A 123,457-nucleotide genomic window follows, 5' to 3' on the forward strand; every position below is an offset into this window, starting at 1 on the left:
CCAACTATCCAGATGCCCTTTGGCCTGTCCATTGTTTGTCCACTAGCAGTTTGACCAAGTAGCTCTTTTTCCCAGCAAACTGTTTTTAACCTGCACTGTCACTTTAAAAACACAGTTTGCACAGTGTGTTAAGCGCATGGGCTCTGTTGGCTTGCAGTTTTGTGCCATACATCGATGCCGCCTTGTACACTGCGTGGTGCCACGTATATGACGCAGCTTTAAATAATAAATTTTCTGTGTCAGTAAATTTTTGCATCTGCAGCGGCAGCATGGTGTGGGTTCTATTTACAATTTTGTTAATTTCAATTAGTTCCCCGTCCGTTGGCCCAATACACGGATTACTTCCGCCATACTGCGTGCCACCTGAGCATTTGCGCTCCACACATCGTCACTAGGAAGTGACGTCACCGGAAGGGGCGGGATTCCCTTCCCGCTATAGGCCGGGACAGTTGCTTCCGCTGTTCACAGTGGAACGCGTGACCAAGCGTCGCATAGACGCGAAACGGCCGTCGCCTCCCCACTCTTAGCCGGGCACCCACCTCCAGCACCAGCCACCGAAGGTTTCTTTGCCGGTCACGTAAGAGATGTCTGACAAGCATACTTTATGCAACACTGTATCGATATGAAATGCCTGCAAGAATTTTAAGGTTGTCTTCACTGCCATTAAACAACACTATTTAGACGGAAGGTGCATGCTCTTTGCTTTCTTCTTGGAATCAGATATTGATGTGAGTTTCTTCTTTGATGAGCAGTGCACACGTCTGAGTGGCAGAATTGGGCGACCTAACAGCAAGCATATAACTGAGGACGCTGGAAAGATTGTTTTGCTATGTGATTACACTTTATTGCTCTTTGAGGTTTCCAATTGATGGGATGTGCCATACACACACCTTTTTCTCCTTTTTGAAGCAAATAAGGAGAGCACTGATCAGAAATGCAGTCTAGAGGCCCATGGTGACTCTGGACGAGCTGCAGAGATCTACAGCTCAGGTGGGGGAATCTGTCCATAGGACAACTATTAGTCGTGCACTGCACAAAGTTGGCAAGAGTGGCAAGAAGAAAGCCATTGTTAACAGAAAAGCATAAGAAGTCCCATTTGCAGTTTGACACAAGCCATGTGGGGTACACAGCAAACATGTGGAAGAAGGTGCTCTGGTCAGATGAGACCAAAATGGAACTTTTTGGCCAAAATTCAAAACGCTATGTGTGGCAGAAAACTAACACTGCACATCACTCTGAACACACCATTCCCACTGTCAAATATGGTGGTGGCAGCATCATGCTCTGGGGGTGCTTCTCTTCAGCAGGGACAGGGAAGCTGGTCAGAGTTGATGGGAAGATGGATGGAGCCAAATATAGGGCAATCTTGGAAGAAAACCTCTTGGAGTCTGCAAAAGACTTGAGACTGGGGCGGAGGTTCACCTTCCAGCAGGACAACGACCCTAAACATAAAGCCAGGGCAACAGTGGAATGGTTTAAAACAAAACATATCCATGTGTTTGAATGGCCCAGTCAAAGTACAGATTTAAATCCAATCGAGAATCTGTGGCAAGATCTGAAAACTGCTGTTCACAAATGCTGTCCATCTAATATGACTGAGCTGGAGCTGTTTTGCAAAGAAGAATGGGCAAGAATTTCAGTCTCTAGATGTGCAAAGCTGGTAGAGACATACCCTAAAAGACTGGCAGCTGTAATTGCAGCAAAAGGTGGTTCTACAAAGTATTGACTCAGGGGGCTGAATAATTATGCACACCCCACTTTGCAGTTATTTGTAAAAAAAATGTTTGGAATCATGTACGATTTTCGTTCCACTTCTCACATGTATGTGAGTTTGTATTGGTCTTTCACGTGGAATTCCAATAAAATTGATTCATGTTTGTGGCAGTAATGAGACAAAATGTGGAAAACTTCAAGAGGCCGAATACTTTTGCAAGCCACTGTATATATGTCAAAAACCTGAGCGGTTCTTGCCTTTTTCACGATAGCTAACTCAGTAAAGGACCAGCCTTTAAAGCGTTGCTATCATCTAAATCCGGCATAGTGGGGTCTGAACCCTCTATAACAGTAATTATAGATTGATGGTGTACCTTGAAATGAATCAGAGCACTCAGTATATGATTTTATATAAAAAATTGTATTTGCTTATCATACAGCATATATACAAAATATGAACAGTTCCAAGTAGTGTTTCCTTCTCACAGTATTCCATCTCATCATGGCCTTTATAGCCAAGCGATCATCAATCTTCTAAGTCCATTCAAAAAAGAATAAAAAAATAAATAAAAAAAAAACTGTTGTGTTATGTAGAATGAGATCAAAAGTAGTCTCATCTTCATCAATAGCTGGAGTATCTAGTAGCTGTGTAAAACGTATAGTAATCTTCTTAAAGAAATAGCATAAAAAATAGTTACTTCTTGCTAACATCTTATCAGAACTTAATGCTGAAAAATTCATAAAGTAAATCACCAGAGTATTAAGCATATTACCCCTTCTCTGTCATCTTCAGCATCTAGAACCATGTGTGGGAAGGTAGCTTCTGCCTCGTGTGTCTTCTCAGGAGATTGTTGGGCTTCTGCAAACTATGCGCTTTCAGCTCCTACTTTTATAGGGATTGGATGCAATATGGCTGCCTAATCTGGAATTTCCCTGAAGCCCAGGTTCTGATTGGCTAAAGCTTCCGCGCGTCAATGCTTTATTATGTTTTCAATACCTAAATCATAATATTATTGTTTATAAATTCTGATTAGGTCATTTCTGACGCAGTTGATTAAAAATGGACGTCACCAGCCATCTTGTCTGCTGGTTGACTTTTTCCCAAGACATTGAGACTAAACAATGTCATTTATGATGCATTTCTGATAAGATGTCCTTCTGCTAATTAGGTTCAGGTTGTAATGTGTCTATACTTTCCCAGGTCAGGTTGACTGTACACGGACCTGTAAGAGCCTTCAGCAATTTAAGGCTTATTGAAACATACAGGGCTTCTAATATACTCATTTAAATATAAAGCATATTATATAATTCTTCTTAAAACAATTCATATAAGATATAGTTGCATATTAGAACTTAATAATATAAAATAAATACTTTTCCATATCTGTTTGTCTTTCTGATGAAGAAATAAATATAATTTCCACCGCCAGATGTCATAATTGTCCTAAATACTGGACGATAGAAAAAACTCAGTAAAGCTCTATTGACATTCCAGAATTTTTGATAAGACCTCCAAACCCAAACAACCATGTGGAACACATCTAATGCGTTTTGAAAATTTCACTGCAGAATCCAGCATTTAAATGTATTTCAAAGTATTAAATTATATTATATAGGGTTTAACAATAATGATTTCTTTCTTTAGAATTACTGTATTGATTATTAATATTTAGATTAATAATATTTATATGTAATAATTGAGCAAATGTATATCTGCTGCAGTAATGTGAGTTTAAACTTGTTCCCATTCAGTCTTTATACAGTACGCTTATCTTGACCTTGACATTTTAAAGATGCTTCTAACAAACAAGAATGTTTTGGCTTCTAAACTAAAATAATCCAATTATTAGTTTCACTGCCTGGAATATGCGGAGATGTCTCAGAGCAATATTTTTTAAAAAAAATACTCTAACTTTACAGTTTACAATAAAATTTTGCATAGAACATTAAAAACTTAAAAAACACACATGACAGCTTTTCCTGCATAGATAAAACCACTAGAATTCTGATATATATATATATATATATATATATATATATATATATATATATATATATATATATATATATATATATATATATATATATATATATATACACACAGCCATCATTGTAACTGAGAGTAAGTTTGAATGTATGCATTTTAAATGTTACAGTTTTCTGAGATAATGCTCATTTAACATTGCTCGACTAAGCAAGAAGATCCAAAGCCAGAACTTCATTGACCAGCAGAGCCTCTTAAATTGGACTGTGAACACACCAGTAATAGTATTGGAGGAAAAGATTTAGGAAATAACACAAATATTTACAATTATTTTATTTTTTGGAATTCCTAAAAATTCTATATTTTATTAAAAAAAAAATATTTCCACATGTAAAATGAGCTTAGAGTCCTTGTGACGGCTTATAAAACTTGCTCTGAACAAAGACCCTTGGCACACACAGACCTTCCTTCTTGTTCACCGTCTCTCGCAGAACATACTCATTGGAGACTTCCGTGTACCCAGCTGTTGTAAAGAGACTTTCCAAATATTCTGTAATAAGGAAATAACACAGTGAGATGTATAGCAACTATGGGCTCAACTCTGAAAAGCTTTACTGCATTCGGTAATGCAAAAAAATGCTGATTCTGATAGCATGTTACCGCATGGAAAAATGAAGTTACCGAGCAGTGGGGTAAATTACCGCCATGTGCAGTAAAATCCTCCTTAAAAGTCAGTAATTGTCGATTCTGAAAGATTAGCATTCGGTAACACAAGTAAAAATGGTTGATTTTTTAAGACCAGCTTTGACCTGCCGGTGACTTCATTTCAGACATGTGGTAAGCAGTGTGGCTGATGGGAGATAGAAGGAGGAGAGGATTGCCTTGGCATAGTTTGCTAATCCTGGCTGAAGCTGTGCAGTCTCCTGCCGGACGCTGTGTTGTCTCATTACACACATGGTCTGTTGTGTGCTCCTGGCTGATCCTCTGAGACAACAAGCGTAGCACAGAGAGGGATAGTGGAGGCCGGCTACTGCACTCACAGAGCTGCTGGTTCAGTTTATTTGTGACAGCGAAGCACCTGCACTCAGCATGGAATGTCAACAGCCGTAGCAGCGATCCCCAGCACGGCCTCATCAGCCAGGATCAGTGGTGTGAGGACGGCAATCCCAATCATTAGCACTCCCCCCCCCCCCCCCCCCCATACTCATTTGTTTCATAATTTACCACATTTAAGGCCTTGTATCCATCTGTGCGCTTCTGTCAGCTTTTCTGCAACATGCATCTGTAACATTGATGTGCTGATAAAAAGTGGACAGAAACGCACAGATGGAAACAAGGCCTTAGAGTTTTGAGAATTAAAAAAAAAAAAAAAAAAGCAGAGAAATACTATGTTTTTTTGTTTGTTACCGAATGGCTTCCAGAATTGAGTCCAATGTCACTTCTGCTACAGACTACAAAACATGTGAAATTTCTAACATTCACTTTCAAATGCCGTCTCAGTATTTTTGGTAGAACTGAACAAAGGGAAATTTGGATCAGGTTTGGAATCATATAAACCCCACTTGATATAATTGTATGGTGTATTGAATGTCTGTCATTTTTGAGGAGTATGAGCTATACATGGATATAGACGTACACTGATCTAATCAGTGACTGCTTTATTTTACGAACATTTTTTTCCTATTTCTACTCATCACTTGCAACATCACAAATATATTGGGATGACACATGTTTCATGCGATGGAAAAAAAAAAATCTACTATATAATATTATTACATCACCACTGCCAGCAGCCACCCACAAGTGTCTCCCACCACAATTAAGAATGATATGGCATCAGGCTCTTAATGTGAAGAAGACATACTCCAATTTATTCAGTAGAGTTAAAAACCAAAAGAGAGTTAAAAACCAATAAAAACCAATACCATCAAATATAATCCAAAAGTGCAGTACTCAAACATGCACAATTGCCCACTCTCCAACTTGAGCAGTTTTGCCCTTTTGTCGGCGTCACAGTATTAGAGTGAGCAGCTGAAATGGGCCATACATTGTATAGAGATACAATGTATGGCCCATTTCAGCTGCTTTGCTTACTAAGCTTACTTTGCTTACTAAGGGCTGTTCGACGGGATCACGCCTCCCTGTATTGCTTTTGGGACGGTTCTCCCAGTCTCATTCAAAGCAATAGAAGGTGTTCATTGGTCAGTGGCTGTCATGGGACTAACGTCCCAGCAGCCTTAGTCACCTGCACTGCTTACTGGGAAGTATAGTATACACCCAGCTTCAATACAGCCGATACCCATAGAGACCGTGTGAGCATCACAATGTTACCTGGGAAGTGTAGTGTCCATATGTGCTGCAGAAAGTGAAAGTGAAAAACTGTTTCAAACTTATACTGTACTCAATACAAGGCGTATATGAATTCCAAGAAAGCCTAAGGCCTCGTTCACATCATATGCGCTTCTGTGCGGATATGGAAGCGCGTATGATGTGCTGAAACGCAAGAACGGCAGAAGGGCATAGACTGCCCTTCTACCGTTCACATCTACTGCGCTGCGCAGCAGTACGATATGCTGCGAAGCGAATGCGTACTGCTGCCTGCATTTTGCCCGCACCGCAGAGCTGATCCCATCACTGTCAATGGATGGGATCAGCAGCACAGCGGGCAGCAGCGCAGATGGCGTGCGATTGGATGCGCTGCGTTCCAATCGCACAGCCATCTGCGTTGGCTAGATGTGAACGAGGCCTAATAATATGAAGTCTAAAATTCCATGATTCTTACAATGAGATCTAAAAATATCTAAACATATAAAATATCGATTAACGTTAACGTGTTACATCCCTTGGAAAAGCGAATGGATTAATATAAAATCAATTAAATGCATAAACAGAAAATACATCAGGAATAATAAAAAGATAGTTAAAAGTAACACTACTAGACAAGAATAAACTTTTTTTCTTAACTGTAATATCACTTTTGTGGTATACTTGTGGAGTGCCTTGTGGACTTCAGTAGGTGGGTAAAACAGAATTAAAATGTATGAACATTGTTATAATAGACTACAAGGGAACATGGCCCACTCTTTACCTGCCCAACCAAGATCCTAGTTCAATAATACTGTATTTAATATAATTGTTCAAAGAAAAACAACTGGAGGAGGTAAACGAAAGAAAGAGAATTGCTGAAACTAGAGACTAAATGGATATATACCTTAAACACCATGCACCCAGTGGTACTTAAAATAAGCATGATTCAAATAAATACATTTTTAATAAAACGGTTCAGGCTAGAATAAATGTTAAGTTCACCTGGCTTTTTATCACAGGTATTATGAATTTTGACCACTAGATGGCACTAAAGGACTACAAATGGAAAGGATAAAAAAATAAATAAATAAACAAACAAAATTAATGTACAGTATTTATTTACAGTATTTACTGTCTGTATATTATCGAATTATTCAACTGCTGATTTAATGTATTAGTCTCCATTTATGTATTTAATTGAATTTATATTGCCACAGATTTTCCAAGTGATGTGCCACTATGAGGTTAATTGAAAATCTATATGTACATGTATGTTTAGCTATTTTTAGATCTCATAAGAATCATGGTATTTTAGAATTAATATCAACAGACATTCCTGGCATCATTGAGTGTGAGTGCGATACAGGGCTTTGACAACTACGTATCAGATTTTACTGGGCATACAGGGACTACACTTCCCAGGTAACACTGCAATGCTCACAACGTCTCCACGGGTACTAGCTGGTACTACACTTCCCAGTAACCAGTGCGAGTGAATGAAGCTGCTGAGGCGTGTATCATGTGACAGTCACTGACCAATGAACGCTTGCTCTTGCTTTGAAAGTGCAAGGAAAAACAGTCCAGTAGGCAATACAGGGAGGCTTGATCCCAGTGAACAACCTGCTGCCTTGTGGAGCCGAGCACTATAATAAAGAGCATTCTGTTGTCTTCTATTTTCATGAATATAATAACCGATATACTGAATAGGGGATTCACCTGTAGTGAAAAAGTAAGACCGTGTCCCGTCTTGCCTCACATAGAAGTTTTCTCCAAGCTTACTTCCTGGTTTAAAGCGAATCATCGCGTGATCATGGAGCCCGTAGTCTCTAAACAAAATGCAGCCGCCTGGTCTTAGCACCTGCCAGAACACATGATCATTAGCGCTTGTGTGTATACAACATGGGCATAACAAAACATAACTTGCCATAAATAGAGTACCTTGTAGATATTTTTAATGGCAAGGAGCATTTTGCTTGGATGTATAGCAGAGAGGACAAAGATTAATGTGGCAACATCCACACTTTCTGCTGGTATGTTTTCTGTCAGATCATCCTTGGTCAGATCACACTGGAAGGCTTTACAGACATCTGTGTTGTAAGATGGGTTTTGCTGGAATACAAAGATATAGCGTTAGTACGATTGGGCTCATTCACACTGCATGTTGAGCAGCTGGCGAATATCACATTATTCAATATGCATGGTCATCTGATGTTACACACGAAGCAATGACTTATGTTCCCAGTAGTGCAGTGTGATGGGTTATTGTACTCCAGTACACATTTCTGTCTCCTACCTCATTCAGTATAATGAATGGGGTCAGCTATATTACACACAGCAGTGCATGACTTCCTGCAATGAACATTGTGGAAGCTTCCATCTCTGTAGTTTAAACCTGGAGGAAACATAACAGGTGGTCCGAAAGTAAAAGGGCAACTCCGCTAAACACTGAACTATGGCATGAAGAACAGTGTAATTTGCAAACTGCATTATGTATGCTATAAGTAAGGCCTTCCTGAGGAAAGAATAGTATACCCAATAGCAAAACTGTGGCGTTCAATAAAAAAAAAAAATGTGAAAGAAAAAATGCATGCTTTGAATAGAAAAGCTCTTAGACTAATTTCCACTGCAAATTGCAAACATTTTTTTTTCTATTCACACAAAAGCATTTTTGTGCCATTTTGTACAATTATTTTGCAATTGTTTTCATGGTGCGGCTGCTTTTGTGTTTTTCCAGAAATGTAGTAGGAAGGGAATTAGTAAAGGTTAAATAGCAGTTCTTTTCAAAATGTAATTCTTCTAAAGCAGTGCATGCTTCAGTTGTGCGCCTATCCACACAGATCTGAGACCTACCTCTTCTGAAGAACAAAGTCACACATCTATATACAAACATATGGTTTCTATTGTAGTGTTGGGATTCTGGGAAATGTAGTTTGATAGCAGAAATTCTTTCAATTTTGTGTGTCACATGGTCAGATGACTCAAACAGCAGCTGCATCCAGAAGGAGAGAAAAGTGGTTTTGCAGCTTCAAGCACACTGTCTATGAAAAAGGAATTCTGTCCAGCACTTAAAATCAGATACTTACCTCAAGATCCTATTGAGGCTTCCCTCACTACTCTGTTGTCCCTCATTGCCCAACGTTGGGGACGCGCAGCTACTCTTCCTTCAACATGGCCATGCGAGCCGGCCCATGCAGGTGCCGCCAGCTCCAACTTACTGCGCGGGAGGGCTTGCATGGCTACGCTATAGGAAAACAACCTGCACGGCCACAATGTGATTAGAGACAATGTCTTGTCACTAATCTTCTGGGGGGCCCCACTCAGCTGCGGGGGACAACGGAGTAGCGAGGGAAGACTGAATAGGATCCGGAGTCTTCCCTCTCTTTAGGTAAGAATCTAATTTGGTACCGAAGCTTTGGCTCAGGTACTCTTTAATATTCACATATCAACCAGATTGGTGTTACAATTTGCCTTGTTCAATTTTTTTTGCATAGGTTTTGGATACTCTCAATTTCATGTTACCCTGGAACTGTCTGTTTGAGACATTCCTGAATAAGATTATACTGTGTCTATAAATGTCCAAATCTGCCATCTCTGATATATTTGTACATTTATTAGTGCCTACTACAGTCAAAAGCCAAGATTGGAGGGAATCATAAATTAACCGCTGGTATAATTTTAGGCATGGAAGAAACTAAAGCACACAGCATAACCACTGCAGGACCATAGGCTTACATCCCCTAGTGACCAGACTGTTTTTTTACAATTTAGGGCTCTTCAGCTTTAAGAGCTTGCTGGAGAGCCACACAGCTTAGCACACATGAATCCCCCCCCCCCCCCACACACACACACACTTTTCTGCCCACCAACAGAAAGCTCTGTACAGAGATGGGCTGTCATAGGCATTAACCTAGGGGAGCCGATCACCCTTGAGCCTCTCTAGGGGACAGCCGAGTGACACTGCTGTCCCCAGTACAGCGCTGCCGTAGATTGCAGCGATGTACAATGTAAGCAGATGGTGGTTTTGCCATCTAACAGTCTGCAAATGGCAATCGTGGCACGCGTGATCTCCTGCAAAACCCTGCCCCAGGACTTCATGCCTTTCAGAGTTAGGCGGGTCTGGGGCTGCCACCCTACCGACGCAGATCTGCGTTAGGCGGTCGGGAGGGGGTTAAAAAAAATCTCCATACACACAGCATTCGGACTGGGATTTAAACCAGTGCCTCTAGTACTTCGATGCAAGGATGTTAACCACCCAGCCACTATGCTGTAGAAATGTCCCTGCAAATATTATTCCCTCATTCTTTCCTCAGTATAAAGGACAAACGAGGTGACATGTGACATGATGAGATAGACATGTGTATGTACATTGGCAATCACACAAATAACTAAGCTGTGTTCCTTTTATTCATTCTCTGCCTGAAAGCGTTAAACATCAGGTATGCAAGTGACAGTCTCTGTTGGGGTCGGGACTGGGTTAGACTATAGCATAACCCTCACTGCTAAGTATCCACAGCCATAAAACACTTTCCTCTCAGTAAATAGCTTCTGAGAGCAGTAAAGAGATAAAAAAAGGTCAACAATTCTTAGATTTGAGCTCTGGTATCCTTCAATGAAGGTGTCATTGAGCAGAGACAATGAAACAGCAAAAACTAGATTTAAATATTTTTTTTCATCAGTTTATTTTCCCTTCGGATGTCCTATAAGCATCCTAGAAAAAACTTCCAAAAAAGCATATTCTAAACAATCACAATGTACATAAGTGTAACCTAGGGGAGGGTGTTCCTATATAAAAAAAAATGGATAAGAAAAGCTTGGGAAAAAAATGTTTATTGCGCAGGACAGCCAATCGAGTTTAAAAAAAAAATTAAATAAATAAAAAAAGGAAAGCCTTAGTGGCGGCTGACTAGTTACTGCAGCAACTTCTCAATGCTTGTTCTAAATGTTCTTGCTATAGATTTCCTCCAGCCCCTCCGCACCGATCACTCCCACCCAGTCTTCATCCACCTACTCGCTTGCTCGGTAGAAGCCCCGTTAGCTCGGTAAGTCAGGGCCAGTCGGCGCAGACGCAGTTTGCCCGCATGCACCCATCTCGCCCCTGCGGCTGGGAGCGTTTTGCACCTGCGCAGTAGTACTGCACAGGCGAGCCAAGCCACAGGAGCGTGGTGGGGCATGCACATGGCCGGGCATGCGCAGTAGGCCCCGACCCGGCCACGCTAACGGGGCTTTTACGAAGCGAGCGAGGAGGCGGAGGAAGATGGTGTGAGAGAGGAAGACAGTGTGAAAATGATCAGTGCGGGGGGGGCTGGAGGAAGCCCCAGGTACATATAAAAAACTTTTAGTTTAGTTTGTCTCACGTTTCCTTTAAGGTGTACAAACCGTGGAAAACAAACCAGTTAAAAAAGCCATCAGCACAATGTTTGTATTGAACACATTCCATGATCTGCTTGCACTCTACAGGAAGAAAGGACTTGCACCTATTCCGCAAGTGTTTCTAAAAGTTCTGGATAATATATATAACTCGTATGTTTAGTATCCCACACAAACCATGTATGTACGTTGAATAGCTATCTTCTTGTAACATAATTATTACGGTGCATACAGTAGATATTTGCACTCCTCTCCTGAGCTACAGGTAACATCAGCCAGACAAAGGTCGATTTATAAATATATTAAAGTGGATCTAAACTCCAAACTTCCTCTCTGCTCTGAAAGATACGGCACAGCATGATAATCTTCAGGGGAAAAAGGTCTGCATTACAATTTACAGAAATCCTAAAAAAACTGATTATAACAGGATGAACTGTGCAGGGAGCACAGAAAGTGTTAAAGCTTCAGTCTACCTTGCAGGCAGAGCCAGCCAGAGCCACGGCTCTGTTGGGAGTCACATCTGCTGATGAACTACAGTAATTACACTGATGTAGCTAACATCCGCAGGGCACACTGCAATTGATCTCTACAGCACATATACTTGAAATGGAAAGGTCCAATGTCCTTCTATTGCAAAAAGAAAACAGCTTTTCATGAACAGGTTGATGTCTCTATTCTCGATCCACTTCAATGCAAGATGATGTACTACACAAAGTGGCTCTTTATTGCCACAATACACATACCCCCAAAGTGATCCTTAAAGGAAAACTGAAGTGAGAAGAATAGGGAGGATGACATTTTTATTTATTTTTAAACAATACCAGTTGCTTGGCAGCCCTGCTGATCCATTTTCCTGCAGTAGTGTCTGAATCACACCAGAAACAAGCTTGCAGCTAATCTTGTCAGATTGGACAATAATGTCAGAAACCCCTGATCTGCTGCATGCTTGTTCAGGGGCTATGGCTGAAAGTATTAGAGGCAGAGGATCAGCAGGATAGCCAGCCAACTGGCGATGCTTAAAGGGAAATAAATATGGCAGCCTCCATATCCTTCTTGCTTCAGTTGTCCTTTACTTTAGATTAGTGATGGGTCGTTCGCGAATGAGCCGGCTCTTTGAAGTGAATCAGAGGAGCCGATGCTCACTCTGAGAAGAGCCGATGCCTCAGCCGTCCCTTTTAGCTCTGCTTTGCTCCGTAATAAAGGGCGCTGAGGCATTCTGGGAGATGTAGTCCTCCTCTTGCAGCTTGTAGGAGTGATTGGGGCGGAGCAGAGCAGTAGCAGGAGGGATTGCCTCAGTAAGAGAAGTAGTCTGGAGTTGGCATGGAGACGGGGGCGGGGCTTTTAATCTGATTCTGAGTGGTGTCTAGTGATATTTAATTAAGAGCTGATTCAGAGCCGTAAGAGCCGGCTCTTTAATGGGAGCCGATTCTCTGAGAAGAGCCGGAATTCCCATCACTACTTTAGATTCCAAAGGAACGTCTGCAGAATTTGGTTTTAAAATAGTCTACATATAATAGTTTTTAACCACATACACATATTATTTATTAATGTTACACAAACATTATATACCTTAATGATGCACACTTAATATACTGACCTTCACAAACTCCACAGCTCTAGGAGAGAAGTCACAGGCATAGACAAACAGAGCAGGATCCTCTTCTAAGAGTGGAAACAAACAGTTTCCCACTCCACAGCCAGCTTCTAAGATGGTTAGCCTTTGATTTTCAAACTAGAATGCAAACAAAGAAGCCATCAGGAAGGATTTGTAGAGTGTAAAATAAGGAACACACCTATGGGTCTATTCTCTTTTACACAACAAATGGCCTTTGGATCACCAGTTTTGACAAGTGTCATTTTCTTCTTTTATAAAGCCAAATTGCATTGCACAAATGTCATTTTTAAATTAATTTTCAGTATTAAAAAAACAAAATTGGAGCAACAAATATTTTAGATAAAAATACGTACTACAGTATTGTAGTAGGGGGAAGTAGATAGGAGTTCGCTGGCACTACGGCTGATGCAGAACATAGGATAAGAGGGGCGCTTAGAATACCACTCCGCTCCAGCTAGAGATACCAGCATGCTCCGGCCTGAGGCAGTGAATACTGATGGGGGGGGGGGGGGGGGGGGGGAAGAAAGAGGAGAAAAGCTGGCACTGCTGCTACTTGCTTCTTTAATGCAGATCCTTAGATAAATCACATATAAAACATTGTGTACAAAATGGAAGTGAACATACCGCTGGGAGTGGCGTATATGGTAGCAGTGGGTGCTGGGTGAGATAAGCAACCACAGACAGCACCCACCGCCACAATACACACCACTTAAAGAAGCAAGTACCAGCAGTGCCGCCCATTCTCCGCTTTCTTTTCCCTACATTTGTAGTAGGGGGTGCCTGTACTCTGTGATCTGACAAAATGTACTGTATGAGGTCGCGCATGTGCCACGGAGTGCAGATGTCCTGGCAGCAATGGATAGACATGATGGGATACAGGGAGGAGAAGCAGCGGTGGACAAGTGTGCCAAAACTATACTGCAACACCTACCACAGGCCTGAAGGGGTACACAATACAGGGGGAGACCTGGGAGGTTCGGCAGGCGGAGACAGCTGCAGAGACTTCCAATAGAGGTCTTGCTGAAATCTACAGAAAATCTGTTTGGAGATGTGTGGCAGCAATAGATCCCTCACTGATCAGATTCGATCAGAGAGGGATCTACCGATGATCAAATCTAATCTGCTGCCCCATCTACCAATTTATATGCACCATGACTTTAACGATTTCAGCCACTTTTTTACTGCAAGATTCTGTACTTAGTAATAATAATATTAATAATAAGAATCAGAATTTATTTCGCCAAGTACAACGGTGGATTGTACCCGGAATTGGTTTTGGCGCATACAGGGTCGTTGGTGAAAAACAAGAAAATAGCACGGTTAAGCATGGTACATACGTAGACGTGGGACAAGCATACATAGGACAACATTACAGTTTGTGCGTACATTGAAGCAGAGCGTCGTATACAATTAAACATGGTACATACGTATAAACAAAAGCAAAATCAAAGCAAAAACAGAGCATTACAGCATACACGTACAGTTAACATAATACAAACAAAGCATTACAGCATACACGTACAATTAACGTAATACAAACATAGCATTGCAAAACATACACTGATAGCGAGAACAGAAAAAGAGTGGGACTGGAGGTGCAGCCTGAGAGCTGATATGAGCGCTGCCATTTTCGGCACTGGACGCTACACAGCGACGCGCTCCCAACTAGACAGGTGCTACCGATTGTCCGCGAAAAGTAGAGAGGATGCTGGGGGGGATCGTGATGGAGGCGGCCAGCAGGTATCACTTGAGCTAGGTTGCTCGAGGAGAAACGCTCCTAATTTCAGGGTCCGCACGGCTGGTTGATGAGGGTGCAGACACAGTGGGGCCCTGTGGTGCCAGGGGGCACCTTTGCTGGGCAGCAGTGGTGGACGTGGGGCCTGGGGCCACCCAGGCTGGGCAGCAGTGGTGGACATGAGGCCGGGGGGCACCTCGGCTGGGCCGCATTGGTGGACATAGGGCCGGGAAGGGGGCACCCTGGCTAGGCAGCAGAGGTGGACAGGCCAGGGGCAGCATACCTTCTCTGTGGCTGCGAGGAGCAGCAACAGGCCCTCCATTAGCACGGTGGCAGCATGGTCGTGGTCGTTCTCCTGGTGACTGGGGGAGCCGCTGCAGTCAGGCCTCCTCTGCACGTGGCGGGTGTCCCATGTGCCCTTGCTGGTCCCTAGGCCCCTGGGCGACCCGTGGTAGAGGGGGACCGGCAACCCCAGCAGTCCTGGGCTGCAGACGTCCGGTAATGGGGAGGTCTCTGGGGGAGGTCTCCGGCGGTGGACCTGGTCGGCTAGTGGTGGCTGCGGGAGCACGTGGCGGCTTCTTCCCAGGCGGCAGCCCCCGACATTCAAGAGCGACCGAGGGCAGTGTGGAGCCGCCGCTTCCCCTCTCCGTGTGGTCCCCGGCAGGAGAGGCGGAAGCTATGCAGCGTGGAGGCAGCTTGGTGCGGCGCTGCGTGGTGCGTGCGGCGTCCCCTGGCTCCAGAGTGGCGTCCCGGCTCCCCTGGCAGCAGTGATTCCCCGGGCAAGCAATCCTCACCCCGCAGCACGCTACCTCCCGATCCTCCAGCAGCCTGCGAGGCACCATCGTGGCCCCTGCATCATCCCCAGGTGGGTGGAGGTGGTCGGGAGGTCGCCAGAGGGGGTGTTAAGGGAAGGGGAGACAAAAAGACCGGAACCCTGTGGCGTCCTCACCCGGCGCCATCTTGATAAGAATAATAATAGTAGTAGTGTGACAAATCTGATGGAGCAGAGGGGAAATTTGTGCTGTAATTATGCTTTAAGTCAAAAAAGGTTACTTACCCCAACATAACTTATTTTAGGGCTGGGTCACACGGGCTTCTGCCGAGCTTTTGATCGGCACCATGCTTAAACACCAGCATTTACACGCTAGCTAGGCTTTCAATGCTAGCAGTTCGAGTCTCTGCAATTGTTTCCCAGCTTTTACCGCCTCTGAAAGCAACATGTTGCTTTCGAGACGAGACGCAACTCTGGGATCTACCGCCAGGCTTTCATGCCTGCAAAAGCCAGCTCTAAATGCTCCCATTCATTTTGAATGGGACAGCGGTAGATCCCACTAAACGCTGAGTCTGAAACACTGCGTTAACCTCCCTGGCGGTAACCCCGAACCTAGTTCGGGGTAAGCCGCGCAGGAGGTTTTCTCAGGCCCTGTTGGGCCGATTTGCTTAATTTTTTTTTTGCTGCACGCAGCTAGCACTTTGCTAGCTGCATCAGCACACTGATCGCCGCCGCCCCGCGCTCGATCGCCGCTATCCGTCGCTCCATGCCGACCCCCCCCAGACCCCGTGCGTTGCCTGGCCAATCAGTGCCAGGCAGCGCTGAGGGGTGGATCGGGACTCCCAATGACGTCCTGACGTCGGTGACGTCATCCCGCCCCGTCGCCATGGCGGGGGGATGCGGCGGGGGGAAGCGGCTATCATGCATGTAGCGAGCCCTGGGCTCGCTACATGATTTAAAAAAAAAAAAAAAAAAAAAGCTGCTGCCCTGCCTCCTGGCGGAATTTTTTAAACCGCCAGGAGGGTTAATAACATTAACAACAACAACAAACGAAGGTGGATATTGTATGATGGGGATGAGCTATCAAATCAGGATTGAATAGCACCTGCTTGTTACAAAATGTAAAAAAAAATACTTTTTCCTTCCAGCCCTACTGTTTTGTTTCATTTCAAAAGTAGCAAAAAGTAGCAGTTCCTGCAAAAGAGACAGGACACTTAGAATTATGCAAAATCAGTTAGGCCCTATTTCCACTGGATGCCGAGTCTGTCATGCATGGCTATAGGGATTTGGTTCCGTTTCTGCAGCATGCCAGGCAAAAATCGCACCGGCAACCAATTCAGACAGCATGCTTGCCTCTTAATAGGCAGCATTTCCACATCTGGCTCGAATGTGGGAAGATGCTGCGTATTCGGTGGAAGAGGGTCCGTATAGACGAGTAATGCTGCTTTGAGTTACAGCTCTAAACAAGCTAAGTTACAATTGTTTCCATTATCACAATGAGGAAAAATGCCCACTTTTTAAGAAGGAAATTCTGTACATCTACTCAAAACTGAATTTATGTTCAAGCATTCTAGAGATTTGGATTTCACCATGAAAAACCACCTTTACCTTTCTACATGCTTTAAGCTCTTCAAACTCCCTTGTTGTCCAGTGTCTGTCCTTGAAGAAGTTTGTGCTATTTCTTTTATAGAATAGGTCCCAGTTTTTCTGTGCCTCAGTCTCTAATTTCATTTGCTTAAACTCTGATACCAGTACACTATGGTTTTGTAGCTTTTGTGTCACTTCGGAGCTAACACGCATCACAGGATCGGTTTTCTTCTGGATTGAATTGTCAGCACTAGAAGATATTTCATGGCGAAACCCATGCTGTTCTACAGAGTTATTCTCTTCCAAAGTACATGAGTCCATGTTACACTACTTCCCTAAATGATATGAAAGTAAAAGATTGATTAGGAACAGATGGTTTTTATTAACCTTATTATTTTCAAGAATATAAAAGACACTCCGTAATATAAGACGCACCTAAGTTTAGAGGGCAAAAATGGGAAAAAAAATATATACTAAACCTGGTACATCCATGTTCCAGGAGCGTCTTGTAGATGTTTTTCCCAATGATTGGTCTTCTGTGTCCCCTGCTGTCCAACATGCATTACCTTCTGTCCCCCTGTGTCTTCCTTTGCTCCCACTTCTGTCCCTAGTGTGTTCTCCTTTACCCCCTTATGTACCCTCCTGTTACCGTTAACCCTCCTGTCACCCTGCATGTCTACTCCTAGCCCCCTGTGTTCCACTCTGGCCTCACAAATGTCTCCTCCTAGACCCTCAGAATGTCTCCTCCTGTTCCACTTGTCCCCCCCCAGTGTACAGTGGGGCTAACCTCACAAGCTATTCCAGCAGCGATCAGCGGACCTCATCTTCAGTGCGGCTCCCCCTAGTGAAGACATCTGCTGATCGTGGGCAGAGGGAAAACAATGTGGAGACCTGCTGTGGCAAGCAAACAGTGTTGAGTGCTGTATATTAAATAACTTGCCTTTCTGGCACTGCTATGGCCCAGGTAGATCTATTTAATGGAACTAATGGTGCATCTTCCCAAGAAGCATGCCCAGCGAACAAGCAGGACGAGTGCGGGAGACCTGAGGGAAATCTGGCTCATAGTAAGAGTAACAGACGGAACTCAGCTACAGTGGTCATTCAGGGCAGGCTCAGCCAATAATCTAGTATGAATACACAGTCCCCAGAGCTAGTTTAAACATGTGGCACGGGGTGGCAGGCTAGGGGGTTAGGAGGGACCAGCCTTCTAGTCAAAATTCCTTCCATTGTTCTCTATGTCAGGAAGGCATGGCCCATGACAAAGACAGTGTCCAGACTGCCAGACAACAAGCGGCAGAAGATAAAAAAGAAGACATCCAGATATGGTGTAGTAATTTGGGATTAATAAAGTTGAATATTATGGATATACAGTATTCAGAATGTTCTGGATGATGACAGTGATAGGCAAGCAGTGTAAGAGTTTTGGGGAAAGAAGACTTTAGGCCACCCCACTACTGATTGTGGTCCATTTAATAATTGTTCACACCCTTAGATGCCCGAGTGGGGGGCAGGGATGACATCTTCACCTATGGGGCACTGTGTAAATCCTAGTTGTAGGCTAGGACAACATGGATGTTATACTAAGCTGTAACCATTGACACCCTGATGGATATGTATACAAATAAATAGAATAGGCAACAGGTGACTTACCCCCTATCCAAAAGGAATGGTCAGACAAAAAAGGTTGAAAGACTTTATTATGTTTCATCAGACTGTGCTGGTTTCCTCAGATAAAAAGCTATAAAAGATACAAGATCAATAAGCAATAGTCTCAAAACAGCATTAAATGGCAAAGATTAAGGAAAAACTAGAAGACACATTCATATTAATATAAAATGTGATAAAATTACGAAGCTTTCATACAAAGAATAGATGGGGAACCAAAGGTGGGAAATGCATTGTAAAATCTTAAAGCATACTTAAAGTGAGAGGAATATGGAGAATGCCCTATTTATTTCCTTTTAAACAATGGGAATTGCCAGGCTGCCCTGCTGATAAAATACAGGAAAAAGGACAAACCAGCTTTTGCTGCTCCAAACTGCAATGTGAAATACTGCAAATACTGGTTTGTCTTTTTCCTTGTATGTTTTCAGTGTTTTTATACCAGTGCTGGTACCTGCAGTTAAACCACACCTAATATTATTTGTCTAATTTTTCATATGCCCTGCTGATAATCTGCCTGTAATCCCGGGCATACGCGGCTGCGATTAAGCGCCGGATTGAGCTGCTGGCTCAATGCCAGCGCATCCCCGCTCGTCCCCGCGGGCGGCTGCTAATCAGCCGCTCGTTTCTTCTATTGTTCTCCCCGCCGAGCACACTATTGATCCGGCGGGGTATCGGACACGTCGGATATTATCAATCGAGCCATCAGGCTCGATTGATAAACCTCCCAGCAGCCGTGTATGCCCAGCATAATACCTTTAGCCAAGGAACCTGAAAGAGCATGCAGAACAGGAGCTCTGACTGAATGACTGGATTAGCTGCATGCTTGTTTGAGGCCTGGAACCCACTAGAGCGCTTTTTTGAATGTTTAGGGAGAAATTTAAATTGCTAGCGGTTTCCCTAAACGCTCTGTTAAAGAGACTCCATAACAAAAATTGCATCCTGTTTTTTATCATCCTACAAGTTCCAAAAGCTATTCTAATGTGTTCTGGCTTACTGCAGCACTTTGTACTATCACAGTCTCTGTAATAAATCAATGTATCTTTCCCTTGTCAGACTTGTCAGCCTGTGTCTGGAAGGCTGCCAAGTTCTTCAGTGTTGTGGTTCTGCTATGCACTCCCCCCTCAGGGGGGAAAGAAACACACAAATGATCTCTTGAGATTCAAAAGGAATGCTGTATACAGCCTGCTTGTGTATGGATGTATTTTCTATGTGCGGACATACTGTACATCAACCTACTTCCTGTTTTGGTGGCCATTTTGTTTGTTTATAAACAAACTTTTTAAAACTATTTTTAACCACTTTTAATGTGGCGGGGAGCGGTGAAATTGTGACAGAGGGGAATAGGAGATGTCCCCTAACGCACTGGTATGTTTACTTTTGTGCGATTTTAACAATACAGATTCTCTTTAATGTACATAAATGTAACAAATTCCACAGTAGCGATTGCGATTAGCAAAATCGCAATCGCAGGACATGCAACATTTTGGGAGTTTTTATACTTCAATGTAAAGTATTGAAGCTGTGGCAAATTGCTCATTGCTACACATAGCGATTTGTGTGCGATTTTAGATTACTGCACACTGTAAAAACATTTTTTAATAAATTGAATTGTAATCAATTTCCGCATGCCACAGCAGAGATATGTAGAGGGCGCACTTTTCTTGCGCAGACTGGCCACGATTGACAGAACTTACGGGACCCGGTACCGGAGATGGAGAAGAGTGAGGACGGTGGCATGGGAGCAATCCGCGGGCATGGTGCTGGAGGAAGCCCCAGGTACAGTACCGACCAAAACTTTGGACACACCTCATTCAAAGAGTTCTTTATTTTTATGACTATGAACATTGTAGATTCACACTAAAGGCATCCAAACTACGAATTAACACATGTGGAAGTATAGTACACATCCAAAAAGTGTGAAACAACTGAAAATATGTCATATTATAGGTTCTTCAAAGTAGCCACCTTTTGCTTTGATTACTGCTTTGCACACTCTTGGCGTTCTCTTGATGAGCTTCAAGAGGTAGTCACCTGAAATGGTTTTCACTTCACAGGTGTGCCGTCAGGTTTAATAAGTGGGATTTCTTGCCTTATAAATGGGGTTGGGACCATCAATTGCGTTGTGGAGAAGTCAGGTGGATACACAGCTGATAGTCCTACTGAATAGACTGTTAAAATTTGTATTATGGCAAGAAAAAAGCAGCGAAGTAAAGAAAAACGAGTGGCCATCATTACTTTAAGAAATGAAGGTCAGTCAGTCCGAAAAATTGGGAAAACTTTGAAAGTGTCCCCAAGTGCAGTCTGAAAAACCATCAAACACTACAAAGAAACTGGCTCCCATGCAGACCGCTCCAGGAACGGAAGACCAAGAGTCACCTCTGCTGCGGAGGATAAGTTCATCCGAGTCACCAGCCTCAGAAATCGCAGGTTAACAGCAGCTCAGATTATAGATCAGGTCAATGCCACATATAGTTCTAGCAGCAGACACATCTCTAGAACAACTGTTAAGAGGAGACTGTGAATCAGGCCTTCATGGTAGAATATCTGCTAGTAAACCACTGCTAAGGACAGGCAACAAGCAGAAGAGACTGAGATTTTTGGTTCCAACCACCGTGTCTTTGTGCAACGCAGAAAAGGTGAACGGATGGTCTCTATATGCCTGGTTCCCACGGTGAAGCATGGAGGAGGAGGAGGTGTGATGGTGTGGGGGTGCTTTGCTGGTAAAACTGTTGGGGATTTATTCAAAATTGTAGGCATACTGAACCAGCATGGCTACCACAGCATCTTGCAGCAGCATGCTATTTCATCCGGTTTGCGTTAAGTTGGACAATCATTTATTTTTTAACAGGACAATGACCCCAAACACACCTCCAGGCTGTGTAAGGGCTATTTGACCAGGAAGGAGAGTGATGGGGTGCTGCGCCAGATGACCTGGCCTCCACAGTCACCAGACCTGAACCCAATCGAGATGGTTTGGGGTGAGCTGGACCGCAGAGTGAAGGCAAAAGGGCCAACAATTGCTAAGCATCTCTGGGAACTTCTTCAAGACTGTTCGAAGACCATTTCAGGTGACTACTGTAATGGATAGCGGAGATACCGCCGCAACAGCAAGCGGCATGGCGGCTATCTCCGCGTCGCAGCCGGCGGTTTCCGCCGCACAGTTACATGCTGGTGCTTTGCCTGGTCCTTCTATCGCTCATAGACTAAGGGCTACGCGCGCGCGCCGAGCGAAAGGACCTTTATGCATCTAGAAGGGGAGTCAGCTGATCACTCGGTCAGCTGACTCCAGCTATGCTCTGGATTGGCTGAGTGACTGGGGCGGCGCTATAGAGCGCGTTTAGTATATATAGGACCTGACTGTCAGTTGTTCGGCGTCTGCTGTTGCATATGCTATGTGTTGGCACTCAGACCTAGTCAGATCCCAGAACCAGCTGGAGCTGGGGATCCACACTTAGCCAGATTCTGTTGATAGCTTAAAGTACTAATTATTTGTTATGACCTTCTGCTAGTTTGACTATTCTTCTGCTCTCTGATTCGGTACCTTTGCCTATCTGATATAAGTTGCCGACTCTGCCCGAACTTCTACTCTGATTTAGCTTCCTGTCTCTGTACCGTATCTGTCCATGTGTTGCCAATCCTGCTTGTCTGACTCTTCTGCCCTCACCAGGGAGCTAAGTCCTGGTGAGGGACTCTCAGTTAGTTATCACCTGCTCCTCAGGTAGATAGCTGCAGTATAGTCTGAAGCACCTGCTCCTCAGGTAGATAGCTGCAGTATAGTCTTAATCACCTGCTCCTCAGGTTGATAGCTGCAGTACAGTTTTAATCACCTGCTCTTCAGGTTGATAGCTGAAGTACAGTCTTATCACCTGCTCCTCGGGTGACTAGCTAATACAGCACTGTCGGGATCTCCTGCCCCTCAGGGAATCACCTGCTGCAGTACAGTCTGAATCACCCGCTCCTCGAGTGATCACTCTATATTGTCTCTCTGTGCATCACCCGATCCTCGGGTGAAACTATCACTGTTGCTCTGTGTCTCCATCCTGCTGGGGTACTGATTACTGTGTTCCTTAGAGATACCCCCTTTTACCAGCCCTTCTGGGATAGTGGGTATCTCCATCAAAATTACTGTTGCACCAAAACACTATCTTACACCTCTGTGTCCTGTGCCTTGCTATACTTGTATTATTGGTGATTCTGCAGATCACCACATAATCAGGTATAACATCTGTATTATTGGTGATACTGCAGATCACCAATAATCAGAAAATCTGTCCTTGCTGACACCAATCGTTACAACTACCTCTTGAGGCTCAAGAGAATGCCAAGAGTGTGCAGAGCAGTAATCAAAGCATAAGGTGGCTACTTTGAAGAACCTAGAATATGACATATTTGCAGTTGTTTCACACTTTTTGGTTATGTACTATACTTCCACATGTGTTAATTCATAGTTTGGATGCCTTAAGTGTGAATCTACAATGTTCACAGTCATGAAAATAAAGAAAACTCTTGGAATGAGAAGGTGTGTCCAAACCTTTGGTCTGTACTGTATGTATAAAACTTTTTTGTATTTTTGTCTCTGGTACACTTTAAATACGTTACGGATAATGTTTAGTGGAAACCAAATAGATTTAGGGCCTCAGTTAATTAATGTTAATTGAAATATTGTTAAAAATATAGGTACCATGGTGGTACATGACAGCACAAAAGCTGACACGTTTCTGACCCTCCTGGATCTTTAGTCGTAGCTCAAGCTCTCTAGGCCCTCGTTCACATAATGAGAGCATTAACACATGTTAAAACACCTCCCATGTTATTATAAACTGTGTTATGGACACACAAAATGTTGTTAAACACTAACGAGTATCACACCCTGTGTAATGTGAATATAACCAAAGGGCTCTTTCCCGAATACAGGTGGCTGTGTGGAGCCACAAAGCAAGAACAGTAATGATGATCCTACCAATTCTGGAAACATTGGTCATTTTTAAAAACATTGCTGGTAAAATACCAGGTTGGTGGCTAACACACAAAGGCCTCAATTCACTAAGCTTTATCAAACGTTTGATAATTTACCTCATGAGTAAAATCTAATTTTGAATTTACTAAGGTGTTTTAGATTTATCAAATGTTTTATCAATAAAACGTTCAATAAATCTATAACACCTTAGTGAATTAAAAATTAGATTTTACTCATGAGGTAAATTATCAAACGTTTGATAAAGGTTATTGAATTGAGGCCAAAGTGAGATCTCCAATACATTCTGGCTTACATTTAGTAAAGGGTGAGGGATTGTACACTGCATATTTTGGCTTCTACCGCCGCTTGCTTACTGGATAGGTGATTGTGTCAACACTAAAGCAAGGGATTGTAAACTATTGAGGTGTGAATGACTAACTGGATTCTTATGGCATGAATAAGGAAATGTTGTATGTGCATAAACATTTCTCCATATATTACCAGTTTCTAAACTAACCAGATGGCAGTCTGGCTGCACATTTATCTGACAGGTTAGTGCAATGGCCAGCAATCCCACTTGACAATGCGATGTTTCAAAAAGGGGACTTGGGGAAAAAATTGTTTTTCCACTTAAAGAGCCTCTGTAACTTTAACAAGTGCCCCTGGGGGGTATTTACCTCAGGAGGGGGAAGCCTCTGGATCCTAATAAGGCTTTCCCCATCCTCCTCGGTCCCACAGTGGTCTCGCTGTGCCCCTCGTAAGCCACAACTAAAAATGTGTCAGGCTGTGGCTTGTTGTAGCGTCTGCAATATTTACCTTCCCCGGCTCCAGCACAGTAGCAGGACGGGTAAAGCCTTAACAGTATCCAGAGGCTTCCCCCTCCCGAGGTAAATACCCCCCAGGGGCACTTTTTAAAGTTACAGATTCTCTTTAAGTAAAATAAAAATGCCATGTCCTGAACATGTATAAAAATGCCATGTCCTGAACATGTACATTAAAAAAGGGTGCCCAGAAATAGCCAATAGTAGAATATCTGTAAATTTACCTCTACTTATGACAATAGTAAAATATCGGTAATAGATACCAATATTTTACCACAGCTAAACCTAACCCTGTTCTCAAACTGAACCCTCGCTCTACTGATGCCCAACCTTAACCACCTTCCCGAACGTTTAACCTTAACAGCCCCTCTCCCTGCCAATCTAACGAAACCCACCAACAAATTTTCAGGCGCCCATAAAATCCCAACTAAGGGGGAAATTTGGATGCATGCGATGCCCAATAAATAGCGGGCAGTGAGGTCGCCCATAATGCACCCACTACCTGTAGCCGTATTTTTCATTTATCGGGCGTCCAAAATTTCCCTCTACAGCCTGTATTAATATTAGCTCCCATGGCAGCACCCAAACCTCCACAACTAGCGGGCGCCCAAATTTCCTGTTCCCCAACTGGCCCCTGGTATGCTACCCTGTGGCTCCCTGAGCAATACTAGCCCACATGGTCCATAACACCGGATACAGTAAAGTTTCCCCAAAGCATTGCAAAACATCCTTGTCTAATGTTATGGACAAGGAGATAACAAATAGCAATAGGAGGCAGGATGACTTATAGTGGGATTTAGACCAACAGTCACTTAGCAGGTTATCCAAAAGCAGCATTTCTCGCTGGATGCTGAGAAGCGGCATGTGATGAGATTAAAGATGAATGAAGAAAGGGAGAAAAGGAAAAGAAACTGTCATAGAAGAACCTGAATGAACAGAAACAATAAGAGACGTATACAGATGAAAATATGTATATAGAAGAAAGGAGAACAAAGAAAAAAATACAATGATGAAAAAAAAAAAGTTTGTTTTTTAATAAATTATAGATTTGCTTTAAAAAGTTAGGTACTCAGCTAAGTAGAGGAGAGCCTCTGAATAGCTCAGAAGCTGCCCGATCAATCTGCAAGACCGTCATTGCTGAGCAGGGTCTTTCTAAATATATCCAGCAAAAGATTGTTGGATGTTCTCATGGAGGCGCTTCCCATCATGTACAAGTGTGCCCATACGCAAGTACAGCCACGGCTATGCAGTAGCACGAAGACGCTTATCTATGAGTGGCTTTGCATTCCTGCACAGGCTTGGCCATACTCGTGCATGTGCAGTACGGTCGCAATTGTACACGGAGGGGAGCCCAGCTACAAAGAAGAGGGTCCTGACCAGAGGTGGTGGGGTCGAGAGGGACATGGGAATCCTCTGAACCATCCAGACGCTTTCTTCTTCTTAAGTATCTAACTTTTTTTGCTTTTAATAAATTGTTTGCTAGTATTTTATTTCAAATAAAGTTTTACAATCAACTATCATCATTAATAAAAGGAAAGACCCCTTTTATCTATATTTACCTTGAGGGGTCCAACACCAGAGGGTCTTATTAATGAATAAGGGGGGGGTCACTCCTTTTGCATAATCCCCACTAATGTTATGGTCTTTGTGGGCAGGTAATGCTAGGGGGTTCCATATTTCTCCAAAAATAAATCTCAAATACATCCCATCCCCACAAACTGCAAATGCATTGGTGCATCGCCCTCCGGCTATTTGGACAGGCTGCTGCAGGCTGGGCCCATTTTTATTTTGTAAAGGTGCCCATCAATAATAATACAATCTTTATTGTACAATACTACCAAATCTATGCAGCAGAAGGGAAAACGGAGTCAGGCCTAGTGCACACCAGAGCGGTTCGGCTGCAGTTTGCGATCCGCTTGCGGGTGCGGATCTGCTAGGGTAATGTATTTCAATGGGCTGGTGCACACCAGAGCGGGAGGCGTTTTGCAGAAACGCATACTCCCGGGCTGCTGCGGATTTTGGATTGCGGATGCGTTTCTGCCTCAATGTTAAGTATAGAAAAAACGCAAACCGCTCTGAAAAACGGCACTTCAGAGCGGTTTGCCAGGCGTTTTTTGTTACAGTAGCTGTTCAGTAACAGCTTTACTGTAACAATACATGAAATCTACTATACCAAAACCGCTACACAAAACGTTAGCTGAAACGCTGCAGAAAAATAAGAAAAAGCGTTTAAAAATCTGCTAGCATTTTGCGGATCTGCTAGCGGGTTTTGGTGTGCACTAGTCCTCAGAGCTGATTCACACTACGGCCTGGTGCACACCAAAAACCGCTAGCAGATCCGCAAAATGCTAGCAGATTTTGAAACGCTTTTTCTTCTATTTCTGCAGCGTTTCAGCGAGCGTTTTGCGGTTTTGGGAAGCGGTTTTGGTGTAGTAGATTTCATGTATTGTTACAGTAAACCTGTTACTGAACAGCTACTGTAACAAAAACCGCCCGGCAAACCGCTCTGAAGTGCCGTTTTTCAGAGCGGTTTGCGGTTTTCCTATACTTAACATTGAGGCAGAAACGCCTCCGCAATCCAAAATCTGCAGCAGCCTGGGAGTATGCGTTTCTGCAAAACGCCTCCCGCTCTGGTGTGCACCAGCCCATTGAAATACATTACCCAAGCGGATCCGCACCCGCAAGCGGATCGCAAACAGCAGCCGAACCGCTCTGGTGTGCACTAGGCCTACGAGAACTTTTTAAACGCAAGAGATTTTAAAAGCCCTTGCTAATGCAATCCTATGGGGGATTTTTTACAAAATCACATCACTTCAGTGTGAACACTCACTTAGGATAACATTAGCAAGAGCTTTTAAAATCACAAGCGCTTAGAAAAGCTCTAGTAATGTTAATGAGCCCTTAGTCCTCTTTTAGACAGGCAGCTGACAGATAGTGAATAGCTGCTCTCCTGCACCGGAAAGGCGCTTGTAAGTGCTCATACTGGCACTACACAGACGCCTCCCCATAGTCACATCTCAGCACAGCCACTGCCATGCACAGATACAACATGTCACGGTCCTCTGCCACCAGGTAACGACAACACGTCTCAGCGCTTGACACGTGATATGTTACAGCAGCTGCAATTCGGCTGCATTTAAATTGCACTCAAATAGCACTAGCAGCTCAGCAAGTGTGCAGTTCAGTTGTCCATCTGAAAGACACCTAAAGGCTCTTTTACACTTGCAGCAATTGTGCTATGTTTTACACTATTTTAAATTGTGTTGCGATGGTGCTGCAATTTTTCACATTTAGGAACCTTGCACATGTTGAAATTTGCCCGTAATTTCCGCTGCCTGAAAGAAAACGCAATCGCCAACAAATATTGCATTGCATTTTGCAGTTTAAAAAAAACTCTTAATATATTTTGTTTGTATAATCAAGATTGTATCATAAATGGGCACCTTTGCAGTGCATATGCCAGACTGCTGGCAGCAACTGGTAAACAAAGAGGGGGTGCGAAGTGCACTGAACAGGGGCTCGACAAAATGGAACGGAGGCCAGGCAAAGTAAGGGGCCGCAGTCTCTGGACACTTTGCACAGGTATAAAAAAAAATGTCATCTCAATTTTTAATAAAAAAAAATGTATGTATATATTAATCAATCTCCCAGTGTCACTTTTCCAGAATGAGTATGCAGGTCATGCAATCAGACTGCACTGGCTACTTGCATGTAATCTGGAATGACTCTGAAACTACATGGAATTAATAGAGTCTCTCTATTCCCATCATGGAAAACAAAAGTTTGCTTTCTTAAAACAGAAAGATTTTAAGAAAGCAAACTTTTGTTTTCCATAGCATTTTAGTAAGGGGGCTTTTAGGACCATTGTAGCCCCTCACACACTCCAATGAGTTCTGATTCACCATGAGCTTGCTGGTTAGTCTATTCCCATCATGACATGGTGGCATCTGCAGATTACTTTTAGCGCTTTTAGCGCTGTTGCAGGTAATACCATTCCAGCACCCCTTACTACCATGGCGGAACTGACCAGTCTGTCACCAGAGACCTGCCACAGGGAATGCGTCACCGATGTCTGCAGCATGAGGCCCAATAGGATCGCCCCGGCCGCGCATGCTCACAGGACACAGTGCGCGCAGTTGGAAAGGGTGCTTACCGTGCAGCCTATGGGATAATTTGCATATTGATCGGAGCAGAGCCGCAGGAATGAACGGGACGCCCCCACCGCCGCCTCTGGACCGGGAGGAGCACGCACTCAGGCTGGGAGACAGCTTCGAGAAAAGGCCGCGCTCCTCCTTCCATACAGTGCGATGTGAGTACCGAGAAGTGACGTCACGTGGCCTCTGCCAATCCTTGGCGCTGTTTACCGACTGACGTCATCTCTTTCCTAGTAATGACCACTGGATGGTCTATAGATGACCAGAGTGTTGTTATGCGAGGCGTGTTGCGTATTGTATATAGTACCTGATACGTTAATAAAGTGCTGCAGAGTTTCACTTTAAATGATCGGATTAGTGATGTGCAGGAAGTTGAGATCTAAGCATGAGCCATAACTGGGAATGGTAATGAGCAAAATATTCTCCTAACATGGAAATGAAGCATTTGGTTGAAGCTGTCAGTTAAATGATCAATTATAATGCATTTTTTTTTTGCGGGCCACCGGAGGTTTACAGGTTTGGGAAAGTTCCTGGTGATAAGTGATATTTAGAATTTTATGCTAGCCATGCACACTGAGGTATATATTGAGTTAAAGCGGACCTGAACTCAGAACTTCCTCTCTGCTCTAAAAGATAAGCAACAGCATAATAACCTCTAAAGAAAAGCATTTTTTTTTGTTACAGCTGATACAAATCCTGCAATAAATCTGAATTTTGTCTACTTCCTGCTTTCATCGGAGCAGACATATTGTTAACATCCTGTGTTTACCTATTAGCATTCTGCCATGGCAGTCAGCTGACACAGCTGTGGGATCAAATTACAACTTGTGCTTAGTCACAGATTAGGGTGAATTAGGCTAAACTCTAAATACATACAGGGTGCATTTCTCTATGCTTTCATTCTGTCCTGTGTAAGAGTTCAGGTCCTCTTTAAGTCATGAATGAGGTAGATAGTTTGGTTTTACCTTTTAGTTCCCTACTGGAGACCACATCATTGATTTATCCAAATCTAATCTCCTGTCAGTTTGGAGGAATTGTAGTAAAGGTAGTCACCTGTTGACTTCCTAGTGATTAGCATAAAATGCGTATCAAAAACGCTTACAAAACGCATAAGTAATTTATATGTGCAAACGCAAGAAAAAAGCATGTGCGGAACACAATCGCGAACACAATGAAAACGCACAAACGCATATGGGGTTTAGAAGTGCAAACGCACGCAAAACGCAAGAAAAAAACATGTGCGGAACACAATGAAAACGCACAAACGCATATGCAGCAAAACGCTAACTTTCACGCACTGCCTAGTGTGTTCCTACCCTCAAAAAATCAGTCTGGAAGGGACATCGTTTTTAATAGAGCTTTATTTGAGTTGATGTTTCTATCGGATTGAATACCTTATTAAAAACATTCAGTAGTATATGGGCAAGAACAAAATAGATGTTAAATTTGATGCTCTTATTGATTTTAATGTCAAATCTGTTTAAAATACTGTATAGGCGATTTCCTCCTTTATTGCTCTAATCACACACAATGGACAGTAGTACTTTCACCTACGGTATCTGAAATCCAGTAGCCTATTTTCTTGCTAGAAGCAGGTGCAGAGGTTGGCAGATGGCACTAGATGGGGTGTGCCTGTACTTCCTCTATATGGAAGTGTAGAAGATAACGAGACCCGCGGGGGCTCCGCATGGCATCAGTTTACAAAACAGACGCCAGGGAGTGGTAGTAAGCCTCCATCAATAACAGCCTTTTTGTTTGCTTTACCTTTCAAGTGAAAGTTCAGACTGAAATTAACATGGACCTGAACTTAGAATAACTAAAAGGGGTCATACATCATATAATTTTTCAACGTTAATGTGATCTATTCCTTTAAGTGACTTTTATCAAATGACTTTGTAATTATCCAATTGTTCTGATTAATTTAATTTTCTGAGGGTACAGCTGATCAAAAGATTGTTCAATGTCAGCGAAGAGGAAATTTGCATTCAGTTTTTTGATGGATTCAAACAAAAACATATTATTGAATGATCAGATGGTATCATGTACGGCTTGTTCTATTTAGCTACTAAGTGTCTGTTATTGTGGTACAGTATAATTTCATTATAATAATATCTGGTATAGTAAACATTCGGGTATAGTAAACTACCTCTCCAGGTCCCGGCCAATCTCCATTATATGCCTATGGTAGCAATGCCTGGTTTAGTAAACCTTAATATAATAAAACGTCTGTTATAGTAAATATGGTTTTTGGCCCCTACATGCTGCTGACTCTGGATATAGTAAACAGTGGGCGGTGCATGCATCATATGTCAGTGCAGTGTTCTCCCCAGAAATTTTCTCCAGCCGGGTGGCATGAAAAAGTAGCCGGGTGGGGTGCAACAGGGGGAATGCAGGGCAGTGTAAGCTCTGCTTAAAGCATAGGAGGAGGAAACGAGCCGATATTAGACGGGTGCTTACCAAAATTAGCCGGATGGAGGCCTGGTGAAAACACTGAGCCTCCACATGACTCTTGCTTTAATGCTAGGTACAGAGATGCTAGGTGAGATTTTCTGCCCGATTTACTGTCAGATCGATTATTTCCAACATGTCTGATCTGCTTTCTGATCGATTTCAAAGCATTTTCCAATCACTTCAATAGGAAATTGATCGGAAAATGCTCAGAAATCGATCAGAAAGCAGATCGGTCATGTTAGAAATAATGGATCTGACAGTAAATCAGCCAGAAAATCTCATAGTGTGTACCCAGTATTAGATATGCACCATCTGTCTTAAAGTGAACCTGCCAAGTCAAAACCAGGAAAAACTGTTTTTTGGTTGTTTTTAATGTGCTATTACAGTGCTGTTTGTTTGCTTTTGAAAAAAACAAAACAAAAATAGGCTTGATTTGCAGTGCACAAATCCGGTTCACAGTGCAGGTGAAACAGACATCATATTTTTCACATATGTCCAGAGCTAGACAGTTACCGTATACGTATTGGGCATTATTAATGGTTCCGATCAACCACTATTGTTCCGTCAATGTTTTTGGGGTTGGTTCCTCTACCAATCATCTGATTGGTAAGGTTTTCATTATTTGTGGACCCCATCGTTGTGGAACCACAAGGCTCAGCATGTCCTACAGATTAAACCGACAAGCTGCAAACTCACTAGATATAAACTTTTTTTTTTTTTGAGAAAATGCAAAGCTCAGCATGGTCTGAAAGGACATGCTGGCCCCTTGAGATTCCAGAGGTTTATTAGTGTATCCTAAGGGTTAAAAAAAAGAGGGGGTGGGAATAAACGTCAGGACAGAGCTTTATTTGTGCAAGCTGACCTAAGGTCACAGCTTTTTTTTTTTTGCCTGTACCCAGTCCCCCGCTGGCAGCTTGCCGACCTCGGAGGTCGGCGGGACGCATTGCGTACATTTTTACGCATTCCCGCCAGTGCAGGAACATTAACACATACATTTTACGCATTACTGGTTTAATGCGTAAAAATTTACGCATTGAACCAGTAATGCGTAAAATTGTATGTGTTAATGTTCCTGCACTAGCGTGAATGCGTAAAAATGTACGCAATGCGTCCCGCCGACCTCCGAGGTCGGCAATCTGCCAGCGGGGGACTGGAGCAGCAGTGAGTGACTACGAGGGCACAGGATGGCTGCATGGGGCTGGTAGAAGCCCCAGGTAAGTGAAACTCATTTTTTAATTTTGCTTGGACATTTCCTTTAGGGAGGCTTGGAAGGGGGGACCCCACGCCGTCTGTTTTCATGAAATGTATACAATATGTATACAGAACTCGGAATGCAGTAACCTGTACTGTCTGCAGCAGTGTCATTTTACACAGTTTAAAAACTATTTTTCCTATGAAACTTTGAAATCTATTTGCTCAAAAACTATAAGGTCTTTTAGCAAAAAAATGTTTTTACCATGTTCCTACTCATCTGCTTATTATACATGCCAAATTTGGTGATGATAGCATGTACAGGGACTTTACAATTAACCGCAGAAGTTGGCACTATTGACTTCAATAGAAATGCACTCGGAACACGAAAATTCGGAACACAAAATTCGGTTTTCGCATGCGGTACACGAAATTTCGACGAAATCGGAATTCAGCTGTTCCAATCAGCTCTAGAAGCGATCACCTGCGCAGAAGCGTATTCCAAAAATACTTGCGTGACTAATGTGACTTACGTGGCTTCCGGTCCTCCGTAGGAACCGCGTGGTGACAAACGTATGCAGTCGTGTGAGGGATGCAGCAAAAACGTCACTTCCGTCACATAAAGCCGCACTGCGTCAGTATAAAAAAAATACTATGCAGATGTAGTCCCGTTTTTTTTTTTTTTTTATGGGACCCATTGGATGGGGAGAAATCCCTTATTTATACCCCCATATTTCTGCAGTTTTCACCTTATGGCGAGATATTTAGTTTTACAACCCACACGTAGTTTTACAACCCCCAGGCTACACAGACTCATTAAAGAAGTCTTGATCCTGAATATGTAGCCTAAATCTAATGAAAATTAGAAATGATGGCCCTTAACAGGCAAAACTGGCCAGAGTAATGCACCTGTGACTAATTTGCATAACCCCGCCTCCTCCTGATGCTACCCTTCTGTGGATCTATATCAATACATCATGTTTGTTTTCACATGTTGCGTTGCTTGTCAGGATCTGGACAAAAACCGGGGGCTTGATTCACAAAAGAGTGCTAACTGTTAGCACGGTCGCTTTCGCGTGAATTTTCACGTGTGCGCGCGATCGCGAATTTTCACGCGCAATTAAACGCAAAGTTGAATTTGTGCGCAAAAACAATAGCAATTTCACACGAAAATTTGCGTTTACACATGAAGCGTTTCATTGCGCGCGAAAATGCGCGATAGCGCACAACCGCGAAATTTTTTGCGTGAAATCGCTATTGTTTTCGCACGCAAATTCGAGTTTGCGCGCAAAAACAATATCGATTTCACGCAAAAAAGACGCGTTTGCGCGTAAAACCGTTTAATTGCGCGTGAAAATTCACGATCGCACGCAAGCGCGAAAATTCGCATGAAAACGGCCATGCTAACAGTTAGCACTCTTTTTTGAATCAAGCCCATGGTGTATATAATCTATATATGAATGAAATAATGATGGAGAAGGTACTTTTGTATTACGCGTTCAGCAGAGCGGCTGATGTAACCGAGCCTGTTACCGGGGCTCACCGCAGCTGAATGGCAGACTGCGGAAGGACGGCGTGGAACTTAGACATGTTTATGGGGCGGCAGAAAGCCCCGGGTAAATATCAGTTTTAGTATTGTTCGTCTCTGAGTCTCTTTAAAGTCCTTCGACAGGAAGTTGCAAGGTCTCCTGGGATTTGACCTCGAAAAAATGCAATCTCCTTGCCTTTTTTGTATGCGATTTTCTAATGCAGTCACTGCGATTGCAAGTTTCTAAAATCGCATCATACTACTGTGTACAATTCATCACAATTTTCATTACTTTTAAAAAGGCTTTGCAATTGAAAAAAAATGCATGATGTTATAAGAACACAGCGCAACGCAGTCTGTCTGTACAGGCCCAAATGCACTAATCCTTAATCTGCACTGACAGCACATGTAAGGCTGGGTTCACATAGGACATTGCGTGAAACGCTGCTTTTTATGTCATGTTGTAAGTTAATGTTGTGTGCGGTATTTGTGCGTTTGTGGTGCGTTTGCAATGCGTTTTCCATGTGTTTTAATGCGTTTGAATATACAAAACGCATATGCGTTTTGTATGCGTTTTCCATGCATTTTTAGATTTCCATTCATGCAAATCACTTGGAAGACAGCAGGAAACCAAAATACAGCAAAAAAAAATATTTTGGGGAAAAAACGCATGTAAAACGCATACCATTGCGTTCCCATTGACTTTCAATTTGTGTGTTTTGTGGATACGCATTACACACAGGGAGTCAAGAAGCCGCTACTGCCACACATCTAACCGAGCCTTTTCGAGCACGCCAGATTGATGCCAGTCTGAATGTAAATCGATCGGGCTTCCAATGTGCAGTATTAGTCTCTGGCAAATTCAGGCCGGTTTCACTCTGAATGTTGGCGTAAGCCTGGCAGCCGCACTGCCGTCGGCATTCTTCAGGGATTACCGCGTTAGTACGCGGTAACTCCTATCTGGCAGCCGGCAAAGCAGGAAATGACACTCACTTCCTATGGCCGAAGGGTTGAGCTCTCAGATTCCGAATTTCGAGTTTGCCATCGGAATTTGGCAGTTCCGAGTAAGCACTCGAAAATTCGGCAATTCCGAGTACCGAATTCGTGTTTACATTAAAGTCAATAGTGCTAAATTCCGTGGTTAATTGTGAAGCCCCCTTACATGCTATCATCACCAAATTTGGCATGTATATTTAGCAGATGAGTAGGAACATGGTAAAAAAAAAAAATTGTGAAAAGACCTTATAGTTTTTGGATTAAACGGTTTTAAAGTTTTATAGGAAAAATGGTTTTTAAACTGTGTAAAATGACACTGCTGCAGTACAGGTTACTGCATTCCGAGTTCTGTATACATATTGTATACATTTCATGAAAACAGACAGCGTGGGGTCCCCCCTCCCAAGCCTCCCTAACCCCTTGTCCCCCATGCAGGCTGGGATAGCCAGAATGCAGAGTCCCGGCCACGTGGGGCTTCGCACCCTGAGCTATACCAGCCCGCATGGTCCATGGTATGGGGGGGCTCTGGAGGAGAGGGGCGGCCAACCTCCCCCTCTCCCCCAGAGCCCTTGTCCAATCCATGGATAAGGGGCTCTTCCCCACCTCCGGTGCCCCAGGAGGAGGTGGGGGCCGTCGACGTCCTGGGGGGTTCATGGTGCCATCCGGGGGTCCCCTTTAACAAGCAGACTCCGGAAGCCGCCCCCTCCCCAGGAGAAATAAGTATAGGGGTACACGGTACCCCTTACCCATTTCAGCAGAGAGTTAAAGAAAGAAAGAAAAACACGATAACAAAAAAAAGTCCTTTATTGCTCTAGATTAACCAGGGATACTTACCTTGGAATAATCCCACGCCAGTATCCTCAGGAGTGGTCCCACGCCAGTATCCTCAGGAGTGGTCCCACGCACCCGCCCAACTCCCGGGGCTGAATGGCTATAGACAGCCTCTGCAATCTGTATTGCATAAGCTAGAAACACGAAAATTGTTTGCTAAAACAAGAATTTTCGGCAAACAGTGTCATAAACAAAATGGCTGCTGGGGAATTCCCGTTCCCCGGAAGCCACCTCCCCTGACCGTTATTTCACATAAATAGGTGGGTCCAGGGGACCAAGGCACCTCCTGCTCTGGTCACCTGGACCCACCATCTATGTGAAAAATTGCTGGTTTAGCCACTCTAGTGTGGCCTCCAGCGTTCTGGGATTTCCCAGTGGCCATTTTGATTGCATCACTGTTTGCCGAAATTTCTTGTTTCAAAGGCAACATTTTCGTGTTCATAGCCTCTGCTATACAGATGCAGAGGCTGACTGTGACCATTCAGTGGCGGGAGTTCGTCGGTGTGGGAGGGTGGTGAGATGTCCTAAGAGGATACTGGCGTGGGATTTTCGCAAGGTAAGTATCCCTGGTTAATTTAGAACAATAAATGACTTTTTTCGTTGTGTTTTTATTTCTTTTTTTAACTCTGCTGAAATGGGTAAGGGGTACCGTGTACCCCTATACTCATTTCTCCTTGGGGTGGGGGCGGCTTCCGGGGTCCGCTTGTTAAAGGGGAACCCGGATAGCACCATGAACCCCCCAGGACGTCGGCGGGGGCACCGGAGGTGGGGAAGAGCCCCTTGTCCATGGATTGGAGAAGGGCTCTGGGGGAGAGGGGGAGGTTGACCGCCCCTCTCCTCCAGAGCCCCCCCCCCCCATACCATGGACCATGCGGGCTGGTATAGCTCAGGGTGCGAAGCCCCACGTGGCCGGGACTCCGAATTCTGGCTATCCCAGCCTGCATGGGAGACAAGGAGTTAAAGGGAAGGTTCAAGCAAAATAAAAAAATTAGTATCACTTACCTGGGGCTTCTACCAGCCCCATGCAGCCATCCTGTGCCCTCGTAGTCACTCACTGCTGCTCCAGTCCCCCGCTGGCAGCTTGCCGACCTCGGAGGTCGGTGGGGCGCATTGCATACATTTTTACGCATTCCCGCTAGTGCAGGAACATTAACACATACATTTTTACGCATTACTGGTTTAATGCGTAAAAATTTACGCATTGAACCAGTAACGCGTAAAAATGTATGTGTTAATGTTCCTGCACTAGCGGGAATGCGTAAAAATGTACGCAATGCATCCCGCCGACCTCCGAGGTCGGCAAGCTGCCAGCGGGGGACTGGAGCAGCAGTGAGTGACTACGAGGGAACAGGATGGCTGCATGGGGCTGGTAGAAACCCCAGGTAAGTGAAACTCATTTTTTAATTTTGCTTGGACATTCCTTTTAAACAGTAGAGGCCAGCCAGAGCCCAGCGCGGAGAAGGGACCGCGGGGACACGTGCCGGCGGAACAGGTAATGTATCGCCACTGGTGTCGGTCGACAGACAATCGAATGCCGCTATCGGCGCACTCTTGACCCGCTGGCGATCGAGCATAATTTTCCACGCGGACAGATCGACGGGATCGATTGATTTCGGGCGACGATCGGTCAGCATCTGCGTATAGATTTCACAGCAGATTCAATCACAGTGTTCAAATCTGCTGTCTATTGGCAGGAAATCGTGTAAGTGTATGGGCACCTATGGTCCTCCCACGGGATTGTATGCACTCCCAGGTATCTCTTCCCTTGTTAGCTATGACGCTCCTGGTAGCGTGTGGAGCACAGTACAGGCTACTTTCACTTGTAGTGCAGATCAGAGTGGGCATACTCATTGCAGAAATGAGTGAGAGTGGAGACGAGAGTCCTCCCAGCGGAGGTATTGGAGCCACTCACAATACAGATGCTTATCATGATTGACAACATTCCAAAGATAGACTTCATGATTGGCTCAATTGTGAGCAGAAGCCTGCAAGTCCCACCCATGGAGGAATCGGAGTCACTCACAGGGAAGCGAGTGGTTGCCTCTATTCAGTGATGGCTGCAATTTTTAAGGAGGCCTGGATACTGTACAGCCTGGCTATGCAACCCTAAGGTATACTTAACCTTGTGGTCTACCAAATGATCAAGTGCTTGTACTGTACTTCCAATGGGAGGACAAAGTTTGTTCTTTGCCACAGAGAATGTACCGGGGTATGCTGGGCTATTTCTAGGACAATTACTCATATAGTAAACTTCTGATATAGTAAACTAGTTTCCCTGGTCCCTTGGAGTTTACTTTAACGAGATGATACTATATAAAGGTGAGCCCAGTGGTCCCATTAATTCCTGCATTTCTGGGTAATGAAAGTACAGTCATTGTCCCAATGATATCACATGCCAGCACTCTGTCCCAGTGTAGTCACATGGGACAAAGGGAAGGGCCAGTGTCACCAAATCTCCCAGACTTGATTGTTTCTAATGCTACGTACACACTTGCGATAACGATCGTTCGCTAGGAACGATAATTGAAAGACGAACGATACGGCAACGATAGGAATGCAATGATAGGATGCAACGATCATCATACACATTTTAACGATCGTTCTCGCAGAAAAGAACGATCAGAAGGAAATGTTGCGTACATATTTATATAAAATAAAAAAAAAACCACCAACATGGAGTTACAATAGATACAAATATATGATTGTTAACTTGAAAACAAAGTTTAATTGAAATAAGCAATGTAACAATCTTTACGGCCGCGCTACAAAGGAAGTGCGGAAGCTGGGCAGAATTCAACGCAGGCGCATTGGCCCCATTGTAACGATCGTTCTCGGCCAATGTCTGTACACACTATAGTTTTGTAACGATTGTCGGTAGATACGATCCTTCAGGTTGGATATTTCCATCTTCCCGATGTCGTTCTTTTGTCGTTCGTGTTAATGATCGTTGGGTAAAGTTTTTTTCCCCGATTGTCGGCGGAACGATCGTTAATTAGCTGTTTCAAACGACCATAGTCGCCAGTGTGTACGCAGCATTAGGGGACCAGTTGGGCCCATTTGTTCATCATTTTAATAAACTGAGGGCATTGGATGATAAATGAGACTTAAAGGACCACTATCGCGAAAAAAAAGTAGGCATTTAAAATTTGACAGAACCGACAGGTTTTGGGACAATCCATCTCCTCATAGGCTATTTCAAGGGTTTGCTTTGTTTTCAACAGCATTTCCTGAACAGCAGTTTAACTGCCAAAATAGCAAGATACCAGCCGGCCTCCCTAATCACTTGCACACTATTATGTCAGTTAAATTTTGCAACTGTTGTTCAGGAAATGCTGTTGAAAACAAAGAAACCCTGAGTATCCCCCTTAAAAATATGTAGAAGCTTTCCAGAGGCGCCAATAGAATAAAAGTCACTTAAACGAGCTTAAAGAGAAACTCCAACCAAGAATTGAACTTTATCCCAATCAGTAGCTGATACCCCCTTTTACATGAGAAATAGAATGATTTTCACAAACAGACCATCAGGGGGCGCTGTGTGACTAATTTTGTGCTGAAACCCCTCCTACAAGAGGCTCTGAATACCGCGGTACTCCTGGCAAACTGCCACAATGTAACAATGTTCATGAATAGGAAATGGCTGTTTACAGCTGTCTAACAGCTAGAAACAGCTAAATAACCTGCCCACAGTAACAATGTCACCATGTAATAAATGTCAGAATGTGAATCTGGGAGAGGAAAGATTTTACAATGGGCAAACACTGACTAAATCATTTATACATAATTATTGTAAAAATGAAGCACTTTTTTTATTACATTATTTTCACTGGAGTTCCTCTTTAAAACCGATGGGGCAGTGGTGGGCCTATCCCATCCATGCAGACAAAGCAAACAAAGGAAGGACTGTGGCATCAACAGTCAAACAACAATTTATTTATACTCCACAGTAAAAATAGGCAACGCGTTTCACGGGCGCAATCCCGCTTCATCAGGCCAATCAAAAAGGAGCATACAGCTTATCAGCATCAAAACCACACAGAGGCGCTCAGTGTGGTTTTGATGCTGATAAGCTGTATGCTCCTTTTTGATTGGCCTGATGAAGCGGGATTGCGCCCGTGAAACGCGTTGCCTATTTTTACTGTGGAGTATAAATAAATTGTTGTTTGACTGTTGATGCCACAGTCCTTCCTTTGTTTGCTTTGTCTGCATGGATGGGATAGGCCCACCACTGCCCCATCGGTTTTAAGCTCGTTTAAGTGACTTTTATTCTATTGGCGCCTCTGGAAAGCTTCTACATATTGCTAAGTCCACCCTTGGTGGAGAGTTGTACCCATCTTCTTCCCATCTACAGAGAGCGACTTTTAATCCTGAGTGGGGTCAGGTTAATCTCCCCACCTGCCTTCACACTGGTTGCCTAATGGTAACCCTGGTTTGTGAGTATTAAATTGTTATATTACTCATTATTAATTATCATCTATACAATATCACACTATTGGGCTCTTGGTGTCCCCCCTCCCTTTATCCCCCTTAAAAATATGGACTGGCCCAAAACCTGTCATCTGTCACATTTTAACTGCCTACTTTTTTCGCGATAGTGGTCCTTTAATTACCAAGATGCTAGTGGAGACACTTGCATAAAACATTCCCTTTACCACCCACCCTTAGTTACTGATCCATTTCCAGAACTTAGGTCATAGACTGGTTGATGCACTCTTCTTTCCTCAAGCGGGACTGCGACTGTTTCGCAGGCATCTTTTTTAGCACGTTGCTATTTATTACACAGCAATTATTTCTTGTTGCAGTATAACATACCTGCATTAGCTTTGAATTGCATCAATCGGCACAAAGTTCTTACTATGGCTGCCATGGGGAGAGTTAGAGTAAATCAAATATCTGTAGATTATAAGTATAGCGCTCTGTACATCAGCCAGACAGGGTCATAACCTAATACAATCCAAAACTCCTAATACATCAATACAGTCCACTATCAAGTCCATCAATAAAGATCTCCATCCCAATAGTACATATCACGCTCACCAGAAACGTTGGCTGATTGATTATGAGATACACATAATTGATCCTTTTTAAGAAGTATATTAAAATATAACTTTTATTGGTTTATATAAAATCACTTATTTTTTATTATTGTTTTTATTTTCCAATTACATCTCCATAACAGAGTAGGGTTAATAGTACCATGCAGAGCATATATGTCCACCGAAGGATTCTATAGTAATGCTCAACCCTGTACTCTGACTAGTTTGCTGTTAACTTACTACATATAACATAAAACCCTCCACCAATCCAACATGTTTCAACCCCCTAATTGGAGTCGTCGTCAGGGAAAAGTGCTTAAGTGTAAAGGTTGCTAGTGCATCAAGTGAAAGTTAAAGCATTATATATACATCTGGTATGAAAAACAATAAATGAGAGCAATGTGCTCTCTTGCTCTGACAGCATTGAACTGAGTGACTCTCTGACCTACTTATATACTCTATAGGGGAGGCGGTACTCATCAAGACCTATCCCACCTATTTTTCCGATATCCTCATTGGTCAGGTTCCCTATCAGTCACTATCTATGCATGGCCATTGGCTGGCCTATCACTCTCCATTATATTTCAAAAGTACCTTAAAAGATGCCTATTTCCTCCAAGAAGACAGGAGGGTCATCCTTAATAAGTCCCCTATTCATTCCTCTGGGAAGCGCTCACCCATTTTTAATCTAAATAGATAAACGCCGCTCGTCATACCTTGTCCATAGGAAGTCATTAGAGACTTCTCATTGGTGGATTTCACCCCTTCCGCCCATCCCACATCGCCTTCCTCCAATCGCTGCATGTTATGCAGCGTTGCTATAGATACCCGCTCAGGGCTGATGTATATTCAGTGGACGCCGGCGTAAAGGGGAGTTTACCATTCACTCCTCACCGCCGCGTCATGGTGACACTCGCCGTTCGCCACAGGAGTTCATGAAAATCTGGAATGAATTAAAAACGAAACAAACATTAGAATTAATGACATGCCTACGAGATTTTGAAATAAAAACACTTGAAAATACAAATAAGAAGCTAGAGGAAGCCCACAAAGAAGTGATTAAATATAAAGATCACCCTGAATTTAAGCAATTGGAAGAAAAACTGCAGGTAAAGGTTCAGAGCCATAAAGAAGCTATTAAGGCTAAAAAACATAAAAAATACAATCGAGATTGGAAAGACTTCAAAAGTGGAAAAGTGTATAGTTGGAAAAAAACAAGTCCCAAACCGACTCCCAGTATACCAAATACCCCTACATCAGTGACAGGAAGTGAATCTGAGTCAGAAGGAGAAACCCCAAACAAAGGTGCAGGACAAAAGCAGAGTGATTTTTTAGGAAAGGGAAAGAAACCCAGATCAGGGGGTCAGACAACTCCAAGGAACCTTCGGAACCGGGAGAAATGGGCCTACAAGCCCACATACCGCAGAAACAGGGAGGAGGAGTGGTAGATAATGAGAGAATGGATGATGCTATGAGAATTGTAAATCTGACAGATTATGCCTTGAGTGAGGCTGAGGTCTCAGTATTATCAAAAGGCCTTACTTTTGTACCAACGGCGAACTTTGACCTCTTTGAGACAATAAAGGATGTTAATTTGTTCGGACGGAAGCTGGCAGTATATAAATATATGAATTCAGAGGTTATGAAATCGAAAATGGAAATGGCACAGGAAATACGGAATTTGGAAATTCTAAATGATCTCTTAAATGAGAATGAAACGGGAGAAATTAATGTAGGGGTACCTGAGAGTGGTTTGGCAGCAAAAAGTAGGTTTTGTCCAGCAATAGGCTCATATCCTCCAATTAAAATTTTCTTAGAAACAGTGGAAAAAGATCTGGAGTATTTAAGTAGAACTAAGAGGTCTGACAAAAGACATAATCTAAGTGAGGACGAACAGAATGCTTTAGCAGGCCTAAGGAGTAATGAGGATTTGATCCTTAAGAAATCATATAAAGGAGGGAATATCGTATTGATGAAAAAAGAACAATACATTGATATGTGTATGGAAATTCTAGATAATAAAGAGAATTATGGAAGATTGGAAAATAATCCAACTCCAATCTTTTATAAAGAACTTGAGACCCTCCTCAATATAGCTGTTGAAAAAAATGTTCTGAGTAAACAAGACCTGACGTGTATGCTAGTAAAATATCCTACCATATCCACCTTCTACTCACTCCCTAAGATACACAAAAAGTTGGAAAAACCGCCAGGACGACCAATAATTTCTGGCAATGGCTGCCTGACAGAGAAGATCAGTCAATATGTAGACCAATTCCTTAGACCGTTTGTAATGAGCCTCCCCTCATATATTCGCGATACGATGGATCTACTTAATAGGATTCAAGGAATATCGATAAATGACGACGTGTGGCTGGCTAGCCTAGACGTCGAGTCATTATACAATAACATCAAGCATGAATTAGGCATGGAAGCTGTAGACTACTTTCTTAAGACAAGAAGCATTCATTTGAGAGAACACTCCCTTTTGGTCATGGACCTGCTAAAATTTGTTTTGACTCACAACTATTTTCTGTTTCAAAATCGTTTTTATATTCAGAGGAGGGGATGTGCGATGGGGACATCGTGTGCCCCATCGTACGCAAATCTTTTCCTTGGATGGTGGGAGGATACAGTTGTGTTTTCGGAGGACCTGGCGTTTTATACATCACATGTTCTTTTCTGGGGCCGTTTCATAGATGACGTGTTCATTCTGTGGAACGGCCCCAGGGATATCTTTGTTGATTTTGTGCACCTGTTGAATCAGAACCAGATTGGTATGTATTTCACGTACGAAATCGATAGGCATTCTCTGAGTTTCTTGGATGTACAGATTATGAGAACAGATCAGGGTAAGCTGGAAACCAAAATATTCCGAAAACAAACCTCCACAAACTCCCTTTTGTCTTGGAACAGTCACCACCCTATACCTTTGAAAAAAGGAATTCCAAAGGGGCAGTTTTTTAGAGCGCGGAGGAATTGCTCCAATGATCAGGCATTTGATGAGGAGTGCAGAAATCTGGAGAAACGTTTCAGAAGTAGAGACTACCCAAATTATGTGATTGATGAGGCACGGAGAAAAGCACAGGAAACAGACAGAGAGACGCTGCTGATTCCAAAGCAAAAGACTGAGGGGAGCTCTATTGAGAACACAATGCGAATTGTGAGTACCTTTTCATTACAATCAGAAGAGATCAAGAGAATTGTCGAGCGACATTGGCCTATTCTCAAACTAGACCCACAGTTGAATGAAATACTCCCTAAGACACCGAATTTTACATATCGCAGAGGAAAAAATATTGGTGATGAATTGGTACATTCGTTCTTACCAATTTCAAAAAAGAAAATAAAAAAAACCTGGCTGGAAAGACCTCTGAAAGGGATGTTTAGATGTGGCCGTTGTAAGGCCTGTCCTAATGTCAACACGTGTAAAAACTTTGTGGCTCCCAAAAATGGGAAAACATATGAAATCCTTGATTTCTTTAATTGTGAGACTGAGGGAGTCGTATATGCAATAGAATGTCCATGCCACCTACTATATGTAGGAGAAACAACGCGACAGGTTAAGCAGAGAATTCTCGAGCATATTGGGAATGTACGTAATCCAAAAGATACGCCAGTATCAAGACATTTTAGGGAATTTCATGATGGAGATACCACATGTTTAAAATACTTTGTAATACAACAGTGGAAGATGGGACCTAGAGGAGGAAACCTGGATCTAAAATTACGCCAACTTGAGGCCAAATGGATCTATCGTCTGGGCACTTTGAGCCCAGGTGGGTTGAATGAGGGATTTACATATACCCCCTTCATCTAAGAACATCAGTAAATATTAGACAGGAAACAACAATCCCCTTGTTGATATGTCTCCTTATTCTGGGAAATCAAGCTCAGTCATCAGAATGTTCCTAAATACAGTCACAAACCACGATAACTATCATATATATTTGCTATGGCTATAGGCATATACATTTATGGTAAAAATTAATATGTGGACATGGTTTGTGTTCTTACTATACAATGGTGCTGGCATATATGTCGCATAATTTGTGGGATATATAGTTCCGAAGATGTGGTATTAAATGAGGATATTATCTTTATTGAGATGCATTTTTAGAAGATGATTGATAATAATAACTAAATACCAGCACTATTTTGTATATAGGCAATTTGTAATGTCTCTTGTACCGATTTAGTATATGAGGAATAGCAACTTACTTAAGAACAGGGGGGGTGACTGGAAATAAACTGAATAATGCCACCTAAGCTATGCCTTGTAAGATTGTTTATATTCTGTAGGCACTCTGGTTAATAAAAGTAGAGTAATGACAGCTTGCGTGTCAAGCTGGCTCCAATAACTTCCTGGGGGCGGTAACATCGAATCCCCATCTCGCAAAGAATAGGAGACCAGTGACGCGGCTGATGCGGAGGAGTGTCCAGTCATGTGTGGCGAACGGCGAGTGTCACCATGACGCGGCGGTGAGGAGTGAATGGTAAACTCCCCTTTACGCCGGCGTTCACTGAATATACATCAGCCCTGAGCGGGTATCTATAGCAACGCTGCATAACATGCAGCGATTGGAGGAAGGCGATGTGGGATGGGCGGAAGGGGTGAAATCCACCAATGAGAAGTCTCTAATGACTTCCTATGGACAAGGTATGACGAGCGGCGTTTATCTATTTAGATTAAAAATGGGTGAGCGCTTCCCAGAGGAATGAATAGGGGACTTATTAAGGATGACCCTCCTGTCTTCTTGGAGGAAATAGGCATCTTTTAAGGTACTTTTGAAATATAATGGAGAGTGATAGGCCAGCCAATGGCCATGCATAGATAGTGACTGATAGGGAACCTGACCAATGAGGATATCGGAAAAATAGGTGGGATAGGTCTTGATGAGTACCGCCTCCCCTATAGAGTATATAAGTAGGTCAGATAGTCACTCAGTTCAATGCTGTCAGAGCAAGAGAGCACATTGCTCTTATTTATTGTTTTTCATACCAGATGTATATATAATGCTTTAACTTTCACTTGATGCACTAGCAACCTTTACACTTAAGCACTTTTCCCTGACGACGACTCCAATTAGGGGGTTGAAACATGTTGGATTGGTGGAGGGTTTTATGTTATATGTAGTAAGTTAACAGCAAACTAGTCAGAGTACAGGGTTGAGCATTACTATAGAATCCTTCGGTGGACATATATGCTCTGCATGGTACTATTAACCCTACTCTGTTATGGAGATGTAATTGGAAAATAAAAACAATAATAAAAAATAAGTGATTTTATATAAACCAATAAAAGTTATATTTTAATATACTTCTTAAAAAGGATCAATTATGTGTATCTTATAGAAATCAGATTTGTGAATTGCTGATTGATTATGATCAGCATAAATAGCATGTAGTAGATAGCAGCTGATGATCCTCTCAGTACTTTTCCGTGTATACCTCAGGGAAAAAACGCTGACATAGCGTGATACTGTTTTACATCAGACGGACAGGTATCCCTCCACCAACATTACTGGTCACCAGTGCTAAGTTAACAGACACCACACACCCAGTGTGTACAACTGATAGATTAAAGGCTCACCAGATCTAATGGCTGACCGTATGACAGACCAGCTCACAGCGCTTCTAATACACCTTCCTTGTCCCAGCAGAGTCTTTCTCCTTAAAAACTCAAAGCGGAATCGCAATAGTGTATTACCATTTATTAAAACAACTTAAAGGGGCACTATGGCTAAATTCTTCTTATATTCTCATTTAATATAAAATATGTGCAATTGTAGCAATGTGTAAGACTTGTATTGTGGCTGAATAAAACTCTGCTTCAATATTGCTTTACCCTAAATCAGTGCTGGAGTCCCGTCGCCAGAGAAAGCTAAGCGACGCTGAACCAGCACATTCCATTCTGCAGGAGGAGGCTGCCTTATCAGTCGTTTCATCTTAAGTTTTAATCTCCCCCTTTGATGTATCGGGAGAGGTTTCACCCAACGTCTAACTGCACATTAGTGCTGTTACAGCTCCTCTGTTCTGCCGTACGTCTCAGGACAATGAATTACGGCTCTGATGAAAAAAATGCTCCCCGCTGAGGCCCCCCTTCAGAGAAGCTGGCACAGGCAGGGTCACCACTTGTTGTCAGTTGCCATGGAGACCAGCTTCTCTTATGCACAGGATTCCAGCGTCTTGATTCAGCACACGCAAGTGCTGTGTAGCCAGTGTCCTGCTTGTGTCTCTGAAGGGGGGCCTCAGCGGGGAGCATTTTTTTCATCAGAGCCGTAAGTCATTGTCCTGAGACCTACGGCAGATCAGAGGAGCTGTAACAGCACTAATGTGCAGTTAGACGTTGGGTGAAACCTCTCCCGATACATCAAAGGGGGAGATTACAACTTCAGATGAAACGACTGATAAGGCAGCCTCCTCCTGCAGAATGGAATGTGCTGGTTCAGCGTCGCTTAGCTTTCTCTGGCGACGGGACTCCAGCACTGATTTAGGGTAAAGCAATATTGAAGCAGAGTTTTATTCAGCCACAATACAAGTCTTACACATTGCTACAATTGCACATATTTTATATTAAATGATAATTTAAGAAGAATTTAGCCATAGTGCCCCTTTAAAAGCAAGTAGTGCACTCACATTTCGCCATAAAAATATGCGCATATCATAAACCTCATACGGACGTCCTCCTCATTGTCACGCTCGCGTCTCCACACAGCAATCCGAGGCCACGCCCTACCGGTTTCGTCATATGACTCATCAGGGGCTGATGCGCATATTTTTATGGCGAAATGTGAGTGCACTACTTGCTTTTAAGTTGTTTTAATAAATGGTAATACACTATTGCGATTCCGCTTTGAGTTTTTAAGGAGAAAGACTCTGCTGGGACAAGGAAGGTGTATTAGAAGCGCTGTGAGCTGGTCTGTCATACGGTCAGCCATTAGATCTGGTGAGCCTTTAATCTATCAGTTGTACACACTGGGTGTGTGGTGTCTGTTAACTTAGCACTGGTGACCAGTAATGTTGGTGGAGGGATACCTGTCCATCTGATGTAAAACAGTATCACGCTATGTCAGCGTTTTTTCCCTGAGGTATACACGGAAAAGTACTGAGAGGATCATCAGCTGCTATCTACTACATGCTATTTATGCTGATCATAATCAATCAGCCAACGTTTCTGGTGAGCGTGATATGCGCTATTGGGATGGAGATCTTTATTGATGGACTTGATAGTGGACTGTATTGATGTATTAGGAGTTTTGGATTGTATTATGTTATGACCCTGTCTGGCTGATGTACAGAGCGCTATACTTATAATCTACAACTTTTTAGGGTGTGAATACTCACCCATTTGTACAGCGATCCATTCAGCCAGTGTGAAGCAATTAGTGTTTGACACTTAAGTATATGTACCCTGTATTGTATCTGCTAGAGTCTTGAAAAGAGGAGCGCACATACCACTTTTTCCCTACATAAATCAAATATCTACCAAGATCTGATCTAATATTAAGGGGGAACCATATGACACAAGATCAGGTATATTAATTACATGTACTATATGTATGCCTACCAAGACTTAAATGAATAAAGAGTTGACATGATGAGATAGACATGTGTATGTACAGTGCCAAGCACACACATAACTGTTGTGTTCATTTTTTGCTTTCTCTGCCTGAAAGAGTTAAACATCAAGAATGCCAGTGATGGTCTCTGTCCAGTGGGGGACCTGGTCAGACTATAGTGTAACTCTCACTGATAAGGAATTACAGCACTTTCCTGGCAGACAATGGTTCTGAGAGCAGGAAAGAGTGAAAACGGGTCAATGGTCCATAGATTTTTGCTCTGGCATATTTCAATGAATGTGTCATTGAGCAGAGACAGTACAACAGTAAAAACTTATAAAAGTAGATTAAAATATAAACTAATACTGTGGAATAAAAAAAAATAGCCTCAATCTTGTTTTACTTTAGTTGTGTTGGCTCTCTTGTTGCTGAAGTACTTTTCAAGGGGCTGCAATGCCACCCTATCTCTCCTACCATGAGACGGAGTAGCACACATGCTCTTGCTCTTTTACCAAACAGTCATTACCCTTTTCACTTGAGGATCCCTGTCTTCTCTGAGGACGAATGGGGTGGGAGTTAGGGGGTTAAATACATACCTATCCTGACGTCTTTGGGGCACAGGAGACGCTCCGCTACCTTCTTCAGCAATGCAGCAGCGGCCATGTTACAGGACACTGCCGAAGCTCTTTGGAAAACTCTGCCTGTGTAGCTGTGGCCCACCCTCAGCTCAGCAGCCACCAATCATGCAGGTGGGCGTTGCCAGAGTCTCAGCAAGTAATTTAAAAAACATCACCAGGGCCTGTCTCTGGGGGGATGTTGGGGGTTTCGGAATGATCATCTGCCTGGAGGGAAGACTTCAGGACAGGTGGGTATTTAACCTCACGACCCTCCCATCCTCCATCATTTAGACAGACTCTGTCATTTTGACCTCGAGTGTTCTTTAAAAAGTGTACCTGAGATGGGAATTAAAATATATATATATACATACCTGGGGCTTCTTCCAGCCCCCCTCCCCCCCCCAGGCTGATCGCTCCCTCGCTGTCCTTCTTCACCACCTGGTTCTTCCGCAACTGGCCCCAGAAAATCCTCCAGTCTGTGCTGGCGTAGTCTGGCTGTGCACGCTCCCCCGTCGCGCTACTGGGGATGTAGAGCATGCCTGCGGCTGGGCCGCACATTCGCAGTTGGTCCCAAACCGGAGGACTGTCCTGGGCCAATTGCAGAAGAACCAGGAGTCAGACGGGGACAGTGAGGGAGCGATGGGGCAGGAAAAACATATACATACCTGCAGTGTTCTCCCCAGGCTCTTTTAGCCGGGTGCTCCACCCAGCTAGTTTTGGTGAGCACCCGGCTGTCATCTGCTCACCTCCTCCTATGCTATAAGCAGAGTTGTGCAAAGAAGCACCAGCTCTGCATTCTCTCATATTGCTACTTTTTCATGCCACCTGGCTACTTTTTCATGCCACCCGGCTGGAAAAAAATTCTGGGAGAACACTGTACCTGGGGCTTCCTCCAGCCCTCTCCAGGGTTATCGCTCCGTCTCCCTGATTACATTTCAATGCTCTGGGGAAGAGAAGCTTCTGTCTGTGATAGAGAGATTTTCTCATTTCCACCTGTGAAAGGAAGTAAGAGAAATTGCTGCCCATGTTTACATCTGAGTGATTTACCCTGGCCTTCCTGTTGTGACATAAAAGGGAGAAGTCTCCAGCAAGGACTGCATTCAAACTTTTTTTATCCATTTATATGCAGGAGCAAACAGATTGCACAGAAAGCTCATGGTGAACCAGAACTCCTAGGAGTGTGTAAGGGGCTACAGTGGACCTATAAGCTCTCTTATTAAAATGCCATGGTAAACAAAAGTTTGCTTTCTTAAAACAGAGTGAGCTTAGAGATGTCTCCCACAATGCATCACTGCTGAAATATGCAAATTATCCATTGGTGCCCCTGGAAGAAGGTTCATATAAAGGCTATAAAAGGAACAGGAAGAAAGGAAAACAAAACAAAAACTAACAATGAAATGGGATGTAATCACAGTATATCCTTCAGAAAAGTTTTACCGGTAAATTATGTGAAGTCAAATCAGAGAATGCAATGTAAACATTTGTGCTTTTTCTCTTTTTTGTCTAGATGATTTTAAACCAGCTTCTATCGATACCTCCTGTGAGGGGGAACTTCAAGTTGGTAAAGGAGACGAAGTCACGATTACCTTACCACATATACCAGTAAGTCAAAGACATTTCCTGACTGAAAGCTTAAAGCTCTGGTTATGTTGATGGCTAAATCCAGGCAGAGCACTTTTCCACAATGAGAAGACTGTTGCACAAAACACCAATTTAGTTTGAGGTTTGGAAGAAAGATCTGCTTACATCACCTCAAGGCTGGTACACACAATGCAATTTCCTGTCAAATCGATAATTTCCGGTTATCTGATTTGCTCTTGGTTGAGAATAGGATTGATTTTGTGTAGTACTGACATGTCGGAAATGATCAATTCGACCCATCAATCTGATGGGAAATTGCATTGTGTGTACCAGACATCCGGTTATTGTTATGTCACTATTGTTAAGATATCATTGATAAGATTGCAAATGTTTAAGTGTACTCTAGGTGGAGCAGAGTGTTTATACAGCAACTCTATTGCAGTATAATCTGACAACAACAACAACAAAAACTAACATAACTGTTTACACTGTAAGAGATGCACCCTGTGTAGTTAAAGGGATACTTAAGCCTGGAATAATAAATCAGTTTTACTCACCTGGGTCTTCTAACACCCCCTACAGCCGTCACTCACGGATCTTCCTGTCCCCCGCCGTGAGCTAGTTTAGTTTCGCCGACAGGCCTGGCCACCTGTAGTCTTTTTTGCATTTCCGTCTGCAATAGCATCCTGCGCAGGGCGCTGTTGCGGGTGGGAACGCAAAGAAGGAGACACGTGGCCAGGTCTGCGCAGGCGCAGTAAGCCTGTTGGCCGAAAAAGTAACTAGCTGGCGGCGGGGGACAGGAGGATCCGTGAGTGACTGTGAGGGCACTGGACAACTGCAGGGGGCTGGTAAAAGCCCCAGGTGAGTAAAACTGGTATTTTTTTTTATCCCTTTAAGAATGGGGTGGGTGTTTTCCAAATGTGGCAATCGTTATGCCTGTGAGCTCTGATTGCCACTTCCCGTTTCCACTGTCGATTCCTGTTTACTTCTTCGAATGTCATATTTATACATTTGCTATGAACTCATTGCTGCTTTATAGGTCGCCTAATAATGTTTGCCACTTTGAAAGCAGCATGGTGGCATAGTGGTTAGCTCTCTTGCCTTACAGCGCTTGGTCCCCGGTTTGAATCCCAGCTGGGAAACTATCTGCATGGGGTTTGTATATTCTCCTTGTGTCTGCATTGGTTTCCTCCGGACACTGTTTTCCTCCCACATCCCAAAAACTATACAGATACGTTAATTTGCTTCCCCTTAAATTGGCCCTAGACTACGATACGTATGCCACACGATACATACAAAGCCACATGACTATGTTAGGGATTAGATTTTGAGCCCCTCTGAGGGACAGTTATGCGACAAGACAATAGTATAAAAATACCACTGTTCTCCAAAGGCAGCCAATCACATTCTCCACTTTTTATTATTATTATTTAGTATTTATATAGGTCCAACATCTTCCTCAGCACTGTAGAGAGTATCTACAATCTACCTTATAGATTGTTGCGGTAGCAGTGCGCATACTGGGGAAGTCTCATGATGCACTTCCCGTTTGGAAGTGTGCACATGACTTAAGGGACAGACACAAGTGACGTCTGACATCACTTGCGTAAGCATTCGGGGGGCAGAGGCACGCAGATTTCCTTAATTTGCATGCCCCGGTGAGATGCGCTGCAGTAGTCTTTTATGCATTATTATTATTTTATTTTTTTTATTTATAGAGTGCCAACATATTCTGTAGTACTGTACCACGTGCAAACATACTACGTTGAGGAGCATAGATACATGAGCAGTTCAACATACTGTACAATCTGGACAGCCAGTGACACAAGTACAGAAACATACAATTGATGTGTAGCTTGAATAACATCACCAATACTGATAGACGTTCATTACGTGATAAATTGCACTGAAACAGGAAACAAAAGGGGGAGGTCCCTGCTCTTGTGGGCTTACAATCTAGAAAGTAGTGGGGTGGAAACATTAGGGGAGTAGACAAATGGGTTAGCAGATGAGGCTGTGAGGCTTTAATTCTAGCTATAGCAGATTATAAGCTTGACTGAAAAGATGTGTCTTGAGAGTATGTAAATAATTTCCAAGCATGGAGCATGACAGATAGGCTGTGGTAGAAAGTTTCAAGGGAGAGGTGACACTCGCTTAGTTTTCCTTGATATTAACATTTGAAAATAAGAAATATATCAATGCAAAGAGTGGGAATATATATATATATATAGGATGTGTGCTCCTAATCCATTGATAGGTTTGATGCAATGAATGTGTTTGCGTGTCTGCACTATGCATGTTACAGGGCCAGAGTTAGGACACCTATGTTTACCTGGGTACTTCTGCGCAGTATAGGTGATTAAGCATAAGAATGCATTCTTCTGTGAACTAAAACCCTGGCTTTTAATTTAGCTGTAGGGATAACAGTTGTGCCTGGATGAGTGAATCTGTGAATGCAATTGTTTGGACATTTGCATGTGAGTGTGCGAAGGGTTAATAGATTTTTGCTGTTTTCTAGCCACACCCCCTTCAGCACCTCCCTTTCCCTAATAATTTATTTAATGTCCTAACTAGAGACGATGTGCCTGGATATATGTATGTTTATATATATATATATATATATATATATATAGTGGTTTGCAAAAGTATTCTGCCCCCTTGAAGTTTTCCACATTTTGTTATATTACTGCCACAAACATGAATCAATTTTATTGAAATTCCATGTGAAAGACCAATACAGTACACGTGAAAAGTGAAACGAAAATCATACATGATTCCAAACATTTTTTACAAATAAATAACTGCAAAGTGGGGTGTGCGTAATTATTCAGCCCCCTGAGTCAATACTTTGTAGAACCACCTTTTGCTGCAATTACAGCTGTCAGTCTTTTAGGGTATGTCTCTACCAGCTTTGCACATATAGAGACTGAAATCCTTGCCCATTCTTCTTTGCAAAACAGCTCCAGCTCCGTCAGATCAGATGGACAGCACTTGTGAACAGAAATTTTCAGATCTTGCCACAGATTCTCGATTGGATTTAGATCTGGACTTTGACTGGGCCATTCTAACATATGGATATGTTTTTGTTTTAAACCATTCCATTGTTGCCTCGGCTTTATGTTTAGGGTTGTTGTCCTGCTGGAAGATGAACCTCCGCCCCAGTCTCAAGTCTTTTGCAAACTCCAAGAGGTTTTCTTCCAAGATTGCCCTGTATTTGGCTCTATTCATCTTCCAATCAACTCTGACCAGCTTCCCTGTCCCTGCTGAAGAGATGCACCCCCCGGGCATGATGCTGCCACCACCATATTTGACAGTGGGGATGGTATGTTGAAAGTGATGTGCAGTGTTAGTTTTCCGCCACACATAGCGTTTTGCATTTTGGCGAAAAAGTTCAATTTTGGTCTCATCTGACCAGAGCACCTTCTTCCACATGTTTGCTGTGTCCCCCACATGGCTTGTGGCAAACTGCAAAAGGGATTTCTTATGCTTTTCTGTTAACAATGGCTTTCTTCTTGCCACTTTTCCATAAAGGCCAACTTTGTGCATTGCACAGCTAATAGTTGTCCTATGGACAGATTCCCCCACCTGAGCTGTAGATCTCTGCAGCTCGTCCAGAGTCACCATGGGCCTCTTGACTGCATTTCTGATCAGCACTCTCCTTGTTCGGCCTGTGAGTTTAGGGGGACGGCCTTGTCTTGGTAGGTTTACAGTTGTGCTATACTCCTTCCATTTCTGAATGATCGCTTGAACGGTGCTCCGTGGGATGTCAAGGCTTTGGCAATCTTTTTGTAGCCTAAGCCTGCTTTAAATTTCTCAATTTATCCCTGACCTGTCTGGTGTGTTCTTTGGACTTCATGGTGTTGTTGCTCCCAATATTCTCTTAGACAACCTCTAAGGCCGTCACAGAGCAGCTGTATTTGTACTGACATTAGATTACACACAGGTGCATTCTATTTAGTCATTAGCACTCATCAGGCAATGTCTATGGGCAACTGACTGCACCCAGACCAAAGGGGGCTGAATAATTACGCACACCCACTTTGCAGTTATTGATTTGTAAAAAATGTTTGGAATCATGTATGATTTTCATTCCTCTTCTCATGTGTACACCACTTTGTATTGGTCTTTCACGTGGAATTCCAATAAAATTGATTCATGTTTGTGGCAGTAACATGACAAAATGTGGAAAACTTCAAGGGGGCCGAATACTTTTGCAAACCAGTGTGTGTGTGTGTATGTATATATATATATATATATATATATATATATATATATATATATATATATATATATATATATATACCCTCCTTCCCCGAAATTAAGACATCCCCTGAAAGTAAGCCCTAGTAGGAATTTTGAGCATACTCGAAATATAAGCCCTACCCTGAAAGTAAGCCCTAGCGGCCGTAAGGGGGAAAAATATGGAAACTTATGCTATTACTAGAGCCCATAGTCTTGGGGGCAAGTAGAGACGGGACACAGGAGGACAGGGAATAGAGGAGGATACAGGTGCAGAGGGGGACACCAGGGGACACTAAAAGTACAAAGGGAAAAAAAAGTGGCACACAAGAGGTTGATCCAGCAGAGGAAAAGGTGTCACAGTGGGGAAGTCAGGAGGACACACAGCACAGGAACTGAAATATAAGACATCCCCTGAAAATAAGCCCTAGCACATCTTTTGGTGCAAAAATTACTATAAGACACTGTCTTATTTTCGGTGAAAGACGGTATATATATATATATATATATATATATATATATATATATATAATACATAAATCTGTATCTGTACATCAGTCCTAAAAGAGGGACAAAATAAGAGTGATGGAATGATTTGCTTCCCAAAGAGGGACTGTCCCTCCAAAAAAAGACGATTGGGAGCCATGCTGGAGGTCCGCTCTAAGCAAGTGGCTGCCATTTTATGGACAGTCAGAAGGACAGACAGTTACCCGAGAACTCCAACTTCACATTTGTCACCAAATTAAATCTCAGACTTGTGTGTTGTAAAAGTGAGAATAAAGAGCATCACAGCAGGCACACAAGGATGTTACTGTACAGTCATGCAAGTCATAGACATTACCAGTGATAAATAAGATGAATTCAAGTTTTCATTTTCTGTTCAATTAGACCATGAATAAAAACTGTTGTTTATTTCAGGGCTCGACACCTCCAATGACTGTGTTCAAAGGGAATAAGAGACCTTACCAGAAGGACTGCGTTCTGATAATAAACCATGACACTGGAGAATATGTCCTGGAGAAGCTGAGCAGCAGTATACAAGTCAAAAAGACTAGGTATAAGCAAAGGATCCTAACAGGCTTCTTTAACCTCTCAGGTCCCTGTTATATTCTGTTAAATGCGCTGTGCAGTAGCAGCTGTGTAGAGAGTACACACCTGCACTTTTATGTCTGACCAGGGCTGCATCTTACTGTCTGAGCCCCAACAAGAATATGAAAGCTTAGAATGTAAAATCAGCATATTAACGTCACTCCACCAGCTAGTACATATTATTATTATTATTATTTTGGCTTTATATAGTGACAGCTATACAAACAGTTACTAATGGGTTAGAGAGAAAACACAATTAAACAGTACAGTGATGCATCGTACATGGAGGTGGAAAATATGTAACCACTGTACACAGCAGTAACACATAAGGGAAAAGAGAGCCCTGCCCCTTTGAGGTTACAGTCCTCCTTTTTTATAGTTTGCAGGCTATGTTTGTAGTGTGAGTGTCTTTCTGCGTATATTGATGCCTTCTATGTGTATGTAAGCAATGTGAATTCTAAATGCAGACCTCTTCCAGTCTAGTCCTGAGTCTCCTGGAGGCCATTGATGTGAAAAGGGCGCCGGGAAATTTGGGTGCAAGGTGAAGCCGAAAGATGGCTCACCTTCCTGTAGCTATTACCCTGCCTATTTTAAAAACTATTTCTCTACTTGGCTGCCTATCAGTTTTGTTCTCCATGTAATTCAGGCTCCAGCTATAACTGGCACCCATGTTACTCAATGAGCTATAGCCATAGTTCTCATTACGGCCAATGGTGGTACCCATATTGCGAGCGCCACGTGATGCCCAAATTACCTGTTTCTCCTGGAGGTGTACTGGAGTTTAGAAATGGATTTGCACTTTTCTTAACTGTAGTGCAGTTCTAGAAATTCATGCTAAACTGCAGAGCTCCGTGATTAGCCTGCTAGGAGGAGGGAAGAGGAGGGAGGGAGAAACCGCCTCGTACAGGCTGAAAAAAAACCCAAAAAACTGACACAGCGATCGGACACCTCCGGCGGCATGTCCCCTTAGGGACAAAACAAGGAGGTGAGTCCGATCGCTGGGCTCCATAGCTGGGCTTTGCAGGAGGCTGAAAAAACTGCACAGCCCAGCTTAGCTAAAAAGAGCCTGGTCGTTAGGGGGGGTTAAGCCTGGGGTCCTAAAGTGGTTACGAAGAAAAAAACTGTCGGAAATGCTTTGAAAAATATAGCCCAGCGTATCAGGCATTGTAACTGGTAGTCCAGCATAAAAAATGTGTATATCACATAGGTCTGAAGTAAGTATAGCTAATAGCAAAGCTCCAATCAGTATAGATATACTGTATGTTGTGTTAGCTAGTCAGGAAGAGAACAAAGCAAATGCAGGGCATCAAAAGAAAGGGTAGAAAAGGATGTGCTGGTTGGCAGTCCACAGGGAGGATGGACACATGGTCATGATACAGGGACAAGAAGTCAAGGACATAAGCCTGTTTTGTCTGCAATGTATACTATTTGAGATGCATTTGAAACTGGTAAAATAATATGGATTAATTTAATTACTTCCTAGGAGAATGGATGTCCTTATGATAAGAAATTCTTAGTATCATTGAAGTAAATAGTTGAGTTTGTCAGCTGTAGATATCATTAAGTTTAATGCCACATATTATTTCAAACTGCTTACATGTTATATTTGAATAAAGATACTCAGTTACTCCACAGTGATGGTCAGAGCAGCTGTTGGCAACTCAGTTTGAGCAGGAGTGAAAAATAAGCAACACTCATACAGGAATAGGAAAGAACCTGGATGGGTCTGTACTGGGGCAAGTGGAAAACAGAGTACAGATTCAAGGGCAGACAAGTAAAGGCATTCTGGCATACAGTGAGCACAGGAAATTTATAGCTGGATGGAAATGGAAAGGCATGTTTTGATATCATTAAAGAAAATCTGTAATGAAAAAACGTCCCCTGGGGGGTACTCACCTCAGGTGGGGGAAGCCTCCGGATCCTATTGAGGCTTCCCCCGTGCTCCTCGGTCCCACGGTGGCGGCGAAAATCCTCCCGGAGCAGCGGCGATGTAAATATTTACCTCCGTGGCTCCAGCGCAGGTGTAGTATCCGCTCTTCCCACGGAGATAGGCAGATATAGCCGATCTCCGTCGGGCCACTCTACTGCGCAGGCTCAAGTCTCCTGCGCCTGCGCAGTAGAGCGGACCTGACGGAGATCGGCTTTTTCCGCCTATCTCCGTCAGAAGAGCCGAAACAGCGCCCCCGCTGGAGCCTGGAAAGGTAAATATTGAGCAGGCTGTCGGATTTGTCGGGCCGGCTTTGAAGGGCTGCAGCAAGACCCCTGTGGGACAGAGGAGGATGGGGGAAGCCTCATTAGGATCCTGAGGCTTCCCCCTCCCGAGGTGAGTACCCCCCAGGGGACGTTTTTCTCATTACAGTGTCTCTTTAAATAAACTTTTAGGCAGTGCTGATATGTGTGTTCAGAAGATTTTTAGGAAGAGTGCAATTTCTTTTGTTGAATATTTTCCAAGTAAATGAAGTGTGTCACCTGCACAGTTAAATTGCACTCTTTCTAATCACTTACCGTCTTTCCCTGAAATTAAGACATCCCCTGAAAATAAACCGAGTATGCTCGAAATATAAGCCTTAACCTGAAAGTAAACAGTGGCAGTAGGGGAAAAAGTATGGCAACTTGTGTTATTACCGGAGCCCATGGTCTCGCGGGTGGGACCATGGCTCCGTCATTGGGCCAATCACTGCACTCACTGCTACTCAGCAAGGGCAGTGATTGGCCCACTACGGGATCCATGGTCCCACCTGCGAGACCATCGGCTTCAGTAGAAACACAAATTGTTGTACTTCTTTCCCATAGGGTGAAGCTCGGGGGCACAGTGGCATGGAGCTGGGGGAAAGAATCGGAGGACAAGGGGGACACCAAGAGGACATGAGGAACAGCAGAAGACAAAGCAGGGGACAAGGAGGACATAGGGGTACACCAGAAGGACACTAAAGGTATAAGGGGGACACGGGTACACAAGAAGTGGATCCAGTAGAGGAAGAGGCGGCACAATGGGGAAGGCAGGAGGACACACAGCACAGGAAATTGTGCGTTCATAGAAATGTAAGACATCCCCTGAAAACAAGTCCAAGCACATCTTTTGGTGCAAAACTTAAAGACAGTGTCTGATTTTCGGGGAAACAAGGTAAATGCCAAGCCTATATTTGGATTATTTAATTTTTTCATAAAGAACTAACATATTACACAGTGCTGGACCAGAAATAAAAAATGTCCATGATTACAAATGCCAACAAAAGTTGTGATAATAGAATGCCTTGGTGTGACAGGTAAAGATTGGAAGAATCTCAGAAATACAGCCACTGATATAAATCCAAGCTGTAAGTTGGATATACATTTGGTCCATTTTTGAAATATGGATCTAATCCAATTTTATGTAAAAGCTTCCATCACATTCGTTTCAAAGTCCCACGTATCCTGTTTCTGGAACTCTTGTCTAGCAGCCATCTGTGTTTGTATGTCCTTCCTGTGTTTTTGTGAACCTCTTTTAGTTTCTCTGGTTTCCTTCCACATCCCAAAAACATACTAGTACAGTATGTTCATTGGTAGCATATATGCCCACTAGATGGTAACTGTGCAGGGCTGTCTTGACCGAAAACTTAGTGTCTGCCCCATTACGTCATTTAGCAAAACAAATGAACGGGTGTATTGTTTCCCTCCTTTCCCTGCTTTGTTCTACCTGCCTCCCTACCTGCATAACAACAGTACATATTGTTTGGCTGTAGCCAGGAGATGTGTCTGCTTGAGCTTGTGCCTTGGACTGTCACCCAAGCAGCTCTGAGTAAGCAGCAGCCAGTTGCAGAAATAGTTTTTTTTCTTTGTGTAGCCGCCCCTTGATTGGCTAATGCCAAATCAGTCAGTAGCTAAGTCATATTGTAATCCGCCCTGTAAACAGAGGGGGCGCTCTGGTTGCCTTTTAAAGTAGTGGATGTCACAGGCAGTTAATAAAGGCTGCTTTTTACACTTATGTTCCCTATTAGTTTGCTGGTTTAAAGATATTTCAGGATTCTTTCAACCCTATATTGTCATTTTTAAACAAATGAAACCCCTTATGATTTCACAGATAATATTTGGTGTAATTTCTTTCTCTTTACCTAGGTAGCACAAATGTTCATCATTTTCAGTTGACAACTACCGGTATATCAGATAGCTTTCGGAGTTTAATTCACCATGCATATTCTACAACGTACTGTATATCTGGATGTCTTTTGAATTCAGTAGAGCATCACTGCTCTCTGCTGGACAGTTATATATATGCCTTTACAACAAAGAACTCTTTATTACAAATGATGTTATCAGCCATTTATTCTTCTTTTTTTTTTTTTTTTTTTTTTACAAGAGGAATTGGTTTGTCTCAACATTGTTTATGGCAGTTTCAAACATGCTATGCTTTTGCTAGACTTTAGCATTTCAATTCAGGTGTGGAATATAGCTTGAATTAGACTATCCTGTCTAGCCAATCTATAATATCAGATGATGATGGCGAGAAGAAGTTTGATTTCTCCTTATCAATGAGTCTCAGCCTAGCAGGATATTGTATGCTGCACTTTGCTCTGTACGGAGTCACTTTTTAATATTAGAAAAATCAGTATATTGTCTCTGTTCTCGATGGCAAATCTGCAAACTGGTTATTTATTGTATTGTTCTTCACTTCATCAGACTCTCTGGTGGATGTCTACAGGTAGCTATGCATCAGGTGACTTGGCGGTCAATCGACCATCTGATTCGATTACTATAATCGAATCGGATGAAAATCGGTGCATGCCAGATCGACAATGCAACCAATTTTGGGCCGAAATTGGTCGCATGAATTGGATGGACATGCTGCAAGATGTTGTACCGACTTGCTCAATTGGGTGCACGGCGGTAATGCCAAGCGAAATCCGGATGAACGCCGAAAACCCCAGGAGCTGTTCTTCCCCCCCCCCCCCCCCCCCCCGTGTATAAATGTACATGTGCGTTTATACATTGCCTGTTTGTTGTCCGATCCGCCGCTTTTCCATTGGCCCCATACACGTAGCCAGCGCATGTGTGATGTCACATGCCAAGCTGACGGCATGTATGAGGCTAATGGAAGAGGGATTCAGAAAACAGACACTGTGACACAGGACAGGTAATGTATAAACGCACACATGTATCTTTATTATTATTGATTTATAAAGCTTTATAAATAAGGGAACAGCAGCGCATGGGGCGGACTCGATATTCGAGAGATTTCATGCTGAAATCAATCGGCCTGCGGTGTGTGGGCAGCTGACAGATCTCTCTCCGATCAGATAGAAATTTGTCTCTTGGTCGAATCTGCCCATCATCGCCTGATGTATGGGCACCTTAGATGGACCCTTTTTTTCCCTGATCAGGTAGATCAAGCCAACATTTTTGGATAGTGTCCCTGATTTGGAGCAGTGAGCTCTATCTCATGTTAGTTTATTTGACACGGAAGTGAACAGCCTTTAGGCTCATACACACACCCAACGAGTGCACAACATGCACACAACCACATATGTGCGAGCTGATGAACTACACGACCATGATGACCTCCACAACCTTTATATCCACACGTCTAGACGGACAACAGACTTACAAACTACCAACTCATTTACATAATGCATACAAAACTAGTACAAGTCGTTCAAACCACTTGTGCACATGGACCAACTGCACAATATCAGATGACTATAGGCCAACATAGATCCGACAATTGGATAGGGTGCAACGCCTGTTATCAGTCGCTCGTCAAGTCGTTTGCATGCGTACACATGCCTGATAGACATCCAAGTCAGTTTTGTTGAGCGTGTGTACGGTCCTTTTGGCTTTCCTTTTCATCTTTGTAGCAGCCACGTTATCTGTCTTTGCACAACACAGCAGAGTGATTGTCGACTTATCTTGGGGAAATTACCATAGGAACTTCCCTGGGTGGCAGTTGAGTTGTTTTTCATCTTGGCTGCCAGTGATGCCAGTGATTTCAGTTTGTCAAACATCTGGCTTGGTTAGAGCAGCAAGCAGTAATGGAAGTCTTTCTGTGGATGTATGCACATCTTGGCCATGGATACACACAAAGCTTTGTGTCTCTGTCTCAGACCACCTCTGTCTGTAGCCACTCTATTTCACAGCTTCCGATTACAGAACAGATCCAGTCCTTCTACAACTCTCCTCCATTACAGAGATTAGGTATTACAGTGAAAACCTTCATCGTGGGCTACACTCTGCCTGTTCAGTAAGCCAGCACTAATTCAGTAGGAGACCTTTGGCAAGTCTCCCTTACACTCCTACTGCCAATAGAGCGCGCCCTAGTGGCTGCTGCTCTGCTCTGGCGCTTTGAGTCCGCAAGGAGAAAAGCGCAATATAAATGTTATTTGTCTATTTGTGTGTCACTAGATACAAAACTGATCTCTGAAGGGCTAGAGAAGAGCTGGCAGTGTATTCTGCATTGACTCACACTCCTGACTTGCAGAGGCTTCTCATATCATTTTCTGGCTTGCAACACAGGTTCGTGGCTCCATATCTGTGTGAGAAGCATGCATAATTTGATGCTGTTATAGAGCAATAGCAGATGCTGATTCCATAGTAGTTTCAAATTTAGCTTTAATGCTATGCATGTCCAGTGTTTTTGCTTCATTGTCCACTAAGGTAACATCTCTTATGAATTTGTATAGGCTATCTGTGGGATTCTCCACACATCTGAAACATATGGTACATACATAAGTACATACAAACATGCTAGTAAGTCTTTTGACTCTGTATGAGCGACGTGTTAATGCATAAAGACCCATATGTGATTTTGTTGGTGACATTAGACTGAGGGCCTGATTAGTATATGAGGATGATGACAGTGCCTATAAAAAGCATGTACCGCTTTTTAAAGACCGCTATTGCAGAAAATTGTCAAATTTAAAATCCAAGTGTATGCATATGTATAAAATGTGTATTTGGTCCACAGTAACATGCATTACAAATTACTTTTCTCCCATGTTGCTGTCACTTACAATAGGTTATAGAAATATGACAAAATTGACAGATTTTGGATAAGTCCATCTCCTCATGGTGGGATCTCAGGGTTTCCTTTATTTTAAAAAGCACAAAATAGTTTTGTTTTTTTAAAATCATTCAAATAAATACTTTTGTGTAAAAGAAATACTGAAAATCACCCATGGGAAGATTGACTAGTCTTAAATCTGTCAGATTTTTACTGCCTAATGTAAATGATAGCAAGACAGGAAAACATATTTTATAGTGCATTTCACTCTGGGAGAAATGTACGTCTTATAAGTACAAGTATACGTTTTTTGTTTTTTTTTGCAATAGTGGTCTTTTTTAAGTTTTCATGTTTTATTTGCAGAGAGTATTGAATCACAGTGGAATTATTATTATTATTATTATTATTATTATTATTATATTCATACTCAACAACAGGAATAGACTTACGGTATTCAAGTTAAAGTGAATACAAACTCTGTAACGGTTTATCCACACAAACCAGCAGTCATTGGGTCCGATCCAATTCATGTTTCTCCTAGCAGATAATTTTTCATCTTCTGTTTAAAATATCTTTTTAGCACTTTGCAATGTAGATGTAAGTGAAAAAGTACTGTTCAAATTATTCTGAGTATTTTCTGGTTTGCTGGTGGCTTAAAAGACATTATATTGATATGGTGTGAACATATCACCTAGGAGAAAACCTAGGAGAAACAGTGAATTGGATCCAGCCCATTGTCTCTTATGCTATGAATACAGGATCATGGGCGTCCGCACCCTGGGCAAAATGGGGTGGACGCCCCCCCCCCCCCCGGCCGCCCCCTGCTGGCTAGTGGCTGCAGGCAGCCCAGTGTCAGACCTCCGATCAGCTGGCGACGAGTGAGGGTGCTAGGACCTCGTGGACACCTCACTGATATGGGGAAGTGACATCACTTCCGCATATGCAGCGTGGTGTTCACGGAGTACCGTGCGCCTGCTCTCACTGGTCGCCGGCTGATTCTAAGGTCTGACTCCAGCTGCTGCTGTCACTAAGGTGAGGGGCGCACCTGTCACTTCATACACTGGCGGGCTCCTGTCACTACCTAAACTTGGGGAAACCTATCACTACCCAAACTGGGGGGCTCCTGTCACTACCTAAACTAGGGGCTCCTGTCACTACCTAAACTTGAGAAAATCTATCACTACCTAAACTGGGGGGCTCCTGTCACTACCTAAACTGGGGGGAACCTGTCACTACCTAAACTAGGGGCTCCTGTCACTACCTAAACTTGAGAAAATCTATCACTACCTAAACTGGGGGGCTCCTGTCACTACCTAAACTGGGGGGCTCCTGTCACTACCTAAACTAGGGGCTCCTGTCACTACCTAAACTTGAGAAAATCTATCACTACCTAAACTGGGGGGCTCCTGTCACTACCTAAACTGGGGGGAACCTGTCACTACCTAAACTGGGGGGAATCTGTCACTACCTAAACTGGGGGCTCCTGTCACTACCTAAACTGGGGGGAATATGTCACTACCTAAACTGGGGGGAACCTCTCACTACCTAAACTGGGGGCTCCTGTCACTATCTAAACCGGGGGGCACCTGTGTCGGAGGCACTCTCAGTCTAATTCCTACTATAGTCCTAGTCTAATGTCCCACCATTGCTAAGTTCATGTAAATTTGGCTCCACCTGTGACCACACCCACATCCTGGTCTGACCACACCCATTTTTTGGTGCTACGTACTGCACTACTACCCAATTACAGCGCGCGCAAGATTCTCCCCGTATTTCGGCGCGGCGCATGGTTGCCTCCCCTTTTTTGCCCCCCCCCACCCCCTCCCCCGGAACATTTTCTGAGGACGCCCATGTACACGATTCGTTTCTGCTGCAGATTGATGGTTCGATAGATAATTTTCGCCATATCCGATCTCCCGTTCGATCATTTTGCAGCTTGATTTCTGTTAGAAGTAAATGGAAAAAGATAAGAAAAACGAGCGGAAGATAGGAGGATCGACTGCAGAATCGGGCAGGAAAAACGATCGAACAGAGAATCGAGCGGCAGAAACGCATTGTGTATTCACAGCATTACATCGGTTCTCACTCCAAATGCTGACATGATGAAGATGGTCGTAATTTTCACAAAAGGCTGCTTTTTGGGGAGATGTGGGCTTTGTTTTCTGCACAGATCACAGTATTTGCTATGTACCTCAGGATTCACTCCTTCCCAGAAATCTCCCAGTTATGTTGTGCTTAATTTCTTCCCACCGAGTCTCCCAGGTTAAACATGCAGAGTTCAGGTTTGACCAAACCACTCGTTTGTAAAGTAGACCAACTGACCTTCTTTTCTGTAGCTGCATCTAATTGGAAAGGAAAGACAGATGATTGACAGAACATTGTGTCATCATACACGTCTACGGAGCAACTAAGGTCCCTGTATTTCACAATATGGCATGTTTATGCAATTTGCATTGTTTCAAAATAAATAAATATGTCGAGCATCCATATCCCTCTCAGTTCAAGTGTGCTTTATAGCCACACATTGGGGTTTACCGTACTTGCTTTTTCCGATGGCTGTAGATAATCCAAAATACTCTTAGACAATAGCAATGTTATGATGTGCAATTTGATTAAATAAAATCTTTAATGAAAAAAACCCACCTTGGGGGATACTTACCTCGGGAGGGGGAAGCCTCTGGATCCTTATGAGGCATCGCCCGTCCTCCTTCGTCCCTCCTTTGCAGTGCTTGAAGCCCCCTGAACACTGGGGAGGTAAATATTTACCTACCGCCCGCAACAGGCGCAGTATCGGCTTTTCATTCGGGCTCAGGCGGAATAGCAGAGCCAGATCGGGTCCGCTCTACTGTGCAGGCACAGTCTGTGATGGAGCTAGGGAAGGTAAATATTGCAGGCACTACTGCGCCTTTGCCACAGCCGACAGGCTTGTTGGCTGTGGTTTCAGAGCAGGCAGTGCTGGAACAGAGGGAGAGAGGAGGATAGGGAAAGCCTCATTAGGATCCAAAGGCTTCCCCCTCCCAAGGCAAGTATCCCCCAGGTGTTTTTTTTTTTTCATTACAGCGTCTCTTAAAGTAAACTGGAGTTTCTCACTATCTTGTTTCTCGTTTCTCTGTGAATGGAACTGGAAGATGTCAATATTTGAGTAATGAAATATGGTCACAAGATAATATGTAGAATTCTTTGTTTCAGGGCTGAAGGCAGCAGCAAAATTCAGGCTCGCTTGGAACAGTCTGCACGTTCTTCACAGCCAAGCTCCCAGTTCAAGACCCCATCCAAAGTGTCTGCTGGACCTAAAACCTCTCCTGTGAAAGATCACCCATCGCCAGAGCCTCAGCTGGATGACATAAAGAGAGGTAAGGGGATGCTACTTATGCTTTGACAAGATTACTGCTTAAAGGATACCCAAAGTGACATTTGACATGATGAGATAGACATGTGTAAGTACAGTGCCTAGCACACAAATAACTATGCTGTGTTCCTTTTTTTCTTTCTCTGCCTGGAAGAGTTAAATATCAGGTATGTAAGTGGCTCAGAAAGGAAGTGACTAGAGTGTGACCCTCACTGATAAGAAATTCCCCTTTTTATCTCTTTCTTGCTCTCAGAAGCCATTTTCTGCTAGGAAAGTGTTTTATAGTTGGAATTTTTTATCAGTGAGGGTCACACTGTAGTCACTTCCTGTCTGAGTCAGCCACTTACATACCTGATATTTAACTCTTCCAGGCAGAGAAAGAAAAAAAGAAACATAGCCTAGTTATTTGTGTGCTAGGCACTGTACATACACATGTCTATCTCATTATGTCACATGTCAGTTTGGGTATCCTTTAACATCTCTGTATTTAGAAGAAAATGTGTCAACTGTGTCATAGGCTAGGATAACCATTTTATTACATGGAAACTATGGAGTTCTCTATACCAAGAATCTGAAAATCGCCACATCCTGTCAGACACTAGAGGAATGGATGATGCAGTATTAATGCTGTTGGTTTTAAAGCACTTTATAAACAAGCAGAAGTGGTCCCAATACAGCTCCTGTGATCTTCCCTGTAGCCAGCAGATACAGTGACTTGCAAAAGTATTCGGCCCCCTTGAAGTTTTCCACATTTTGTCACATTACTGCCACAAACATGAATCAATTTTATTGAAATTCCACGTGAAAGACCAATACAAAGTGATGTACACGTGAGAAGTGGAACGTAGATCAACATGATTCCAAACATTTTTTACAAACTGCAAAGTGGGGTGTGCATAATTATTCGGCCCCCTGAGTCAATACTTTGTAGAACTACCTTTTGCTGCAATTACAGTTGCCAGTCTTGTAGGGTATGTCTCTACCAGCTTTGCACATCTAGAGACTGAAATCCTGCCCATTCTTCTTTGCAAAACAGCTCCAGCTCAGTCAGATTAGATGGATAGCATTTGTGAACAGCAGTTTTCAGATCTTGCCACAGATTCTCGATTGGATTTAGATCTGGACTTTGATTAGGCCATTCTTACACATGAATATGTTTTGTTTTAAACCATTCCATTGTTGCCCTGGCTTTATGTTTAGGGTCGTTGTCCTGCTGGAAGGTGAACCTCCGCCCCAGTCTCAAGTCTTTTGCAGACTCCAAGAGGTTTTCTTCCAAGATTGCGCTGTATTTGGCTCCATCCATCTTCCCATCAACTCTGACCAGCTTCCCTGTCTTTGCTGAAGAGAAGCACCCCCAGAGCATGATGCTGCCACCACCATATTTGACAGTGGAGAGTGATGTGCAGTGTTAGTTTACCGCCACACATAGCATTTTGCATTTTGGCCAAAAAGTTCCATTTTGGTCTCATCTGACCAGAGCACCTTCTTTCACATGTTTGCTGTGTCCCCCACATGGCTTGTGGCCAACTGCAAACAGGATTTCCTATGCTTTTCTGTTAACAATGGCTTTCTTCTTGCCACTCTTCCATAAAGGCCAACTTTGTGCAGTGCACAACTAATAGTTGTTCTGTGGACAGATTCCCCCACCTGAGCGGTAGATCTCTGCAGCTCATCCAGAGTCACCATGGGCCTCTTGACTGCATTTCTGAGCAGCGCTCTCCTTGTTCGGCCTGTGAGTTTAGGTGGATGGCCTTGTCTTGGTATGTTTACAGTTGTGCCATACTCCTTCCATTTCTGAATGATCGCTTGAACAGTGCTCCGTGGGATGTTCAAGGCTTTGGAAATCGTTTTGTAGCCTAAGCCTGCTTTAAATTTCTCAATAACTTTATCCCTGACCTGTCTGGTGTGTTTTTTGGACTTCATGGTGTTGTTGCTCCCAAGATTCAATTCGACAACCTCTGAGGCCGTCACAGAGCAGCTGTATTTGTACTGACATTAGATTACACACAGGTGCACTCTATTTAGGCATTAGCACTCATCAGGCAATGTCTATGGGCAACTGACTGCACTCAGACCAAAGGGAGCTGAATAATTACGCACACCCCACTTTGCAGTTGATTTGTAAAAAAATGTTTGGAATCATGTATGATTTTCGTTCCACTTCTCACGTGTACAGCACGTGAGAATTTCATGTGAAATTCCAATAAAATTGATTCATGTTTTGGCAGTAATGTGACAAAATGTGGAAAACTTCAAGGGGCCGAATACTTTTGCAAGCCACTGTAAGATAAGTGAAAGAACTATTGGATTTACTTAATTAAATTATGGACAAGAGGAAACATATATTACATCCATCTTAACAGATTCCCGACCGCCTAACGCAGGATGGTGGCGAAAACACGGCTCTCAGGTTACAGGGACGCCATATGGTGTCATCTTGCGAGGAGCGGGATTTGATAGGAGCTCGCGTGAGCTCCCGTCAGTAAACAAACCCCTGCTGCTGCGTACCCCGGGCTGTCTATACTGCGGGCACCTATCCTGGCTACACCTATCCCTGGCTACCTATACTGTGGCCACCTACTACTGGCTACACCTATCCCTGGATACCTATGCTTCGGCCACTTACTACTGGCTACCTATGCTGCGGCCACCTACTACCGCCTATACCTATCCCTGGCTACCTATGCTGCGGCCACCTACTACCTGCTACACCCTATCCCTGGCTATCTATGCTGCAGCCACCTACTACCGGTATGATAACCGTCTAAAAAATACCACGGTATTACAGGTAGCATAATTGATTACTTCAGGCCGAAGTCGTCATGTAACCGGGTCCTGGACCAGGGAAGAAGCCAGGAGGAAGCCGGGGGGGGGGGGGGGGGGGGGGGGGGCAGGGGGGTGTTCGGTTGGCCTAGTGGCCTACGGTGGGCTGGAGGAAGCCCCAGGTAATTGTAAATTCTGGGTTTTTTTTTACCTGTTCAGGGTCCCTTTAAATAAATTCACAATACAGTACTAAACTAGTGTTCAGTCAAATGGGCCTCATCGAGTCTGACACTAGAAAAGCGCTATACAAATGCTTAGATTATTATTATATTATTACTATAGGTGGCCAGTCACATAACTTGACCATTTAGTCAAACTTTTTTTTGTTGTAAAACAGTCACATCTAGCTATTGTTGTCTGAACTGAAACTTCAGGCGACAACAGTGGAAAAATATGGTTATTATGGGTATGTACCCACTTGTCATTCTTTTAGATTATCATTCTCATTTGATTAATCAAACTGATCAATTCATTTAGATTAATCAGATTGCTATGTGTAAAGGTGCGTACACACCTCTTGATTTATGTTGCCAGTAGGGGATCAGGTCTCGATCCCCTTGGGCGACATCGCTGGCCAGCCAGTACTGACAATGCATTCTGGGGGGTGGAGGGACAATTGAGCGGCGCGTATGTGGCGGGCGGGTGATCGGCGCCCTCAAAGAGGTTGGCCATCCATCAGGTGAATAGATCAGCCGGGAAAATCACTTGCAAGGTAGGCAGTCAAGATCCCTGTACACGCATCTGATTATCGACTGAGGCGGCCGTTATCAGCCGCCGCAGCCAACTTTACTCAAACATGTTTACAGGCCCTTATACCACCTTAAAGTGGACCCAAACCAAACATTTTTTTATTAAAAATATTTGGTTGCACCACTCTGACACCTACAAAGATAAATAAACACTCCTTAAAACCTATGATAATTTCAGTGCATGCTTTTCACCCTTCTCTTTTCATAGCTAGGGTTATACTGGGGGCAGCCATTAGTAATTCCTCCATTGCCGGACACCATCTACTCCACCAGTTTGCCGGAAAAATCCCGGCAATTTGAAAGGAAGGGAGGGGTTCCACCAATAAATGTAAAATATTTTATATTTGTCATCATGCAGCTGAAAAAAGGCTGCTATTTATTATTATAATTTAGAAAATAGATTTTATTTCTGAAATCTTGTATTTTTAATTTGGGTCCACTTTAACCACTTTATCCACCACTACAGTGGCCTCAATTCACTAAGCTTTATCAAACACTTTATCAAATGTTTGATAATTTACCTCATGGGTAAAATCTAATTTTGAATTCACTAAAGTGTTATAGATATGTTGAACATTTTATCGATAAAACATTCGATAAATATATAACACCTAAGTGAATTCAAAATTAGATTTTACCCATGAGGTAAATTATCAAACATTCAATAAAGTGTTTGATAAAGCTTAGTGAATTGAGGCCAGTATATCTACAGTATGTCCTCTGTGACTTTCTCTAAGCCTTGAGTCAGTAGATAAATGTCTTTTAGCAGAAGCAGTGCTGTGCAGGATCGGGCTTGCTCCTGTGCAACTTTCTGGCATCTGATGCAGCACTAATTGACGAACGGGAATATATGTTTCCTAAGCTAATGAGATGGTAGACAGAGGCGCTATACCACATATAGACACTCTTAGAGTTGTACCTTCTTGTATTTTTACCTGAGGAAGCGGCTGTGAAACCCGCGAAACGCGTTGCAGATCTTTTGGAGTAAGAAATAAATGTAATTTGTATATTACACATTATTGTGTCTTGTTTTGTGGAGAGGAAAGTCCACCATTAACACCCCCCCCCCCCCCCCCCCCTCAATTTTAAATGTTTGTATTAATTTATTTTAGACTTAATTGGCGCCTCTGTTCCTCAAAGTAAACTGCAGAGTTATAACCCATCTTTCCAGTGCTTACATGGATTGTCTGTTTTTTTTTGTTTTGTTTTTATCAGAACTGAGGGCAGAAGTGGATATGATTGAACAGATGAGCAGCAGCAGTGGATCCAGTTCCTCTGATACAGGAAGCTCTTCGGGGAGTGATGATGACAGTTCCAGCAGTGGAGCAGAAGATGACACGCACACATCTCCTTCTCAGCAATACAACAGCCGAACACCCATCTCCAATGGCACCAACCGAGCCCAGGGATCCAATCAGCTAATGAACACTCTCCGTAAGTTATCTGCTTTTCAGTCTGAGAATTGCACATTTCAGATTCAGTTTTCACGTACAGTTCGTGAAACTATAATGATCATATGTATTTGCTGAACAATGTCACATTGCAGTAATCAGTACTATCCATAAAATATTAGGCATAGGCTGAGTACACACGAAGGGATTTGCGGGCAATATTTAACAAATTCAGTTAATGTCCCGAAAGATATCTGATTGGGCGGTATTACCAAACCAGTGCACATTCGTTTTATACACTCACCTAAAGGATTATTAGGAATACCTGTTCAATTTCTCATTAATGCAGTTATCTAATCAACCAATCACATGGCAGTTGCTTTAATGCATTTAGGGGTGTGGTCCTGGTCAAGACAATCTCCTGAACTCCAAACTGAATGTCATAATGGGAAAGAAAGGTGATTTAACAATTTTGAGCTGGCATGGTTGTTGGTGCCAGATGGGCCGGTCTGAGTATTTCACAATCTGTTCAGTTACTGGGATTTTCATGCACAACCATTTCTAGGGTTTACAAAGAATGGTGTGAAAAGGGAAAAACATCCAGTGGGTAAAAATGCCTTGTTGATGCTAGAGGTCAGAGGAGAATGAGCGGACTGATTCAAGCTGATAGAAGAGCAACGTTCACTGAAATAACCACTCGTTAAAACCGAGGTATGCAGCAAAGCATTGGTGAAGCCACAACATGCACAACCTTGAGGTGGATGGGCTACAACAGCAGAAGACCCAACCGGGTACCACTCATCTCCACTACAAATAGGAAAAAGAGGCTACAATTTGCATGAGCTCATCAAAATTGGACAGTTGAAGACTGGAAAAATGTTGCCTGGTCTGATGGGTCTCGATAGAGTCAGAATTTGGCATAAACAGAATGAGAACATGGATCCATCATGCCTTGTTACCACTGTGCAGGCTGGTAGTGGTGGTGTAATGGTGTGGGGGATGTTTTCTTGGCACACTTTAGACCCCTTAGTGCCAATTGGGCATCGTTTAAATGCCACGGGCTACCTGAGCATGGTTTATGACCATGTCCATCCCTTCATGACCACCATGTACCCATCCTCTGATGGCTACTACCAGCAGGATAATGCACCATGTCACAAAGCTCGAATCGTTTCAAATTGGTTTCTTGAACATGGCAATGAGTTCACTGTACTCAAATGGCCCCCACAGTAACCAGATCTCAACCCAATAGAGCATCTTTGGGATGTGATGGAACGGAAGCTTCATGCCCTGGATGTGCATCCCACAAATCTCCAACTGCAAGATGCTTTCTTATCGATATGGGCCAACATTTCTAAAAAATGCTTTCAGCACCTTGTTGAATCAATGCCACGTAGAATTAAGGCAGTTATGAAGGCGAAAGGGGGTCAAACACCGTATTAGTATGGTGTTCCTAATAATCCTTTAGGTGAGTGTATAAGTGGCTGGATTGCATACTGGTTAAAGGATACCTTAGTGCAAATTGCTCCCCCCATTCTCTGTCCCCCTCTGGTATAGCCTAGCAACCTTCCGAACTTACTTTCTAGTCGGGGTGGTCATGGCTGACTGCGCAGGCACTGCCCGGCGACCCATGGTCATGGGGTGCACTCTGCGCAGCCGCACTATGTACTTTTTTTTTTTTCAAAAATAAACCTAATTTTATCACAGTTTTCCCTGAAACAAGTGTCTTTTTTCCCCAAAGAATTTAATAGGGGGGCATTGTTTAGTCATTTTTCCATACCAATGCATGTGTCTCACCATAGATGGCACTGGTTCTCTATAAGCATTATCACTCAAAAAAAAGGCCTTTGTTTATAGCAACCAATACCATACAAGTTAAAAGTGTAAGTGTACCAGAGATGGTACACTAGGCTTAATTAATACCTACCCGGGGTTTCCACCAGCCCCATAAACACTGAGTCCTTCACCCCTCCGTTCTGACACTACGACTGCCGGTAATCTGGTCAGACGCCTCCCGTTGAAGTTTTCTGCTCATGTGCAGCTCGGCCACGTGCACGCCTCCGCCGCATTCCCATCCCCTGGAGCGTACTACTGCACAGGTGCAGAGACTGCCCGGATTACCATGAGTCATAGTGGCTTAACAGAGGGGACGAGGAGGACGACGATAGACTCAGCTCTGCTCATGGGGCTGGAGGAAGCCCCGGGTAAGTATAAATAAGCGCTAGTGAACCATCTCTGGTTCACTTTAAGCACTTGAGCACAAAATCTCTAAAACAATCACATGCAGTAGGTGAAAATGTTTCAGTTAGGGGGCTTTGCATCATAAGCAGAACCATATTAAATATTTACGTTTGCTTAACCACTTCCCGACCGCCGTATATACAATTGGCGGCCGGGAAGTGCACCCCGCAAGGACCGCCATATAGACAAATGGCGGCGGTCCTTGTAGGGGCATGGGCGGAGCGATCGCGTCATCCGTGACGCGATCCTCTGCCTGGCGCCGCTCACCCGCCGCAACATCCCGCCGGCCATACGGAAGCGCCGGCGGGATGTTAACCCGACGATCGCCGCATACAAAGTGTATAATACACTTTGTAATGTTTACAAAGTGTATTATACAGGCTGCCTCCTGCCCTGGTGGTCCCAGTGTCCGAGGGACCACCAGGGCAGGCTGCAGCCACCCTAGTCTGCACCAAGCACACTGATTTCCCCCCCCCCTGCCCCAGATCGCCCACAGCACCCATCAGACCCCCCCCCCCCTGCCCACCCCCCAGACCCCTGTTTGCACCCAATCACCCCCCTAATCACCCATCAATCACTCCCTGTCACTATCTGTCAACGCTATTTTTTGTTTTATCTGCCCCCTGCTCCCTCCTGATCACCCCCCCCACCCCTCAGATTCTCCCCAGACCACCCCCCCCCCATGTACTGTATGCATCTATCCCCCCTGATCACCTGTCAATCACCTATCAATCACCCCCTGTCACTGCCACCCATCAATCAGACCCTAACCTGCCCCTTGCGGGCAATCTGATCACCCCCCCACACCAATAGATCGCCCGCAGATCCGACATCAGATCACCTCCCAAATCCATTGTTTACATCTATTCTCTCCTCTAAACACCCATTAATTACCCATCAATCACCCCCTATCACCACCTGTCACTTTTACCTATCAGATCAGACCCTAATCTGCCCCTTGCGGGCACCCAATCACCCGCCCACACGCTCAGATTGCCCTCTGACCCCCCCTTATCAATTCACCAGTGCATTAATTACATCTGTTCTTCCCTGTAATAACCCACTGATCACCTGCCAATCACCTATCACCCATCAATCACCCCCTGTCACCCTCTGTCACTGCCACCCATCAATCAGCCCCTAACCTGCCCCTTGCGGGCAAACTGATCACCCACCCACACCAATAGATCGCCCGCAGATCCGACATCAGATCACCACCCAAGCGCAGTGTTTACATCTATTTTCTCCTCTAAACACCCACTAATTACCCATCAATTACCCCCTATCACCACCTGTCACTGTTACCCATCAGATCAGACCCTAATCTGCCCCTTGCGGGCACCCAATCACCCGCCTACACGCTCAGATTGCCCTCAGACCCCCCCTTATCAATTCGCCAGTGCAATATTTACATCTGTTCTCCCCTGTAATAACCCACTGATTACCTGTCAATCACCTGTCAATCACCTATCAATCACTCATCAATCACCCCCTGTCACTGCCACCCATCAATCACCCCCTGTCACTGCCACCCATCAATCACCCGCTGTCACTGCCACCCATCAATCAGCCCCTAACCTGCCCCTTGCGGGCAATCTGATCACCCACCCACACCAATAGATCGCCCGCAGATCCGACGTCCGATCACCTCCCAAGTGCAGTGTTTACATCTGTTCTCTACCCTAAACACCCACTAATTACCCATCAATCACCCCCTGTCACTGCTACCTATCAGATTAGACCCCTATCTGCCCCTAGGGCACTCAATCACCCGCCCACACCCTCAGAATGCCCTCAGACCCCAGCCCTGATCACCTCGCCAGTGCATTGCTTGCATCTATTCCCCCCTCTAATCACACCTTGAGACACCCATCAATCACCTCCTGTCACCCCCTAGCACTCCTATCCATCAGATCAGGCCCAATACAACCTGTCATCTAAAAGGCCACCCTGCTTATGACCGGTTCCACAAAATTCGCCCCCTCATAGACCACCTGTCATCAAAATTTGCAGATGCTTATACCCCTGAACAGTCATTTTGAGACATACACACAAATTTGGAGAGGATAAGGTTCCACAGATGCTGCCAGTGATGTATAGAGTAAAGATATATCAAAATCTATAAAAAGTATAAATTTTATTGAAATTCCATTTAAAGATCACATAATGATTAAAAAGCTATGAGATGGCTATCTCCTCACACAGACCCCATGCACACCTCTAACACACATCACTGGCCAGGTAATGGTATAAGCTCATGTGGATGTACTGAAAAGATTCAGCACTAGATCGCTGTGGGAGGGGCAGTCCAGAACGAACACTGCAACATAGAGCACTTTGCGGTCCAAAGCAAAGACACAAGCAGGCTGGCAAAGATGTGGAAAAAGCAGACAGCGTAGCTTAAGCCATGCAACACACTGTATCAGTCAAAATCCCCATATGGGTATTGCCTGTATCTCACCCTCCTGTGATCCATGTGTGTCCAAGGGTGCCGGCGACTGGTCTCTCAAGGCGGTTATCCAACTGGTTGCCACGCTGGTGTGCATGAAGCTTGCAGTGTCATGGCTGTAGATGTCCACTGGTGTGGTGATGTGCCCGAGAGGTGCACGAACACGTGCTGCGGTGCCAGTCCCGGTATGCTGGAAGCGCTCAAAGCGTGGATCAAATGCTGTGCAATGTCCCCCAAGATGGTGCAGTAGAGCTGGGTGAGCCCAGGGGTCTGGGGGAGGAGACGGCGTCTTATACAGGCATGGCCCTTACATGTTTCGCCGTTCTCCCGTTCTTCTCAGTCATTTTGAGACATTTGGTTTCCAGACTACTCACGGTTTTGGGCCCGTAAAATGCCAGAGCGGTATAAGAACCCCACAAGTGACCCCATTTTAGAAAAAAAGACACCCCAAGGTATTCTGTTAGGTGTATGACGAGTTCATAGAAGATTTTTTTTGTCAAAAGTTAGCGGAAATTGATTTTTATTGCGGTTTTTTCACAAAGTGTCATTTTTCACTAACTTGTGACAAAAAATAAAATCTTCTATGAACTCGCCATACACCTAACGGAATACCTTGGGGTGTCTTCTTTCTAAAATGGGGTCACTTGTGGGGTTCCTATACTGCCCTGGCATTTTAGGGGCCCTAAACCGCGAGGAGTAGTCTAGAAAACAAATGCCTCAAAATGACCTGTGAATAGGACGTTGGGCCCCTTAGCGCACCTAGGCTGCAAAAAAGTGTCACACATGTGGTACCGCCGTACTCAGGAAAAGTAGTATAATGTGTTTTGGGGTGTATTTTTACACATACCCATGCTGGGTGGGAGAAATTTCTATGTAAATGGACAATTGTGTGTAAAAAAATCAAACAATTGTCATTTACAGAGATATTTCTCCCACTTAGCATGGGTATGTGTAAAAATACACCCCAAAACACATTATACTACTTCTCCTGAGTACGGCGGTACCACATGTGTGGCACTTTTTTACACCCTAAGTACGCTAAGGGGCCCAAAGTCCAATGAGTACCTTTAGGATTTCACAGGTCATTTTGCGACATTTGGTTTCAAGACTACTCCTCACGGTTTAGGGCCCCTAAAATGCCAGGGCAGTATAGGAACCCCACAAATGACCCCATTCTAGAAAGAAGACACCCAAAGGTATTCCGTTAGGAGTATGGTGAGTTCATAGAAGATTTTAATTTTTGTCACAAGTTAGCGGAAAATGACACTTTGTGAAAAAAACAATTAAAATCAATTTCCGCTAACTTGTGACAAAAAAATAAAAACTTCTATGAACTCACCATACTCCTAACGGAATACCTTGGGGTGTCTTCTTTCTAAAATGGGGTCATTAGTGGGGTTCCTATACTGCCCTGGCATTTTAGGGGCCCTAAACCGTGAGGAGTAGTCTTGAAACAAAAATGACCTGTGAAATCCTAAAGGTACCCATTGGACTTTGGGCCTTTTAGCGCAGTTAGGGTGCAAAAAAGTGCCACACATGTGGTATTGCCGTACTCGGGAGAAGTAGTACAATGTGTTTTGGGGTGTATTTTTACACATACCCATGCTGGGTGGGAGAAATACCTCTGTAAATGACAATCTTTTGATTTTTTTTACACACAATTGTCCATTTACAGAGTTATTTCTCCCACCCAGCATGGGTATGTGTAAAAATACACCCCAAAACACATTGTACTACTTCTCCCGAGTACGGCGATACCACATGTGTGGCACTTTTTTGCACCCTAACTGCGCTAAAGGGCCCAAAGTCCAATGAGTACCTTTAGGATTTCACAGGTCATTTTGAGAAATTTCGTTTCAAGACTATTCCTCACGGTTTAGGGCCCCTAAAATGCCAGGGCAGTATAGGAACCCCACAAATGACCCCATTTTAGAAAGAAGACACCCCAAGGTATTCCGTTAGGAGTATAGCGAGTTCATAGAAGATTTTATTTTTTGTCACAAGTTAGCGGAAATTGATTTTAATAGTTTTTTTTCACAAAGTGTCATTTTCCGCTAACTTGTGACAAAAAATAAAATCTTCTAGGAACTCACCATACTCCTAACGGAATACCTTGGGGTGTCTTCTTTCTAAAATGGGGTCATTTGTGGGGTTCCTATACTGCCCTGGCATTTTAGGGGCCCTAAACCGTGAGGAGTAGTCTTGAAACGAAATTTCTCAAAATGACCTGTGAAATCCTAAAGGTACTCATTGGACTTTGGGCCCTTTGGCGCAGTTAGGGTGCAAAAAAGTGCCACACATGTGGTATCGCCGTACTCAGGAGAAGTAGTATAATGTGTTTTGGGGTTTATTTTTACACATACCCATGCTGAGTGGGAGAAAGATCTCTGTAAATGGACAATTGTGTGTAAAAAAAATTAACAAATTGTCATTTACAGAGATATTTCTCCCACCCAGCATGGGTATGTGTAAAAATACACCCCAAAACACATTATACTACTTCTCCTGAGTACGGCAATACCACATGTGTGGCACTTTTTTGCAGCCTAACTGCGCTAAGGGGTCCAAAGTCCAATGAGCACCTTTAGGCTTTACAGGGGTGCTTACAATTTAGCACCCCCCAAAATGTCAGGACAGTAAACACACCCCACAAATGACCCATTTTGGAAAGTAGACCCTTCAAGGTATTCAGAGAGGGGCATGGTGAGTCCGTGGCAGATTTCATTTTTTTTGTCGCAAGTTAGAAGAAATGGAAACTTTTTTTTTTTTTTTTTTGTCACAAAGTGTCATTTTCCGCTTACTTGTGACAAAAAATAATATCTTCTTTGAACTCACTATGCCTCTCAGTGAATACTTTGGGATGTCTTCTTTCCAAAATGGGGTCATTTGGGGGGTATTTATACTATCCTGGAATTCTAGCCCCTCATGAAACATGACAGGGGGTCAGAAAAGTCATAGATGCTTGAAAATGGGAAAATTCACTTTTTGCACCATAGTTTGTAAACGCTATAACTTTTACCCAAACCAATAAATATACACTGAATGGGTTTTTTTTTATCCAAAACATGTTTGTCCACATTTTTTGCGCTGCATGTATACAGAAATTTTACTTTATTTGAAAAATGTCAGCACAGAAAGTTTTTTGATGAATATAATAAAAAGTAAAAATCGCAGGAGCAATCAAATAGCACCAAAAGAAAGCTGTATTAGTGACAAGAAAAGGAGCCAAAATTCATTTAGGTGGTAGGTTGTATGAGCGAGCAATAAACCGTGAAAGCTGCAGTGGTCTGAATGGAAAAAAAGTGGCCGGTCCTTAAGGGGTAGAAAGCCCTAGGTCCTCAAGTGGTTAATTTATTATCTCTACTTGCTTCAGGTTCACCAATTTCCACTGGAAGAAATGGCTTATTTTAATATGTCACACATGTATTGTACAAAATAAGTATTTTTTTACAATAAGAAATGCTTGTGATTTATTAAGAAAAGTATATTTATAAAAAAATAAATAATGAATACTGTTTATTATGGCTTCATTTTAAATAGGCAAGTAGTTCCCCTTCCTTTGTTGGCTTGCATGTAATGTACAGATGTCAAGGCTGACATCTATTTGAGTATATACAGTAAAGCAGGGGACACGCTTGACTTTCAGTTTTCTGTGCATTTTTTTCTGCATGGGTTTTCACAGCAGCTAATGTAATTAATAGAGAGAACTGACAGAATGTGCAGAATTATCTTGCAGGATGTCCGTTTTTTTTTTTCTGCACGCAAAAAAACGCATTAAGTGTGAACTAGCCCACTGATTACCATGAGTAACCTAGTTTAGTTCTCAGTTTAAGTCTATGGCTGCCACTTCAGCCGACAGGCTTACTGAAATGTGATATGTGAATACTATTTTGTAGATTTGCTCCTTAGCACTAGGCACCTTTGGCACGTATTACTTTGTCCCCTGACGATGGATGCCATTTTGTGAGGGTTCAAAACATGTAGGGTTGTATATACAGTAGGAGGGTGTTTTATGTTTACTGTGCAGTGTGAGAGGTTAGCCTAATCCTAAATGACAATATAATGGATTAGTCCAAACTGTTCTCTCTTCCATGCTTCGTCACTATTTACATTTTTGTATGTTAGCAGCAGTGTCCTCTCGAGTACTTTTTAATATATTAATTAAAAGTTATGTTTTAGCCGTCATCGCATTCCTTGCATGCAAGGTTATTCAGTTTATTCAGTACCTATTTAGTAAGAAGTCCTTGGGCAAGACTTCCTAACACTGCAGGGTGACCCCCTTGAGCTGCAGCTCTTGAGCGCTTTGAGTCCGACAGGAGAAAAACCCTATACAAATGTTCAGATTATTATTATAAGACCTCTGTGATGACATATTTATCATACATATACATTTATGGGCACTAACATCTCTTTCATTTCTTTCTTTAGGAAACGATCTTCAGCTAAGTGAATCAGGAAGTGACAGCGATGACTAAATGTCAATGTAATCCTGCTTACAGAATCATCTTATCTTATAGAAACACCTAAGTTTGCTAGTATTCAGCCACTGAAGAATGACTTCAGGTATCTTACAGTCAGCACGATTTACAACCTTCCTAATAATGGACACTTCAATCCTTGAGACATATCCACACCGCTCTTGTGTCTTTGGAGTTTTTTGTTTGTAAATGGAATGGAGATGTAGTGGATATGTTTGTTGTTATAGATGGTACTCCATTTCAGAGATGTAGCACTCTTCATCATGTTGGGAGATTAACAGTTGTCTTTCTGCACCATCCTTTTAATGTTTTAAAATATTGATGTATATAAATTAATTTTAACTCTGTATTTATTCATTGGCAAGGGATAAACATTTTGAATTACACTATGGTGTGTTTGGTGTTTTGCTTTGATTTTCATTGCAATATTGGTTACTTTTTTAATATGCAATGGTGGTCTTGACACCCTGGAGAAAATAGGCACAGGAGACAAAAACAGGAGCCCACTAGCGTACTATGTGGAAAATGAAGAAACACGATGTATAAATTGGCTACTCACAAAGGTGGGTTGCAGAGGGGCAATCGACCACAGGAAGCAGGTGGAGACGATGAACCTAACTCCACTTGGGATGTCTCAGCCGGAACTGAGAAGTGGTCGCTTTTCTTTCTAAAAACAACAGACCATCACAATGGCTGATACAATGTGTGGTCTGTATAGACCCCTCCTACAGCGATGTGTGGGGGTTTTATAAAGCACAATTTGGGTAAAGAGGAGCCCAGGTTTGGATAAAACTAGGTTAAAAGCAGCAATAACATTGAAAAGGGGTGATATGGCTTACCTCAATGACACCAGTCTTTTTAAAAGACAAAATAATTGTATTAGTACAAGCAACACGTTTCACAGCTCAAAGCCTGTTTCCTCAGGCTAGTAATAGTGCCAGAATATAGAGAGCCGGTTAGCAAAGAGCCCCTCTTTTTGCCAATCGGCTGTCTATACTCTGGCACTATTACTGGCCTGAGGAAGCGGATTTTGACTCGTGAAACGCATTGCTTGTGCTAATACAATTATTTTGTCTTTCAAAAAGACTGGTGGCATTGAGATAAGCCACCTCACCCTTTTTCAATTTTATTGCTGCTTTTAGCCTAGTTTTATCCAAACTGGGGCTCCTCTTTACCCAAATTGTACTTTTTTAATAGTTCTCAGAAAACCTCGCGCTGCACCTTCACATTCCACTGTGATATCTTCATAATGTAGTACATTATGGACGGTTTCATGTAAGGAAAGATAGCATTTTACTAAATGTAGCTCCCAGGGGTGATTTTACGAAAAATTTGTGTGCCAGTTCATCTAGTCGCATCATTAAATTCTACCAACTCACACATGACTGAGTATTACTTTACTGACTCTTAAATTGCATCTGAAGTGAGAGGGATATGCTGGCTGATATATTTATTTCCTTTTAAACAATACAAGATGCCTGGCCGTGTCTCTAATACTTTTAGCCATAGACTCTGAACAAGCATGCAGATCAGGTGCTCTTGACTCAATTCTCACTGGATTAGCTACATGCTTGTTTCAGGGTTGTGACTCAAGACACTACTTATGCCACAAGGTCAACTGGACTACCATGCAACTGGTATGATATTGTTGATATCTGCCAGATAATGAAAAAATGCTTGAACAGGATGGAATTTTTTTTTCCGCGGATTGTACAAGAATCAGGTGCATTTCAATTATATGTTGATTGATTTTGCGTTTTCTGAACATATGCATGATGAGCATAGTGGAGGGGAGAGAAGGATTGCCATTATGACTCACTTCCTGACCTGACCAGTTTGACAGCACAAATCTTTAAGATATCAATTCTAGTGTGTGGATCAGTGATCAATCCTCAATTTTTTTTTCTGATAATAAAAAAATCAACCCATGACTTTCCATACAGAATGAGATGCAAAGGTTGAGAAGAATGGATACAATAACAAAAATAAATAAAACCCTTTCCCGTTGTGCTCTACAAATTGTTATCAGGTTATCAGTGTGGTCTATAGTCTGAATAGTCAGATCATACACACTCTGTATGCAGTATAATCTCGGCATTGTACTCTGATATAGTAAAACTTTGGGTATAGTAAATTAAATGTCCAGGGCCCTGCCAAGCACAATTTTAAGTATATGGGAGTAAAGCCTGGTATAAGCCCTAATATATTAAAACTTCTGTTATAGTAAACCAGCTTTTTGGCCCATGAGGCATTCTGTATCTGGCTATAGTGGAAAGTGCATGTGTCATATGTGATTTGAAGACCAATGAGCTGTGGGCTGGCTGGTAGCCTTCCCGTTATATGCATACTACTCTGGACCTGCAAGGATTACCTCAAAAGCACCAGCCGGTGAGACCTATGCTTCCTGTGTAAGCTGATTACTGAGGGCATTGCCTATCATCTGTGACTTGCCTGCGCATGGCTGCAACACTACAGTATCCTCCAAGCTGCAAAGAAATGTGGACAGAGGAGCACACTATAAGTAATGTACCTGCATTAACTGGTGAGATGTATGCTTCCTGTGCAAGATGTTGCATGATTATTCTATGCAAATCCCTCCATAGTGAGATCTACCTTGCCTTTAGATCTACCTTAAACTGTAACTGGCATAAAATCAAAAATCAATTCTTTATTTTTATCTGGTAAACAATAAGGATGCTAATCAGGCAATCCAAAAGTTAAAATCTCTATTACTTTTCTTGTTTATAAATGATCATTCCCCAGTTTAGGGCCCTTTTACACTTAATAAGTTGCTCTCAGTTAAAACAGAAAGAAAACTGATTTTCAAAGTAATGCCCATGTTTTCCTATGGCACCTTTTACACTTAACGTGTTTTAACTGAAATCTTCTTCCCAATGCACTGCTATGGAAAAAACGCATACCAACGCGTACTAACGCACACCAACTGTATTAAGTGTAAAAGGGGCCTTACCTGACTCTTATTTGGTACGTTGCCGCAAAAAGGAAGTTGCAGGGCGTGCTGGGTTGTCCTTTTTTACTTCTGTACATTAGTTAAGTCTGAGGGGAAATAAGCAAAAAAAGACAACGCAGCATGCCCTGCAACTTCCTTTGTGCGGCAACGTACCCAATAAGAGTCAGGTAAACTGGGGAATGATCATTTATAAACAAGAAAAGTAATAGTAATTTTAACTTTTGAATTGCCTGGTTAGCATCCTTATTACTTGTTTACCAGCTAAAAATAAAGAATTGATTTGATTGACTAACGGTTCAATTCAAAAAATAATTTGAGCGATCAGAAATTCTGATCGGATTAGATAAAAATAATCTCAGTTGATGGGCACAATCTATTATGAACGATTATAAAAATAGTCAGCCGATCGGATTTTTTGTCAAACCAAAACTTGGATTTTTGCCGGTGATTGCCGCTCGGAGACTGAAGAGTAGGCGGAGCTCCGATACCCCCCCCCCCCCCCCTGAGCAGGAGATGCGCGCGCAGCCTGCGCTATCTGCGAAATGCAGCCCCAGGACTTGACGCCAATTGGCATTGGGCGTTCCTGTGGCTGCCGCGACCACACCCATTGGCGTGGGGCGGTCTTTAACCCCCTTGGCGGTATGAAAAATACCGCCAGGGGGCAGCGCAGCAGGTTTTTTTTATTTTTATTTTTTTAAATCATGTAGCGAGCCCAGGGCTCGCTACATGATAGCCGCTGCTCAGCGGCATCCCTCCAGCCCCGCCGATCGCCTCCGGCGATAGGCGATCAGGAAATCCCATGGCGACGGGGCGGGATGACGTCAGCGACGTCGGGACGTCATTGGGAGACCCGATCCACCCCTTGGCGCTGCCTGGCACTGATTGGCCAGGCAGCGCAGGGGTCTGGGGGGGGGCGCGCGCCGCACCGGATAGCGGCGATCGGGCGCGCGGCGGCGATCGGGGTGCTGGCGCAGCTAGCAAAGTGCTAGCTGCGTCCAGCAAAAAAAAAATTATGAAAATCGGCCCAGCAGGGCCTGAGCGGCACCCTCCGGCGGCTTACCCCGTGTCACACACGGGGTTACCGCTAAGGAGGTTAAGTAGTTAATTTCACATCCGATTTGCTTTAAAGGATACCCGAAGTGACATGTGACATGATGAGGTAGTCATGTGTATGTACAGTGCCTAGCACACAAATAACTATGCTGTGTTCCTTTTTTTCTTTCTCTGTCTGAAAGAGTTAAATATCAGGTATATAAGTGGCTGACTCAGACAGGAAGTGACTACAGTGTGACCCTCACTGATGAGAAATTCCAACTATAAAATCCTTTACTAGCAGAAAATGGCTTTTGAGAGCAAGAAAGAGATAAAAATGGTAATTTCTTATCAGTGAGGGTCACACTGTAGTCAGTTCCTGTCTGAGTCAGGACTGAGTCAGCCACTTACATACCTGATATTTAACTCTTTCAGACAGAGAAAGAAAAAAAGGAACACAGCATAATTATTTGTGTGCTAGGCACTGTACATACACATGTCTATCTCATCATGTCACTTCGGGTATCCTTTAAACCTGAATTATCACAAGTACCTTCTGCTTTAAGAAGGCAAAATGGCACAATTAAATTTAGCATTTAATAAGTAAGAGGTTTTTGATTGATTCATTATTACCTACACAGATCCGTGCTGATATTTCCATAAACTAAGGTGGGGCTTCAGTTTAATGTGGCACCAGCTCTTATTTGTGAATTTATACAACTGAAATTTCTAAGAAAAAAATGTATTAGGAATTAGAAACACATTAAATTTGCTGTCTAGCTGGACTGCATTTCTGTAATTCCATTTGCAAATTATAGCCCAGTTGCTCACTAGCCTTGAAAACATCCCAGCATGGGCAGGGAGAACAGAGACAGTGGTTAATTTTGTCTTGTGGTTATAAAGCCTATACTATGCTGATATAAAACACCATTTTAGACATGAGACAATGCTCCTAAAATAGCCTGAGCTATAACCAGAAACACATAGAACATGATTATATTTCATCCGAGCTGGACTGCGTTTATGTCTCTCTAGGGAGGTAAAATCAATACACAGCGGCTACAATGGAAAAAGAAAGACCACAGTCATTTGTACATAGTCTACTATCATCTGTTTTCTACTCAAATGTTTTCATTTTCTTTCCAATTTGTGTGAAGGGAAATAAATGAGGGAACCCTTGCTGTCACAGAACATAAAGAAGATGAAAAATGATCCAGGCACTGTTAAATATAACACCTGATAGCTTCGTAAGCGGAATGTCCAAATAATCTGTATTTCTTTATTTTGTGTCAAATGGAGAATATTACTGTAGGCTGTAGCTAAGTAATCCTGATTTGGTAATAGGAACTGACGCAGCCCAGAAGAAGGAGATGGCATGGCTGATGTTAATACTTGGGTTGGTGTGCATAAAGCCTTGTATACAGTGCTGCCCATAATTGTTCATACCCCTGACAAATTTTTACTTAAAATGACTTTTATTCAACCAGTAATTATTTGACGGGATATGACATAGGTGTCTCCGAAAAGATAATAATGGGGATGGTGTTCTTTGGGTTGAAGGTTTCTCCTTTTTTATGTCAAGTGAAGGAAACATCATTGTGACCAAACAATACATTTTTTGTTTCATCTGACCATAATACAGAAGACCAGAAGTCTTCTTTGTCCAAATGAGCATTTGAAAAGGCCAAGCAAGCTTTTGTGTGCCTTCATCTGGAGAAGTGGCGTCCTCCTTGGTCTGCACCAGTGGAACCCAGCAGTCTGCAGTGTCCGTTTGAGTGTCTGCCTTGAGACATTGCCACCAGCAGAGCCCAGATTAACCAGGATGACCTTGGTGGTGATCCTTGGATTATTTTTCACCTCTCTTACTATTCTGGCCAGCACAGGTATCCCTTTTGGCTTCCTACCATGTCCTCTGAGATTTTCCACAGTGCAAAACATCTTGTATTTTTTAATAATACTTTGCACTGTAGCCACTGGAACTTGAAAACATTTAGAAATGGCCTTGTAGCCCTTTCGTGACTTGTAAGCAGCCACAATGGGCAGCTGCAGGTCCTCACTGAGCTCCTTTGCCTTAGCCATGACTGTCCACAAACCAAGTGCAGAAAGCTGCTGTTTTTCACCTGCTGAGTTGATTAAAACAGCTGTTCCCAATTAATCAGGGTAATTAGGATGCTTTAGAACAGCTTGGACTGGTATTTGGAATGGTATAGAACTTTTGGATTTTCCCACAGACTGTGACAGTTTGTAAAGGGTATGAATAATTATGGACTGGACACTTTTTGCTCAAATGTAAATAAAAGCTGAGAAATGTTTTTTTTTCCCCACAGTAATGCCTCTTGTACAATATCGTATTATCTTTTGGGAGACACCTATGTAATTTCCTGTCAAAAAATTACTTGCTGGTTGAATAAAAGTAACTTGAAGTCAACATTTTCCAGGGGTATGAATAATTATGGGCAGCACTGTATATGTAAAATGAACCACTGTCACTCACAGGACTCAATCCCTCAGGCAACACATCAGGGCTGAGGGCTGTACAGACACATATGTATTTGTATGTATACTAATGTGTGTATTTTTCTAGACCCATGTTTATTTCATATAGCTCCAGAGAAGATCATGGCACAGTATGAGGTGACAGGGAATTTGGGAGCCGGAGACGCAACTGAAGTTTGGGCGCCCCATAGGTGCCTACGCTAATAGTGGCTACAAAGGGAAATTTATGCCCGCTATTTGTAGCCGCAGCTTTTATAATGGTCAACCCTGGCACCCAATTCCCCTTTATGGCCGTTATTTACATTGGCACTCATGGGGTGCCCAAATTTCAGTGGAGTCCAATATTTATCACAGCGGCGAAGGAGGTGCGGATATCAAATAGGGTTAGTTTTAGCGATGGTAAATATCATTAGCATTTACTGATATTTTACCATCACAATGACCACTGTACAAAATGTTACCAATATTCTACTGGCCTATTTCCAATGCCCACATTTCCGCAGTGCCCATTTTGCATGTACACCAATATGAATCATTAATAATAATTAAAACAAAAGGATGAGGTTGGCTTTATCATCTGCTTTGCTTGTAAACGCATGTTATATTGTGACTGCTTGATAGTAGTTTGATAACTTGATAGTTCCTTCTCAGTATCAGTGATATCACCTACCTCAATAAGCCATCTACTTTGGGTTCTCTGAGTGCTTATCTCATAACTTCATTTACACAACTACTTATGCTTTTATTGCAAACATAAGGTTGAAATTTATAACTTTTTTTCTTCTTCTGCTACTGGCACCAACTGGCTGAATTTGGTCACATAATGTTAAAAAAAAAAAACATCATTACTGCTGATCACTGGATTTGGTCAGTGAGATTCTAATAATTACAGCTTACATCAAAATGTTATTCAAATTGTATGCATTTTGGAACTGGGCCTATAAAATGTACTTCTGCTAAATTTGATTGGCACAATCTTGCATACAATTTACATAAAATTTGCATGTAAATAGTAATATCTCATCCATCTGCTATAGAGGATGCCCAACACCCAACACACAAAATCACATTTGGTGGACATATAAAACCAGGGCTGTGGAGTCGGAGTCGTGGAGTCGGGGTCGGGGCAATTTTGGGTGCCTGGAGTCGGAGTCGGGAAAAAATGCACCGACTCCTAATGAATTTAAACTGTAATTAAAATAGAAAATATGATAAAATGTGCTATTTCTCAGATATTAGTCATCATAAATAATTTATACATACAGTAATAGCTGTGCTTAGTCCACAAAAATGAAATAAACCAATCAAAATTAGTTACTTGTGCTGCTTCAATAAAGCAGTCCCTGTATTTTTAAAGTCAGATATACACATCTGATTGTGACTGTATATATGATGTGTACACAGGAATCTCTTATATATACTAAATAACATCTATGCTGTAAGTATAAAGCCTGATGTTTAGCCGTGTCACTAATAGAAATGGTCAATGAGATGGAAATAATTCTGCGTTTATTCTGATTTATGCAAATGTACTCTTTGCTCATGAAATCAAATAATTTGATAGGTTGTTAAAATTTGGTTTGGCGACTACGAATTAAATGGTACCTGAGAAGGATGAAAAGATACGTTTTATACATACCTGGGTCTTCTTCCAGCCCCCTTCAGGCTAATCAGTCCTTCGCTGTCCACCTCCACCACCTGGATCTTCTGCTATGAGTCCTGGTAATTCAGCCAGTCAGCGCAGTCCGGCTGCATGCCGCTTCCACAGCCAGGAGCGTTCTGCACCTGCGCAATAGCGCTGCGGAGGTGTAGTTCATGCGCACTACGCCAGACTGGCTCAAGTACCTGGACTCATAGCAGAAGATCCAGGTGGCGGAGGAGGACAGTGAGGGACTGATTAGCCTGAAGAGGGCTGGAGGAAGCCCCAGGTATGTATAAAACTTTAATTTCATCTGTCTCAGGTTTACTTTGTTACACAGTAGTACTATACTCTACATATGCAATCTCCACAGAGCTGCAGGGAATCTACTGAGAATGCTGTGCACATTGAACACAGAGGTGTTGTCTATCACCCATAAACCTGGTTCAGATTGTGCATGAAGAATGTGTAATAGAGGAAGAATCGCCTCATTCTCCTGCAGAGTACCTGCACATCACTCTTACATGTACCCACAGTCACATTGCCTAGGGCCTGATCCATGTTCAGATTGCATGAAGAATGTGCAATAGAAGAAGAATCTCCTCATTCCCCTGCAGTGTACCTGCACATCACTCTTACATGTACCCACAGTTACATTGCCTAGGGCCTGATAGATGTTCTTTGTTCCAGTCTGTACCTTTTACAAGTACTCTTAACCAAGGACTAGTTTTAGTCTATGACTAAAGGGAATAAATATGGCAGTCTCCATATCCTTCTCACTTCAGTTGTCTTTTAAAATTCCTAAGCGTTGGCAGTTAATAGACGACTTTCATGTTACATACTTTCAATCAACAAGATTGTAATATGCAAATTAGAGGAGTCGGAGTCGAGGAGTCGGTGGAATCCTTAACTGAGGAGTTGGAGTCGGTGGATTTTTGTACCAACTCCACAGCCATGTATAAAACAGCCTGGAAAATATGGAAGAGGGTCTTCCTATGGGCCTCCTCTTGATGAATATCACCATCCCCAGGAACCCAAAGCAGGCATTGCTGGGACTACCACACCCAGACCATACTCAAGCCCAAACCTCCCTTCTAAATTATATATTCATAGCAACCAAACTAGCAATAGCAGCAGCCTGAAAATCACTGAGGCTTTTGTTTTAATTAGTTAAAAAAGGCTTGGAAGAATATTATCTGTTGAAAAATTAGGAGCAAGGGTGGAAGACAAGATGGAGAAGTTATATAAAATCTGCCCCTTCTCATTGATTACCTCCTGGGAAAGGAAAGAAGCACCTGGATTAGAGACCTCTAGACCAGGAGACATGTCTATAATGAACCGAGACCCCTAACACAAACTCATCTAGCGTAGATCAAACAAGTAATTTTAGTAAGCTTTTGCCCCTCTTTTCTCTCTCCATTCCTTCCTTCTCTTTCTTCTTCTTCTCCTAGTTATCCTTATTCTCCAGATCCCTATTAACTTCAATTCTTATATTCCTTCATTGTTTTTAAATTACCCAGTACTCAGACTTAATACAGCAATTTATGCATCAAAATGACAGTATTTGGTGAAAAAAAAATATTGAATTAGATTGTTTTATTTCATGATTGGAAGCAATACAGTCCTATTTCTGTAATAATAGAAAAAAATCATTTCAATAGGCCAGATTGGCAGAAATTGAATGAATAGTACCAACTGGGAGTCAGATCTACATAGTTATGTTACTAATTATACAGTGGCCAAAATTTATTAAAGAATGAGGTACTAATTTTTCCAACTTACAAACTTAATTTAAATTGTATGCAGCTTGAAATTGGAAGGATCCAAATTGTCAGGAAGTGCATTTGATTGGCCCATGTTCAATTTGCATGCACTTTGCAGTAAAGTTGCTTGCAAGTCAAAAAAATTAGGATGTTAATGAGCACTAAGAGGTCATACATAAGATACAGTAAGTGAATAATCAATAATCATAATAATGAACAATCTGATAACCTGGGCACAAATGGAATGAAGTAAAATGACAATTTTAGCTTACAATGGTGGATGAAGTAGCATATAAACAATGTTTTTCTAACTGGTCATGTCAGAAAGACTGAAAAATAATCTGTGTTGATCAAGTGATTGGTTGGTACTAGTGATAGTCATGTCTATGAGAACTCATGGAGAAGCATGTGATTTGTCTTATCAGCTGATAGATTTGCAAAGGTCTGATTTGATGTGATCACATCCTGCTGACTAGCAAATCAGATATTTACATACTGTATCTATCACCTGACCAAACTGATCACAGGTTTCTCCATGAGTTCTCCTAGACATGACCATCACCAGTTCTATCACTAGTTCCAATTTACAAGCAGGTTCCATTCCCAATGGCCTATTGCAGTGATGGCTAACCTTGGCACTCCAGCTGTGACAAAACTGCAAATCCAGCTTCTACCTCCCTCAAGTTATGCTTAGAGCTGTCATAGTATTGCAATGCCTCATGGGAGTTGTAGTTCCACCACAGCTGGAGTGCCAAGGTTAGCCATCACTGGCCTATTGCAAGTGGTGCATCTACTCTACAAGTTGGTATATGTGGATAAATGATTTACATGTGCACAACTCTGAATTTGGACATACAGTATAGGAAGTGTTTTTCCAATATTTTCAATCTGCTTTAAAGCACACCTGGAGGGCTGATTCACACTACTAGAGCTTTTTAAACGCTAGAGATTTTAAAGTAAATGGGATCCATCACCTAAAAAACAAAAAGTCGGATACAGACCGAAGGAGAGAGAAGGCTCTGGGTCCTATAGAGCTTTCCCTCTCCACTGCCCTCTGTGCAGCGCTTCCTTCGCCGTTCGAATCTTCAGAAGTCTTCGGGAGCTGAGCCCTCCCAAAGACAGGTGGCCCCATACTGCACACGAGCGATTACGCGATAGAGGGCACTCGCACATGCGCAGTATGGAGCGGCCCGTCTTCAAGAGCACTCAGGAAGACTCCCTTCGGTGGCGGAGATAGCAGCATTTGACTGAATTGGTTGAATGCTGCTACGGGGGATCTTGAGCTGGAACAGACACCGGGAGAGGAGAGGGAAGGCACTATATGACCCACAGCCTTCCCTTTCCTTGGGTAAGTATCTGACTTTTTTTTAAGCCAACGATTCCCATTGACTTTAAAAGCTTTTACTAATGCAAGGCTATGGGGGATTTTTACAAAATCACATGGCTCCAGTGTGAACACACACATAGGATAATATCAGCAAGAGCTTTTAAAATCTCAAAGCTCTTGTAGTGTGAATGAGCCCTTAGTGTGTCTACAGTTTTTTTTTTTTTTTTTAAATATTGGTGTGCAAATACAGTTACCCCTGACCATGCTCATGCTGTTCATTGTCTTTGGGGTCCCCCTTGTTCTCAGACACCTTCCCCCCATGGCCTCCCGGATGTTTACCCAAGCGGTGATTGAGCAATTCTGAACAGCACATGTGCGAATTCCAAACCATACATGCGCAGTGAAAGGAAGCTCTCGTGCACGTCTTTCTTTCATGCACAAGCACTTCCGTTTGCTGTGTACACGTGGTTAAGAACTTGTGTATGTGCAGTTCTAAGTCACTCATACACGGCCAAAGGCACTTCCTCAGGACTTTTTTTCCCCCTTGTTCTCAGACACCTTCCCCCCATGGCCTCCCGGATGTTTACCCAAGCGGTGATTGAGCAATTCTGAACAGCACATGTGCGAATTCCAAACCATACATGCGCAGTGAAAGGAAGCTCTCGTGCACGTCTTTCTTTCATGCACAAGCACTTCCGTTTGCTGTGTACACGTGGTTAAGAACTTGTGTATGTGCAGTTCCAAGTCACTCATACACGGCCAAAGGCACTTCCTCCGGACTATTTAACTGAGGGAGCCATACAAATATTAAAAGCATGGGGAGTGGGAGGGACCCTGAAGTCAACGAGCTGCATGAAGAGGGTTACCGGAATGTAAACTAGCCCACCATGGGCTTAACTTACAACACTGTAACATCACAACAAAAATACGTAACAACACAAACAGTATGACACATTTTGTACATTACGGCAACTTTGATTGTATGATGATTAGGGATGGCCAATGAGATGCAAATAATTTCGAGTGGATACAGGATTATGCACATCTTGTATGCAAATTTGTGCAGCTTGAAAATGGACTAGTTGAATTTTATCCCAGCAGGATTTAATTGGTTCATTGTCAAGCTGCATAAATTAGCATACAAAATTTGCACAATGCTATTTTATTTGTATCTCATTGACCATCCCTAATGATGATATGCTTGTAACTTTAGTGTTTGTAAGTAGGGGAGTATCTATATACTATGTAAAGCACTGAAAGCACTGCAGAAGATGACATCACTACTGTATATAAACATATAGCAATAATAATAATAATACAACTGTCTTAAGTGTGTCCAGCATAATGTTTCTGTTCACTAACCAAAGCTAAAATAAGTTTTACCTTTAGCTAGCCTTTACTTTCTTTTGTAATGTTCAAACATTTTGAATAGCGAACAAAGAAATGTGCTTCTTCCAGATCTGCCAGGGACTGGATCAATACTGCTTTGTATAGAAAATGCTTTCTGGACTCACCCATGCAGAATAATTATCTGTTGTGTAGAGCGTGTAACTAAAGTAAAGTTGTTAAAAACATATTTTAAACTGCTGTAGCTAATGCACAGCAGGAAAAGGTGTAATGATAGTTCTTTGGGTTCCAGTGTTAATTCTGCGCAACTCCAACTTACTTCCTGCCTTCCAGTGGTGTAGTTAAGGAGCCATGGGCCCCGGTGCAAGTTTTACACTATAGTGTTAGAGGTGCAAGTTTTACATTGGGGCCCCCCAAGCACTCTATACATAACAATTTATACGGCGCACCAAAACCTGCCAATGGCAACTACAGTGTTAGAGGTGCAAGAAGGGGATGGGGAACCGTGTGTTAATGATTACTACTATTCAAAGTATCTATGGAAGTGATTATTACCAGCGCAGGACCAATAGAAAGCTAATACTACCGTTGAGGGAGGGCCCCGATGCGGTCGCGACCTCTGCACCCCCTATTGCTACGCCACTGCTGCCTTCATTTCTGCCATTTACCGTAGGCTATTTATTTTCACTGCAAAATCTGCAGAATCAGGTGGAAAGGTAATAAGGGACCTAGGAGGGCCTTATAATTTGGCTTCACAGATTATGGCCCATATAAAATTAACTTTTTATTCTGAGTTTTCTCCTTGGAGATAATTTTCATCTTCTCTTAATTTCGAGTATTTTTTTGCTTGCTGGTGGTTTAAAAGGCATTTTATGACAAGACTAGTAGACCTAAGCCCATTTAAAAACGGGCTCTAGGTCTGTGTCGGAACCTCCTCTCCTATCCCCTCCCCCCCTGTGACGGCTGCCACCGCCGCACAGACAGCGTGCATGAGTGCGCACCCGCCCAGCGTGCGTGCGCACACACGCCCACCCGCTCGCTCAGCCCCCTGGCCCCTCCTGCTCCCTGTGCCACACACACACAGGGACGCAGAGACACAGGGGTATTATTAGATAGGATATGAAAATAGCACCCAGCAGAAAAATCAGGAGAAAAAGTAAATTGCATACGGGCCACTATGATTAGACATTAAAGTAGAATATGATTACTGTTTCCTGTTGATGTGTATTGTATTTTATTTTAATTTTTATCCTATTGTGTTGTCACAATTTGACTATTATGTGGATATGTCCTATTTTTTTATATGCCAATAAAAACTTACTGAAACTAAAGTAGAATATGATTAGACTTTAAAGTTGAACGGATTAAAATCTTTTATTTTGGTTTTGGACAGAAGAGGATAGGTGACAACCACAATAAAGCTATAATGCCCAACTAAACCAAAAATTGAAGTGGATACATTTTGAAAGAACACATTGTTTAGTAAAAACTAAAAGCATTCCTTTGTGACATCTGTGTCCATTGTTCATGTAATTTTTATTTTTTTCATCCTTTGAAAATAAAAGAATCTGTAAAAAAAAAAAAAAAAAAAAAAAAAAAACTAAAAGCATTCCATTTAGCACTTCATATTCAGATGTGCATACAGTGGTTTGCAAAAGTATTCGGCCACCTTGAAGTTTTCCACATTTTTTCATATTACTGCCACAAACATGAATCAATTTTATTGGCATTCCACGTGACAGACCAATACAACGTGGTGTACACATGAGAAGTGGAACGAAAATCATACATGATTCCAAACATTTTTTTTTAAATAACTGGGGTGTGCATAATTATTCAGCCCCCTGAGTCAATACATTGTATAACCACCTTTTGCAGCAATTACAGCTGCCAGTCTTTTAGGGTATGTCTCTACCAGCTTTTCACATCTAGAGACTGAAATCCTTGCCCATTCTTCTTTGCAAAACAGCTCCAGCTCAGTCAGATTAGATAGTCAGCGTTTGTGAACAGCAGTTTTCAGATCTTGCCACAGATTCTCGATTGGATTTAGATCTGGACTGGGCCGTTCTAACACATGGATATGTTTCGTTTTAAACCATTCCATTGTTGCCCTGGCTTTATGTTTAGGAGTTGTTGTCCTGCTGGAAGGTGAACGTCTGCCCCAGTCTCAAGTCTTTTGCAGACTCCAAGAGGTTTTCTTCCAAGATTGCCCGGTATTTGGCTCTATCCATCAACTATCACCAGCTTCCCTGTCCCTGCTGAAGAGAAGCACCCCCAGAGTATGATGCTGCCACCACCACCATATTTGACAGTGGGGATAGTGTGTTCAGAGTGATGTGCAGTGTTCGTTTTCCGCCACACATAGTGTTTTGCATTTTGGCCAAAAAGTTCCATTTTGGTCTCATCTGACGCAAGCACCTTCTTCCACATGTTTGCTGTGTCCCCCACATGGCTTGTGGCAAACTGCAAATGGGACTTTTTATGCTTTTTTGTGAACAATGGCTTTCTTCTTGCCACTCTTCCATAAAGGCCAACTTTGTGCAGTGTCCTATTGACAGATACCCCCACCTGGGCTGTAGATCTCTGCAGCTCGTCCAGAGTCACCATGGGCCTCTTGACTGCATTTCTGATCAGCGCTCTCCATGTTCGGCCTGTGAGTTTAGGTGGATGGCCTTGTCTTGGTAGGGTTACAGTTGTGCCATACTCCTTCCATTTCTGAATGATCGCTTGAACAGTGCTCCGTGGGATGTTCAAGGCTTCGGAAATCTTTTTGTAGCCTAAGCCTGCTTTAAATTTCTCAATAACTTTATCCCTGACCTGTCTGGTGTGTTCTTTGGACTTCATTGTGTTGTTGCTCCCAATATTCTCTTAGACAACCTCTGAGGCCGTCACAGAGCAGCTGTATTTTTACGGACATTAGATTACCCACAGGTGTTTAGTCATTAGCACTCCTCAGGCAATGTCTATGGGCAACTGACTGCACTCAGACCAAAGGGGGCTAAATAATTACGCACACCCCACTTTGCAGTTATTTATTTGTAAAACATGTTTGGAATCATGTATGATTTTCATTCCACTTCTCATGTGTGCACCACTTTGTATTGGTCTTTCACATGGAATTCCAATAAAACTGATTCATATTTGTGGCAGTAATATGACAAAATGTGGAAAACTGAATACTTTTGCAAACCAATGTATGTGTGCTACACGGACATTGGCTAGATTGGTGGTGGTACAGTCCAACTGCCAAAATATTGAGCACGTGGGAAGGCAGGCAAGCCAGCATCTTTGTATAGGCCAGAGGGGAGTTTTTAAAAATGTAAAGAAAACCTTCAGCATTCCCTATGAGAAGGATCAGAGCCATCAGATTAATAATACCTGTTGTACTCGCTGTAGTAAACATCACAGATTTTTATCAACACTACATTTACGTGACACAAATGGTAACCAGACCAAGTAGGAGAAAAGCTCTGCTTGATTTGTTCACTTCAAATACACCAGATATTATATCAGATGTGAAAGTTGGGAAACACTTGGGAAATAGCAATCACAAAGAGTACTAAATACAGATCATAATAATGGTACAACACAGTGGAGCATCTTCCGTCAGGCAGCCCAAGGAGGCGATCAATGCGCATGCCAGATAAGCGACCTCGGGGGACACCTGTGCACATCCTAGATTCTCAGCTGAGACAACCATGAATGGCCACCTTGGCTAAGATCCATCCAGTGTGTATATGTATCTTTAGATAGTTCCACATCTTTCCAATGGAAGTAGTTATGGTAAATCCTATACTTGTATATAAAAAAGCATGGATCCTTTCCTCACTTTGAATGTTATTATTATTATTATTGATTTATACAGCGCCAACATATCCCGTGGCATGGGGTACATAATAATACAGACAATAGTGTACACCAATATACAAGATACATAACTAGTAACAAAATACAAAAATGATAAAAATTACAGAATACAAAGTACAGAATTGGTAATGACAGTGATAAAAGTAACATGATAAATAAAATGTATAATCATTTTCAAGACACAAAAGGGAAAGAGAGCCCTGCCCTTGCAAGCTTACAATCTAAAGGGAATGGGGGGAAACAAGAGGAGGGGTAGTATACAACAAATATATAGAGGCAGTGTGTTTTAGGATACCTAGTAGGAGTGCAATTTGGTCTTAGGACAAAGGGAAGTGGCCTAAGGTAGCGCATATGCTTGTCGAAACAAATGAGTTTTTAGAGTGTTTAAAGGTAACAAAGGTTGGTGAATGACGGATGTGTTGGGGAGGGCATTCCAGAGGAGGGGTGAAGTGCATGCAAAATTTTGTAAATGTCAATGGGCGGAGGTAATTCTAGAGGAGGACAGCAGAAGATCATGTGCAGATGTGAGATTACGATTAGGTTGGTATCTGGAAATTAGTGAGGATATGTACTGGGGAGAGAGATTGTGGAGAGCTTTGTAGGTAAGGGTTAAGAGTTTGAACTTGATCCTCTGGTTAATTGGCAGCCAGTGAAGAGCTTGACAGAGAGGGGCAGCAGAGGAAGATCGAGAAGAAAGATGAATGAGACGAGCAGCTGAGTACCAACTGGAGCAATCACAGTTGTTATATGCACAACTGTGATTGCTAGATATAAGAGGGTGATCTTCAATCTAAACACCTATGAGTCTCACCTCTGCTATCTCTTATTCAAGTAGCAACAGCCGGTGCTCCTCTCCTGCAGAAGGCACTCCACAGGCTCCAAACTTGCGTTTGACTTCTTTATTCGAGCAACAGCACACACTACATGTTACGGGTACTCAGACCCTTCATCAGGTGTAACCACCCACCACCACACCACTCTTTATATAGGACCAGCCACAGGAAGTACAACCCCCTGAAAGTCCAACATCTTTCGACAGGAAGTTCTATATAATAAATTGCAAGTGACATAAAAAAACAAATATGTACATATCTGTGATGATTTGCTCAGCTGCCTGTGCAGGCAGGCAGCCCTTTGACCATTGTGTAGGTTTGCATGCTGCAGGACTCTGGAAAGAAGAGCTTCTGTCAGTTTTGCAGCTTGTGCTTGCTGAGGAATTTGCATACGTTGTCATGCAAATTGCCTGGCCACATTCATTGGAGGCGTGTACTATAAGTACTATGTGTGTCCCACAATGCTTTGCTGTTCATAAGGATTTTGTCCTGTGTAACACTCCTGCCGGGAGTGTCAGCCATGCTCTTTGTTTGAAGATCAGCTTAGAGTAATTCCTGGAAACTGTGCTAGGCAGATTTCTCTAGTGCAGTTACGATTGTTTATCTGTTTTATTTGTCTGTTGCGACTGTCCTGTCCCAGCGGTGGTCGATAGGAAGTCGTTCTGATCTCTGTTCTTGGAGCATAGCTGGTGCAGCGGTTGCTACCAGCTATCTCATCTGTTCTGTCTCCTGGGATCGTGCTAGCTACTTTTCGCTAGGGCTGGGGATCCTTCTGTTCTGTCTTCTGGGATCGCGCTAGCCACTTTTCACTAGCGCTGGGGATCCTTCTGTTCTGTCTTCTGGGATCGTGCTAGCCACTTTTCGCTAGCGCTGGGGATCCTTCTGTTCTGTCTCCTGGGATCGCGCTAGCTACTTTTTGCTAGCGCTGGGGATCCTTCTGTTCTGTCTTCTGGGATCGCGCTGGCCACTTTTCGCTAGTGCTGTGGATCCTATCTCTCGCTTGTCCCTGTTTTCGTGTGTCTGTCTTGTCTGCTACGCTTGCTGGAGGCTCGGTGAGGTAACCGTTAAGCAAGCGCTCGCGTCCTCTGTTTCATGTTTTTCTGTTAATGGTTAGGTAGGCGTGCTTGTCTCTATTGTGCTTATCACGTGGAGACCACGCATAACCGCGTGCACTGTTGCGAATGAGTGCGGTGTCCGCGGTTAGCTAGCGTTTGTTATTTTTTTACTTGTTATTCTCATTGTATTATTTGCTGTGCCTTTGCTAACCTCGTATTCTGTTCTGATCTGCCTTGTGTCACGTCTGGCGATCGCACCTCTCGCGATCGCGTTCCTATTTCATATCTGCTGTTGTGTGTGCGCGGTCGCGGGGTGGTGACTAGATTGGCGCACACACATACAATCTGTCCCTTTGCTCGTTTTCATCCGCAATCGCCTCTCTTGCGATTGCGTTCTGCGCTTCGTACAAATTCCTGTCTGGCATTTGTAGAGGTACAGAGGATTGGTTCCTCTGCACTCCCCAGCGCCATCTGCCGACAGGAATTTTCCCTCTACGGGTGCGTAGCACCTTTTGCTGGGTGCCTGCAAATATACGCTTGTGGAGGATTTCCGCCGTATCAGCGCACGCGTTGTGCGCTGATCACGGAGAAAGTTCCACAATCGTTACAATTTCTAAAACCTCATTCAGGGAACTACTATACCGTCTACCCTGCAATAACAAGATGAGGGGTCATCCATATCCCGCAATTTATAGAGGCACACATTAGAATTCTTTCCTGTAAGAAATTAAAGGAAACATTCTTGTAAGGAATGAAAGGAAACATTTGAAGCTCACATTTTCATTTAGTCCTCTAGGGCAGGGCTTTTCAATCTTTTCACTAATTGTACCACTTTTATCACCTGAAAATTTAGAAGTACCACCCGTGGGCCTGCACAGTAGAGTGGACCCGATCAGGCTCGGCTGTTTCCACCAAAATCAAAGCGGAAAGCTGGTATGGCGTATGCGGGTATGCCGACAAGAAGATCTTTGGGCGTCCTTTTGCTGTATCCCCTCTACTGTGGAGGAAGGTGGAAGCCTGTTTAGCCCCCGAGGTCCTCACTGTGTTGCCCTGCAGAATAGTTCAGACCTCAGATCCGCAGTAACCCGACTGTCACTGTCACTGTGCACCGATTGCCTGGCTGTCTCTTCACCACTGATCTGAGGTCTGAAGTATGCCGCAGGTCAGCACAGCAGGGAGCGAACGAGGGGAGCTGAACTTTATGGAGGCAAGATGGGATGATGACAAGTGGCAGACAAACCTGGTGTGTACCACCTGGCCAACAGCAAAGTACCACTGGTGGCAGGCACGTGCACAGGGGGGTGCTCTGGGTGCCCAGGCACCCCCCATTTTAAAATCTTCAAAAAAGGTCCCTCTCGCCGTGCAAAATAAGCCCCGCCCCGACCGTGCTAAGCTCCGCCCACCCGCGGGAAGCTCCGCCCCCCGCCTGGGACACTTTCAAGTGAAGAGGCCCAGACAGGAATCCTAGTGTGGCATACTGACCTCTCCCTCCACCTAGGACCCATACTGACCTCTACCTCCCCCAGCACCCATAGTGACCTCTCTCTCCACCTAGTACCCAGTGACCACTCCCTCCCCTAGCACTCACAGTTACCTCTCCCTCTACCTAGGACCCATACTGACCTCTCCCTACCCAGTACCCACAGTGACATCTCCCTTCCCCCAGCACCCACAGTGACCTCTCCCTCCCCCAGCACCCACAGTGACCTCTCCCTCCCCCAGCACCCACAGTGACCTCTCCCTCCCCCAGCACCCACAGTGACCTCTCCCTCCACCTAGCACCCACAGTGACCTCTCCCTCCACCTAGCACCCACAGTGACCTCTTCCTCCACCTAACATCCACAGTGACCTCTCTCTTACCCAGCACCCACAGTGACCTCTCTCTCCACCTAGCACCCACAGTGACCTCTCTCTTACCCAGCACCCACAGTGACCTCTCTCTCCACCTAGCACCCACAGTGACCTCTCTCTCCACCTAGCACCCACAGTGACCTCTACCTCCATCTAGCACCCACAGTGACCTCTCCCTCCACCTAGCACCCACATTGACCTCTCCCTCCCCCAGCACCCACAGTGACCTCTCCCTCCACCTAGCACCCACAGTGACCTCTCCCTCCCCCAGCACCCACAGTGACCTCTCCCTCCACCCACAGTGACCTCTCCCTCCACCTAGCACCCACAGTTACCTCTCCTTCCACCTGGGACCCATAGTGACCTCTCCCTCCCCAGCACCCACAGTGACCTCTCCCTCCCCCAGCACCCACAGTGACCTCTCCCTCCCCCAGCACCCACAGTGACCTCTCCCTCCCCCAGCACCCACAGTGACCTCTCCCTCCCCCAGCACCCACAGTGACCTCTCCCTCCCCCAGCACCCACAGTGACCTCTCCCTCCCCAGCTCTAGCAGTGATCCTGCCTACCCCAGCACCCACACTGACCTATCCCTCCCCGAGCACCCACAGTGATTTTTCCCTCCCCCAGTGGCTACCCTCCTGTCCCCTGCAGCATCCACGGGGACCTCCCATCCCAAAAGCAGCACCTACAGTGACCTCTCCCATTGCCAGCCCCACAATGGCTTCTCTCAACACCCAGCATCCATTCCCTCCTCCAATAACCACACTGACTTCTCCCAGCACCCACAGTGGCCTACCCTTCCCCCAGCTCCCACACTGATCTCTACCTCCCTTAGCAGCAACTATGCCATTCATAGCAGCACCCATAGTGACCTCCCACCCCCTGCACCCACAATGACCTCTACCTGCCGAGACCCACAGTGATCTCCCCCAAAGGACCCACAGTGACCTCCCTTTCCTTCAGCACCCATACTGACCTCTACTTTCCACAGCACCCACAGTTACTTCTCCCCCCAGCACCCACAGTGACCTACCCTTCCCCCATCAACCACACTGACCTGGACCTCCCCTAGCAGCAACTATGCCATTCATAGCAGTACCCAAAGTGATCTCCCACCCCCTGCACCCACAGCAATCCCACCAATATTCAGCACCCACATTACACTCAACCAGTAACCCCCACTATAGCAAGCACCCAGTACTTGCACCAAGCAGGACCCAATACTCACATCCGGCCTCAATATGGCACTTAGTACTTGCATCAAACAGCCACATGACACCCAATACCTGCACCCCTTCACCCTATAGCTGGCACCCAGTACTCACACCTACATGGCACAGTACTTGCACCCAACTCTGACATGTCACTCACTACTCACACCTGCACACAGCCTCCACATGGCACCCACTCACATAACCAGTACCAGCACCCGAAGTGCCTGCACTCAGAACCCACGTGACACACAACACCCACCCAGAGCTAGCACCCAGTGCAGGCATGGCACCAAGTATTTGCACCTATGTGATACCCAGAACCTGCACCCAACACCCACATGTTTCATCTGCAGTAGTTCCAGTTGCACTAAGCCTCCACTTGCTGCCCAGCACCCACAGCAAGCACTCACATATGACATCCAGTACTTGTGTACCCAGAACTCAAAAGGGACTGAGTACCAGCAATCAACACCTACATGATGGTTGATACACACCCATACAGCCAGACTCCACATGACACCCTGTGCCAGCACCCAGAACCCATATGGCACCCATCATCTGCCTTTAGCACCCACATGACAACAAATACCCCACTAGCCAGCACCCATCACCCATATGTCGCCATGTACTCACTCCCAGTACCCACTTGGCACTCAGTATTTGCACCTAAGACCCACATACCCCCTATAATCAACAACCACATGGCACAGTACTCACATGTCACCAAGTTCCAAAGCCATTATATGCACCTAGTACCTGTCCATGGCCAGCACCCAAATAGCACCCAGTACCCATCCTTGGTCCAAACCCATATGAGACACAGTACTCTCCCATGGCACACATCCAGACCACACATGGCACTCCCTACTCACTCATGTCCAACACTCACATGGCTCCCTGTACCAATTAGCACTCACATGGCACCCACTATTGTTACGATCTGCTACTCATTCAGCACCCAATACTGCATAGCACCCATTGCAAATAAACACCCAATACAAACTGGACCTTGGTACCCAAAGCAGCTTGACACAGACTTTACTTTGGCATCTCGGCACCCACTGCAACTTACCACAAAGTGAACCTTTGCATCTTACCATTACTGCATCTGGGCACCCACTGCACCTTGGCACTTACTGCAGTTTTGCATCTACTAATGCTTAGCAACCACTGCATATTGGTAACCACTTCTTTGCCTGAAAAGAGGTTTGGGTGCTGATCAAGAGGGACAGAGGTCCCAGTACTGAAAGGTGAGTCTGTGCCTCCACAGTGGGCTCCACTGTGCCCACTCTAACCCACTAACAGTGGGCACCTATCACTGCTGATTTGAGGGTGGTAGCACCAAAAGAGTTGGAAGGAGACACAAAGTCTGCCTGATACTGCCATAAAGGTGTGTGTGTGTGTGTGTGTGTGTGTGGGGGGGGGGTTAAGACTGCCTTATGCTTTCTGGAGAGGGGGTATTCCGTACACAATTTAGCACGATTTACGATTTCAAATTTGAGCACCACAACCTTGAGGATCCTCTGCATGGCCCTGCTGCCCCTTCCTGCAGCACCCACACTAACCTCTACTTTTCCCATCAGCCACCCCTTCCCCTCATAGCTGGCACCCAGATCTCACACTCACATGACACCAAGTATCTGCACCCAGGCCTAAAATTGCACCCAGTACTCACACCTGCACACAGCTTCCACATGGCACCCACTCAGGGCCGGGCCGAGGCATAGGCTGGAGAGGCTCCAGCCTCAGGGCGCAGTGTAGGAGGGGCGCAGAATTCATTCAGCTGTCATTCCTAATTGTGTTTGAAGCAGAAAGAAATAAGAAAAGGGGATACATGGCAGTGACTGCAAGCCATATAACTAGATATTAAGGTGTTGTGGAGGTTGTGGGCCCTGTGGCCCTCTTAGTCTAATAGCAATCAGTGTGTGACGGCTGGGGTAGCAGGGATGGAGGGGCGCACTTTGGTGTCTCAGCCTTGGGTGCTGGAGGACCTTGTCCCGGCTCTGCTATCTGCACCAAGTATCCACTTAACCCGTACCCGCACCCAAAGTACCTGCATTCAAAACCCATGTGATGCCCAAAGCCCACCCATAGCCAGCACCCAGTACAGGCATGGCGCCAAGTATTCGCACCCATGTCACACCTGGTACCTGCACCCAGCACCCAAATGACATTCAGTGCATGCACCCAGATCTTACATGGCACTAAGTTCTTGCAATCAACACCCGCATGACACTCGATACCCAACCATAGCCAGAACCCACATGATACTCAGTACTTACACCCATAACCCACATGGCACCCATCATCTGCATTCAGCAGCATGACAATCAATACCCCCATAGCCAGAAACGAGGCGGGGGGGGGGGGGGGGGCATGCAGGGGAAGGCATTGCCAGGCCCCTTTTTTAAATTTGAGCACCCCCCACTTAAGGACCCTCTGCACGGCCCTGACTGGTGGTACGCGTACCACAGGTTGAAAAGCCCTGCTCTAGGGTTCACACAATCTAGTTTCCTAATCCACTCAACCTCTCTGCGGAGTAATACCTTTTCTCTATCCCCTCCTCGTCTAAGAGGGGGAATAGAATCCACTACCATCCATTTCAGCTGAGATGCTGAATGTCCAGCTTGATAAAAGTGTCTAGCCACAGGGACATTCTGTTTCTCAGGATTTTTATAAAAATCTGCAATGCTTCTTTTATGCTCCTGAATACGGACTTTTACATTTCGTGTGGTCTCCCCCACATACACCAGCCCGCAAGGGCATTTTAAAGCATACACGGCATACTCTGTATTGCAATTATAATTCCCGCCCACTCTGATCTTTTGACCAGTGTGGGGGTGGGAGATACATTCTCCCTTAATCACCGCAGAGCAGCAATTACAAGAGCAACAAGGATGCGTGCCTCTGCGACCAATCATTTGTCTTTGTTTCGGATCCCTTTTGCATACAAAATTGGCGACTGTTCTGCCTCTCCTGTATGCCTCCTGAATTGTCCCTTTGGTATACTTCTTTTAAGTTTTTCATCATGGAAACTGTCCATACGCAATAAATTGTTTCTTTCAGTAGGCTTCCGGAACAGTTTCGTCCGAAACCTACCATCTTCTTTACTGATGGTTACGTCTAGAAAATTTATGCTCTCCACTGAGCATTCCGCCGTGAATTTGATGGTGGAATGCAATGCATTCGCCTCATCTACCATTTTGTGGAAAGAGGTCTCTGAACCTTTCCACAAAATGAGTATGTCGTCCACGAATCTGAAGTAGCCGTGAAGCTGCTGTTTGTACCTAGGATTCTGCAAAAACATTCGATTTTCCAAATTTGTCAAAAATAAATTTGCGAATGATGGAGCTACAGGCGACCCCATGCTCGTGCCCTGTGTCTGCACGTAAAGAAGTATACCAAAGGGACAATTCTTACGCGCTCGGAGAATTTCGTCCACTGATACTGAGTACCGTGAGGCTGCCACTAGACTTGTAGACAATTTTGTGAAAAAAGGTTTCGACACAGAGAGGTTGTTGCAGGTCAGTGAAGAAGTAGGCACTTTAAGCAGAGGGCCATTGTTGGGATCAGGAAGGAGTAAGAACAAAAAGTCTGAAAGAATTCCGTTTGTTTTACATTATGGTCACCTGTCTAGGAAAATAAGAGGGATAGTGTGCAAGTTTTGGCCTATTCTACAGAAAGATTCAGAGGTTGGTTCTCTTTTCAAAGAATTTCCCTTATTTGCATACAGGAGAGGCAGAACAGTCGCCAATTTTGTATGCAAAAGGGATCCGAAACAAAGACAAATGATTGGTCGCAGAGGCACGCATCCTTGTTGCTCTTGTAATTGCTGCTCTGCGGTGATTAAAGGGAAGGTTCAGGGAGGGGATTAAAAATAAATAAATTTCCACTTACCTGGGGCTTCCTCCAGCCCGTGGCAGGCAGGAAGTGCTCTCGCCGCCGCTCCGCAGGCTCCCGGTGGTCTCCGGTGCCCGACCCGACCTGGCCAGGCCGGCTGCCAGGTCGGGCTCTTCTGCGCTCCATTTCCTGGGACTTCTGCGTCCCACGCCGGCGCGCTGACGTCATCGGACGTCCGCCGGGCTGTACTGCGCATGCGCAGTAGTTCTGCGCATGCGCAGTACAGCCCGGCGGACGTCCGATGACGTCAGCGCGCCGGCGTGGGACGCAGAAGTCCCAGGAAATGGAGCGCAGAAGAGCCCGACCTGGCAGCCGGCCTGGCCAGGTCGGGTCGGGCACCGGAGACCACCGGGAGCCTGCGGAGCGGCGGCGAGGGCACCTCCTGCCTGCCACGGGCTGGAGGAAGCCCCAGGTAAGTGGAAATTTATTTTTATTTTTTTAATCCCCTCCCTGAACCTTCCCTTTAAGGGAGAATGTATCTCCCACCCCCACACTGGTTAAAAGATCAGAGTGGGCGGGAATTATAATTGCAATACAGAGTATGCCGTGTATGCTTTAAAATGCCCTTGCGGGCTGGTGTATGTGGGGGAGACCACACGAAATGTAAAAGTCCGTATTCAGGAGCATAAAAGGAGCATTGCAGATTTTTATAAAAATCCTGAGAAACAGAATGTCCCTGTGGCTAGACACTTTTATCAAGCTGGACATTCAGCATCTCAGCTGAAATGGATGGTAGTGGATTCTATTCCCCCTCTTAGACAAGGAGGGGATAGAGAAAAGGTATTACTCCGCAGAGAGGTTGAGTGGATTAGGAAACTAGATTGTGTGAACCCTAGAGGACTAAATGAAAATGTGAGCTTCAAATGTTTCCTTTAACTCCTTACAAGAATGTTTCCTTTAATTTCTTATAGAAAAGAATTCTAATGTGGGCCTCTATAAATTGCGGGATATGGATGACCCCTCATCTTGTTATTGCAGGGTAGACGGTATAGTAGTTCCCTGTATGAGGTTTTAGATATGTACATATTTGTTTTTTATGTCACTTGCAATTTATTATATAGAACTTCCTGTGGAAAGATGTTGGACTTTCAGGGGGTTGTACTTCCTGTGGGTGGTCCTATATAAAGAGTGGTGTGGTGGTGGGTGGTTACACCTGATGAAGGGTCTGAGTACCCGTAACATGTAGTGTGTGCTGTTGCTCGAATAAAGAAGTCAAACACAAGTTTGGAGCCTATGGAGTGCCTTCTTCTACATATCGAATATAAGAGGGTGATACCTTGATCCAGTCAGAGTAATAGCTTCTACTCAGGGGCGTTTCTAGCCATTTTGTCACTCCAGGCAAGAAAACCTGTGGCGCCCCCACCCCTCTGTGCCGCCCCCCCCCCCCCCCGCATAGCGCTAATCCTTATTCAACCCCCACCACCATGCCCCCCACCACGCACACACAAGCCAGTTACCGGATCTGATTGTGGACAAACGGAAGGCAATGGGATGACGGCGAGGGACTGGAGGAAGCTCCGAGTAAGTAAAAAAAAGTTGTAGTGTACCGTCTCTGGGTCTGCGTCTCTCTGTCTCTGACTGAGGCCAAGATTCAGCAGCAGCAATGCTGCAGCATCACCTCAGACAGCATGATTGCTCGCTGCTGATATCATCATCAGTGGTGCTGCAGCAGCTGCTGCGTCACTCAAACTTAAAGGGAACCTAAACTGAGAGGCATATGGATGTTTCCTTTTAAACCATACCAGTTGCCTGGCAGTCCTGCTGATCTCTTTGGCTGCAGTAGTGCCTGAATCACACACCTGAGACAAGCATGCAGCTAATCCAGTCTGACTTCAGTCAGAGCACCTGATCTGCATGCTTGTTCAGGGGCTGTGGCTAAAAGTATTAGAGACACAGAATCAGCAGGAGAGTCCGGCAACTGCTATTATTTTAAAAGGAAAAATCCATCCTTCTCAGTTTAGGTTCCCTTTAGGACCCTTTTCCACTAGCAAATGCAGGTGATTTGCGCTTGCAATCTTGTGAGCTCCATCTTCCACTATGCGCGTTCCGCTTTACCAGTGTCGGGAATTAGAATCGCGACGAGAATCGTGCTGGCCGGCAATCGCATTTCAGCAAAAACCGAACCAAGATTGATGCGTTGTAGTGGAAAACGAGCACCAGAATTTACATGCGGTGCTCTAGCAACTAGAAAAATGGCTGCGATCCGCTTTTTAAAAATTGGATTGCAGCCAGCGGAAAAGGGCCCTAACTACTCTGCCCAGAGTAGCCAGCATAGCTTGCTTCGCCCACCTAGTGACAGCCCAACTCAACAACCCCCCCCCCCCCCACACACACACACACACACATACATACACTGAGATCTATGCACAGTGTCAGTGTACTGAATAGATCAAGGCTTACTTTGGAGATTCCCAGCATTACACAGTTTGCATAAAATACATACACATAATTCTTACATTACTTGTTTAACATGTGCGCAGTGTGTAGGTAACATTTACATGCACTTCGTACGCACATACTGTACATTTTTACCATCCAATAATGAATATACCGGAACAGTTAAAGTAAACCTGAGCCGAAGCTCTGGTTCAGAAAGAGATACCTAGAGAGAGGGAAGCCTCTGGAACCTGTTGAGGCTTCCCTCGCTGTCCAATAGTCCCCTGCCGCTGAGCGCGGACCCACTTCCTGCACATTGGGGCTGTGCTCCTCTTTGTTACCAGCACAGTCATGCTGCTAGCTGCACAAGTACAGCTGCACTTGGTGACAAAAGAGGACTGTGACCCCAATTAGATGACCAACTAGCCCTTGTCAGCAATCGTCCGGGGGTCTGGGCTCAGCTACAAGGGACCAGAGTCTCCAGAAGCTTCCCTATCTTTAGGTAAGTATCTTTGGCTCAGGAGTACTGTAGGGGGGGGGGGGGGGAGGTTGGGGGAAAATGAGTTGAACTTACCCGGGGCTTCTAATAGTCCCCCGCAGACATCCTGTGCCCACGCAGCCACTCACCGATGCTCCGGCCCCGCCTCCGGTTCACTTCTGGAATTTCTGACTTTAAAGTCGGAAAACCACTGCGTCTGCGTTGCCGTGTCCTCGCTCCCGCTGATGTCACCGAGAGCGTATTGTGCAGGTCCAGTATGGTCTGTGCCTGCGCAGTACGCTCCTGGTGACAACAGCAAGAGTGAGGACATGGCCGTGCAGGCACAGTGGTTTTCCGACATTAAAGTCAGAAATTCCAGAAGTGAACCGGAGCATCGGTGAGTGGCTGCGCGGGCACAGGACGTCTGCGGGTGATCACTAGAAGCCCCAGGTAAGTCTGTTTCTCCCCCCCCCCCTACAGTAGTCCTTTAAAATGGGCTCCTGACATGCCCGGTTATTAGGGTGCTGCCACAGGCTGCAATGCAACATGCCGATATGGTGGCACTGAGTGCGTAATTTAGGTGCCAGCATTCTGCCATTGTATTGCCAATCTCAGGCTAGTTGTATGGGGATTTCAGAGAGGCACAGCAAATATTTATCTGTAATAAGCCATCTGCTCTATTATAGCCAAGCAATGTTCGGTGGTGTCAGTTTGGCAATCAGGAATGGGTGCTCAGCTATACTATAATGAGCACCAGGGGTTAGTTTGGGTTGGGAATGTGTGATAGGCTATAGTATAGCCAAGCACTTTTTGGCTGCATCGGTTTGGAGATCAGGGATTAGCATACTCAGATAAAAAGCTTGGTGTGCATGTGTGTGTGTGTACTCTGTGCATGTGTGTGTATGTACTCTGTGCATGTGTGTGTATGTACTCTGTGCATGTGTTTGTGTCTGTATACTATGCAAATGTGTTTGTATGTGTGCGTGTGCTTCCCATACAATGCCCTGCATACCTCTAGACTGTCTGCTTCTGAATGATCTCTGCAGGCTGTTGGTGGAATGTCCTACAGACAGTAATCAGATGAGAGTCTTTTCATTTGTCTTCTGCCATCCCCAGACCTGGCATATCACCTCTGGCTTCCCTTCAGTAGCAATACTTCCATGGGGGGAGTCAGCTCAGGACAGGCACACAGGGGTCAATAGTTCAGGTAGAGCAGAGACACGGACAGCAGTATGTGTGTCTTCTGCATTCACGCTGTTTCCTGTGGTTCTATCAGTGTTTAGGACAGGGCAGATGACCCACAGGGAGGAGGGAGGGCGGTGGGGGGTGCTGGAGACTACAGCTATTTCATGAACTAATGAAGTACTGCCAGTGCCAGGCAGCGTGCAGTGAGTGGAGGCATGTGAGCAGCGCCCCCCCCCCCCCCCATGCTGTACCTGAGGACAGATGGAATCTCCCCCACCTTATGCCTCTGCATGTCTGGCAGCAGCAGCAGATCTCCTCCTGTAGGTTTAAACCTGGCGCTGGGCTGAGCAATGAGAAAGAGGCTGTGTGTGTATGTGTTATGTGACACAGCCGGGGAGAAATAGGGGTCGGGGCAGCCAAGTGCCAAGCTCTGCAGCTGCTGATACATAGCAGAGACTCTGGCTAGTAAATTATAGCATTGGCTTCACTGCCAAAGCGCTCCCCAAGATTGTGTACCTGCAGACAGATGTCCCACCCTCCCTATGCCTCTGTCGCTCTGAGTGAAGAGGGAAGGGGGCGGTCCAGTAGGCGGCACAGCTGAGCTGCCTGTCATAGAGGCGGCCAGCATAAAGGAAGAAAAAACACACACACACTGGCTGCATAAGCAGCTGCGGCGAGTGGCCTCCCTGCTTTGCGCCCTTCCCCCACCCATGCCGCTCTAGGCAAATATTTATAGTTGCCTAATGACTGAGACGGCTCTGCTTCTACTGAATAAGAAAAAGTGAGTTGAAAATGTAACCATATCTTTTTTTCTGCCTTCATAACTATGTGACGTACTCTGTATTATATTTTAGTTTTCCATTATAGCGGCCCTTCAAAGTGAAGCTATTATGGTCTCAGCAATACCTTTTTTTTCAGAAAACCAAGCCTTTTATGTCAACTTGTTTCCCCATGTATGCTGACATTCCCAGAACTCAGCCCATCAGCATGTGGATCCATCGCCTGATCAATTCCAGACCATGTGCTCAGGCATGATCGTGTAGTGGATAGCATCCTTGCCTTGCAGTACTGAGTTCCCGCTTCACATGTGGGCCAGAAATCTCCCCACCCCTTTTGCAAAGCACTCAAGGAAAAGAGGATCATCCACACCTCAGTGCCCATTTTTTTGTAGCTATTTTTTTTTGTAAATTAGTGGCAAGATGCCATGAACAGGGACCCCCAGCATAAAGCATTTTGGAACTTAGAGCCTTTTAGTAGACCACTTATACGGTCAATGAGAATCCTCCTCAGGAAGGATTTCATTGTTCATATTATTAGTGGTCCACTGGGCTCTACAGTGAAAGATTTAAAGATGCTTATTTTATGCTTTCAGTATTTCAGAGGTGTGTGGAATGTGAGTGGGTACTCCGGAGGCCAATCCTAACAGGTGGTTGGATAGTGTAATGGTTAAGTGATCTGCCTCTGACACAGGCGATGTGGGTTTGCACGTCCTAGTGGCTGCAGCTCTGGCGCTTTGAGAATGCCAGGAGTAAAGCGAAATATAAATGTTCTGTGTCTGTAAGAGTAGTTACTCCCACCTCTGATGGGCACCAAAGTGGGGATGAACCCTGGTCCTTGATAGAGGCAAGGTTGTTTGGGGGGTAGGAGGATTTCTGCCATCTTTTTATTGTTCAAGTAGTGAAACCCCACACTGACTGGCACAGCCATTATAGTAATACTAACCTACATGGGGGACAAGGGGTTAAAAGGGGCTTAGGACTACCCGCAACGATCGTTCGTGTTGAAAGATGGATCATGACGGATCACGGTCGATCGTTAAGATTTTCGCTAGAGTCAATGGACTTTAGGGAAACTTTTTACAATCGTTTAAACAATTCTGTGATTTTGAAAGATAGATCAGGGATTGATTGTTCATCTGCGCAGATTCCCAGATCCATCTTTCCGTGGGTACTTAGTTTAAAGTGAACTAGAGATGAAAATAAACTAATGAGATTGTCACGGACGATTGCGGGGACGCAGGCGCGTCCTGGAACCGCCCGTGAAGAAAATAACGATCGCACTCAATTCCTGCATCGATTGCGCCTCAGATCAATAAAACCAAGATCTGATGTGCAGTATCCCTCTGCTTAGGAACAGCTGGGAAATCTGTCTTAGCTGAAATGACAGCCTGGGGGGAAGGTGTTAATTAGCTTGGACATATTCCCTGTGGAAGGCACAATTTCCCTTTTGGTTCTGGGATCCAGGTGACACTTAGCTGATCTCATGGAGATGTTAATTAACCAAAGGATGCCTAGGTGCAGCCAAGCAGGCTACGAATCCACGGGAGGTCTTGACACTTTGCTCCCTAGTAAAGATCAAAGGAAAGTCAGCTGTTAGCAGCTAGAACACAACCTCAGTCTCATGGCATAATCCATAACTTCCCAGATCTGTCATATTTCTGGAGTTCCTGAGATGGCAGCTTCGCCAAACGTGGGGGAAGTGTAGCATGAGCCCCGGTGCTGGTTCTGAGGAAGTTTCAGAACATTCTGAGGTAAGGACTGCCAGTTAGGCAGTTTGAAAATGCCCTGATGATACCACAGGGGTCCCACCCCTCATGTCTGGTATCAGGGCGCTGGGTAAATCGAGACAGACCTGAAAATGTTAATAAATCTGCCCTGACCTGTACGGTTCTGTGAGATAGAGCCCATATATGGGTAGATATGATTTCTAGCCCCAGTACAAGGGAAGGGCTCATCTCATCTTTGAAGGGGGTGTATGGCTCCCCGCCCTCACTCCCTCCTACTGAAGCAGGGGCATAAGAATGGCTGAGGACCCAAACTCAGTGTCCTCCACACTGAACCATCTTGCACTCATCAGATGCCAGCTTGAGGATATGCTGGCATCCACCTGGTCTGAACTCTGAACTTTGGACTTTGAAACCAAGAACTTTATGATTCTTCCCACAATAAGGACATCTTTCCAGGAACTAAGTATTTTTCTCCCTTCTTTTATTTTTCATACTGGCTATTACTGTTTTAATAATTGTTGATTTTCATAATTGTCTGTATATATTAATTATTTATATTGCGTGAATAAACGACTTTCCCCAAGTCATTCACTGTTTCGCTACCCTGCTTATCAGCACACACAGAAATGATCCCGGGTCTCTGAAGATACGCTACTGTTTGTTTGTTGTTGGCTAGACAGAATATCGTGTGTTTAACCGTTTTATTCGCAGGATTAGTCAGTCAGTTAGTGGGCCCCACGGTCCCATAGTAACCGCGGTGGTGGCAGTTTACTCTGAACCAGTAGGTGACGTTGTAATTACCCGTGTCTCACAGGCTCCCTTCTGAGTTGTCTGCGGCTAATTCTTAACGGTTCCTGCGCATTGACTGCGACCAGAGTTCGCACGATCTGTGCGCTGGCACCGTTTAGAAGGCTAAGTGCGGTCAGCCACTGAGGGTCCTTGTGACAGTGTTAGGCAGCGGTTGGGACCTGTGTTGTGCTGAAAGTATCTACGATAGCGCTAGCGCTATCGAGAAACGAACTAATTCGTTGGTGTAGCTGGAAGGCAATATATTTTTTATATATACAGAGAGACTGTGTAGCCAGTACCCCTCCCCAAAAGTTTTATTTTATTTGGCGTGGAAATGTCCGGGAACTACAAGAAAATGTGCCTGGCGGACCTGCAAAATCTTTGCCAAGAGAGAGGCAAGAAACAAGGGGACCTGGTAACGGAATTGTTTCAATGGGATACCCAGCAACTGCAGGAGCTGGATGTGTCTGCTTAGGTAGACGCTGACCCATATGACTCAAGGCAAGGGGAACCAGAGACTGAGACTCCTGACCGTACAGAGGTTGTGCATCCTGAGGGCCCTGCATCAACAGTTACGCAGGAGAATGTCAGTGTGGACCCCAATCCCAGAGTTTCTGAAAGTACTCGCCTGGAACCGGCCCGTACTGGACTGTCCGTTTGTACTGATCCGCTAATGCAGCAGGCATTACAAAAGCTGATGGACACTGACCTGGACAAGTACCTGCAGTACATGCGTGAGGAGCGCCAAATGCGGGAGGAACGGGAGCGGCAAGCCGCTGCTGCTGCAGCCGCTGAGCGAGAACGGGAGCGCCAACGACAGCATGAGCTAAACATGGCAAAAGTGCAACAGGCCAGCCGGAGTTCACCGCCCAGCCTCCCTGCTGAAGGAGCTGCACCACCCGTAAGTGCAAAATTTAAATTTGCTAATATTGAAAAAGACACAGACATTGACTTGTTTTTGCGGTCTTTTGAAAAAGCATGCCGTCAGTATCGTCTGTCCCAAGACCAGTGGGCCAGACATCTGACACCTTTGCTGCGCTACAAAGCGCTTGATGCCTTCGCAGAATTGCCTGCGGAGAAGGATAATGATTATGCTGCTATAAAAGACGCTATCATTACTAAGTACCAGCTGACGCCAGCTGCCTATCGGAAAAAGTTCAGGGCCTGGCAGAAAAAGTCTTCTGATTCGTACCGAGATGTGGCCAGCAGCTTGCTCACCACACTCCGCCAGTGGACACTAGGCCTCACCAAAGGGTCTTATGGCGTCCTGGAGGACTTGATAGTCCTCGAACAATTTCTGAACATTTGCCCTGCTGATGTACGACAGTTTGTGTTAGAACGCAGGCCGGCTTCAGCCACTGTCGCTGCAGACCTTGCTGAGACTTTTGCAACTACCCGGGTGGCTGATACCCGCAGAACTGTCCCATCCAGCTGGAGAGGAGGTCAGCCCAATACCTCGGCAGACCCTCCTGCCCCTGTGAGCCGTCCGCCACAGAGGCCACCCAGCGCAGCTGCTGCACCCAGGCCTGCAGCGCCTGGAGAGGTCACCTGTCACTACTGCCGCCAGCCCGGACACATGAAATTCGACTGTCCGGAGCGGAGACAGACACCACCAGCACCTGGATCATCGGCATCACCTGTGCCTCACCCACAGCAGAGGCAACCCGCCAGCGAACCACAGCCTGGATCATCAGATTTTGTCCTGTTTGCACGCGGACAGGAAATCCGCGACCGAACCGACCAGCAGCAACTTGTTAGAGTGAACGGCAAAGTTGTCACCGGATTTCGAGACACCGGAGCTGACATCACGTTAGTTCACTCACATCTTGTGCCAAAGGAGAGCATCAGCTCCAGCCGATCCCTTGCCCTTACTGGAGTAGAGGGCACCCTTTTCCACATAGCCCACGCAAAAGTGAAGCTGGATTGGGGAGTGGGAGGAGTCCAAGAACGGGTTGTTGGGGTTATGAAGGATCTCCCAGTCCCTGTGTTGCTAGGGACTGATTTGGGCAAGCTTGTGTCCTACTATGAACCTGCCACGACCGCCTTGTCGCTCACGGAAGGAGACGGACTCTCCACCCACCACCAGGTACTTTATACACTTGGGGGAGCACCAGGGGGAGGTGGGTTGAATGTGCCCAGTTCAAGGGTACCAGGTTCAATAGTGCCTGCTTCAAAGGCACCTGAGTTTGATGTACAGACTGTCTGTTGTGATGATGCTGTAGCTGTACCTGAGTTTACTGTACAACCTGTCTGTAATGAAAAAATGTCTATACCTGTCAATGTCATTACTGCATGCAATGATGATTTGAGTAATGTCCGTCTGTGCCATTCTGACAGTGTACCTGTGCTAGCAGTACCGCGCAGCTGCACTGCTCAGAACCCGAGCTCAGAACAGGTGGAGGGCGTTCCGGCCTCCTCCCCCTCCTCTGACCTAAGGGATGAGACCTTTCAGCCGCTGGCCTCGTGTGACTTGAGCCAGTTGGCTGAAACTGACAGCGCCATATTCTCAGCCGCACTACAAAGTGACCCAAGCCTGGAGGTGCTCAGGCAGCAAGCCGCTGAGCCCCTCGCAGACGGGGCCGCTTTCAAGGTGTGCTGGGAAGGTGGGAGACTGTACAGTGAGTCTGTACAGCCCCCTACAGGTAGATCCCACGCGGATACCAAGTGGCTTGTGGTCCCGAGTGCGTTCAGGGGACATGTGCTGAAATCCGCACATGGTAATCCTCTGACAGGGCACTCGGGTGTCCGCAAGACACTCGCCGGTATTCGGAACCAGTTTTATTGGCCCCGGATGAACAGGGATGTAGCAAACTACTGCAGGGCATGTGCCGTCTGTCAGGAGCTGGGAAGGTCCAGGGATTCCCGCGGGGTTCCCTTAGGTCCACAGCCACTCAGCAGGGGAACCCTGCGTGGGCTGGCTGTTGACCTAACCAACCCACTGCCCGTTGTCAGCAGTCCCGGCAGACACCACGTCCGACTGCAGTGGCGCAAACGCCCTGTCCAGAACGGTCCATGTTGGGTCAACCCTGAGGGTAGCAGACCGCGACCGGTCCAGGGGAACCGAGCCACAGGCTCCAATAGGTTTTCCCGCCGTACCGGCAACTCGAGGCCCGTCAGCCAGGTTAGCGGCGCCGCCACACATCTTGCGGATGAGTGGCTAAGCCACGGACAAGGGGGAGGGCTGTCACGGACGATTGCGGGGACGCAGGCGCGTCCTGGAACCGCCCGTGAAGAAAAGAACGATCGCACTCAATTCCTGCATCGATTGCGCCTCAGATCAATAAAACCAAGATCTGATGTGCAGTATCCCTCTGCTTAGGAACAGCTGGGAAATCTGTCTTAGCTGAAATGACAGCCTGGGGGGAAGGTGTTAATTAGCTTGGACATATTCCCTGTGGAAGGCACAATTTCCCTTTTGGTTCTGGGATCCAGGTGACACTTAGCTGATCTCATGGAGATGTTAATTAACCAAAGGATGCCTAGGTGCAGCCAAGCAGGCTACGAATCCACGGGAGGTCTTGACACTTTGCTCCCTAGTAAAGATCAAAGGAAAGTCAGCTGTTAGCAGCTAGAACACAACCTCAGTCTCATGGCATAATCCATAACTTCCCAGATCTGTCATATTTCTGGGGTTCCTGAGATGGCAGCTTCGCCAAACGTGGGGGAAGTGTAGCATGAGCCCCGGTGCTGGTTCTGAGGAAGTTTCAGAACATTCTGAGGTAAGGACTGCCAGTTAGGCAGTTTGAAAATGCCCTGATGATACCACAGGGGTCCCACCCCTCATGTCTGGTATCAGGGCGCTGGGTAAATCGAGACAGACCTGAAAATGTTAATAAATCTGCCCTGACCTGTACGGTTCTGTGAGATAGAGCCCATATATGGGTAGATATGATTTCTAGCCCCAGTACAAGGGGAGGGCTCATCTCATCTTTGAAGGGGGTGTATGGCTCCCCGCCCTCACTCCCTCCTACTGAAGCAGGGGCATAAGAATGGCTGAGGACCCAAACTCAGTGTCCTCCACACTGAACCATCTTGCACTCATCAGATGCCAGCTTGAGGATATGCTGGCATCCACCTGGTCTGAACTCTGAACTTTGGACTTTGAAACCAAGAACTTTATGATTCTTCCCACAATAAGGACATCTTTCCAGGAACTAAGTATTTTTCTCCCTTCTTTTATTTTTCATACTGGCTATTACTGTTTTAATAATTGTTGATTTTCATAATTGTCTGTATATATTAATTATTTATATTGCGTGAATAAACGACTTTCCCCAAGTCATTCACTGTTTCGCTACCCTGCTTATCAGCACACACAGAAATGATCCCGGGTCTCTGAAGATACGCTACTGTTTGTTTGTTGTTGGCTAGACAGAATATCGTGTGTTTAACCGTTTTATTCGCAGGATTAGTCAGTCAGTTAGTGGGCCCCACGGTCCCATAGTAACCGCGGTGGTGGCAGTTTACTCTGAACCAGTAGGTGACGTTGTAATTACCCGTGTCTCACAGGCTCCCTTCTGAGTTGTCTGCGGCTAATTCTTAACGGTTCCTGCGCAATGACTGCGACCAGAGTTCGCACGATCTGTGCGCTGGCACCGTTTAGAAGGCTAAGTGCGGTCAGCCACTAGGGTTCCTGTGACAGAGATAAACAATTGTATCTGTCCTTCTACTCCTAAAGGTGGCCATACATGGTACAATTTTTCAATTAGATAATTTAGTTCGATTATTCCATTAGATCGAATATAAAGATTTTTCCAGCATGTCCGATCATTTTTCCAGAAAAAACGGGATAATCGTTCGAATTTCTTGATCGAAAAAAAAAATATTTTCAATTTTCATTCAATTCGATCATTTAGATCGAATAAACGGGAAAATCGAACATTTTTATTGTACCGTGTATGGCCACCATAAAATGACTCTTTTAGATATCTCAAGGTTTTATTTTATGTGTAAACATATACAAAGCAGATTTAATGGTTCAAAGTCTCTGCTCAATTGCAGTGTCTCAAGAGTCCAAGAGTGAAAATACATAAACTATTGACCTTTTTATCTTTTCCTCTCACAGTAAAAAGCCCAGATATCTACTTAGGAAAGTGTTCTATAACTGTATTTGTTATCAGTAACCCATACACACGTCGTATTTTTCCGAACGACGGGTCGTTTGAACGTCCTGTCGTTCAGTCGTCCGCACGCCAAATCGGGCGTGTGTACAGACTGTCGTTCGGGTGATAAGTAGGGCTGAGCTCTCGGATTCCGAATTTCAAGTTTGCCATCGGAATTTGGCAGTTCCGAGTAAGCACTCGAAACTCGAAAATTCGGCAATTCCGAGTAATAAATTTGCGTTTACATTGAAGTCAATAGTGTTAAATTCCGTGGTTAATTGTGAAGCCCTCTTACACGCTATCATCACCAAATTTGGCATGTATATTAAGCAGATGAGTAGGAACATGGTAAAAAAAAATTGTGAAAAGATCTTATAGTTTTTGAATTAAACGATTTTAAAGTTTCATAGGAAAAATGGTTTTTAAACTGTGTAAAATGACACTGCTGCAGTACAGGTTACTGCATTCCGAGTTCTGTATACAGCGTGGGGTCCCCCCTCCCAAGCCTCCCTAACCCCTTGTCCCCTATGCAGGCTGGGATAGCCAGAATGCGGAGTCCCGGCCACGTGGGGCTTCGCATCCTGAGCTATACCAGCCCGCATGGTCCATGGTATGGGGGGGCTCTGAAGGAGAGGGGCGGCCAACCTCCCCCTCTCCCCCAGAGCCCTTGTCCAATCCATGGATAAGGGGCTCTCCCCCACCTCCGGTGCCCCAGGAGGAGGTGGGGGCCGCCGACGTCCTGGGGGGTTCATGGTGCCATCCGGGGGTGCTCTTTAACAAGCAGACACCGGAAGCTGCCCCCTCCCCAGGAGAAATGAGTATAGGGGTACACGGTACCCCTTACCCATTTCAGCAGAGAGTTAAAAAAAGAAATAAAAACACAACAACGAAAAAAGTCCTTTATTGCTCTGGATTAACCAGGGATACTTACCGTGCAATAATCCCACGCCAGTATCCTCAGGAGTGGTCCCACGCCAGTATCCTCAGGAGTGGTCCCACGCACCCGCCCAACTCCCGGGGCTGAATGGCTATAGACAGCCTCTGCAATCTGTATTGCATAAGCTAGAAACACGAAAATTGTTTGCTAAAACAAGAATTTTCAGCAAACATAACATAACCAAAATGGCTGCTGGGGAATTCCCGTTCCCCGGAGGCCACCTCAGAGTGTCAGACTGAGCGTTATTTCACATAAATAGGTGGGTCCAGGGGACCAGGGCACCTCCTGCTCTGGTCACCTGGACCCACCATCTATGTGAAAAATGGCTGGTTTCGCCACTCTAGTGTGGCCTCCAGCGTTCTGGGATTTCCCAGTGGCCATTTTGATCGCATCACTGTTTGCCGAAATTTCTTGTTTCAAAGGCAACATTTTCGTGTTCATAGCCTCTGCTATACAGATGCAGAGGCTGACTGTGACCATACAGTGGCGGGAGTTCGTTGGTGTGGGAGGGTGGTGAGATGTCCTAAGAGGATACTGGCGTGGGATTTTCGCAAGGTAAGTATCCCTGGTTAATTTAGAACAATAAAGGACTTTTTTCGTTGTCGTGTTTTTATTTCTTTTTTTAACTCTGCTGAAATGGTTAAGGGGTACCGTGTACCCCTATACTCATTTCTCCTGGTGTGGGGGTGGCTTCTGGGGTCTGCTTGTTAAAGGGGAACCCCGGATGGCACCATGAACCCCCCAGGACGTCGGTGGCCCCCACCTCCTCCTGGGGCACCGGAGGTGGGGAAGAGCCCCTTGTCCATGGATTGGACAAGGGCTCTGGGGGAGAGGGGGAGGTTGACCGCCCCTCTCCATCAGAGCCCCCCCCCCATACCATGGACCATGCGGGCTGGTATAGCTCAGGGTGCAAAGCCCCACGTGGCCGGGACTCCGCATTCTGGCTATCCCAGCCTGCATGGGAGACAAGGAGTTAAGGGGCCACTATGGCAAAAAAATGTAAAATTTTAAATATGTGCAAACATAAACAAATACGAAGTACGTTTTTTCCAGAGTAAAGTGAGCCATAAATTACTTTTCTCCATGTTGCTGTCAATTACAGTAGGTAGTAGAAATGTGACAGAAGCGACAGGTTTTGGACTAGTCCATCTCTTCATAGGGGATTCTCAGCAAGGCGTTTATTCTTTATAAAGATATTCGCTAAAAAGGATTTATACAATGATGCTGGCCAGCTTCCCTGCTCGCTACACAGTTTTTTGGCAGTTGGGCAGAGCAACTGCCATTCATTAAGGCCTAGTGCACACCAGAGCGGTTCTGCTGCGGTTTGCGATCCGCTTGCGGGTGCGGATCCGCTAGGGTAATGTATTTCAATGAGCTGGTGCACACCAGAGCGGGAGGCGTTTTGCAGAAACGCATACTCCCGGGCTGCTGCAGATTTTGGATTGCAGATGCGTTTCTGCCTCAATGTTAAGTATAGGAAAAACGCAAACCGCTCTGAAAAACGGCCCCTCAGAGCGGTTTGCCAGGCGTTTTTTGTTACAGTAGCTGTTCAGTAACAGCTTTACTGTAACAATACATGAAATCTACTACACCAAAAACGCTTCACAAAACGGCAAAATGCTAGCTGAAACGCTACAGAAAAAGAAAAAAAAGCGTTTCAAAATCTGCTAGCATTTTGCGGATCTGCTAGCGTTTTTTGGTGTGCACCAGGCCTAAGTGCATTTTGACGATAAATAAATCCCTGAGAATCCCCCATGAAGAGATGGACTAGTTCAAAACCTGTCGCTTCTGTCAGATTTCTACTACCTACTGTAAGTGACAGCAACATAGAAGAAAAGTAATGTATGGCTCATTTTACTCTGGAAAAAATGTACTTCTTATTTGTTTATGTTTGCACATATTTTAAATTTTTGTTTTCGCGCACAAATTCAACTTTGTGCACAAAAACAATAGCGACTTCACGCGAAAATTCGCGTTTATGCGTGAAACCGTTTAATTGTGCGGGAAAATTTTTGTGTGAAATCGCTTTTGTTTTCGCGCACAAATTCAAGTTTGCGCGCAAAAACAATAGCGATTTCACGCAAGAAAATCGCGTTTGCACGTGAAAACGTTTAATTGCGTGGGAAAATTCATGATCGTGCGCAAACGCGGAAATTCGTGCGAAAACGGTCGTGCTAACAATTAGCACTCTTTTTTGAATCAAGCCCATGGTGTATAAAATCTATATATGAATGAAATAATGATGGAGAAGGTACTTTTGTATTACGCGTCCAACAGAGCGGCTGATGTAACTGAGCCTGTTACAGGGGCTCACCGCAGCTGAACGGCAGACTGCGGAAGGACGGCGTGGGACTTAGACATGTTTATGGGGCAGGAGAAAGCCCCGGGTAAATATCAGAGTTTTAGTATTGTTCGTCTCTGAGTCTCTTTAAAACCCTTTGACAGGAAGTTGCAAGGTCTCCTGGGATTTGACCTCGAAAAAATGCAATCTCCTTGCCTTTTTTGTATGCGATTTTCTAATGCAGTCACTGCGATTGCAAGTTTCTAAAATCGCATCATACTACTGTGTACAATTCATCACAATTTTCATTACTTTTAAAAAGGCTTTGCAATTGAAAAAAAATGCATGATGTTATAAGAACACAGCGCAACGCAGTGTTTGTACAGGCCCTAATGCACTAATCCTTAATCTGCACTGACAGCACATGTAAGGCTGGGTTCACATAGGACATTGCGTGAAACGCTGCGTTTTATGTCATGTTGTAAGTTAATGTTGTGTGCGGTGTTTGTGCGTTTGTGGTGCGTTTGCAATGCGTTTTCCATGTGTTTTAATGCGTTTGCATATACAAAACGCATATGCGTTGGCAAATTCAGGCCGGTTTCACTCTGAATGTTGGCGGAAGCCTGGTGGCCGCACTGCCGACGGCATTCTTCGAGGATTACTGCATTAGTACGCGGTAACTCCTATCTGGCAGCCGGCAAAGCAGGAAATGACACTCACTTCCTATGGCCGAAGGGCTGAGCTCTCGGATTCCGAGTTTGCCATCGGAATTTGGCAATTCCGAGTACCGAATTCGCGTTTACATTGAAGTCAATAGTGGTAAATTCCGTGGTTAATTGTGAAGCCCCCTTACATGCTATTATCACCAAATTTGGCATGTATATTAAGCAGATGAGTAGGAACATGGTAAAAAAAAAAATTGTGAAAAGACCTTATAGTTTTTGAATTAAACGATTTTAAAGTTTCATAGGAAAAATGGTTTTTAAACTGTGTAAAATGACACTGCTGCAGTACAGGTTACTGCATTCCGAGTTCTGTATACATATTGTATACATTTCATGAAAACAGACAGCGTGGGGTCCCCCCTCCCAAGCCTCCCTAACCCCTTGTCCCCCATGCAGGCTGGGATAGCCAGAATGCAGAGTCCCGGCCACGTGGGGCTTCGCACCCTGAGCTATACCAGCCCGCATGGTCCATGGTATGGGGAGGGGGCTCTGGAGGAGAGGGGCGGCCAACCTCCCCCTCTCCCCCAGAGCCCTTGTCCAATCCATGGATAAGGGGCTCTTCCCCACCTCCGGTGCCCCAGGAAGAGGTGGGGGCCGCCAACGTCCTGGGGAGTTCATGGTGCCATCTGGGGGTCCCCTTTAACAAGCAGACTCCGGAAGCCGCCCCCTCCCCAGGAGAAATAAGTATAGGGGTACACGGTACCCCTTACCCATTTCAGCAGAGAGTTAAAAATAGAAATAAAAACACGACAACGAAAAAAGTCCTTTATTGCTCTGGATTAACCAGGGATACTTACCGTGCAATAATCCCACGCCAGTATCCTCAGAAGTGGTCCCACACCAGTATCCTCAGAAGTGGTCCCACGCACCCGCCCAACTCCCAGGGCTGAATGGCTATAGACAGCCTCTGCAATCTGTATTGCATAAGCTAGAAACACGAAAATTGTTTGCTAAAACAACAATTTTCGGCAAACAGTGTCATAAACAAAATGGCTGCTGGGGAATTCCCGTTCCCTGGAGGCCACCTCAGAGTGTCAGACTGAGCGTTATTTCACATAAATAGGTGGGTCCAGGGGACCAGGGCACCTCCTGCTCTGGTCACCTGGACCCACCATCTATGTGAAAAATGGCTGATTTCGCCACTCTAGTGTGGCCTCCAGCGTTCTGGGATTTCCCAGTGGCCATTTTGATTGCATCACTGTTTGCCGAAATGTCTTGTTTCAAAGGCAACATTTTCGTGTTCATAGCCTCTGCTATACAGATGCAGAAGGTGACTGTGACCATTCAGTGGCGAGAGTTCGTCGGTGTGGGAGGGTGGTGAGATGTCCTAAGAGGATACTGGCGTGGGACCACTTCTAAGGATACCGGCGTGGGATTTTCACAAGGTAAGTATCCCTGGTTAATTTAGAACAATAAAGGACTTTTTTCACTGTTGTGTTTTTATTTCTTTTTTTTAACTCTGCTGAAATGGGTAAGGGGTACCGTGTACCCCTATACTCATTTCTCCTGGTGTGGGGGTGGCTTCCGGGGTCT

At 44.3% G+C, this 123,457-nt stretch overlaps 2 protein-coding genes across 4 annotated transcripts; one reads left to right on the plus strand and one right to left on the minus strand.

Annotated features, from left to right (window-relative positions):
• Positions 1-4,015: 4,015 nt before the first annotated feature.
• METTL6 (methyltransferase 6, tRNA N3-cytidine) lies at positions 4,016-28,863 on the minus strand. Of its 3 annotated transcripts, none has more exons than XM_068236245.1 (7): positions 28,677-28,863; positions 18,731-18,818; positions 17,102-17,415; positions 12,969-13,103; positions 7,943-8,113; positions 7,721-7,862; positions 4,016-4,247 (listed from the first exon to the last, which is right to left on the minus strand). In XM_068236245.1, exons 3-7 carry the CDS (start codon positions 17,399-17,401, stop codon positions 4,099-4,101), a joined length of 897 nt encoding a protein of 298 aa, XP_068092346.1. In that variant the 5' UTR covers positions 17,402-17,415; positions 18,731-18,818; positions 28,677-28,863; the 3' UTR covers positions 4,016-4,098. The 3 variants fall into 3 exon arrangements, with proteins under 3 accessions (XP_068092346.1, XP_068092348.1, XP_068092347.1); XM_068236247.1 differs by lacking the exon at positions 28,677-28,863 and adding an exon at positions 28,551-28,624; XM_068236246.1 differs by lacking the exon at positions 28,677-28,863 and adding an exon at positions 28,426-28,544.
• Positions 28,628-80,634, plus strand: EAF1 (ELL associated factor 1). Its single transcript, XM_068236248.1, has 6 exons — positions 28,628-28,832; positions 50,394-50,488; positions 55,625-55,761; positions 65,958-66,121; positions 70,905-71,123; positions 80,199-80,634. Exons 1-6 carry the CDS (start codon positions 28,634-28,636, stop codon positions 80,243-80,245), a joined length of 861 nt encoding a protein of 286 aa, XP_068092349.1. The 5' UTR covers positions 28,628-28,633; the 3' UTR covers positions 80,246-80,634.
• The last annotated feature ends 42,823 nt before the right edge of the window (positions 80,635-123,457 follow it).

The sequence above is a fragment of the Hyperolius riggenbachi genome, chromosome 5 (assembly GCF_040937935.1).
Source record: "Hyperolius riggenbachi isolate aHypRig1 chromosome 5, aHypRig1.pri, whole genome shotgun sequence".
Lineage (NCBI taxonomy): Eukaryota > Metazoa > Chordata > Amphibia > Anura > Hyperoliidae > Hyperolius > Hyperolius riggenbachi.

Bases quoted from the DNA above. Each gene is read 5' to 3' on its own strand.
- EAF1 (XM_068236248.1), top strand. From the start codon at position 28,634: ATGCTCACAGGACACAGTGCGCGCAGTTGGAAAGGGTGCTTACCGTGC. The intron at 50,489-55,624 runs GTAAGTCAAAGA...TGTTTATTTCAG, and splicing joins TTACCTTACCACATATACCA to GGCTCGACACCTCCAATGAC. The intron at 71,124-80,198 runs GTAAGTTATCTG...TTCTTTCTTTAG, and splicing joins TCAGCTAATGAACACTCTCC to GAAACGATCTTCAGCTAAGT.
- METTL6 (XM_068236245.1), bottom strand. From the start codon at position 17,401: ATGGACTCATGTACTTTGGAAGAGAATAACTCTGTAGAACAGCATGGG. The intron at 13,104-17,101 runs GTAAAGGTGGTT...TTTGCATTCTAG, and splicing joins AGCTTAAAGCATGTAGAAAG to TTTGAAAATCAAAGGCTAAC. The intron at 4,248-7,720 runs GTGAATCCCCTA...TCCTTATTACAG, and splicing joins GTCTTACTTTTTCACTACAG to AATATTTGGAAAGTCTCTTT.